At 31.1% G+C, this 144,179-nt stretch overlaps 5 protein-coding genes and 1 pseudogene across 8 annotated transcripts; 4 read left to right on the top strand and 2 right to left on the bottom strand.

The window, feature by feature from the left end:
• The first annotated feature begins 13,440 nt into the window (after nt 1–13,440).
• LOC134727110 (adenosine deaminase 2-like) lies at nt 13,441–22,831 on the top strand. 2 transcript variants are annotated; one of them, XM_063591493.1, is made up of 3 exons: nt 13,441–13,636; nt 20,014–20,191; nt 21,117–22,831. In XM_063591493.1, exons 1-3 carry the CDS (start codon nt 13,475–13,477, stop codon nt 22,700–22,702), a joined length of 1,926 nt encoding a protein of 641 aa, XP_063447563.1. In that variant the 5' UTR covers nt 13,441–13,474; the 3' UTR covers nt 22,703–22,831. The 2 variants fall into 2 exon arrangements, with proteins under 2 accessions (XP_063447563.1, XP_063447564.1); XM_063591494.1 differs by lacking the exon at nt 13,441–13,636 and adding an exon at nt 18,584–18,687.
• A 5,483-nt stretch (nt 22,832–28,314) lies between these two features.
• On the top strand, nt 28,315–45,167 carry LOC134726492 (uncharacterized; annotated as a pseudogene).
• Nucleotides 45,168–57,257: 12,090 nt separating this feature from the next.
• LOC134725226 (transcription initiation factor TFIID subunit 6-like) lies at nt 57,258–75,323 on the top strand. Of its 2 annotated transcripts, none has more exons than XM_063588873.1 (13): nt 57,258–57,442; nt 64,256–64,452; nt 65,097–65,183; nt 65,737–65,890; nt 66,367–66,584; nt 67,110–67,175; nt 67,638–67,715; nt 68,397–68,498; nt 69,181–69,305; nt 70,027–70,159; nt 70,953–71,078; nt 72,793–72,999; nt 74,488–75,321. In XM_063588873.1, exons 2-13 carry the CDS (start codon nt 64,294–64,296, stop codon nt 74,938–74,940), a joined length of 1,908 nt encoding a protein of 635 aa, XP_063444943.1. In that variant the 5' UTR covers nt 57,258–57,442; nt 64,256–64,293; the 3' UTR covers nt 74,941–75,321. The 2 variants fall into 2 exon arrangements, with proteins under 2 accessions (XP_063444943.1, XP_063444944.1); XM_063588874.1 differs by having other exon boundaries at nt 57,264–57,438; nt 74,488–75,323.
• A 3,694-nt stretch (nt 75,324–79,017) lies between these two features.
• LOC134725225 (bifunctional 3'-phosphoadenosine 5'-phosphosulfate synthase-like) lies at nt 79,018–112,284 on the bottom strand. 2 transcript variants are annotated; one of them, XM_063588871.1, is made up of 12 exons: nt 112,211–112,284; nt 90,209–90,559; nt 88,636–88,774; nt 87,440–87,558; nt 85,212–85,325; nt 84,667–84,778; nt 82,956–83,161; nt 82,287–82,418; nt 81,793–81,922; nt 81,198–81,340; nt 80,705–80,830; nt 79,018–80,166 (listed from the first exon to the last, which is right to left on the bottom strand). In XM_063588871.1, the coding sequence occupies exons 1-12, from the start codon at nt 112,238–112,240 to the stop codon at nt 79,924–79,926; spliced, it is 1,845 nt and encodes a 614-aa protein (XP_063444941.1). In that variant the 5' UTR covers nt 112,241–112,284; the 3' UTR covers nt 79,018–79,923. The 2 variants fall into 2 exon arrangements, with proteins under 2 accessions (XP_063444941.1, XP_063444942.1); XM_063588872.1 differs by lacking the exon at nt 112,211–112,284 and adding an exon at nt 96,494–96,665.
• Nucleotides 112,285–112,534: 250 nt separating this feature from the next.
• Nucleotides 112,535–118,691, top strand: LOC134727109 (multiple inositol polyphosphate phosphatase 1-like). The gene is made up of 4 exons (XM_063591492.1): nt 112,535–113,274; nt 114,654–114,775; nt 116,141–116,256; nt 117,738–118,691. The coding sequence occupies exons 1-4, from the start codon at nt 112,545–112,547 to the stop codon at nt 118,111–118,113; spliced, it is 1,344 nt and encodes a 447-aa protein (XP_063447562.1). The 5' UTR covers nt 112,535–112,544; the 3' UTR covers nt 118,114–118,691.
• A 7,810-nt stretch (nt 118,692–126,501) lies between these two features.
• LOC134725224 (inhibitor of nuclear factor kappa-B kinase subunit alpha-like) lies at nt 126,502–143,769 on the bottom strand. The gene is made up of 19 exons (XM_063588869.1): nt 143,665–143,769; nt 140,722–140,819; nt 139,636–139,848; nt 139,009–139,167; nt 137,979–138,068; nt 137,216–137,340; nt 136,499–136,606; nt 135,867–135,996; nt 135,003–135,203; nt 134,190–134,324; nt 133,552–133,643; nt 133,153–133,254; nt 131,818–131,935; nt 131,229–131,341; nt 130,885–130,934; nt 129,741–129,843; nt 129,344–129,488; nt 127,574–127,716; nt 126,502–126,862 (listed from the first exon to the last, which is right to left on the bottom strand). Exons 2-19 carry the CDS (start codon nt 140,815–140,817, stop codon nt 126,769–126,771), a joined length of 2,217 nt encoding a protein of 738 aa, XP_063444939.1. The 5' UTR covers nt 140,818–140,819; nt 143,665–143,769; the 3' UTR covers nt 126,502–126,768.
• Nucleotides 143,770–144,179: the final 410 nt, after the last annotated feature.

Raw genomic sequence — 144,179 nt, 5'->3', positions numbered from 1 at the left:
CATGTTAATGTATCGATTGTGACCTATCTCCGATACTTACATTTGAATTTAGTATAGATTTGTATGTCAGGTGATAAATTATACAAAGCAAGAGGTACTTATAATGACAACAAACCAAATCTTGCTTTTTTTGAAATCATGCTATTCCCCAGGTGTATTTTTTTTACATTTTTTTAAGGGAACTACATGAAGGTGAGATTTTAAAAGCTCTAAATTATGAATTAATAAATGTACATAGAATACATAGTTGATTATTGGCATTTTTAAAATAACATAGATTAGACAACGCCTATAATTTTATTATTAATGAGGACTAAATTATAATTGCTTTACTCAGCCAAGTCTCATCATGCAATTTCAAAATGAATTTTTAAAAATATATGGAAAAGAAGTTTTATAAAGTGGAAATGAATAAATAACCAAATATAAATGAAAGGAAGCTTCATTAACTAAAATAAAAAAAAGATCATAATTATTTAATACGTGATATATTTGAAAAAAATATTTAAAAATAAAAGAAGGCATGCATTGTGTAAAAAAACTATAAAAAAAAAATTAAACGTTTTTTTTTCTATCTTTAAAAAATATCATGAATTTCTTTTTTTGTGATGTTCCAAGTTCATTCCCAAAGGAACGAATGAAGCAAAATTACTAAATCAATCAATGTTAGCGTATCTAAGGGAACAAGTGTAAGTACAGAGTAAACACGTGTATAACAATGAACTTAACTTACTATTTCATGTCTATAATTAATGAGTTCTGCTAATATTCTCATTTCAAGTGTTTGTACGTACACTTACAACTGTAACGGGGAATCCATAGTTACATCTGGAAATATTCCCTACATTTTCAAATACACGTTCTGGTTCCTGTTACAGATTAAAACTAGTTAATGGTTTATAGCGGTAACATATGACTTTGGCACTACTAAACTATATGAAGAAGTTATATGTAAAGTGACACGAGACTGAGGATGACCGAGTTTTTTCTCAACCCATATAATCTTGTATATTAAAAAGAATACATCTATGAATTTATTCGCATATAATCGAAATACAAAATAATTCTTCTTTTATTTAAACTAGCTTTTGATTAAGATAAAACATATAAAGGAATACACAACCTGGTACCAAGATACTTTATCATTCATATAAGTCCCAGATGTGATAAATTGTCATTTAATGAATGAATAAAATTAATAAACTGTAACATCTTTTTAATATTGAAAAGTATAGAAAAATTTGCCATGTATTCGACCAACAATTAAGTTCATGATGATGGAAGTTTTTAAAGACATTGACTTGTTACACGGCCTCGCATGGTCGGCTCGTGTCCGGGGGCGATTGTTGAGCATTGCATATTTTCTGAAAGAAGAAAATATTTCTTATCAAATTCTCAAATTGTTACCGACTTGGTATAAATTTTAGAACATCTTTTGTTATCCACAAAATAGAAATAAACGTTAAATTGATGAAAGTGATTATCTGACAACAACTATATGAATTATACAAGAAAAGGACTATCTTATAAGTACTTTTACAACATGAACATAATTTTAATAGATATTGTACATTGCATAGTTAAAACATTTACCAAATGATTTAACAAATATAGAGATTTATTGTCAAATTTTGTTTATCGTTTGAGGAACTACATAATAATGCCTTGTGTTTTGACATACCATTTCATTATAACGTTCATTGCATGTTCTTTTTATGACATTGCTTTACATAATCTTCTATGGAGTACAGCAATCGATATTTGATAAATGCTGATTAAATACTTAAGACTTTATTTTTAGTTTCTTTTAAGCTTTTTTTACATGAATAATGCTGTTGAAAGAGTGCTTTATGTAACAGGTCTTTTTTTAAAATTTTAGTTCACTTATGACGTCCATTTTGACTGAACTAGTATTGTGACAGTATTTTGACACTAATTTAGGACACATATGTTGTTAGAATTAATCATTAACTTTTATAGCGCTAATAATCAATTTCTCTGTCCATTTAATTAATATGTTTATCTACTTCAAATTTCCAATACACGATTGTTTACGTGGCCGATATAAACAGAGTGACCTCTTTCATAAAAATTATATAATCGAATTGTACAAATACAATTGACCCTAACCATATTTGGAACCAATACACGATTGTTTACGTGGCCGATATAAACAGAGTGACCTCTTTCATAAAAATTATATAATCGAATTGTACAAATATTGTAATGAGAAAAGTTGATTTTCTGGTACTGTCACATGGTCTGCTTCCTTTCGGACTCTCGACTATATTGTAATGAGAAAAGTTGAATATTCTGGTACTGTCACATGGTCTGCTTCCTTTCGGACTCTCGACAGACACACTACATCTGTGAGAGTTGATGTTGGGACCTTTACATGTTGTGGGGAAAACTAGCTTATGTCTCGAATGAAATGAGACATTGCGGCTCTGCTACCGTTGTTGAAAGCAGGCCAGCTGTCCTGATGTTGTAGAGACAGACCGGGATCAACTGACACCTATAAGATTCAAAATTCAAACTCTTTTAATAAAATAAATAAAAACGAAAATAATACAAAACAGTTACAATCACAATAAAGTAAAACAAATATTGGCAATTATTTCTTTAAAAGAAAACAATGGATATTTTATTAAAACTTTATTTATGAAAACTATTAATTATCTCTATTTCAATTTAACTTGTTTTAAAATATTTTACTTTAAATCTTAATAACTTTTAATTAACAATTCAAAACTCATGACTTACCTATAAGATTCAAAATTCAAACTCTGACGTCTCAAAGCAGAATTTTGACTTATATAGCAATCATGATAAAATTAGAAATTTCCAAATATGGTTAGGGTCAATTGTATTTGTACAATTCGATTATATAATTTTTATGAAAGAGGTCACTCTGTTTATATCGGCCACGTAAACAATCGTGTATTGGTTCCAAATATGGTTAGGTTCAATTGTATTTGTACAATTCGATTATATAATTTTTATGAAAGAGGTCACTCTGTTTATATCGGCCACGTAAACAATCGTGTATTGGAAATTTGAAGTAGATAAACATATTAATTAAATGGACAGAGAAATTGATTATTAGCGCTATAAAAGTTAATGATTAATTCTAACAACATATATGTGTCCTAAATTAGTGTCAAAATACTGTCACAATAGATCTTTCTTCTTTAGAAAATCTTGTCCCAAGATTTAAATTAATCAGAAAAAAAAAATTAATAATTTTATAAGATTTAGAGCAACTTAAAATATCATAATTTACTAAATTGATTATTGGATTTATAACTTTTAATTATTAATTTCAGTAAATAATTAATATCCATATGAAACTTCAAAATAACAAAGTAGACAATTAAGTTAAATATAAAGCAAGAATAAGGAATGAACTTTGTTTTAACATTTTTCTATTTTTTTATTTTGTTCATTTTTTTTTTTGAGAGTTTATTTTTTTAATCACATTTCTTATTGTTGGTTTTATTTATGATGTGAATTTTCCACAATAGTTTTAAATGTTATTATTATTATTTATTTATTACTATTATTCTTCTATTTGCTCAATTTACAATTGGACATTTATTTAAAAATTATGAAATTTATGGTACAATAATTATATACGCCTAAAGGTTTCAACAAAATGTTGTAATTCAAAATGAATTATGATTATGCAGAATAAACTTTTAACAGAATTTGATTAAGCATCTTTTTAGTCTCTAAGTTACTGTTAATCGTATGCATGGCGTTCCTACCTGCGAGGTAACCCATTTTATTTGTGGCGCTCCTTCTTTCAGGTAGCCCATTTTTATGCTTATATATATGTGGCGCTTCTACTTTGAGGTAGCCCAATCTCAATATTAAGTTAATATCTACACTATTTTTATGACTATATTGTACGATTTTCTTTACAGCAAATGGCAACAGGACTTCCTACCATGTTCCATGTAGATTAATTTTACAAGGGGATTCACTTTATGTGTCCTTTAAATAAAATTCAATCTAATCTTAGTTAAAAACTATATGCAAATAATATTCTGAAAAGTTATTCAATGAAATGAAAACTTAAATGAATACATAATTTACAACATTTTATCGAGCAAATTTGCTAACTTAATTATCAATGTTTTAGTCATTTCAATTAAAAATTTACAGATATGAAACACAATGTAGTTTATGAAAATAAAAATGAAGATTTAGTTTCATCGCTGGAAATCTTAAAATTAAATTTCTTATTTATCATTTTGGAATTACTTACAGTTTCATGAAAATACATATTTTAAACAATACACAATAATATAACTTTACAATTGTTATTGTCACTGATGTTAATAAATGTTCTAACATAGTTCTGCATACTGTATCCTTTTTGTTGATTTTCTAAATGTCACAAATGAAATATTCTGTATATACTATGGAATCCAAAAGTTTGAAAGTTACAAAAATTATGTCCAACTGCAAATAGTTAATGTTCGAATTGTCCTTCTAGCATGTTATTTGGTCTGGATGTGATGATAAACTTTGACTTTTATAGATGTCTGTATAGATGTCAGCTTTAAGGGTCGTCCACCAATTATTGTAATGAGAAATGGTGTATATTCTGGTACTGATGTTTGTTCTTCTTGTTGCTCTTTTCCCCCGGACTGTCGACATATGAACTACATATGTGTGAGTGGGTTCTGGATCTTACATTTTGTGGTGGGAACTAGCTTTGATCAATCTTGATGGGGGTACTAGCCGTGGACAATGCCGTCGATGGTATTTGGCATTGCCGCTGGCAAGCCGTCCGGGCGTTGTTGCCGATGTAGAGGCAGGCCGCCGGGGAAAACTGACACCTATAAGATTCAAAATTCAAACTCTTTTAATAAAATAAATAAAAACGAAAATAATACAAAACAGTTACAATCACAATAAAGTAAAACAAATATTGGCAATTATTTCTTTAAAAGAAAACAATGGATATTTTATTAAAACTTTATTTATGAAAACTATTAATTATCTCTATTTCAATTTAACTTGTTTTAAAATATTTTACTTTAAATCTTAATAACTTTTAATTAACAATTCAAAACTCATGACTTACCTATAAGATTCAAAATTCAAACTCTGACGTCTCAAAGCAGAATTTTGACTTATATAGCAATCATGATAAAATTAGAAATTTCCAAATATGGTTAGGGTCAATTGTATTTGTACAATTCGATTATATAATTTTTATGAAAGAGGTCACTCTGTTTATATCGGCCACGTAAACAATCGTGTATTGGTTCCAAATATGGTTAGGGTCAATTGTATTTGTACAATTCGATTATATAATTTTTATGAAAGAGGTCACTCTGTTTATATCGGCCACGTAAACAATCGTGTATTGGAAATTTGAAGTAGATAAACATATTAATTAAATGGACAGAGAAATTGATTATTAGCGCTATAAAAGTTAATGATTAATTCTAACAACATATGTGTCCTAAATTAGTGTCAAAATACTGTCACAATACTAGTACACATTTTTATGTTGTGGCTGGCTGAGAACCTCCTCCGGGTGTGGGATTTGCACGCTGGCCTTCAGCTTTTATCTGCATTTTGTTGGGGTTGTTGTCTCTTTGACATATTCCCCGGCCCATTGACTTTCTCAATTTTAGAAGGTAGTTCTTCACATTCGGGATGGTCACAACTGGGGATTAAGATGATGTGATAGCATACTATGAACAAAACTTTACAATCTAAGTGCAAAACTGTGACATTCAAACTATTTTACTTGCTCTTATGTATTGTTTCTACGGTATCAGTTGCAGTTGTTATTTGGTGCTAAAGACTTGACATTGTTTTATTTCAACTTTCCAAGTAGAGTGCATTTGGTGTTTCTTCTTAGACACGTATGCCTTCTACATGTAGCAAAATGAATGCGTCATGCATTATTCTAATAGACTCTCAAATCAATAGGGTCTTCCACGGAAAAAATGCAAGAAATTATATCTGAAACTCGTTGCAGTCTGCGGGAGACATCTATGGAGAACTTTTATCTCACTGAACCTCTCATGAATCCTTAATGTCCTTGTGTTGAACAAAACCAAGAAGTCAATTTCTGGATTTGACAGAAATTGCATTCATTCAGAATTTGAAAACGATATTCTCAGTTAAATATACGAAACTTGTTCTTAATTGGACATGACGATATCTATTCAAAATAGACAAAACAAAATTGAATCCCGATCTCATAATAATGATTTTAAACCACATCGTTTTATTCCAGATGAGATAACAAAAGAATCCCATATTGGAAAGAACAAAAAGATAATTACTGCGATGAATAAGGATTTCCAAATGTTTATATAATAGTCTTATAAATAAAACATTACATCTATGATGCCATCATGGCTTCGATTAGGTTGGAATATATCGGCAGTATGACGTTGTTCAATATATATAGTGTACTGTATAATAAATAGTACAGAGATATCCAGATTAATACAGATTCCTTTTTAATCAATTAGCCGTAGTAATTTATTTTGTTTGCTAAGTACACAACTGTCTAGATCGAAAGAAGGTAAGACCAATTTGTATTTTTTTTATTTTTTTCTGTATTTAACTGCATAATTAGCCGTTAACTATATTAATTTGAATCAGTAGTTTTTCAATTTATATTTAACATAGTCTTTTGAATAAATGATTTCGTTACAGATACTAGTCTAAAAAAATATTTTTTTCATGACAAGCAAACGTTTTTCAGTTAGTACTTATAGTTTATCCCGCCCACTTCGCACATATGACACGCGTCGCGTTAAGTTGCTCATGTCAGCACAAACCTGGTAACAAGTCTATTCGGTAGATCAACTTAACCGTTCGTAACTTGTTATATACATTAACACCTCTGTGTAAAAATGTGTCTATCTTAAATTTAGCTGATTAAGGATTGTAACTAGTTATTATGTTATGAGACATTTACTTTACCATAGAAATTGAAATAATAAGCATGTGAAAAACAGTATTTCACTTAAATTTAATCCGCACAATGACTCGTCGCTTTTTGTTTAATATGTGGGTGTGGGTGTTAAACTGGATCGGAGCACCATTAACTGTCTTCTTTTTTTCAAAACAGATTTATTGTGAATTATCATAATGGGATTTCAGACAATATTATTGTCATCTTGACTGCAAAATGGTAATCCTTTTTCTTTAATTAATTTTTGTAATTTTTGTATCTATAACTGAAAAATACTTGGAGCATATGCATTTTTGTACTCATCTAATTTTTAACCATATATATTTCATATGCACACACTATTGCAAGAAATATTTTAATATGTTAACCCTTAAAAAAACTATAATGAGATTCCAGCAATTTTTCATATTTCTTTACTCGATTGGACACAATGTTGCATTTGAAAATAAAAAAGTTAGATATAATCATGGATAATTATCAGTTATTCATTCGTGGTTGCCGGACTAATTTCGTTATCTAGTCTCCTATTCGAATTATACAAACTAATAAACTGTACAACATTAGCAAACATCTAGTGGAATCTTTAGATTGATATATTTATTGGTGTTTCCCTGACGTCCAGTGAAAAATATCGCACGAAAAATTAGGACGAGGACATACACAAAATTGATAAAATTCTACTAAGTAGGTTATCCTAAAAACAGGGCTAGAATTTTTGACGTCACTGAAGAATGGGATAGAAATTTTGCCATGCGACTTTTTTTGCTGGGATCCTTTAAGATGCAGAGAGAGAGTGTCATTCTTTCTACGTAAGGCATCGTATTGAACTTTACAGTTGTATTGAATGTTCTGCGTGCTTTACTTACCGCACCATACAGCGCTCCAAATGGAATTATGACATTATTGAGCAGAGGTTCGAAGTTGGACAAACTCCTGGTTACAATTTTTCTGTTGAATTTTGGAGTTTTAACTATGCAATTTTAAAATTTACCTGTGATCCTGGAAACTGTGGTAAACGTTATTGAATAACACGATGAGCAATTTTTAATAATAATTTTATATCAATAACTTAATAAAGCAGCTACATGTAAGGGACAACATCAAAAGTTCAATGAAGGATAAAAAAAAACTTAATTTACATAGTTTTTCACTGACCTCCCCCCTTCTTAACTTAATTTGGGAAATATTGATTGACCAATAGGGATATATGTAAAATCGATTTTAGATTAACAAAACTTGCAGCAATGTTGACCCCACCCCAAACTATTTGATTTAAGTTTTTTATCCTACATCGATCTTTTGATGTCGTCCCTAATAAATGCAAAGTTAGCATCATGAATTTTCCTTATTGGTATGATTTTTTACACGATTTTTGCCTGTATAATACGTTCAAGCTGCTATTATAAACAGATACAGTATTATTTAAACCACTAGGAGTCAGTTTGTTTAAACATAGTTTTTAAGATTGAGATGTTCTTTAACTTTGATAACCTCCGTAAAAGTTCATCTGAAGTAAAATCGTCGATTTAGTCACGGTTTGTTTAAACATATAGTATAGATAGTGTTGACAGTTAATTTAGAGTAGATTGTCACCTAATATTATTAAGACGACCACCGCACTGCTCTGTGGAATAAATTCGACAGGGATACAGAACCAAAGTAAGACAGTTTAAAACTTCAATTTGTTCAATTTGCTAGTTTTACTAATGTTGTAATCATTCATAATGAATATCTTTTGTAAAATGATTTAACCAGGTCCCAAATATCAATATTGCAACAAATATTCCATAATATTGTTATTTGAGTTTCCAACACTACGTATTGACGAAAAAACTTCTTTTCATAGAATTAGGGAGAAATGGTAAGATTTCAAATAATAAAGTTGTGACGTTTTTTGATTTTTTGCGAACATAATCTATGTATTCTCCTGAACTGAATTTTAATGTGCGTATTGTTATGCATTGAGACCTCACAAACATGTTTAACCCCGCCGCATGTTTGCGCCTGTCCCAAGTCAGGAGCCTCTGGTCTTTGTTTGTCTTGTTTTATTTTAATTCTAGTTTCTTGTGTACAATTTGGGAATTAGTATGGCGTTCATTATCACTGAACTAGTATATATTTGTTTAGGGGCCAGCTGAAGGACGCCTCCGAGTGCGGGAATTTCTTGCTACATTGAAGACCTTCCGCTGGGGTTTTTTCTATGGTCGGGTTGTTGTCTTTTTGACACATTTCTCATTTCCATTCTCAATTTTATTATATATTTAATGTGAATAAGCTAGTGATTTCGTTACCAAAAATAACATATTAAAACCTTCACTAAATTATTCAATAAATATAAAGATTTAGTTTTGAAGTTTGGTTTTTCCTGTAAAAAAAACTTATTTCAAACGGGATAGAACAATCCACGTCCTGCGGAAATGTTGTTTACCGTGCCCGGAAATTTAAAAATGAATCTGATAAAATTATCGATCCTGTAAATATACTTATTCTAAAATATTATCAATTCAACACTGTAATTGCATCATTGAATATTGTTTTTATTGGTAATGCCCGCGTCACTCTGTCCTGATTTTTACGCCGATGGCAACACGATTATGGAAATTTTCAAAATCGGGACTGATTGTATCCAGATCGGGCTATTCGTAGTGCCATCTTTAACCATCGGCCACTTTTTCAACCCTTCGGGGACAACTTCGGGAAGGGTTCTAATTTTTTTAACATGTTAAAAAAAAACCGAAGGTGTGTCCGATGTTGAGGATTCATATTGAGTTCGTATCACCATTCTTACCATCGTAATGTCACCGGGAATGCATCTTTGAACATCGTATTGCATTCGTGTTTCCATCGTTTCCATCGGGCAGTTTTGACATTACGATCTCTACACGAATGAATCACGACGCTACCCGACGGTATTACGATGGCAACACGACTTCAAGTGAAGACCTCGTAATCCCGTCGTGTTGCCATCGAATAAAAGTACGAAGGCGACAAGATGGAACTACGACAGCATTAAATCCAGCTAAATGTAAGTTAATTTTCGAGCTAGAATACATTAAAAGTGCCATGCGCGATATCCACTAGTCAGTCTAAGACGACAGTTAAGAAAGACGTTCACAAAACATGGAGCTTATATCATATGAGTCTGTGAGAACAAGAAAGGCGACAGCGTTGTTTCTATTAATTCAAATGGAACAAGAAGAGCAGTTATTGCAGGCTCAGGATTGACTTTTACAAGTAAAATATTATTTTTTGTCAATTTTTCAAGTAACATAATGAGAATCATAAACGCGCCTTGTACACCAACACTGCAGGTACAGGTATATAGGGAAACTAACTTTTTCTTCATTATTCTCATTTTTTATGTATCGTCTGAGTTGTTGTCACACAAATGTTTACTCTATATTCATTTTTTCTATATATGTCATATTTTGCCGCATTTGTTGCTTTCCCCACATCCTTCCTTTTGTCTATAGTATTATGATATTCTCCTGGAAAGTGCTCTTCTTGAATAAAAGGGATCAACGAACCCTTAAAGATAGATCAGTAAACATGGACATAATTATGGGTGATTATTCAGACTAGTGCACACATTTTACAGATCAAACAAGGCAATGCCAAGCGTGCCGGCATCCCCTCGTATGTAACATATTGGGGACAAATATGGACACTATATTTGTATATGACACATGCAGAAAATGGCAAATTGAATATGTATATTTGATTCATAAACTAATTTTAAAGAAATCAATTAAAACATTCAGTAACTGGAAATACCTTTAATATTGTCTTTAGAACCAGCAGGTAAAAAAATGAGCAACCAATTTCCTGTGTTATATGATCTGTCAAGGAGAAAACAATTTAAAACGCGCGATGCCTTCGACATATAATTTAAATGCATCGTAAGCTGTACACGACGTCTTTTAGACATCGTATGATCTCGTATGGCCATGGAGCAATCATCGTAATCCGTCGTGAAGCCTTCGTAATCCATCGTGTAGCCTTCGTGATCCATCGTATAGGCTTCGGCTTACCTTCGTATGTCCATCTTTTGCTATCGTATATAATTTCGGCACCATCGTATAGACTTCGGTATTCATCGTACTTGCTCCGGTCACTTTTTGGTATTTTAACGAGATCGGGACAAACTTCGTACGAACTTACAATTTTCGCATTCAGGTGTCCATCGTATATAAAAATCGGGACAGTGTGACGTGAGCATATTGATGTTGACTTTATTATCAGTAAATTTAAACTACACGAAATATAATTGCTATATACGCCATATACACGGATCAACAATCTATCAAAGCCTGTATCTTGGCATTGCACAGGGCCATGTTTTTCTCTGGCCGAAGCATTGGCTACATACATTTTTGTATGTGGGACTATCATGTATGCTTCAAAGTAATTGGATGACAGACTGTACCATAATTCATTGTAAATTCATTCGTTACCCGTTTCCAGTATTTATATCTCAGTGTAAAACAGATAACGATGACCTAAGATAACATTTAGGTTTCAAACATAGTTTCATCGCAATGTTTAAGTGATAAACAGACAATACATCACTCCTCTAGTATTGAAGTTTATATTACGTATTCTTGTAAACTAATTTGGATCAATATTGGATCACTCAGTTTTAGTAGGTCTTTGAAAACGTTTTTTTTACTTTATATTGTGTTGTAAGAATTTCTTATTTTCTTATTTTCTGTAAATGTGATCATACATTTTGTAGTAAACTTCTTTATGTGATAGAATGTGTTTTAAATTATCAAGGTTTATTTCAAATTAGTATGCAGTGTAATAAATAGTAATGCATGTAAGATAAAGCAAATGCTATATGCTAGTCAATAAGACAGCTGACACCCGAGTCTCAATGTCATGTATGTTAGTAACTTCGAAAATTGGGAGTATACTGGTAAATAATCTAATAAAAAACCGATCTCTCATCGCTCCCGTTTTCTGATATGTCACCACGTGACATATAAAAAAAACGGGAGCGATGAGAGATCGGTTTTAAATTAGATTGACTGGTAACGTCTGTATGTCAGTCTGTCTGCCCAATACAAATTTGATCGTTAATTGCTTAAGAACCGGGTATCACGTTTCATGTGAACATGTTTTACTGCGTGGTGCATTGCTCATCTTCTTTCTGTGTACCGAATCTTTTTCTATTCTTGCATAATGATCAAGTAATACAAACAAAATTCTCAGGTGCTACAAAAAAAAAGTAAAAAAAAAAAAAAAACTGAACTCAGAAGAAAATCAAATCGGAAAGTCCCTAATCATATGGCAGAATCAAATGACGAAAAAAAACCATCGAAAACGAATGGACAAAAACTGTCATATTCCTGACTTGGAACCGGCATTTTCAAATCTAGAAAATGGTGGATTAAACCTGGTTTTATAGAAATCGAGCTTTAAAATATAAAAGTAATGGAATTTGAATCGAGATGATATTCTTTCAGTTTCTGCATTAAAAATTTAAAGGACACAAAAAATCACCCCAAAACACGCTTTTCCCCATCTGCCATGGTATTTGCTAGCAAATATCCCGGCACACGGAATTCCCTAATGACAAATACCACGGCAGAGAAAAGAAAATTTAAAAAGGATTAATAAAATCAACGGTACCAATTTTGTTGCACCAGATGCGCATTTCGACAATACATGTCTCTTCAGTGATGCTCGTGGCCAAAATATTTGAAATCCAAAGCTTATATAAAAGATGAAGAGCTATAATCCAAAAGGTCCAAAAAGTATAGCCAAATTCGTGAAAGGAATCAGAGCTTTGCATGAGGGAGATACATTCCTTAATTTATAATGATTTTTAATATTTTGTAACAGCAAATTTTAATAACACAAAAAATCCGTATTTTCATGCCTACTGGCTACATGGCTACTGGGCTGGTGATACCCTCGGGGACTAATAGTCCACCAGCAGAGGCATCGACCCAGTGGTAGTAATAAAATCAACGGTACCAATTTTGTTGCACCAGATGATTTTTAATATTTTGTAACAGCAAATTTTAATAACACAAAAAATCCGTATTTTCATGCCTACTGGCTACATGGCTACTGGGCTGGTGATACCCTCGGGGACTAATAGTCCACCAGCAGAGGCATCGACCCAGTGGTAGTAATAAAATCAACGGTACCAATTTTGTTGCACCAGATGCGCATTTCGACAATACATGTCTCTTCAGTGATGCTCGTGGCCAAAATATTTGAAATCCAAAGCTTATATAAAAGACGAAGAGCTATAATCCAAAAGGTCCAAAAAGTATAGCCAAATTCGTGAAAGGAATCAGAGCTTTGCATGAGGGAGATACATTCCTTAATTTATAATGATTTTTAATATTTTGTAATAATTAATTAATTAACTTATTCGTGTAGAAAACTTCTGAAAATGACATTCATTATAATAACGTTCATATTTCGTAAACTGTTTGTCAATTTAAGTCCACCTTTTTTAACAGGTGCTCTGAAGCGTGTATTCTGAAACTTCTTTAACCGAGAATGGTAGATGTTGCTTGGGCAGTGGTAATAACTAGTGTTTTGACTCTGACTTTGGCACAGACCAATGATATCAACAAGTTTGAATACAACTATTCGTTGATGCGAAATGCACTTCAAGAAGGAGAAGATAACTTAGCTGGATATAAGCAAGTTTATACAGAGGTATGAATAAATAAATACACCGTGACTTCTGAATATTAGATGCGGACCTAGGATTTTGAAAAGGGGTGTTGGGGGTCTGGTACTTTGCAATGTTTGGAGTGAAACTGGTAAAAATCGTTTGTCGACCATAAATGTAGCTCCAAATCGGTGGAAATACGTTTGGACGCTTTACCATAATAAATTTGCACGCAAAATTATTACGTTTGCGCACAGCTTTTAATTACAATTGCGCGTATTTATTTGACAAGTAAACTCGCAAAAGTACTTACTTATTTATTATTTTTATTCAATTTTTCCAAGTACAAATACCCCTTCCTTTATTCCTCTGCTCACCAACGAGGAGATGGAATAGGAATTTCGTGCATGTGCATGATAAGTCGTTGTATTATGCACATAGTGGGAGATATTATGGACATAATTGTGCAAATCATGATACAAGCATGAAATTTGGTATAAAGGTTAACTAAATGATACTTATAAAAAATCCGCTGCTGGCCAGAAAAAATTATCATTTTTTTCAAGATGGCCACCACACATTTCGAAAATGGCGTCATAACAAATTAGCCATTAATGGTTAATCCTTTGAAAGGTGTGTTATTTGTAAAATCCATTGTTAGATTTGATAAAAAGAAAATTACAGTGCATAAATAACGACTAGACAATACATTAATGAAATTAAAGGTGACTTCCGGTTTCAAAATGTCGTCTAACGAGTCAAAAATTTCGATTTTTTTACTTTCAAGCAATTTTACAAGGGATTTTAATCCTTGAAAGATTTGTTATGTATAATTCAATGTAAGATATGATAAACGTTAAAAACAGCTCCTTAGTACGACAAAACAACACATAACTGAAGAAAAATAGTGGTTTCCGGTTCCAAATTAGATGCAAATACGTAATAAATATTTTTCATCAACTTAACAATTATAACACATGCATTAAATACAAGCATGAAATTTGGTAAACAGGTGGACTGAACGATAATTAAAAGAAATCAGGTGCTGGCCATCAAAAATTTCCATTTTTTCAAGATGGCCACCGATCATTTTGTAAATGGCGTCATATCCAGTTGTAAATCTCTGAAAGTTGTGTTATAGGTATAATCCAATGTAAGGTTTTATTAAGCGTAAATTACAGTTCCTAAAGTACGGAAAAACAACACACAAATGACAAAAAAGAGTGATTTCCGGTTTCAAAATGGCGGTAAAATTTTTGAAAATGTATTTTTTTTTTTATAATTTTCATCATCTTAACAAGTGATATCACATTCTTTGTAAAGATTTAATGTCTAGTTTTATTAGAAAGACAGGTTCGTTATCTTAAAATTATCGGTCAGTAGCCAATAACAAAACTCGTACTCGGACAGAACGGTAGCATTTACAGTCACCAACACAACTGGATGTTTCGCCTCGTCATTTCAAAAGTTCCCGACAGGAGGATGCAACTTTAACGGTAGCCGAAGGAGTCCTCGATTTTTTCTTTCATCCAACCCTAGTGTTCATGAATTGGTACATAAACCAGTCTGAGCCCAAACTTATCATCCTTGATACGCTGCTCTTTCGATGTGCTCCAAAGAAAAAAATACGCTTGTAGGCGGAACTACATCACAATGCCGCTGCTTCCTGGGTAAAAATTTACATCGTGCCTCGTTAACAGCAAATAGTGATGTTGTTTCCCTTACATGTTGAAATACTTCCTATGTCATCCAAACTGACCTATTCCCTTAGTGTCACATGCACTGAATGAATGAATAAAAGGAAGAGTAGCTACACGAGGACCAAACGCATTTGATATATCACGTACAGGAAGCCATCAAAAGTCTTCATTCCTGCCAAAACCTATCCACAGTTTGTTCCACCATAGTTTTGGAGTGCTGCAATTCTTAAAACGACTACATCTGTGTCGGTGCTACCTTGAATTACCGTCCTACAACAATTTTCATAATCAGGCCGAACATGGACAAACATTCGTATATCTGCTTTTCCATGCTTACAAGGGGTAGCTGGAAAGTATCCTTATTAGTCTCTACAGAAGCATTTCTGTCGGCAAGACACTTGAAAAAATTCGTTTCGTTGTCATCTTCATAGAGAAATCTACTCCAGCACCCAAGTTTTGTCTTCTCACATCTAGCTAGCCTTTCAATGATTCATTTAGTAAATCTAAAACAATATCTACTCTTGAATACTTATCGATGCAAGATTTTATTTAAGACCGTATAACACAATTGCAAAATCATCCAATATTGATTCCCTACAAGGTGGCCTGGAATTAACCATTGCTGCTCTATCAACGATAAATGCGTATGAATTTGGATCTGCAAATTACAAAATGTTTCAAGTTTATCCATTTGCACCGATTTAATACCACTGTTTAAAATGACATCCGAAGACAAAAACGGAGGAGCAGTTTGTCTTTATGGATTAAGAAATATTCAAAATTTATTTGTCCACTGCGACAAAAAAAAAAGATTAGAAAATATATCTAAGAGCTCTAGCTTTGTTTTTTACAAAAACGTTTACAGTTTTATATAACAAGAGTTGTTCTTTTTAATCTGGTTATAAGAAACCGGTTCTCCTTCGTTTTGTATTTACTTCAAAGGATCTTCAAATTATTTGCCTTTGATCTTTTTGAAGAAACCCTTGTGTGTTCTTTAAGTCGTTCATCTATTATAGAATGCCTCAAATCACTAGATCTTGAAAAATTTATCTGATAGTCTACTAACTTCTGGTGTAGCTACCATCAATACGTCTAAATGAGGTCTTCGGTTAAACCTATGACAACACATCGCCCTTTACAATTGCATTATTCTGTTTTTGTCTGATCAATTGTGTTATAAGAAAAATATTTTTTGGTCTTACGTACAGTAAAATTATCATGTTCAAAATCAATTGCCACCTGTGGGTGACTTCAGAGAAGGGAAGCCATATCTCGGAGAAGGTCGGTCGCAATCGAGAATTTGTCACACGATCAAGACCTAAATGAATACAGTATCATGCTTTATATGGACTGTTGGTACAAAATCTGACTCATGAAATAAGCATACTACCAAATTCACAAGAAGTTCTTATTTTATAATTGAACGCCAGGAATTGAACTGTGGTAGAGATGACTATATTTTCTTACGCCAGTCTATCAAATCATTGAACGTCACAGAGTCATGACATGATTATAATTTCTGTGTTTAGCTTTCTTAAGCCGATATATATCTTTCAAGCTAAAACACATAGAGTTATCTGATGCGCGTGTCTAGTCCTAGGTACATTTGAACATACATACAAGAATATGCCGTTCTAGCTGTTGCAATAATGGTTTTAGTGAGGAAACATGAAACATGTGTCCATCTACCTTCACGTAATATATCACCAAGAACTTTAAAACAAGTCATTTCAATGTGAAATCCACCTGACATGACGATAAACTTATCTTCAATGTACAAATTAGGCAATTCCCACTGAATATCCATTACCAAAAGTGGCTGATCTACCGTTACTATTGATGTTTTTCTCGTTTTAACCACATTTTCCGTCTTATCCATCAAATACCTGTTCATTGCAACTGAATTGGCTTGTTTTTAAGCAGTGGCATCATAGATTTTACACTTACTTGCTTTTTAGAGTAATGAGATGAACCACGATTTATACCAGTTTGCCCTGGTAGTGCATACACATCACTCATTATGTCTATAAATAGTTTGCGCATGCGCAAAATTGTTAAATCATGTGTGTTATAACCTTGAAAAATGTTATCAAACCAAATCATAATATCATTGAAAATCCCAAATCACTTATTTTATAGTAAATAGTTAAAATATTTTTTAATGAATTTTGTTACATTTTCGCGCATGCGCAAACTCGGTTTGTGTCAAATACTCATGTTTAATGAATTATTCACATGTAAAGAAGGTAGCTACCAAACCTGACAGCTGTTTTTCACTAATAGAAGGTAAACGAAAAGTCTTCGAGAAAAAATCAGTATTTTCGAACTGAAAAAACAGCCATTTTGGAAAACGGCGGTGGCCATCTTGAAAAAATGATTTTTTTTAATGGCCAGCAGTTGTTTCTTTAAAAGTATATAATAATGATGCTTTGTGGTAATTTTCATGCTTGTATCATCATTTGCACAATTCCCTCGATTTTGCCTGCTAATATCTTCCACTAACAAGCACTGTTCAATAATACTAGAAATATAAACAGATGAAATATATGTGCTCAAAATATTTGAAGCCAATTACTTTGAGAAATTAAAGTCTGTTTAATATTTCTTAATTTTGATATTTTCTGAATAAATGGTGTCTGAGCACTAGCCTGCTCAATAAATTCATCTCTGTATAATTAATCCTTTTTACCACAGATTATATTCGTAATTGTGTTCAACTGTATTAAGGTGTGCTTAGAAAGTTCAATATTGCGACTTTCTATAATTTTCTAGAAAATCTTCATTAGATATGCTATAAATTAAACAATATCACATGTAAGACATTGATTAGAGGAAGAATTGTATGGGAGCCATCTTATATCAGCAAGAAGTTGTGAAGTAAAACTAACCTTCGGTATCAACAACTGTATATTTTAAAGTTGATTGAAAAAAATATGACAAATTTAGTATTATTCTATATTCAATTGTATTGGCTAGCTGTTAAGAATTCGAGTAATTTAATTTAAAATTCAAATCACATATAGTTCCTGACACTGAAAACGTTGGTGCATATGCAACTGCACTTTACTCGAATTCTTAACTTTATATTGATTTGATGGTTGATGTTTTAAGACCACTTTTCGGCACATCTTTTGTTCGATTTCGTGACGGCCAGTTTTTATTGGTACCGTATAGGAAGCCCGAGTGCTCGGAGAAATCAACGAACTTCGATATGAAAATAGACAATCCTAGTCAATTAAGATTCGAATACACCTGCACGTGCCGGATTCGAATTCACAACCTGAGTTTTGACTGGTGTAGAATGACTTAAGACAACTTGGCCACCAAGGCCCCTTTTTAAATACTTAAAGAAATATTTTACAAATCAACATGCAGTTTATTGTAAAGATGTATATGTATGTTTTTACAGTGTTTCATAATTCAACTGTTTGTGGCTTAGCATTGATTATATTTTCAAGATATAACTTATTTTTAATTGTGAATATGTACTGTATAAATCAGTGTGCGACACTCAAAGAATATAGATTTATTGTGTTAAACAATATGTTAGAAAACAAATCATATTTCTGCCTGTTAAACTAGTTGTATTTTAATAACGCACTGTTTACGCCATGCATACATACAATATTAGGTAAATGTCAGAAAAATATCAACTTGTTTGTATAAAGCTAGGAACCTGGGGAAGGGCGAGGTTCTACCGAGCCCTTCCCCAGTTTTGCGCCGAGTACAAAAAAGTTTATATTTTTGTGACATTTACCTTATATTCTTTTTATATTGCAACTTAAATTAATTCATAGATAGCTTTTTAAATCGCAACACAAATGTCAAATTTATTTTCATCCCTAAATGAACCCCTGACTGTGGAGAAAGTGTTCCATGATGAAATTGACATTATACAAAATATAGTTATGTTACTATGTTTAGGAAATAAACACAACTTCTTGCAGAATTTACTGCAACTACATGTAGGTGTGTTTATTTCCTAAATATACATTGTAGTAACACAGGCTGCTATATTTTGTGCAATTAATGAATGGCTATTATTTATTTTGAATTTATTGAACCATAAAACTATTTTTTGACTCTTCACATTGAATAATCCGCGAAGCGGATTAGGTAAAATGTGAAGAGTCAAAAAATAGTTTTATGGTTCAATAAAATCAAAATAAATTATTGCCATTCGTTATAAATAAATTTTCATCAAAAATAAGGCTCAAATAACTTTTTATATTATTTATATTAACAATAACAACATACACACATGTTGGCGTATGAATACACAACATCAGAGTGGGCGTGTAGCAATAAAATTGACTACATTGAAAATAAAACTAATAATTTTAACCAATCAGAAGACAGTAAATACACCAAATTTATTTATTGTCAATTTCATCATGGAAAACTTTTTCCATAGTCGACGGTTCATTAAGGAATGAAAAATAAGTTTTAATTTGTGTTTCAATTTAAATAGCTATGAATTTATTTATTTCAGTTGCAGTATAAAAACAATATTAGGAAAATATCATCTTTTTTGTACTTGGGTCAATAACTAGGGAAAGACTCGGAAGAACCTCGCCCTTCCCCAGTTTTTTAGCCTCATACAAAAAAAAGTTGATATTTTTCTGACATTGACCTAATATTGTATATTTATTTTTATGTTGAGGAAACTACAACTTATATTTATGACTGGTTTTGAAATATAAGTTAATTTTATTTTATAGAATGAACAGATTGTGTATAATTACCTTGAGTACCTAAAATGGAAAGAATTTCAAAGAACGCGTGATGATTTCCCGCCAGCAAGACCACTTAAACTTCATATAGACGACATCAAAATGTCAGAAGTATACAAGCTGCTTAAAACATTCCCAAAAGGCGGAAATATCCATTTGCATCATAGTGAGTTATGTTATTGTTTCTTCTTTAAAATTAAAATGTGTGTCAAGTGGGTCACATTGCGGTCTAAGCGGGACGCGGGATTGACGATCGTTTAAAAGAGTGACACGTGAAAGTCAAATTATAGTACCGTGAAAACAGGAAATGAAGTCTAGCGGGACATCGGAATTTGACAAAAAATGAGAATTTCTTACGTACATAGTGTAAGCGAGATACGGGAATCCGACAAAACAGTAAGCGGGATCCGGGACCCCCCAATGAGACCCCTGTCCAGAAATAATAAACTTACTTAAATGCTGCTTTAGATTTACAATAGTCTTTTAAAAGAGAGGGGAGAAAGATTCCACAATTTTACATTTTATAACAGTTAACTTACCTTCAGAAATATTATCATTTACTTTAAAGTGACATTCAACTGATGTAATATTATCATTTACTTTAAAGTGACATTCAACTCATTCAAACACTCTTTATCAATATATGACATTTAAATCATTCAATCACTCTGATGACCAATATGTAAATATTATTATTGTACAAAACTGTTTAATACATGCAAAATCTTCGATAAGAAGGAAATAAAGTTAATATATTGCCAAGAAACAACAAAATACTTTAGTTCATATTGCAAATATAGTTCCATCCCTATTTTGCACAAATTACATCCCTAAACCCACGATGAGAGTGAAGGTTTATATTCATGTTATGTTCACTCTATGTCCCTAATACACAAATAGTAGTTTCTTCCTGATATTACCAGCTTTATCAAAATATTTTTACAAAACTATGTTGTCGATACAGTGTCCGTCAGACTCAAATAATCTTCAACAATTTTCAATGATTTATGATTGTTCATAACAATTATTGATAAAATGGTACAATATTTAACTTAAATGTATCTTATACTTTTTAATATATCTACTTGCAGATCACGTAGTGACCAAGCTAAAAATGCTTGAGTTGATATTTTCCAGTTTTTTATACGACCATTTATATGTCAAAGCTAGTGCACCTGGTATGTGGAATCTGGACTTTTTCTTGAGTCCTCCTCAAGGATGGAACAAAGTCAAAGACAATCAGTCATATTCCAAAGATATTCTGGTAAAACATGCGACACTCCTTGGTGTTATTGACATGAAAGCAACCAACGACCCAACAAACAGTGAACTACGATGGGAAGAAATGAACCCTTTGTTTGAAGTTTTGGGATCAAACATTATCAATCATGCAAATTTTTCAAAGGTTTACACGAACGCGTTACTTCAACAAGCAATGGATGAAAATGTTCAATATTTAGAAACTAAGTCGTCATCGTCTAATAAACTGTACGTGCTAGATCCAGACAGAAGCTATTTGGGAAAAAATGGAAAACGCTTCATTGACAATGACTTAGGTGAGCTGGAATTACAATTTACAAGTGAGGTTGTCCAAAAGTTTAAACAAAATAATCCAAACTTCATCGGATACAAACGAATCGTTAACTCTTATCGTGGTGGAGATGAACAATATATTTTGAAAAATGCTAACAAAGCGCTGACCTTATTTGAAAGGTATCCTGATTTGGTATCGGGATTTGACCTTGTGGCTGAGGAAGATAAAGGGTATTCCCTTTTATTTTACCTTGACGATTTTGCGAAGATGGCAGCTCAGAATGTCTCGTTACCATACTTTTTTCATACCGGAGAAACTAACTGGCCAGACGATATCCTTTCTTCAGCACATAACGACGACCCTGTTCCGACAATGGGGAATATTTACGACGCAATTCTTCTTGGCGCCAAACGAGTAGGTCATGGATTAGGATACGTGAAACATCCCTATCTCATGGAAGTTTTGAAAAAGAAGAACATCGCAATAGAAATTAATCCAGTTAGCAACAAAATGTTAGGTTACGTTGCAGATCAGAGACATCATCCAGCCATCACTTATCTTCGTTATGGAATACCTATTGTACTGGGTTCCGACGATCCTGCTACCTTTGGCTATGATGAATTTACCGTCGATTGGTATGAAGCTTTTATGAGTTGGGGACTTAATCTGGCCGATCTGCGACATCTAGCTTTCAATTCCTTACGTTATAGTTCTCTCTCGAGTTCAGATAAGAACACGGCTTACAAAAAATGGACACTATCATATGACAATTTCATACTCAATACAAAGACAGTTGCATGTAAACAGATATTTCAAAACACTTTTCCACATATTTTCAGAATTTTTCCGCAAGAAGGCGACATGAAAGGAGGAACAAAAATCCAGGTTTTTGGAAGAAACTTTCACGTTGCTATTTGCAGGAAAATAGTATGCAATTTTGGCGATATAAAAACAACAGGAACATTTGTATACAGTCACAGAATAACGTGCAATTCTCCAGACCTTTCGCATAGCAGTACAATACATCCACGCGTTGTATCATTGACCATCTCTCTCGATGGTGGTTTAACGTACTTACAGAACACTTTCACATTTTCGTATCTTCAAACCAATCACTTACCAATTCCGGAGATTGTTGGATAATGAACATATGCTTTTTTTAAATACTGAAAAACGTCAAAATTGATCAGTACATATAAATGTTTGTAAGCCATCATCTGTAGCATCTATTTGTTTTTCTGAAATATCCCTCACCAAACCGAGTTAAGTGATGACACAACATCAAGGAACAAAACTGTATACTTTATTCTCTTTTGTAAAATTATACCAAGAAAATAAATGAAGTTGAGAATGGAAATGGGGAATATGTCAAAAAGACAACAATCCGAGCAAAGAGCAGATAACAGCAAAGGTCACCAATGGATGTTTAATGCAGCAAGAAAATCCCGCACGAGGAGGTGGGCTTCGGCTGGCCCCTAAAAGAATGTGTTTTAGTTCAGTGAAAAAGGACATCATACCATGCCAAGAAATTCTAGCTAAAAATTCCGGTGGACCTTCTACGGCACCCATTAGTAGATACAGATTTAATTTCAATCAACAAATTAATGTATGACCTTTATGTATGTCTCGCTAAGAACACGATCATACACCAACTGGTAAATATTAATCATCCATGTAATTTGCTCTATGGGATATTTGCAGAATTTCAAAGGAGGCAATTTCTTGGTAATTAACTCAAAAACATAAATGAACTAAAATTTAAAAAAAAAATTTGGATCAAAATGGCAACACAAATTAAGACACTATAGCATTTCAATAAACATGGTAGCAATATAAAGTTTTTACCTCGAAACACACATAGTTCTCTTGTTTAATTTAAAGTGGGCAAAATGTACATATTATAGCCAGCATAACTGGTGGAATAGGGTGCATATCTCGTTATACAAGGACATTTATTTTGTACTGGTCAAATAACCTGTATATGTAACACTTGAGCTTCTGCAGCAATAATGAAGTTTATTTGCATCTTATTTCTCACGAAAGAGTCTCAATGAAATAAAGAAAAAAACAAAGATTTCATTAGTCATTGAAAATGATAAAAGTACAAGGAAAAGTATAAAACCACACTAACCAAAAATATTTATCTCTTGAATATATTTGAATTTTTCAAGTAAATTTAACATAGTAAATTTATATTCCACTTATGATGTATAAGAAGACGACGCATAGTAATAGTAACCAAAATTCCTGTATACCTTGATGATCGAAAGTTAACGGCATAATAAATACCTTAGGTCAGTGGAATCTTTTTCATTGAGACGATTTTATAGAAACCTGTCTATTTCAGAATCTATTTGTTTCAATCGGCTTTTAAGATTTTTTGTGTCGGTTGTTCCTGAGATCACCCCTAGTTTTTGGTGGGGTTCGTGTTGTTTATTCTTTAGTTTTCCATGTTGTGTCATGTGTACTATTGTTTTTCTGTTTGTCTTTTTCATTTTTAGCCATGGCGTTGTCAGTTTGTTTTAGATTTACGAGTTTGACTGTCCCTTTGGTGTCTTTCGTCCCTCTTTTGTTCATGTTGTTAGTATGTTGATTTGATTGCATTCTTTGATATTGTTTACCATAGGCTAAGAAGAACATTGGTACCAATTAATAATGTATATAACAGATGACTTCATTGAGCTTTTGCTAGAATTAATTGCATACTGTCTAAAAGTTTCGCCATTCTACACTATTATTCATGCTCTTAACTTCCAGTAACTGCAAGTTCTTTCATATCTGTACTTTGTGCCTTTTGGGCTGTGGTGGATAAATACCATGTCACTTCCGGTCTGTGTTTTTGTAAGACGTATAGATCTGATAAGTTAAACTCAAAAACAAGTATTTGAAAGCCGGAACCGTTTGAAAAGCTATATAATCAAAAATGATCTAATATAATAGCCGAATCCTTCTAAAGCTAACTTTGCCTGAGGAAGTTGAAACCTTGGTTTCTTTATAATTTCAAAAAATATAAGCGGGCTTATATTGAAAGGTTTGTTATAAATTATATATGTACCGAAGTATAAATTATTATTTTCAGTATAAAAAACGTTTTCTCAATTGAATTGGTTCTTATTTTTTCATGTCGGGACCATTGACAGCCCACTATACATAATGAGTTTTTCTCATTGTTGAAAGTCGTACGATTACGTATAATTACATCCACTGCATTTGAAATTGGAGGATAATTGTCTCATTGACAATCATATTTAAAAATGTAACACATCTCCTTATTTTGATTTGATGCATGCATAGTAATTGTTTATTTTGAAAAAAAATGTATTTGATGATTTTTTATATTAAGATTTTATGAAATAGAGTATGAATACATTAGTTTATTTGAAATTAGAGGACATCAAACAAATTTTATCACGCTGGGGTGAGAAAGATGTCCATGTCCTAAACACCAGTTTGTTTCGTGTACAGAAAAAAACTGTCGACAGACAATGCGTTGTGACTGTTAACGAAGTCCAAAAATGCCTATATATTTGCTCGAAATACTCATATGGTCCAAACCGTAAATAAACAGACTAGTATATAAACATATAGCCTGGAAAAAGTACATCGTAATCTTTATAGCCGTATAGCATAAAATGTTGTCTTTTGACAAATTCCCCATTTCTATTCTCAATTTTATTTTATAAACAGCTTGTGACTAATACAGTACAAAAATTGAAACATTTGTGAATTAAACTTTACAAAAAACAGAGAAAAAAAACAAGATAATAATTTTGCGAGAAAAGTATCATTGAATGCAGTCGTATTTTGTGGTAGCTTTATCTTGTTTATCAAACTTTATCTAATACGAAAGGCTATTCTTAAATATTCGCCTATTACCTTTTACCAGAAATTATCTTTGGAAATAAAATGTTAAAAATGGAAACTGTACTAAATACCAGAATACAAAAAAGACATTAAACGTTTTAATGTTTCAATTTATGTCATCAATATCAAAGGAGTGTAAATACACAAATCATTTTTAGAGGTATGATAAACTATATTTACCATTAAAGAATCATATACGTTGTTAGAATAAAATAAATTGTATATTTTTGGCTACCAAAAAATAAGTTGAAACGACCGATGACTGCTGCCAAATGAAATGAGCGAAAAATTACTTCACTCTTTTCCCCCATTTATTTAAATTGGCTCTCTCGATAATTGATAGATATATCGCAAAAACGACGGTCTCCATTTTTGTTCACCTTGCATAAAAGGCTTTAAGTAGGTTTTCCATTTCAGATGTTGTCCGTCATCTGTCGTCGTAAGTTAACGTTTTACAAAAATATCTTTTTCATCGGAATATACTACAATATTCTAGTTTAAAATGTTGATGAGTGTCCATTATTAAAGATGCACATAAACACATGTGGACGACAGACTAGTTTTAATATACAATCAATGTCAGTATCTTTTGTGAATCGCTGGTACATTGTAAAGGTATTTTTTTTTACCGATCACGTTAAAAAAACTAAATATGTGGCTTTACTTCATAGCACGGATTTTACACATAGTCATTGTTTCGCATCACAGTGCGGAGCTATTAGTTTCAGGCTTCAGACCGTAATTAATGTCCTTCGTTCGTGGTCTAGGGATATTAACGAATGATTATATGGGGTATTTCTTCCGAAGTTTTCTGTTTACGGTTTTATTTGAATTGTTTAATGTTAAAGTGGTCCTATCAGTTGCAATTATATTGACATAAGTAAAACATGTGGAAAAAAATAATTTTGCAAGTGAAAGTAGTGATTTGGCCAACATGATAGCAGGGTAGAATGTAGCGTTCATCATGTATTCAAGATTCAAATCCTACCATTGGCAGGTTAATCGGGCTTTCAAAGGAAATACACTGATGGATTGACCTTTGACGAACATATTTTATTAGAATGATAAGGGTAAAAGCAGTTTAATTTATTTCATGTTTGAAGCGGTGCAAATGTATTAATTCAATTTGACTTTTACCAAAAATAAATTGAAGCAAAGGTGAAGATTGATTGTGGTCTGAGGTCTTCAGTCGACATACACATCATTTTGAATTATTAAGTTATCACATATAGATTATGATTGGTTGCATTATGATGAGACTGAGATACAACAAGAGCTATTGGCTTAAATTAGATAAAGAAATACAGACTTTTCTCGTGTCTGGATAAGACATCAAATGCCGGAAAGTTAATTATATGTATTTCAGTTCTGATCAACTTTCCTTTGTTTATGTTCGTTTTATTATTCATAAATTTCACAGACAGTTCAATATTGAAATATCAATTATCAATACGAGTTTATTTGCTTCGTTAGTCAGCACAATTCACGATTTACATTCCTATATATATATTCCTATACAATGTTTACAAAAATGCATCATCTGTATTTTGTAACTTCTGACAATCAAGGAACACCTCTTGAAAGGCAAAAATCGAGAGACTTGTCTATTTGTAATTGTTCAAATTTTTAACAAGTGATTTAAAAATGTTAAAAACATTGGCGTATAACGCACACTCCTAAAGTAAATCCATCCATTTTCTATCAATAAATATCTTCAAATACCATATTTTCAATACTTAATCAACAACCAAATGCACACATATCACCTTAATAATGAAATTAGGATAGAGCGAATCAGTTCAAAACTTTTTAGAAAGCTCAAACTTGTATTATTTATTAACTTCATTTACATTTTTCTAAATGTAACTGCTGTTTTGTTATTATGCGAATCTCTTGATAGAAATTTAGAGTTACTTCCCTTAAGCTTGTCCTTCAATGAACTTTGGTAAAAACAAGTTTAAATAAAACACGAAATAAAATATGAATTATTTCAGATAGAATGTATTTCAAGTATTTTTAAAATGTTTTTAGGGAATAATACAAAAATACATACATTGAAAATCATTAGAACGATCTAAACTACTTTTTAAACTGACATTTACACGACATTGCTTTGTATATTTATTATAGACGACGGTGCGTGGCCTGGGTATACTTTCCATCAAGGTATGAAACCACACATGTAGTAGAGTTTATAAAGTTACTATACACGGTTAGCTAGCTTATTCAAGGTTTTTTTTAAATATAAAGTTAAGTTTTGTCAATTTCAAGTCATCTAAGTGAGATAGTGTATCTTCAGGAAGATACTAGATATATAATAATTATATTGATCTTATCAGTCTATTTCAATATACTCCAAATTGGCAACGAAATGAACATTTAAAACGTCGATGAATATGTCCATAATAAAATCTTTAGAAACGAGACAAAAAATCCAGCTGAAAGATTTTCAAATCTCATATTGTGACTTAAAAACTCTGTCACATATCTCAATTCAGAAGAGACATCTAATCATTGAATAGATAACATATATACAGTTAAATCAACTATATTTTATCAGATATCTTCTAAATGTGATATTGACTTTTAAAACCGCTAAGCCAATACATGTTTAGATTCAATCACATATTTTCTTTTTTAAGAATACAATGGAGAGGTTGCTTTTTATTTCTGCAGTAAGCATATCAAGTGTGCTTGTTTTCTGCTATTGTGTTTCAGCGGACTGTAATACTGTAAGTGGACCATCTGGAATAACAGAATGTATTCTAATACCGCGATATAATAATATGTTTCAATGGGGTACGTGTGTGACCGATGTATATATGAAGGCAAAAACCAGTAACAAATGGCATTGCGAAGACAGAAGTGCTACATATTGCTATTACCAATGCATGGGGGAAGTCTATTACAAAGAATCTGGACCAGTCTCTCCTGACTGTTCATGTTCTGATGGTGAAAAGCATAACGAATCAAACCTTACACTTCCAGCAAAATGCTACAGTCCTTCAGGAACAGACTGCAAATGGTACAAGGACTGCTTAGAAAGAAAATATGAATGCAGTGAATCAAAAAATGACTATGCAATGACTTTCGCAACAAAGTTTTGTAACCTTTATTCAGAACACTATGAAAAATTTTCGACTGGGGGACAAAAATGGATCAATGCAGTACGCAAATGCCTTCAAGTAAAACTGGTGCCAATTGTACGTCCTTGGCGATCTTTGTCATGCAAACAAGTGAAAGAACTTGCATTTGATTCGCATGTGCCATGCTATGTGCAGCCGAACGACATGGTACCTGGGGTGTCTATTTGTAATCTCGATCCTTCGGATTTATTCTCTGTGTTTTGGACTGTAAAGTCAAGCCTTGCTATGTCAGTTGATTCTTCGCTTGAAACTATCAAAGGATTTTGGAAGACTATCAAACAATGCGCATTTTTCCAAAGTTACAGCTTCGATGGTGATATTCGTAATATACAAATGGAAGTTGAACACGAAGGATTTCAAGTGATCAGAAGACGTCGTTCTGTTCCTAAAGATTCGAATAAATTGTCCAATGATATAGTCGATCATATAGCTAAACATCTTAACTGGGACAATAAAGGGATAGTTTGGTTTTCGTATGAGAATAACTCAACAAATGACGCACCTAAGAATATGCTTATAGATATTTTTCTGGCAGATCGGAGAACATACGATTTAAACGCAGAAAATGCCACAAAATCTGATTTGAATGCCACTGTTGCTGACTTCCAAACAAAGGTTCAAAATGGTGATTTGTTCGTTGAAACGAAAGGCGTATCCTTTAAAGTAATTTCATCTCAAGGATGTTCAGATGCAAATTGTGATGTCATATCGTTTAATGTAACAGCAAACCCTTTTGTGACAGGTAATTCAACATTTATGTGAAATATATTTGCTATCGTTTGCCTCAGTACATTTACATACATTTGTATATCAATAACACATATTAATGGTAGGCTGACAGAGCAGATTGATCCCCCAAAAAAATATTGTCGACCGCGGCTATGTATTATTTGCTTTCTAATACTGAATATATATTATTTGCTTTCTTATACTGAATGTTCGATCCATACTGTTTGTTAAACGTTTCAGTAAGGGAATAGAGTTTTTGACATTGATTAGAGTAAATTATCTCCCTCGTATTAACCAATCAAAATCACGCAGTATAATAAAGTAGAATATCACAATTACTATACAAACACCTGTGCAACCATTTTTTTTAAAAGTCACTTAGATTTATTTGTCCTTTTCATGAGTGCATATTGGAACCACATTACATTTACATTCCAGTGCCCGAAAAAAAAGCGAGCTACACCAAAATCTTTTTTCTCTTATTTTACCTATCCCAAGTTGTAGATTATGCCCACATTTCTACCCATCTATGTTTTTGTTATTATTATCAATATCACTACCTAAAAAGATAACGTCAAAAATCAAATTTGACATTCTACTAATATAGAGTTAAAATAAACAATGAACGTAAGATAAAAACTGTTGTCACAGCATGTTTTGTAACATCTAAGCTGTTTTAAGTTGTAAGATAAGTTTTCGAAAATGTTTCAAGCTACCATAATTATTTTTCTCAACTTTATTGTGAACTTAAAGCACCTCGCAACATGATTTATATTGGTCTTATGATTATCATTAAAGTTACAACATCACATGCAAAAGCAAAAAATGATAAGGCTGCTGTTAACGATCACAATCGACTACGAGATTAAAACGTAAACCGAAACACAGTCTACCAAGACAGTATTAACCAAGTCGAAAATTAAAGTAAAAGGACACATGGCGATAACTATGCCTCCCTGATCTCTCAATTTTCATAATCCCAAAATAAACCTCATATCTCTCCATAAACAAAAAAGGCGAAAAGTGTATCAACATTTCCTTTGATTTTATTCATATCGCCTACATTTTAAGCTATTAACTGTATGCATAATATCATGACAAATTAGAAATCAGGAAGATCTAACCAACTCCCTCGGTCCTCTTTCGTTTTTAATTTAGATAATAAGTCAATCGAAAATGCCTTTTTTTGGCTTTCCATACATGTTTCTATGGATATTTTAAAATCTGACAAAAAATGCCATTTTTATTTGTGCTTTGAAATATCTAGATATAAGACGATATCGTATGAGTGCCAATGAGACTACTCTTCAACCAAGTCGTCATAATGTGTTTAATGTACATCTTTGAGTATATCTTATGGCGAAATTACGATAACTTGAATTGGTCATCAAAAGATTTCCTACATCTCCCTTTCTTCATCTTTTATATATTTCTATCATGCTTTAATTGTCATCGAATCTATTGAGTTTCTCATATTCAGCTAAAGGAATATTGAATAACGAACTGGCTGCTAAATTCAAGTACATGTCATTGAAGTATATAAAACATGTTTTTATTTGACAGTCAACTATTAAAATCAAAGGAAATACGCATTGGCTAGCTTTTATGAGACAGTGGTTATCCTTTAATTACATGGTTGATGCCCCACTTCTACATGCAAGTCCAAAATCTAAATAACGCTACAATAGGGGATCAGTACTGTGTGCACTATGGTAAATGTTTGTATTTTTATCTTTCGTTCATACATCGTTGTCAATATGATAGCATTTTATGAGACAAGACATGCAAGTTAGAGGTTTAGCTAGCATTATATACCATATAAGGGTCCTGACATTAAGATTTTTTTTTCTCGGAGTTCAGTGTTTTTGTTATTTCTTTTTTTTTCATATGCCAAATAATTATATCAATAAGGTAGAATATTGTATTCTATGTCATTCATAAACTCAGATTTACATGAAAAACTGACATCAGTAGATTACAATGAGAAGACGACACAAAGTGCAACGCCAAGTTCAACGAAGTTTACATCGAATGGAAATGAGAGGAAAAGTACAGAATCTGAAAGTCACTTAAATTATAGTATAACATCAGCCCAAAGAGAAACCACAGACGCATTTGTATCTTCTAAGTCAAATATGGATGCGTCAACAAGAGGTAAATCAAAAATATTGTTAAACTTATAAATGAAAGGGTCATTAGCTACACATTAGACAAAACAATTGAAACATATATGTTTTGGTTTGAAACATTCATCATAGCGGAATATAGATATACTTTTTCGATCTTAGCTGTTGCTTTAGTTCAATATCGACAAAAAAGGTAAACTGAACATCCTTAACGCGGCAATACACCATGGTTAAGAAAAAAGTTAAAACACCTTTTAAACATATAATTTCCATTCGAAATACGAATTACAGTATATTACATAGTTGTAAAAGTGTTAATAATATATTATCAATAAACATTAGAACATTTGGTAATGGTCGAGATCCAGTTTTCCATGTTAAAAGCATAAAAATAATATGGCTAAAAAGGGCCCTATAAAATATTTCAAACTTATCTTTTTTTCAAAATACATATTATAGCTTTAAAACTTGATAAAATAGTTTAAATGTTATAATGAATAAAATATTACCATTAGGGATGGGGTTTAATTTTCCATGGTAGGGTGTAAACAAACATATTTCCAGCAATGTTTTTCACTTATGATACGTATCCTAGTAATATAATAGTTCGTCCGAGTATTCTAACTGCTTTCATAAATGAATTATATTAATATAAGATTTTTGACCAGAGGTAGGGGGTATAAATACCATGGATGAAACAAATTGTTATGAAATCATTAGAAACTTTTGTTTTCTGTTGAAGATATCTATTGCAGCATTATAATTATTTGAAGTGGTGTAAATACTATCATAAAACTAAATAATAATGTTGGTTTTTTTTTTAAATTATTATAATCTATTTTATCAGTATGTAATTTTTAAGGAAGAATATATTTTTCTCAAATAAATGTTTGCATATGCCAAATAAGCATGTCGATACAAAATGTGTAATAATGTATTTTGTAACTTTTATGAACCAAGATGTTCATGGCAAACTGACATCAACAAGTTACAAAGAGCAGACGACACAAAGTGCAACTTCAAGATTTAGTTCAACGACATTGACACCAAACGGGAATGAGAAGAAAGGTACATACATGATCAGCCAGTTACTTAAAGTATAGTACAAACTCATACTTATCTGTTTTTTTCGAAGCCAATGCATCGACAACAGTTAAATCTAAAACATCGGTTTTGTTAATGAAAGGGATATCAGGTACTAATAGGCAGGTGGGGAAATCACGATTATTTAAGCCGAATGAAAAATACGATTGTTTACTCACTTGGTTGTGCTAGCTAATATTGTATACAACAACCTTAATATTGTTTACTCACTTGGTTGTGCTAGCTAATATCGTATACAACAACCTTTATATAGTTTTTGACGATAACATTATTATTGCCTCTTTAAATTGTTGATGAAAGACATCTACATACAAGTTTTACTATCAGGCCTTGCGGTCATAAAACTTACAATCACGATTTTTGTACTCACAAATTAACCAATCAAAATACTGGATTTTGTGTTTCGAGCACTTATTTTGTACTAAGAGTACTGAGTAAAGTTTTATGATCAAGAGCCCAGGCCTTGAAGGCATAAAACTTTGCTCAGTGCTCTGAGCACACAAATCATGCTCGAAACATGAAATCCAGCAATTTGATTGGTTGATTTTCGAGTCTGAGTACAAAAATCATGCTAGAAAGTTTTATGACCGTGAGGCCAGGAGTCTGGACCGTTTTGGGTTTGTCAGTTCTCATATATATATAGTTTATCAGAACTAACATGATTCATACAAATGAACGGTTTGATGTTTATAAAACCTGTTTCTTATAGCTATTAAAACCCAAAAGATTCATACAAATGAACCGTTCAGTGTGCACACAAAGCTAGGTCAGCCGGAACTTTAAGTCTTAGCCGCTTATAAGAAATCCTGTTAAACTTTTAGAAATTATAATGAAGTTGCAGTTTCAGTAGGGCAATTAACCTAATCAAATCGAGACTTATAACATTATAAAAAATTAAGGACATGCCATAAAGAATGGATTTGCTATATTTTATGTTTCTACATTAAATATGAGGGTTATCGTTTAGCAATGTCCAATTTAGGGGTCTGATTAATTCCATCTCTCGGTGCGGGATGTTTTCATTACATTGATGACCGATTAGTAAACTTGTGCTGCTATATGCTCTTTGGTCGGGTTTTCTCTCTTTGTCAAATTCCTCGTTTCAATTCACCATTCTTTGACAATAAACTAGTTTTAATTTGTTGCTCATTGATTTAAATGGAATGTGCATTAACTATGGAGCAAGGTTTTTATGCTAAGCTTTGCATAATAATAACAAAACAAAAAGTTGAAACTAACTACCAAATTTTGATTGTAAACAGAATTCGGAAGTATAAAATAAGCAACTAGGAACAAAGAAACTTGTAAGCGCATGTGATTGTCTTTGATATAATACAAAATATCTTGTAACACACTGTCAAATGTTCTCGGAAATGTCACATTCGCCAGTTTAAAAACAACAATATGGTAAAATGAAAAACGTTTTGCTTAATTTGTTACACTTTCGATGGTAATGTTTGAAATATACAAATGACAGTTGAACACAAAGGGTTTGAACTAATCAGAAGTCGTCGTTCTGTTACTGAAAAATCATCAAGATTCTCAACTGACATAGTTGATCATATGGCTAAACATCTGAACTGGGACAAGAATGGCATATTGTGGTTTTCTTATAATGATAACTCTACCAGTGTCGAATCTAATGAATTGGTTATACATATTTTCCTGGCATATCGTAAAACATATGATTTAAATGCAAAGAAAAAAACTGTTTTAAAATCTGATTTGAATGCCACGGTTGCTGACTTTCAAACAAAGGTTCAAACTGGCGATTTGTTGGGGAACATAAAAGACGCGTCATTCAAAGTCATTTCGTCTCAAGGCTATTCAGATGCGAACTGTGATGTCAGATCGTTTAATGTAACTGTAAATCCTTTAGTGGAATGTAATTAAACATCGTACACAAATATATTACAACCATTTACTTTATGTACGATTTAAATTTGCAAACACCTTTTAAAACCATTTCAGCATATTTTTCTTCTTCTAAATTTGTAAACTGTAAAAAAGACGATGTGGTATGATTGCCAATGAGACAAATTCCCACAAAAAGACACAAACATTGACAACTATAGGTCACCGTACGGCCTTCAACAATGAGCAAAGCCCATAACGCATTGTCAGATATATAAGGCCCCGATAAGACAATGTAAAACAAATCAAACGAGAAAACTTATTTATGTAAAAAATGAACGAAAAACAAATGTGTAACACATAAACAAACGACAACCACTGAATTGCAGGCTCCTGACTTGGGACAGTCATACACATAAATAATGTGGGTTAAATGTGGCAGTTTTAGAAAGGTTTGTTATAAAACGTGTGAGTACTGATCAGGAGTACTAACCACTGACAGATGATATTCCCAGTAATTGTGATGAAAATAAGGAGATGTGATAAAATTGCCAATAAGATAATTTTCCACTTGAATTCCAACGAAAAGGATGTTAGCAAACATATACAACCGTAGGGCCTTCAATGTTAAGATAAATCCGTTGTGTATAGTCGACTGTGTGAATGAAAAAAAATTCACGTGGAGCTACTAGTATTCGATATTGTACGCGGGGAAACAATCAATAATATGTGTTATAAAAATTTCCATCATCTCTCCTTTCCCCCTCCCTCCCCAACAACCTACTTAATATTTGGCTCATACTAATCAGTTTATACAATTTAAACTTAAATATTCAAATTTGAATTAAAAGAAGTTTTTATTTCGATACTCATTACAATGATATTAATAATATTTTTTATGTGTTTCTTACAGAAACATCTGCCCATATTCCAGTCAAGACGAACAACAAGTTATATATCATCTTAGGAATGAGTTCTCTTGCTTTGCTGGTTCTTGTGACACTTATTTCTGCCATATTTTGCTCTCACTGGAAACATGGCTTTGGTAAAACTTTCAAATAAAGTGAATATCTCATTGTATAGTATTAGAAAGCAAAATTACAAAATGATGCATTAATATATTGGATTTTTTTTTTTTTATAATTGATATGCTTAATAGTTTTTCATGGATTCAGTTTGAAGTTTCAGTGTTTTCATCATAATGTATAACAATATAGTTCTATGATCTACATTATTTTTATTTGTTTTATCCAACAATAATATTGCACTCATTGTTAAAACATTGCTTCCTCTGAATTGCCATATCATTAATATTTGCGGCCGGAAGACCATAGCATATTCAGAAAGATAATTATGTGTCATTATGTTAAAAATAAAATTGAGAATGGAAATGGGGAATGTGTCAAAGAGACAACAACCCGACCAAATAAAAAAACAACAGCAGAAGGTCACCAACAGGTCTTCAATGTAGCAAGAAATTCCCGCACTCGGAGGCGTCCTTCAGCTGGCCCCTAAACAAATATATACTAGTTCAGTAATAATGAACGCCATACTAATTTCCAAATTGTACACAAGAAACTTATATCAAAATAATACAAGACTAACAAAGGCCGGAGGCTCCTGACTTGGGACAGGCGCAAAAATGCGGCGGGGTTAAACATGTTTGTGAGATCTCAACCTTCCCCCTATACCTCTAACCAATGTAGAAAAGTAAATGCATAACAATACACACATTAAAATTCAGTTCAAGAGAAGTCCGAGTGTGATGTCAGAAGATGTAACCAAAGAAAATAAACAAAATGACAATAATACACAAATAACAACAGACTACTAGCAGTTAACTGACATGCCAGCTCCAGACTTCAATTAAACTGACTGAAAGATTATGATTTCATCATATGAACATCAGGCACAATCCTTCCCGTTAGGGGTTTAGTATCATACCATCATAACATATATGAGAAGAACATAACCCGTGTCATGCCAACAACTGTTTTTAGAATAAATGTGTTTAGTTCCGACGCCAAGACCTTATCAGTGACTCAATATTAACGCCAAAATATGCAATCTTTAATGACTTGACAACAGTATCGTAATTATATCCCTTCTTAATAAGTCTATTCAAAGGTTTTGTAAGTTTCTGTTGTTTGTAAACTATTCTTTTTTTTTCAATTTTATTTCACTAAAGATATGCTATTATTCTATATAAATACATGTTATAATTAAATCACTGGGGTAAAATTTTGACATAACCGTTACCTTAATCATCCAATTAATCTCGTTGGGTGATAAACGGTAATACATGTATATCATCAATTTACCCGTAAAGTAAACAATATCCTATTATGAATAATACATTTTTTTTATAAACACATTCGCAATTAGGATTCAGAAACAAACAATAATTGATCATAATAATCAGTTCCCTTGTTAAGGAATAGATTGATTAACACAATGGTTGTTGTACTATTTTATCACGCACTGTTTAATATCAATCATAACGAAAGACATGACTTTTGAACACCGGTATACAATTGTTGCCTTCATTTGTCTCCAAATTACATGTTCAAACTAGCATATGGTTTTTTGAGCCATCCTTTCTTCATCAAAAATATATTGACATGAACCATAAGATTAAGAAATATTGAAAGAAGGGCGAAATATAACAGAGGGACAGTTAAACTCATAGATCGAAAATAAACTGACAACGCCTGGCTAAAATTGAATGAAGCAAAGAGACAAACAATAGAACACATGCCACACCATAGAAAACTAAAGAATAAGCAACACAAACCCCACCAAAAACTAGGGGTGATCTCAGGTGCTACGATAGGGTAAGTAGATCCTGCTCCACATCTGGCACCCGTCGTGCTGCTTATGTTATAACATATTCGTTAAAAAGTATAATTCGGTAGGTCACATTCATGAAGGGAAGGGGATTGTAGTTACGAAGTAAGAAACATATCCGATATCATTTGTAAAACGGTTATTCCATAACGTTCAACCAACTCGTGAGGGCGTCCGTAAAATTTACGAAGGGATGGTTTCAACTTCACTATTTGGAAATCTTGGTTTAATAGCTTCCTTGTGAACAGCAACCCTCTGTCAAGAAAATCATGATAGGAAATGCAAGCACGGAAATATCGTATCAATTAGGATGCAGTTGCTACTGGAATATTGATACTTAGAAATGGAAAGTTTACAATTTGAAAGCTGAAATCTCTTTTGTCGTAAAGTTTTGTTTTCAAGATTTCTAGATGTGAGTCAGAATAGTTAAGGGCGACTTAACTATATCTGTTGTATCCTTTATCTTTAGTCCGATGAGATAGATGCGTCTAACAGTCACCAAATTCTGAATTATTTAGTGAAAGAACGTCATCTATATAGCGAAAATCGTTACCTGTTGTCCATGTACATTCTGTTCTTTTGTTGTACTAATACAACATTGTCTACAATATGTGAAAAGTTAAGCGCTCACTTTCGTTTAAAAGATATACAAACTGAAAAACTTTGGAAAGTCAAACATATGAAACGGTTGAGATGTTAAATTTTGATAATTCGCTCTCTTTCATTATTTGCATATATTAAAAGTATTTACATAAAAACGAAAAAAAATGTTTTATATACGCTGATTTTATCAAAGCATATTTCCTTCCTTAAGTTTTGTGTTGAATTTATTTATCAGCAGTTGATACCAAATTGTCGTGTAACGTTTACTTGTTTTTTTTTACATTCATCTTGTTTTATTACGCTCTCCACATACCCCCCACCCCCAAGAAAAAAGCAAATTCTTCTGAAATCTTATATCTATACAGTAAGGCAGTGTCTGCGCGTACCCGCATGCGGGTACGAATAGTCAAATTGCCATTCTAGGCTGCGCGTACCCACATCCGGTTTGATAATAAAATGCCATCAGATCGGGAATGTGAAATATCTGGGGGGGGGGGGCACTTCCTATGTAATCACTGGTAGGGATGAGCCGCTGGAAAAGGTCACTATTTCATGCTTCATGATATATGAAAAGGGTGAGAAATTCAGATTATATATATCAATAGGTTGATATCATCACTTGCTGGATCAGAGGCGAATTTAAGGGGGGGGCCCGGGCCCCCCTTTTTGGGAAAAAAATTGTTTGCTTATGTAGGGAATCACTGAAGCGTGACTGGAGCGGACCCCTCTTAGGTCAGTCAGTGGGCCCCCACTTATGAAAATTTCTAGATCCGCCATTGTGGATATATATTATAAGTATCTGAAACTAATCAAATTTTCGTATTTATTTTTGATACGGTTAAACCTCAGTCGTAAATGCATCAGGCTACAGCTATTTGTCAAACCAATTAAACTCTATTTATTCAATGTGGTTTTTCAACTGAGGTTAGAAATAGATGCCATAAATCCAATAATTTTGACATTTCCAACTTATTAACATTGAAAGGTTTGCATACATGAAACATTTGAAGAAATTCCACAGCATCCTTCAGGAGGGAACGACAAATAATTTTTTAATTAATGTAAACTCAGTAAATAAAGGCAACAGTAGTATACCGCTGTTCAAAACTCATAAATCCATGGACAAAAAACAAAATCGGGGCAACAAACCAAAACCGAGGGAAACGCATTAAATATAAGAGGAGAACAACGACACAACACCGAAACGCAACAGCACACAGAAACGGACAATACACCACGAGAATAACAAATATAACATCAAAACCAAATACATGAATATGGGATAGACAAGTACCGTGCCACGTCTTATCTCAAAAATAAGAGAAACGACTCAACGTTAGAATGCAACACACACACACACAGAAACGAACAATATTATAACAATGGCCATCTTCCTGACTTGGTACAGGACACTTTTAAAGGGGAATAAAAGTGGTGGGTTGAACCTGGTTTTAAGGCATGCCAAACCTCGCACTTTAATGGCACAGTTAAATATAACATTGAAATGAAAACAAAATATTACAGGATTACAATACAAATAAAAAGCAGAACATATTAGACAAAGAAAAGCATGATTAATAGATAACAAAAAGCATCAGGTTTAAAATTCAATACGCCAAAAACGCGTCTAGTCCACACGAGACTCACCAGTGACGAAAAAATACAAAATTGTACAGCACTGAAGATCAAAAGTTGAAAAGGTTTTGCCAAATACGGCATTGTTTGTATGCCCAGGATAAGAACATTCATATTATATAAAACAATTCACACTATTGCAAACAGTAAATTTTAACAAATGAATATGAAAGAGATATACATAATGAAACTGAAGTAAAAACTAATTACAGAAAACTAAACCCGAATACATAACGCCCAGATATACAAGATCGAAAGTGAAAAACGTACAAAGTTGTACAGCACTGAAGATCAAAAGTTGAAAATGTTTTGCTAAATACGGCATTGTATTATGCCCGGTAAAAGTGATACTATGTGAAATGTTACTACATTTATCTGATAAAACAATATTTATTGTCTTTTGTCAAATTGAAATTTCTTCATAATAAAAGGGGCAAATAGAGGAGTGAAGAATTTATTAGGAAAGCAAGGTGTAATTATTCCGACTGCGTTGCATCTAAACAAAAACGTAAAATGAGCGGGACCAGAAAATTTTTGTAAACTCTAATATACAAGATGAAAAATATCCAAATATATCTAAAGGTCTGTTTTTTGTTCATTAATATATGGCAAGGTATATATTTTTGATAAACGAAATATATGAAAAGGGTGGGGTACTTCATGTCTCAGCTGCTCACCCCTACCAAAAAAAGTTTGAAGTGTTTTATTCTAATGGGAGAAAGGAGAACGGGATAGGAGAAAGGAGAAGAGGGGTGAGAGAAGGGAGAAAAAATAAAAATTTCTCCTTTTAAAAAACTATCTAATATTTAAAATATTAAAAAAAAATCTCAAAAGGAGATGTTTTATTCTAATGGGAGAAAGGAGAACGGGGGTAGGAGAAAGGAGAACGGGGGTAGGAGAAAGGAGAAGAGGGGTGGGAGAAGGGAGAAGGGTACCCCCTTTCCTCCCCCTCAATGACCCTTTTTTTCTTTTACAGGGACTGTACAGTTTCATTTTCCATCATTGTGCAATTAATTTTGCAATGTTTATTATGATATTATGTATCATTATTCAAACATTTTAATAAATACAATTTGAAAATATTATTTTTCATACTCTTCACTCGTTCTTTACGAAATTCCCATATTATCGATAAATCAAAAAGATTTTATTGAATGCTGTATTCTATGCAAGATCATCGTGTTTCAATAAATTGAAATATAAAAACTATATATTTCACGTTTCATTCCCGATCTGATGGCATTTGAGTAGAAACCCGGATGTGGGTACGCGCAGCCTAGAATGGCAATTTGACTATTCGTACCCGCATGCGGGTACGCGCAGACACTGCCATACAGTTAAGGTATGTGTAATTCAAAACAAAACGTAGGTAATCATCGATTACAAAGTTCGTCTTATTACAAATTTGACTTGATAAAACTAAAAGTTGAAGGTTTACTAGTACTGATAATGAAATATTTGCTCGACTTTAAAATGTATATGATAATACATTGTATGTCACTTATTATCTGGAAAAACTTCCTTAAATTGACAAATAAATAAATTATGTAATGTAGTCAGAGTAGTTTTTTTTTTAAATGATTCAACTCTTAAAACGTTCACGCCTGAGAACATTTTTGAAAACGGACTGCTTATGGTCACCAATCATCATATACACAATATTTTCTCATGATATTCATCCAATTTTAACATGTTTTTCTTTTACATTTGGCAATCATACCACGTCTCATAAAATTGGCTTAACTTATATATGTTTTTTTTTGTTCACACATCGTTGTCAAAAAAATGGAATTTGATGCGACTGTCATACAAGTTAGAGTTTAAGCGCTATAACACCAGATTCAATCCACCATTTTCTACATTTGAGAATGCCTGTACCAAGTCATGAATCAATTGATTTTTACATTTGATTATGGACATTCCTTTTTTTAATTTTACACGGAGTTCAGTATATTTGTTATTTTACTTTTAACCAATTTTGAAAGTGATTTCATGAAGTATTTGGAATACTAAGCAACACATCTTGTTTGATAAAACACTTTTATAAATTTTCATAACGGATCAAATCCTGATTCGTATTTTATAATGACAAACCAGTCTGAAAGTCTGATGAAGGCAACATCCAAGTTTATATTAATAAAACTGATTATTTGTGACACAATCGTTTTCAAACATAATTTGCAATATACTTACGTTTTGAAGAGGTTATGTAAAAAGCAGAAACACATTTACTGGGTTGCAGGGGAGACTGGGTTGAATAAATATACCATTGATGTTGTCTTAACAACAATATAATTGCTTTTTATACTACTAGATTTAAAAATCTTGCGTCAAACATTTTCTTCGTTTTATATAGTTCTTTCATTTATCAGTTTTGTGAAAGATCAGCCGAACAATTTTCTATTCCTTGATTTCATAAAAGATTCCACAAAAGAAAGCGGTTATTGGTCTTGCAAATGTACAAGAAATACTTGAATGTTAATTGTGAAAATGCCGGTACACCTTTACATCAATCTTTCGAAGAACATACTTTGGCAGGATATCAGCAAGTGTATGACGAGGTTAGTAGTATGTCTATAAGACTACATATACACAAGTTATAAGAATGATAACAACGGGGATTGACACTTTTTATACTCTCACGATGTATCGAGTTGCCCGCCAATTTCAACACAAACGTCACAGTGTGTTTTTACTTTTGAAGCATAAATTGTAATGAAGAACGGCAGAACTATACATCCCTTGTATTGAATATAGTTACGATATAATGTATAGATTAATCGTTACATGTATATAGGTAAATGAATACAAAATAAAAACAAGAATGCATGACACCAATTATTCTCTTGGTTGAGTTTACTGGTACTTGTAATTACGGTTATCAACAGTTTTATGTGTTAGCAAGGCGTGAATGGTTTTACTTAGCAATTCAATGTGATACCAGGCAACTCATTGTAGATGTTGGATATACACAATAATAGAGGAACCCAATATAATCAGTCTTATGTTTAAAAATAAAAAATATACGGAAAAAAAGCAAGCTCTAAAATTAATTACAGTGAAAGTTTAAGGTCTCATTTTGGCAGTATAGGACATAATTCTTATGGCAATATAACCACTTACAGAATTATATCGCTTAATAATGTTTTGCACACACATCATTGAAAGGGTTTCAAATTGAGGTCTTTTCTGTGCAATATCTTGTCATAGTTATGGTTATATTTATAAATTTACTGTTTACAAACTTTTGAATTTTTTGAAATACTAAGGATTTTCTACCTCAGGCATAGATTACCTAAGCTGTATTTGGCAAAACTTTTAGGAATTTTGGTCCTAAATGCTCTTTAACTTCGTACTTTATTTGGCCTTTTTAACTGTTTTGGATTCGAGCGTCACTGATGAGTCTTTTGTAAACGAAACGCGCGTCTGGCGTATATACCAAATTTAGTCCTGATATCTATGATGAGTTTATTTGGTCCTGGTAGAGGATACAGAGATAACATTGTTTTAACCAATCATATGTTGATTTTACATAATTGACAAACTCAATTGCTGTGAAACAAGCAAAACCGTATTGGTCTACACTTCGTCGATTAAGAATTGATTTATCCACACACCTCAAATTCATAAAAAATGCCTCACTTATAGTTTTGATAGTACTTATATTAGTGTGCACACTCATGCATATCTATATTTTCTCATAGAATGAACAAATTGTATACAGCTATCTTGAGTACTTAAAGTGGGAAGAGTTTAACAGAACCCGTAGTGACTTTCCGCCTGCTAGACCTTTGAAACTTCATATCGCTGATATCAAGCAGTCAAAGATTTACAAGCTTCTCAAAAGATTCCCCAAAGGGGGGAATATGCATTTGCATCATAGTAAGTTATGTCTACATACTTTTGTTACATTTATAACGATTTTGTTAGGTTTTTCTGTTTAAAGAATATGTAAGTAATGAACTTATACAACTGAATATTTAACATAAGATATATACACACAGAGACAAATATCATAAATCATGCTCGGCACACGGGTTGTTTGAAAATTATATGAAATTAACGTAATAAGATGTGTATATAGTTTTAATATAAAGAAATACCATCAACAAGTACTTTCTGATAATTTCATTAAATTAATTCAATATCAACCATTCTATATCATGAGTACCGTTAGAAAATATATAGTAAAGACTTTTGATATTCAGAACAGTGCACATATTTGATGAGATATGATTTGTACTCTCTGAAAGCATAAATATTCATAAAACTAACCAATATCATTTCCTCTGTAAAATATTTTGTACCCCTTCGGAATATACAAGTACTGTCAAACTTGTCAAATAACAGTCGTGTACCAGTCGACTGATATGTATGAAAACTCCTAATATGTAAAGAATGTAAAGAATTAATCTCCAAATATGTTTGATTATTTACAGATCATGTTGTGAGTAAGTCGACGATGCTTGATCTAATTTTTGCAAGCCCTTTGTATGACAATCTGTACGTAAAGATCGAGATACAAAATATGCTTCAAAAAATGGAAAACACTTTATTGACAATGATTACGGAGAGCTAGAATTGAAAATGGTCGAGCAAGTTATTAAAAAATTTAAAGGAAGCCATCCCAATTTTATCGGGTATAAAAGAATAGTTAACTCCTATCGTGGCGGGAAAATAAATTATGTTGGACAAGACGTACAAAAGGCCTTGAGATTGTATGAAAAATATCCAAACTTGGTGTCAGGGTTTGATCTTGTGTCTGAGGAAGACAGGGGCTATTCTCTTTTGTTTTTCCTTGAAGACTTTTCCAAGTTAACAGTTCAGAACTTAACGTTGCCATACTTTTTTCACGATGGGGAATCAAACTGGCCAGACGATCTTATGATATCGCTTCGTGATGACGATCCTGTCCCGACAATGGGCAATCTATACGATGCAATCCTTCTCGGTGCGAAAAGAGTTGGTCACGGAATAGGATATGTGAAACATCCCTATCTCATGGAAGTGCTTAAAAAGAATAAAATTGCAGTAGAGGTCAATCCAATTAGCAACAAAATGTTGGGATACGTTGTAGATCAGCGCCATCATCCAGCTATCACCTATCTTAGGTATGGAATACCTATTATATTAGGTTCAGACGATCCGGGTACTTTTGGATATGACGAATTCACAGTCGATTGGTATGAGGCTTTTATGAGTTGGGGACTTACTCTGGCCGATCTCCGACATCTAGCTCTTAATTCGCTACAGTATAGTTCACTTTCAAGTTCTGAGAAAATCGCAGCAATACAAAAATGGAATAAATTATATAATGAATTTATCATCAACACAAAAGGAAGTGCTTGTTCGAAATCGTTTCAAAACTCAGTGCCACAAGTTTTCAGATTTTTTCCACAAGAAGGTCACGTGACAGGGGGAACAAACATCCAGGTTTTTGGAAGACATTTTCAAGTTGCAATATGCCAAAAAATAATTTGTCAATTTGGTAATATTACAACAACAGGAAGATATGTATACAACAACAGAATCATTTGCAAATCTCCTAATCAGCCTCAAACAACCAATGGGATAACTACTAACCATGTACCATTTAGCGTTTCGCTTGATGGAGGCCATACTTTCCTGTCGAAGACTTTTACCTTCTCTTATCTACAACGTCACCATGTGTCAATTACAGATCACGGTATTGGAAAATGATCGAACCTTCGAGCTTTTAACATTCAAAAGTGATATTCGATTTGATTTCGCTTGATTTCATTTGTTTTCGGTTTTAACTTAAGATAAAATAAATAAATGATTAAATAATCTAAAGCATTCATGTTTTCTCTACATCTTTTTTTCCTGATTTGATGAAAGGCGGATGATTTCAAGGTCACATCAAAAAGTGGGAGAGAAATGAAAGGTGACATTAGGCAAAAAAAAGGTATAGAAAAAACAACATGAAAACTGAAAAATGCATAATGCGAACCCAACCCAAAAAATAGGATGATCCCAGCTGTACCTTAAGGGTAGGTATAAAGTAAAAAATAGAATTTACAGCTTCCAGTATTGACATTCAAAAGAGTAAATTAACCATTCATTAGTTATTTCAGAGAAACTGTGTGTGTTATTTAAATGCGTTACTGTGTCAATGTTAGAAATACAATTGCAACTTTCACTGGAAAAGCTAAACCAAAATAACTTCAGAATCGATTCGGTCAGTTAACTATAACAACCTAAAATGGATAACGCCTCAGTAAAATAATTCTAGAGAATCGTGTTTCGCACATCCGATCGTTTCTATTTCAGAAAAAGCCATTTTCATTTCAGAATGAACAACAATATATTTTCGTATTCAGTTTAAGCTGTCTCTTTTATTGCACGGAAGTGTGTTGCCTCGAGTGCGAAAATTGTAGGTTTGGTTCGTTTGGTTCACAGCCAGATTTAACAAAAAAAAACCTGTGAGCGGATATGTTGAAATATCTTCCTACTGGTTGCTTACCTTGTGAGTAAGCAGGTTAAAACTATAAGACGCAGCGTCTCGGTTCAGTGCAAATCATGGTTTCTACATTGGCTAGAGGAATTTGGGACGGTTGAGACATAACAAAACATGTTTAACTCCGCCACATTGTTGCACCTGTTGCAAGTCGTCTGAAGCCTCTGGTCTTTGTGGGTTTTGTATGCTTTTTTTAATTTTATTCATTTATATGTTTTAGAGTAAGTGTCACTTCCATTTCCACTGAACTAGTACACATTTTGTTAAGGGGTCAGCTGAAGCCCGCCTGTAGTGAAGACCCATTGGTGGCCTACGGCTGTTTTCTGCTCCTTGGTCGCCGAGTTGTTGTCTCTTTGACACATTCACTATTTCCATTACCTACTGAATATGCTAAAGCAGTGATCAAACATCGTTAGACTATGTAGTTAATAAAAAATTTTAGTCACTTGTAGCAAGGACTTTTTCTTACCTCAAATATTGAAAAGAAGATAATCCCAACAGCTTATGGAAAAATGGAAAATGGAAAAATGTCAACATCTGGTTGAAAGTGTTGCATATGCATATGGAAGGTTTGACGATTATTGAAAGCAAACCTTTGATCACAAATTATATCATAACTAAGAAGCAAACTGGGGTAATATAAACATCACCTAATACGAAAATACAATACGATCAACACAAAGTGTGGACATCTTCAAAATAGATCTTCTAAAAAAAGGTTTACTTACAAACACAGACTAACATAAGTGATCAACAGAAGTAGAAAACTCACGAATAAGAAAAATAAATGCTATAACGTTAGAAAACCAAAATTAACCCTAAAAACGAGAAACTACAGCATTTTAAAAGCAGTACACAAAGAACAAAGAACATCATATTGAAACTATTTATACATTAATAAACAAAACCAATACTTATTCTCAAAAACAAAATCAAATAAATGATTCCAGTATATTAAAAGTGAACATATATTTGTTCCGCATAATACCTGTTCCCCCTGGAACAAAACTATGGATAATAAAAGTTCTTGGGAACAAAAATTGCATAATATTATTTCCTCCTTTATAAGATTTGTTCCTGGAACTGAAACATCATATGGTTCCATAATATTTGTTCCTTTATAAAAGAAAGAGTGTCATGTGATTTTTTTTTCACCTGAGAGCAGTTTAATTACTGATCACCTCACCTGTGTTTGACATTTACCTGTACATGTAGTGTATAAAAAAGAATGGAGGCTGTTATTGGAATGCATGCATGGTACTTTTATACTATAACAAATATTCCAGAAACTTTTATACTGTAACAAATATTGAGAATTTTTTTTTAAACAATGTTTCGAATTTACAAACCATATGTTAAAAAATGCTTTTGCCTTATTTGTTGTTTCTTATTAAAGCTATCATGATGGAAATCAGTGTATTTATTAAAAAGAACTTTTGTTACATAGCAAAAGTTCCAATCTGAAGTTTCATATTGGTGTAAAATGTCAAAACATTGTCCGCACTTTTAATCCAAAGAACTTTTACCATATTACAAAAGTTCCATTTGGAACTTTCCTTATGTAATATTTTATCCTTTAATAACTTTAAACATATTACAAAAGTTCCATTTGGAACTTTCCTTATCTAATATTTTATCCTTTAAGAACTTTTAACATATTACAAAAGTTCCATTTGGAACTTTCCTTATGTAATATTTTATCCTTTAAGAAGGAAATTTTCTTATAGCATTGGATAAAATATTATATAATGAAAGTTCCCAAAGGAACTTTTGTTATATGCCAAAAGTTCCTTGGAACAAATATTATGGGGGAACTTATATTCTGTCACAAAAACACTAAATGTGATAATTTAAAAGTATCAGAACTGAAAAGGGCATACTTGTTTAACAGACACTACTGAAAAAAATAACAGATATAAAATCAGATAAGCAGGTGTGGATTAAATACAAAAAAACTTCAATCCGCACAAAATCAGATGACCAGGTAACATCAGTGGTAGTCTTGAAAGAACTTAGATCATTTAAAGCACCAATCTTAACATGGGCTTTTACCAAAACATTAGAAACTGGCTACATCAAATCAGACTGGCTAGAAAAACAACTATAGCATAGAAAATAAACCTCTATTCTGACGACACCTTTATATATCGAGAAATTGCTTCCGAAGAAGACCTTACAAATTTACAAGCGGACCTTGATATTGCTGTGAAATTAGAGGCTGATGGCTCATGATTTTCTATCCTATTATCAATCTTGAAATAGAACAGAGGCAGAGCATTGGCATTTTACTATAAAACTAGCAGTGTAACAAATATGTCTAACAAACTTGCATGGTCAACAATGCAGAACGTCGTCAGACCAGATAGACCAGACGTGGCGTGGTTGCGTTTTACATCCCGTACAGTCAAATGGACGGCGCACTTTGACAAGGTTTTTATTGTAGGTCGGCTGAAGACAAAGCTAGGTAAAAGCCAACAACAACATATAAATAAAAATCACGTATCTCAGAATAACAGTTGGATTTTGAGCATGTCGAAGTTCATTCAATATTTGTTGATAGAAGTGACTGTTAACCAGATTTGAACCAAAGTTCCAGCTTTTAAGTTTTTTTATAAGGTGGAATATAGTGTTGTATACAATTATATTTCCCATTCACTAAGAAGGATAGACAAGTCAACAAAACAACAAAAACTGACTGGAAATGGTACAGAGGAGAGCCGACAGATATAGTCACTAACAAATATATCATAATTAACACATCATCTGTTATGACATGCTAAACCAACTATAGAATGGAAAACCTTCGAAAACCGAAGGATCGAGGACTAGTTATACGCTGAATCCACCAGATAGGCTATCCAGGAACATAAGCACTAATGGGAAAAAAATTGGTTGCTTATATAGGGAATCACTGAAGCGTGACTGGAGCGGGCCCCCTCTTAGGGCAGTCAGTGGGCCCCCACTTATGAAAATTTCTGGATCCGCCACTGCCAAGTATCATCTTGTAAGACCGCAGTGCGGAAGGAATCTCTTTACCCAAGGACGATACGAGAATGGAACGCCCTACCACATAATGTCACCAATGCAGGTATTATTGAATGATTCAAGACCTACCTACATATGATGAACTAGAACAACGCCACGATTTTTTTTTAAATTCACTGTATATATGATGTGTATCAGGAACAATTCTGCTGGAGATTCGGGGATGCGGACCACAGCTTATTCTGGTTTGTGAACTGATTTGTTCGGAGGCAATGGATGCCAAATGTGAAAGCGCTATACAATATCGAAGTAAATGCAAACCAAAAACGGAATACAATTATAAAAAGTAATCAATAAAGTACAACTTTTATCATGATATGCCATCAGTAAGTAGTAATGGAGCATTCGACCACTTCATGTATCCATTAGTAAGAAGGCATGTAACAGATGCACTAACCGTGCTATAGGGTGGTTGGAAAGTTTGGCTTTCGGACTGAATGTCAGTCCTCAGAGGATTCTATAAACGAATCTAAAACGACTTCTATAAAATATTTAAGTTTAAACAAGGGAAGTAACAATGACATAATAATCATAACTTCCACATTCCTCCTAAGTAAATTATATATAAATATACTAAATAAATAAATGATTTGGAAAATACATTGAAGATATAAAAAGTCATGAGAATTCCGAATGCAATTAGGTTATATCCGGGCACTCTGGTTCTAAACCTTGGTTTCATCTGGGTTTTCTGGTTCTGAACCTTGGTTCTCTGGTTCGAAACCATGGTAACTGGTTCAACATCCGGGTTGTTTGGTTAGGGCAACCCGACTTCTTGGTTCCATCTGGGTTCTATTCTAGATCATTCTACTGTTCCCGTTTAACATAACAGAAGATAACCGCAAGTCTCCGAATAAAAAGGTAAACTAGGTCAAAGACGCTATAATTAATTTGTAACATTAAACATTTAAGCATCGACGGTAAAGGAAGCTATAAGGTATTTATCTTCTCTTTTTAATTATTTTGATGAGGAAACAAGATAAAAATAAAGCATCGTATAGATTTTTAAAACAAACCGAAGTATACAGTACATCGAACATCCCTTTATTAAATTCAGTCGTTTGTTTTCTTTTTTTTTCCTGTACTCATCCCGTATTTACGTAAATATGTCTAGACAGTGGCGGATCCAGAACTTTTCCTGAAGGGAGGCGCTCCAGTCATGCTGCAATGATTCCATTTATAATCAACCAAATTTTTCCCACGAAAGGGGAGGGGGGACTCCCCTCTGGATCCACCTATGCTAGAAGTTTTAAAACCACCCAAGTAAGACATGTTGTTTATATGGCTAACGATATGTGCATCTAGCCACTTGACCAGTTGACAACTTGCATATATCTTTGATTGTACATTTATCATCAAGTTCGACTGAATTTTATTAAATAGATATAGGAAGATGTGGTGTGAGTGCCAATGAGACAAATCTCCATCCAAATAACAATTTAAAAAGATAAACCATTATAGGTTAAAGTACGGCCTTCAACACGGAGCCTTGGCTCACACCGAACAACAAGCTATAAAGGGCCCCAAAATTACTAGTGTAAAACCATTCAAACGGGAAAACCAACGGTCTAATCTATATAAACAAAACGAGAAACGAGAAACACGTATATATTACATAAACAAACGACAACTACTGTACAACAGATTCCTGACTTAGGACAGGTGCAAACATTTGCAGCGGGATTAAACGTTTTAATGGATCCAAACCTTCTCCTTTTTTCTGAAACAATAGCATAACATCACACAACATAGAAAAACATACGATAAAATATCAATTGGCAGGCTTAAAACAATAAAAAAAAACGTATGATTACACAATGAACGAATAAATTTTATCTGCGATATCTGAATACAAATGCACAGTTAATTAAATATTAGAGACAAACATTCATGACCAAAAAGCTAACAAACAAATTCAAACACAGGACATCACTGAGAAATATTTAACCAATCAATGTTCACTTTAGAAAAAAAAAACGTTTTTTTATAATCTAGAAGTTTATACAAATGTTGAAAGAATAAGTGAAAAATTGAAGATATTACAAATAATTAAAGCTAGTGTACAGACAAGATCCATATAAATACAAAATAACAAAAAAGCATTATAAACAATATCAACAGGTCGAATTAACAAGAAAATACGATTTGAGAGTACTCGCAGTTACTGACAGCTAGTTAAAAGCCAAAACCAATTAAGGATGTACATGTACACCTCTGAGGAGCCAAAAATTTTTAGAATTAAACTTTTTTTCTTAACCTGATTTTTGGGTTACGAAGACTGTAACGAAATAATTGGTGAAGAAAAAATCATATGGTGGTGCACTTCTTTTTTTGCTACGGCCCTTTGAAAATGTCCAATTTTAGTTATTTTCCCATTTTTCATAGATTTTTACCTATTTTTTGGCTATAATCGTGAAAAAAATCACAGTTCCACAATTAAACTTTTTTTCATACTTTCTATAAAGATGTAGTGGATCAATCTGAATAAATTTTACTTAAAAAAATATAGGTAGGTGTTAATATAAGAAAGTTTTTTCATATTTTGACGCATTTTTGTGTAAAATTTACCATGCTGTCAATTTTGTATTTTTGTGATTTTTCTCAGTTTTAAGAACCTCAAAAGATAATGAAATTTAGTTATGTTTTAATTTGCTAATGACAAAATCAATATTAGTGCCAATGTGAACTATAATCAGAGATCTAATTACAATATTGGTACGATAACCCTTACTTATAAGTTTGTTTAAAGGTTCGATGAGTTTACAAGGATCACATAGTGATTTCCTCGCTTTAAGTACAATATTACCATAAAATTTAGGATGTGAAATACCATTTTTAATAAGCTTTCTACAGATATAGCCAAATTTACTAATCAAATCTTTGTATCTATGAAAGAATTTAGTAAAAGTTTTAAGTAATTTATGGTATCGAAATCCCTGACACAACAATTTACCAGTGATGCATTGGTTACGTTCGTTAAAATCTATGACATCAGAACACACACGGGCAAACCGAACGAGTTGCGATAATAAACACCGTATGATGGAGCCAAAGGCACATCGCCATCTAAAAAAGGAAAGTTAACAATAGGAAATGAAAAATCGTCTCTTTTGTCGTAAATTGAAGTGTGAAGTTTCCCGTTTGAAATTGAAATGTCTAAATCTAGAAAAGGACAACTGCTGCTGTTTATGTTAGATTTAGTTAAAGTAAGTTCGTTTGGGTAAATTTCTGAGGTATATTTAGAGAACTCTGGATTATTCAACGAAAAAATATCATCCAGATAACGGTAGGTATTTTTGAATGTATCAACCAAATGTAACAATGATGGGTCTTTACTGAGTTTGGTCATAAACTGAGATTCATAGCAATATAGAAATAAATCTGCTATTAAAGGGGCATAGTTGGTGCCCATAGGGATACCTACTACCTGACGATACACTTTATCGCCGAAACGTACATAAATGTTATCAAGCAGAAAGTTTAAAGCTTCAATCATATCCTCACATTTCCAGTAAGTGTATCTAGCATACTTTCCCTTTTCGTTACAGAAAAAGGCCTTAAACGAGTTACAGCAAATAAAATTACAATGAGATTTTTCGAAAGACCATTTTATCAAGTACAAAAACTTTTTCTTTATAAGATTGTGTGGAAGTGTAGTGTACAGAGTAGAAAAATCATAACTGTCAACAGAAATGTAAGGACCATTGAAAGCATGTATTTTATCTAAAACCTCTAAAGAATTTTTAACACTCCAAAAATAATTAATACCATTATTTTCATAAGCTTTATTACAAAAGTTAATAACCAGTTCTTTGATAGTAGTAAGGGAGGTGGTTAGAAGCACTGATAGATTAGTAGTAGAACACTTACTCGAAGCGGAGATGAAACGGAATTTAAATGTTTTTTTGTGTAATTTCGGTAACCAGTACATGGTAGGGACTTTTTAATAATGTCAGATTTGAAAGAAATACATGTGATCAGGTGAAGTATAATTATGTAACTGTTATACAAATCTTTTTGTTCAAACAGAATGTTAAAGACAAATAACGGATGGTGATGATCAATAAGTTGTTAAGCTTCAATTAGTTGGAAAAAAAGTTATAAAATATAATAAAATGTATAATTATGTACAATAAATTTGTCAAATTTGATACTCATTCAGTCATTGTGAAGGGCATGCATATGATCATTCGGTCAAAAAAAAAAAGAAATTAAAATTAAGATTGATTATTTTTATAATTAAATTATATGTACATGTGATAATGACAGTGCTATTGGGTGTGTATCACCAACACAATAGTCAGAACTTCTGCGTTGGCGCCATGATTTAGGGGCATAAAGAGTTACACTAGTCCGTCTGTCCCGAACGTCCCATAAAAACGTGTCCCGCTCTCCCAACTTTAGCTTGCCTCAACCAAATACTACAAAACGTTTACACAATAAATAAAAGAAGCTTGTGCGTGAGTGTCAATGAGAACTCTCCACAAGAGACTTAATGACACAGAAATTAACAATTATACAATATTGCCTAGGTCACCACACGGTCTTCAACAATGAACAAGATTCATACCGCAAAGTCAGCTATTAAAGGCACCGACATGACAATATAAAACAATTCAAACGACAAAACAAACGGTATAATTTATGTACAAAAAATAAACGAAAGACAAGATAGGCACGTGCATATAGAATAAGGCGGGGTTAAACATGTTAGCGAGATCCCAACCCTCCCCCTTATGTGGTATGAGTGCCAATGAGAACTCGCCACAAAAGACCAGATGACACAAACACTAACAACTATAGGTCATATACAGCTTTCAACAATGATCAAAGTCAATACTGCATATAGTCAGCAATAAAAGGCACTAAAATGACATTGTAAAACAATATTCAAACGAGAAAATAAACGAACAAATTTATGTACTAAATAATGAACGAAAAACAAGTATGTAACACACAAAAAACGACATTCATTGATTTACAGGCTCCTGACTTACCACAGTCACATACATACCGAATAAGGCGGGGTCGAACATGTAAGCGGGATCCCCACCTCAACACAAAATCAAATTTGAACTTTTTAAGTGTCACTTTTACCGTTCAAGAGTTATCATGTCCCTTTAAAAACGTAAGTGCTGACTTTTTCGTTTCCTTTCACTCAAATAAGTCTGACTCAATAAAATGTTAGAAACCTAATACATGTACGCGATGCACATTACCCCATAACACAGATCTATTAGGTTCGATATTGGGTCCCGATGGCGTCACTGTTGTTCATGAGTTTTTAGATGTTAAAAGTTGTGGTCCGAGTACCAATGATACAAATGTCAACGCGGAGCCTTGAGATAGGAAAGCTGCTAAATCTATTGTTTCCTGTTTTTTTAACTTTAATTTGCCTCAACCAAATGTTTTGAAACTTATTTACAATGCGTATGGTCACAAAACGGTCAAAATTACGCGAATCCTGTATCTATATGTGGAAGTTTACTCATTTTTTTCACAAGCAGGGGTATCTGTGGTTAATAGACATATTTTACATTTATTTCAGTAATCAACGTATTTACTTCCAATGATTCTTCTTTAAATAGACTTAACTTGCAAATTTTTTTCAGGATCTCGGTGCAGTTTGGTAACACACAGTGATATTTCAAGTTAAATGTGACCAACTTAACAAAGTGTTTCACTAGATTGAGCTCTTTGTCTAAGTGTACTTTAAAGGTTCTTAGCATTGAGTTCAGTTTATTGATATGCGTATATCGTCTGTGTGAATTTTTATGATGTAAAAGCAGACTATCCATACCTTCATGTACATGTCCATGCTATTAAATCTAAGGTAAAATGATTGAAACATTTTGCATTATCTATCACAACTGCATGGCAGCACACAATGCTACTTAAGCAGTAAATTTTCTTACTTGATATTCACGGAAATCAAAGGATCTAGTTTCATCTGAACCAAACATTCTTACAAATTGAGAATGGAAATGTGGAATGTGTAAAAGAGACAGTTACCATGTCAACAGAACAGAAAGCAGTCAAAGGCCACTATTTTTTCCTCATAGCTGACTATGCAGTATGGGCTTTGCTCATTGTTGAAGGCCGTACGGTGACCTGTATTTGTTAATGTCTGTGTCATTTTGTGTCATTTTGGTATTTTGTGGATAGTTGTCTCATTGGCAATCATACCACATCTCCTTTTTTATATCTTCAACAAAGCGAGAAAATCCCTCGCCAAGAGGCGGGCTTCAGATGGCACTTAGCAAAATGTGTTCCAGTTCAAACTCCAAATAATAAAATAAACTGACAATTAAAAACATACAAAACTAACAAACACCAGAGACATCTGACTTGCCGTCAAGGTAATCATACCAGGAGTCACATCCAATATGCAAATGTCAAGAGTCAAAAAGCCATAGTCTGGACAAGAGAACCTTGTAAAAAAAGACACAAAGCGGATTTTGAGAAAAGGGTCATCGTGGTACACAAATAACAATATATTTATATATCTAATATATCTTAGAAGATGTGGTACGAGTGCCAATCATACAGTTAATTATCCATTTAATTCAAACAAAATATACAAGTTTTACATTGAGGGCGAAGGTCAAGCTCACACGAAGTTTCTTGTGCCAATACTCATCAACTTATGACAATACATCTACATGCCACATATTCAGAAGCAAGGTCAATTAAAAAAATATATTTTGAGGTCAAGGTAATATACCGAGGAACACGCTGCAACATGATGACACACCCAACGTGCATACATGCATGTAGGTCAGGAGTCAAAAAGTCAAAGTCTGATCAAATGTTCCATGCAATAAATATGTACACAGCAGTCTTGCACGAAAGCTCATCATGGTACACGTAACAATATTTTATGTCATGATGCACTACACATGCAAAATATAGAAAACCTAGGGCAGAAACAGAAACACAAGACATATAACTAAACTCAATTGAAAAGTACTTGTATTCCAGACCACTACAATTGCCTTCAACAAAGAATATAAACTCTCGCAACAATGCAAAGTTAAACCCGTCTTTCACTAAAGTTTGAGCAGTATTCTTTGCAACGATTATCTTACCACATATAATTTAGAAACGAGTCGTGCAGTTATGTCAATAAATTAAAACGGTAAGACTGGACATTAAAACACTAAAATCTAGGGTTTACCATTAATTTTTAACCCAACCATATGATAGTACTATGGTAAACTTATGGAAACACATGATACAGTCATGAAATTGAATATTTGAAATAGTACGACCAGAACAATACAAGACAGAGTTGTAAACAGAAGAAAGTAATGATACATATCGAATTTTTAATCCCTATGAACAAATTAGGATCAGTTAGGAACCGTAGTTTTCATTCAATTTATTTATCTAAAAGGTACGCTTGGGTTTAACAATGGAAATTAACACTGTATATTTATATAAACGATCAATCTTGTAAAGAAAATAAATAAATTTATCAGCAACAATAAACACCACACTGCAAATGTCAAGATTAATCATTACATGACGTACATCAAATATACATTGGTTTATGTTAGATAATAGACTGTTCCGCGGAGATCCGACACCAATCTGAGACTACTATAACACAGAGATTGGTCACTACCGATTTATCGTGTAGTGTGAGTCTCCACCTTTTCAGCTACGTTAATATAACGTAGTTTCGTATTCAACCGTAGTTTCGTATTTATCAGTAGCAGACGACAAATGTCACCACCTAATCACCGATACTACTAATTGTCTATTTCAGTATCGGATATAATTAAAAATAAATTATAAAAAAAATGAATTAGAGGGAAAAGGAAAATAAATTATTTATATCTTTGTTTAACTATTCATATCTAGATATTTTTTAATCAATTTATAGGGTGTTAATAAATTGTAATTATGCGGCGAAAATGAAATTGTGATTAATCTTATCCATCTTAAAGTTTGGTACATTGTTTTGCTACAGGTCCGTTAATTGTATCTAATATACAAATATTTTACCTGTAAAGACAGTTGTGTTATAGTAGTCTCAGCACCAATCCACTAAATACAGTGAAAATTGATAGCGCAAATTCAAATTATAAATTTTAAATTACTTATTTTTTGTTTAAATTGCGCATCCAAAAGTGGCAAACTAATCAACTTATTGATGGTGGTCGCGTATTGGTAGAAATAGTAGTAGAAGTAAATAGTTTAATACAATTTTAAAACACGAAAAAAGTCTATTGACAAATCCGGAACAAATTCCTCCTCCGAAATTGGTTTACATACTAGTTGAATAATTCTGCATCCGGTTGTTTCGAGCCGAAAAACATTCAGCGACCTGATTTAAATTATTTCCTTCTGGTGTTGTGTTTCATGCAAATGATTTAAATGTTGCATTGGTTTGAAGCTCTTCTGACACTTTGTTGAATGCTTCCAAGGACAGTCATGTGGATAGTAGGTACAGTGATTGCTTCAAAACTCATTTACTTGAACAAACTCCACAGTAATTACCTCCCCTTTGGCACTTTTTGAACAGAAACTTAGTTTCTGCAGTCTTAGACTTTATAATATATATCATGTATATTATAGAAACAGGTTTGATTATTTTTTAATATGATTTTTGTTTTTTGATTTTTTTCAGGGATTGATTTATTGCTTCACACTTGTTAAAATTAAAAGTAATAAATCGAAAAGCAATGCCAATCTGGTTAAAATATATAATACAATCAAGGATTTGTATATTAGGCATGGTGAATCCGGGTCCGTTCGCGCCCATTCATGTTCGCCCCCTTTCACTTTCGCACCCTACATGTTCACACCCAATTAAAATTGGTTTTGGGTTTAATAACTTTGTAATCAAGTTTTGGCAAGTAGTATTCTTATAGGTAGGCCTATAATAGTTTTCGTTGTCTCAAAATATAAAGTGAGACAGCATTTTTTATTGAGTTGAATATATCTTAATTATGTTTTGGATAGTGTACTGTTTAATTTTTTTATTCCTTTCTAAATAAAGAGGAATTCTGTCAACGTTTTATTTTGTGTTGAGTAACTCTTAATCATGTTTTGGTTAGTGTATTGCTATATAACTTTGTTTCATTGACTTAATTGTTTCAAATTGAGTGAGATTCTGACTACGTTTTTTTTGTGTGTTGGATAAATTTTATCATGTTTGATCATATTTTGATTATAATAGTGTATTGCTATATTTTATTGTTTCATTGTTTCAGATCAAAGGGACCAAGCTGTTAAAAACAATTATCTTTTGTGTTTTTCATTTAAGATCTTCAATCTTTTACTCATACCCAGCTATAATTACATTCAGTATTTACACCAAAGTAATTAAAAACAAAAATCTTGATTTTTCAATTGTTCAACTGAAATTTGAATTAAAACTGGGCGCAAACCTGTGGAGTGCGAACGGACCTTGGGTGCAAAAGTATATTGGGCGCGAACGGACCTGATACCAGGCATGGTAAGATGATCTAACTATGCATATTCTTGATACAATGTAACTATGTTAGTCAAAATAATTATTACGTCTTGGAAGGCTATTCTAATTTTTTGGTTTTCATGCCTTCAAAACAATCTGCTATCAAAAACTATTGTGATAATCTGGACTTATACAACATTTTCATACAATGTAAATATTTATATCATGATAATTTATGTAAGCTCAATAACCTTTAAGGGCAGATAATTTTGTAGCTAAAAAAACTGCTGATTTTAATGATAATGCAGTTTTTAAAAAAATGCTGCAAATAGTGTTATTTAACAGTCAGGGGACTTACTTAAACAAGTGATTTTCCAAATCACTGATTCAAGTACAGTACATTCCGGTTATTTGCATAGCCTATTTGTCAGACGAAATTATGCAATAAAGCGGAGTATGCTTATATCCGAAATGACAAATTACGGAGTCAAATAGCATCGATAGTGCAGATCAGCAAAGAAGAAAGATGTACGTCCATAGTCCACTTACAACATAATGAATGCTTATTTATTCTAATAAAAGTTATTTGTCTACTGTCATACATTTTATTTCATTGTGTATTCTTTCAATAAAGTTTATAAACACATTTTGTTTTAGTTTATTTATGTACCGACTTTTCCTTTACCTGAGATACGAAAATGTAATTGTTCTAAAAATAGATTTGTTTCTATGACCCGGATGTACAAATTAAATTGTTACGCTTTGTTTAAAAATGCAGTATTTACCAATTACACAGTGATGTTACACTGTTACTTTAACACCGCTAGTTTCGTTTATGCAAAGCAGTTAACAGGTGATGGGGCCATGCATGGGTTATTTGCTGGACACAAGTGTTGAAAGTGAGAAAATATAATAATCAGAAGTTAATTTTCTTTTAGAAAAATATTAGAAAGGAAAGATTGATGTATAAAATTCTTCAACCATATATAAATGCCCTGTAATATTTAACATAAATGTAGATCACCCAAGCTGAATGACGAAATTACACATTGGATAATGATCGATAATTAGCAGGCGTTAATGTTTTAAAAATTCACCCAAAATATAAACAATGTTTGAAATCCAATCAATAATTAACACCTTTTGAGATAGAAGATCATAGAATGGTTGTGTTTTTACAACAATCAGCTGATTGACATTTTTATGACCTCGAGGCTTAAAATAGAATATGGGAAACTTTACCTGTGTACACATCGAGGCCTTTTCTATAATCATATAAACACGAAAGATACTGTTTTAAAACTTTATTTGAATAACACACAAGTAAATGTGAAATAATAATGAAAATTATGATGCATTCAAGAAAAATATACTTACGAAATTGCCGTTTCCGGTAAAAAATCTCGTCAGTTTTAACTGAGCATATCTAGCTGGCGATTATTTTCTATGCAATAAACCGAAATACCACTTGCAAGGCTATGCATATAACCGGACAATTTAACATTAGGTGAATGGGAAATGGTTTTGTGCAGGAGAAAAGTATGCAATTAACCGAATTATGCTATTTAGCGGTATGCAATTAAGTGGAATCGACTGTAATATTATTTCCATAAAGGTTGGAAGTTAGAGTTGTCTTTCTTTAATAATCATCTATTTAAGTAGTAGTAGTACAAATTAATCACTAGAAGAAGTGATTTAATATAAGTGTAGCTTTAAATATAGAATACTAATGATCCAGGGACCAGGGCTTATATTACTTCAGAATTATAGGGAGAAGTGACTTCTCTTTTTGAAACTGATAGGGAGAAGTGGTGAGATTTGAAAGAGAAGTGCTCATTCGTGCGGTGCACTACAATATTTGGATTTTACTGTAGTATAAATGGTCATTTGTAAATAATGTTCTTTTTATATTGTTCAATTCATATCTGAGTATTCAATTAAAGTAACATTTCAAATTAAAAGTTGTTTAAATTTTACTAAGGTCCTTGAGAGAAACTACCAATTTTTCGAGTAACAAGTACCGGAACTTTCGGAAGTGGACGAAGTGATAAAAAGTTGTATTTTTATCAAAAATTTAAAGAATTTATAATATATCAATTACAATTTAATTGAAAAATATCTTGTGTATGAAATCAGTGTTCTCATCAAAAGATATGTAAAGGTAAGCTGGGCCATAATATATTGATATTAGTGTAATAGTCTAAGAGTTAAGCAACTTTACAATAGTTTACAACAATCCATATAAATTATAGTGAATTATATACACCAATCAATGATGATTTTTTTAAGATGTAACCATAAGTCTTTTAATGCGTGGGGAATGCGTAATTTTTTCCTTTCGGGATCAATATTCTTCTGTCAGCTGTTCCATCCGTGCGTCCATAGTAATTTTTGTAAAAATACGGATTTCGGTCATAGTTGGTCCATTTCCGACCTGTAGTTTAAAAATCGTTATCAAGTTTAAATGAAGTTACAAACTTATTTTGCAGCCAAAAGTTAGGTTGATGTACGTTTTCGAGTAACAAGTACCGGAACTTTCGGAAGTGCATGAGGTGATAAAAAGTTGTATTTTTATCAAAAAACTTGCTTCACACTGCAAAACCAATGCTTCAACCTCATTTCATAAGATGAATAATCATTTATGTCTAAATTTCTTCAATTATTAATAAAAAGTTGATGTTTCATCAACTTGGTAAAAAATTGAAAATGTCCGATGATGGAAGCGACTGAAAGTGAGTATCGTAAACAACAGGGCGACTTGTCTTCGCTTTTGGGGGTCGGGGAAAGCGAAGTGACGGTCAGGAAAGCGACTTCTTCGCCCAAGTCGCATGGTAGCGTGAGCCCTGGGTACTAATTATGTTTCTAAACTTATCAGAACCAACATCTGTGTTGTCTAGGATGACCAGGTCATTTCAGGTGATGACCTTGTACTGAATCTAGGATAATGACATAAAAATCACTTGTTTTTAAAAGTATCAGACCTCAATTTACTTTCCAAAAATCACTTCTTTAAGTATCATTCTTTTAATAACCCCCACTAATTTCAACACCCCCGAACAGTGAAATTTTTATCGCAAACAGTAGAATTTTATTATATAATCTGAAAGATGAAACCTTGAACTTCACAAGAAAAATACTCCCACTCCTGTGAAAAATCTTTGAAGAAAGTATCAGCTCATTATGAAAAGCCATTATTATAGCATTTTTTCAACTTAAATAGAATTTTCAGGTAAATGATAGCATCGAAAGCATAAACCTTGCTACTTGAAAGAAGCAAAAAGTTCATATTTTTTAATTTTTCTAATTAAAAGATGTTATTTTAACCTATGTGTTTAAATTTTGAAAAAAACTACAAAATCCCAATTTGTGACGAAACCTCGAATTTGCCACTCAAATAAGTGATTTAAAGTACATTTATGTAAGTTCCCTGACTGTTTAATTCAGCATTTACAAAATTGTACTTTGAGATTTGAAAGCAAAGGTTAGATTTGCCAATGATCATCATTCATGCCAATCATCAGTCAGGGGCGTTACTTAAACAAGTTATTTTTTTTAATTACTTATATACGTATTTTTTTATTTTAAAAATAATAAAATTATTTAATAGAGTTATTTTAATTTTCAATACAAACATAGACTAAATGTAGTTTTCATGATTTTAAAAAACATTTAATATCATAAAATAAAGAATTTATCAGATTTGAGAGGAGTATAGAGATAAAGGGTTACTTTGAAAATAATGACAAAAATATTACTTGAATAAGTTATTTTAAACATTTTTGAAAAAAATAGCAATTACACTTATCTAACGCACATATGTACTTGATTTAGGTTACAAATTATAAATAACTTCAGGTCTTAATTAATTCACAAGTATTTATCTATTTATATCAGTCTACCTTTAAGATTTTAGTGAAAAATGATAATTTGATAGTCCCAAGAGACCAATCTTTGACCCAGAAGCGTTGGTATGAAAGATAAGTGCGTCGGAAGGTTAATTAGTGTTTCTGAAGAATTAGTTTTTATATATCAAGGGAAAAATAACCAGATAACTGTGAAAATTATTTAAAGCTAGTAAAATCTGTATTCTTGGACACCTTTAAAAATAATATTCAGAAAAATAACTTATATAAGTTATATTTAAATTAGCCTCGTTTTCAACATTACTTGTATAGGTAATTTTAATTGTTACTTGTTTAAGTAATGCCCCTGACTGATCATGGTGTTGATTATGAAACCAAAAAAGCTAAATTTTGTTGAAATGATTTAAAGCTTAAGGGAGATGATTGTTAAATTACTCTTTTTGTGAATTCAGTAAAAAATCTATTGACTTAAATCAAACTGAGGGCTATGCAAATTTTGGAAAAATCTTTTAGATATTATTTGCACCAAAATACAGGTTAACAGCTGCTTAGGATATTTAATTTGTCAAAATGTTTAATGGCAATGGTGATCATGACTGTAATAAAGTCAATATCAGAGTCAATAATTATGATAATAGATAAGTTATTTAATGTTGTTTAATGCTATCATATACATGTACCAAAAATCTCATACACATGTTTAGGTGTAATACCACCAAATCATGGTAAGTCACATCCGGTTGCATACGAAAGTAGGTCTAAAAAAATATTCCCTTGAATTTGACCGTTGTAGGTAATTAATCCTACATTTTATTGCAGTACAACTATTTCTGTGTCATAAACATATGTCTTAGGTATTTCAAAACACCATTATTTTTTATTTGTGAATTCTATAGAAAATTTTGTAATCTTGAGGTTACATGGTGACTAAACCTTGTACACAGATAGAATAAGGGGAGAAATTTGATTGGTTAACTTCCAATGATGGTTATTTTCTTATATGCAATGAAATGTTATGTGAAACTTTTTCTATAGAACTGGACAGGATAAATCTTTACTCATGCCAAGTATTTCTTTATTTGAAACAAAGATAAATTCTGCACAATTTTTTGAAAAGTGCAAATTTAACAAAGAATAATAGGCGGAAATCAATGGTGGTATTACACCTTAACAGATTAAGAAAATCTGAATATATGCTAAATTGCAATTATCAATAATTAAAAATTATGAAGGACTCATTGCTGTTAAGTTAACATGTATACACTTTACACAGCTACAGTAGAAAAGTCTTCAGGAAAAATAATAATTTACAACATACATGACATACAAAAATGTATGTAAGTATATAGTTAAATTACACTAAAAGAAGTCATTCACAACCTTATCTGCAATGATAATCATATTTTTATGTCATTAATAATTAGATTTAATAATTTTTTGTGGATTTATGTGTATTTACCGTACATTGTATATTGACCATTATACCACACAATTTTGATTTATTTATTTTTAACATTGAAAAGGATATTTTACTACAGTATAGTGATCTTGTTTATGCATATGTCTTAGTTCCTGGAAATAGGACACAAGTATAATACACATACAAAGGTATCTACCATGTCTACCAATAATGACAAAAGTGACATAAGGTCAAATGAAATAGTATGTGTGGTTCCAGCTACAATGTACATCTTAAAAATAGTAGGATACATAGTTGAGAATATTTTCAATGGTTTTTTTTAATTACATTGAGTCTATGAGAGCAACATTCTGACTTCAACAGTGCTTAATGAAAAATAACAGTAAATCTGTAGGATACACATGCTTATTTATGAAGAATAAAGATTAGGCTAGGTACAAAAAAATTAGGGTAACTGGCACCACTCATATATATTTTTGTATGAAGTGATGTACTATGTAGAATGAAGTTTTCTAATCAATAATTATTTGACCTAATGAATTAAGGATTCAATTTTAGGATAAATATTGCCAAAAGACATGAAAATGTAACTTATCATGGCTGATAAAGAACACAAAGATCATAAGATCAGCAGCCATCTTACTTCAGAGTCTGTCAAGGTCGTCTCTGAGCAAGTTGGAATTGTGGGATTGCCAGATGATGCAGCTCAGTATCTAGCGGCAGACTGTACATACAGGGTTAAACAATTAGTACAGGTATGAAAGTTATAAGATCTATAGTATATTGAACCCTACTCATAAAACATACAGGGTTAAACAATTAGTACAGGTTTTGAAAGTACATTTTGTAAACTGAATCCTACTAATAGATCTAGAGGGAATTGTAATATCTAGTTTTACATCTTCTACCTTTTTTTTTAATGCACTGCTGTAGCACTGTTGGTTTCATTTCTCTAACTTTAGTTTATCTCAACCAAATATTATGAAACTTATACATGTTTTATACAATGATAATTACCAAAAAATACAGATCAAGTTTGTCACTTTTAAGGTTCATGAATTATGCCCCATTAAGGCCATTATAAACATTATAAACATACAAATTGCATAATTATTTGTTTCTGTTCTTTCTATACTATTTTCACATTTTGACCTAGTACTTGTAGTAATGTACTTTTACATGAAATAGCATATTTAACCAAATGACCAAGGTTTTATGGTTTGTCACTATATATGAATAAGAAACTTCTTTTAGGTTCAGTAATTTGTAAAAAAAAAATAGAAACACAGTACTAAGACACACACACATATAAACTAAAGAAATAGTTTGTTTTATATAGTGGTACCTGATTTTCATCTGTGCATGTGCACCTGTACCATATTTACCTTGTACATTGTAGGAAGCAATCAAATTTTCTGGACATAGGAAAGGACAGAAGCTGTCAACCTCTGATTTTGATCAGGCATTGAGGTTAAAGAATGTTGAGGTATACTTACAATGTATCAATAGACATACTAGATAAATTTAAAATATGCAGTGCTAGTATAAATTGGAAATGAAAGAGACTGGGGGTTCATGTTACATATAATATATTTCATATAAAATTTATCAGTCAAAAATGTTTTTTGAGGAGAGAACATGCCATGTCATAAAAGAGTAGGTAGGAAAAGCTGTAATATCTCAGAATTTCAACGAGATGGAGACTATCTACATTTGTCTTTTCATGAGAAGAGGAAATGAAATATCATTTCTGTTTCATTTTTGTTTAGTACAATGTGGTAACGAGAAAGGTTTACCATGATTATGTAAAACATGAAATTTTGTCTGTTTTTATATTTGTATAACATATGTACATGTGCACTGAAAGAGAGTGAATGAATAAAAAAAATATTAGAAATCTATGAAAATTTAATAAATTTAATAAAATGATATAGATGTATTCATCATGTTTTTTTATGAATAAATACTCTCAAAAATGTCAGAAGAAGCTTTCCATTTTGTAAATTATGCAATTTCATCAAATTTTCAATATTTTACAGCCTCTATATGGATTTCACAGTAAAGAATTTGTACCATTCCGTTTTGCCAGTGGAGGTGGACGAGAGCTACATTTTACTGAGGAGAAAGAATTAGAGTTATCAGATATTATCAACACTACACTTCCTAAAGTCCCTCTAGATGTAGCTTTGAAAGGTGAAATTATTTATCAAACTGTGAATTTATTATTATTCCTAGATATGTATTTTTGAGGATAAAGACGAATCAAAACTATTTAATATTCAACAAATGCTGGCTTTGGTTCAAAATGAAATACAGAGAAATTCAATATTTATGTATTGACATATTTTCCTTAGTCTATGAAAATTGGTGTCTTGAAATACTCTATAGCATTAAAAATAGCTTCTGATATGATACAGATGAAAATTAATTTTAATTAGAATCTACAACAGAAAGCATACCAAAGAGTGATAGTTTGCATTCTGTATTGTGCATTCAAAATTAAAAGGTGATATCATTTATATACAAAAATATGTATAAGAAGATGAAATTAAACAACATCACTTTAAAAAATATATTTTCACCTCTTTGAATTTATTACTTTTTGATTATTTTTCATAAATTAACACTAACCAAACAAGAAATAAATGTAGTATGTTGTAATATTTTAGCTCATTGGTTATGTATTGAGGGTATCCAGCCTACAATACCAGAAAATCCTCCTCAAGCCAGCAAGGATCAACAGAAGAAAGAGATATTAGATACCAAAGTAAAGACAGCTATTGACAACAAACCACAGAAGCCTGTTGTTCCAGAGAAGTCTCGGCATCGACATAAAGCTGTTGATTTGGTTAAAGTCAAGGAGTTATCTACCCATGAATTATCTGTGGTTTGTAGTTTGTAATTTGTATGTAGTCTGACAAGAATAAATATCATTTTCTGACAATTGGCATTGATTAAGGTCCTGACTTCTCTGTAAATAGAATTTATAAGTCTGTTTGGAATTTGTCTTTGAGTAACAGATACTGTCCCCTGAAAGTTTAATCTTGAAATTATCGATGTTAAGTAAATCAAAAGTATTCAGGTTAGGATGACATCATATGTCCAGATTTCACAAATGGACAGTAAAAAAAGTAACACATGGCAAAGAAAACCATATGTATTAATTTAATTTATAGGTGTTATTTGTTTAATGATTTTTACAGGTCTTTATTACACGTTTACATTTTACGTAAGCTACATTTACAAATTTATTTCTTTTGTTTGTTGAAGAAGACGGATTTGTTTGTTTTATTTGCTTACTGTAGATATTTATTTTAATTAACTTGTGGAAATTACCGTATATGCTATCAACAATCACTGTTGACTGAAACATACCTATTAATATGTATTTTATTATTTTCTCTTCTGACAGGAACAACAGCTGTATTACAAGGAGATAACAGAGGCTTGTGTTGGTGCTGATGAAGGAAGGAGATCTGTAAGATTTTATATTGTATTTTCAAAATGTATTTCTTATCCTGGTAAAATTAAGGAAATTTTATACGCCCGTTTATGGGACGTACCATGGTATACTGTCATATTATAGTTGTTTGTCTGTCTGTCGTCAACATGTCAGACATCAACTCAAAAACACTTCAACCAATTTGAATGAAACTTTAGTGAATTGTTTATAGATGTATCTTTTGATGTGAGCTCCCTTTTGTTATTTAAAAAAAATAGATTATATTTTTATTCTATGAAAACAAGAAGGGTAAAGCATGTGCTCATGACAATTATATTAATTATAAGATGTTATAGTTAGATATTCAATGCATATCAAATATGACTTTATATATAGAGCATGAAAAAGAATTATTGTTTCATAAGTAAGGGCAGTGATTCACAAATTTAGTTCTCTGTTGCATACACATGTCTACTATTGAATTCTGTTTAATTGTAGGAAGCTTTACAGAGTTTGTCATCAGATCCTGGCTTACACCAGATGCTGCCAAGATTCAGTACCTTTATATCAGAAGGGGTTGGTATTGGATAAAATGATTATGTCATTTGTAAATTTGTTGATGATTTATCCATATATTGTAATGTATTAAATAAATCATAAATAAACCTCTTAAAGTGTAAAAAAATTGTAACAGATTAAAATTGCAAAGTTATAGACTATATACTGTAAATTCAGAAATTATTGCGAGGTTTTTATTATTGCGAATAATGTGACTGAGTTGTAAACGCAATTATTAAAACTCGCATTTTGTAATATTTTAACTGAATTAAGCATGACTTTTCTTAAAATCGTAAAAATTAAAATCGCATTCAAGTGTAAAATGACAAAATCGCAATAATAAATGCACGCAATAATTTCTGAATTTACAGTATACATTTAGATAGCTACAACTAGTATCAACTTTCTCTACTGCAATTTAAACAACTAGTGATAAGAAATCATGGAAAAATATTTGGGCTAAAAATGCCATCAAAGTTTTATATTTAGATATATACATAATGACCCTAAATATCAGCACACCAATGTTAAATAGTATCACTGGGATTAAAACTCTTGCTATTGGAATGTTGAGACAATCTTTTGTCCAGCAATTTAGACGTCTTGGTCATCTAGACTGAACAGAACAATATATATATTAGGTATTGGCAGGTAAACTATTTTCAATTGTTATGTAATAAAACATGATCAATATTTTAGGTGAAGACCAATGTCGTACAGAACAATTTAGCTTTGTTGATTTACTTGATGAGGATGGTCAAATCCTTGATGGATAATCAGACTTTATACCTGGAAAAATATGTAAGTTAATATAAGTTTTATAATAGGTTTGATATGTTAGAGAAAAGCCAGTTCTTGTGATAGGGAAGCAAAATATTTGTTAGAAAATTTGTTGAGAAAGACCTATCATTATGCTTGACTCTAAACTGATGAGGTAATATTGTATCTATCAATTTATTGCTTGTTCTTTAGAATTTTACAGTTTAAAACATATTGAATTGACAGTGTATATAAAAGTGATTTAAATTATGATTAAGGAAAAACAAAAATTTTGTAAAGATATGTGCAGTTATTGCTTTTGTGAATTGAATTTAGGCAAAAATAAATCTGTTGTTGCAAAATTGAATTTTCCCACTTATATGAGGCAAAATTCAAATTTATATATAAAAAAAGATTAAGGACATGGTATTAACACAAAAGACACAGCCAGCCACCAAAGTTAAAATGATATGGATGAAAGCAGTAAAAGGTCATTCACCATGAGACCTTTTACAAAGAGAAAAACCCATACTTTATAGCCAAGCTATAAAATGTTCAACATAAAAAATGTGAAACAATTTACATTAGAAAACTAAAGGCCGAACTTCTAAAAATACAATTATTGAAAATAAATTATAACAGACCTGAAGCAACAACAACCACTGACTTGGGACAGGCACATGAAGAACCTCCAAAAGTAAATATAAATTTTGTATATTTTCAGTTGCATGAGTTTGTTCCAGCTGTTTGTACGTGTATAGTAAGTAAACAGTTGTGTATGAGACCTGAGGCAGATAACCACTGGGCATTAAGAGATTTTGCTGCTAGACTTATGGCACAGATGTGCAAGTAAGTATTTTGTCCACAAAATAATAAGTTTTTACCAATATTTATTGCATGAATTATTGTTTTACATAATTTTTACCCAACCAAATGTTATTTAACTGATATGCAGTGCTTATTTAAAAAAAATACAGATCAAGTATGGTGTCTTTATTCTAGAGTTATGCCCCTTTTTAAATGAAAAAAAAAATGCAATTTTTAGATTCCTTTCTCTTACATAAGATGCCTCAACCAAATGTTACAAAACTTATACACATTGCTTATTACCGCAAAACACAGATCAAGTTTAATTAAGTAGTGTCACTTTAACCATTATCGAGTCATGCCCCTTAATAAATCGAAAAATTGCCAAATTTTTTGTTTCCTTTCTGTTACTGAAGTTTGCCCCAACTAAACATTATGAAACCAATACACATTACTTATTACCAAAAAACTTCAAGAACAAATTTAGGTTGCATCACTATATTGATCTTGAGTAATATCCCTTTATAATGTTGTATGCAAGCAGAGGCATCATCTATGCCCATGAGGGGGGGACACATTCTATATTTATTTTTAAATGTTTTTCATCTGTAGTTTTCTCATTGTAAATCACAAGACATTAGATGTGCTTTTATCTCATTGTAAATCACAAGACATTAGATGTGTTGTTATCTCAATGTTAATTTCAAGACATTGACAAACATATCACTTTTGATTTTGACTTATATTTAAATATTTTTTACAGGAATTTCAGCACAAATATCAACAATATTCAGTCTAGGATTACCAAAACATTTAGTGCTGCCATACAGAGTGAGAAAGCTGCCTTAGCTTCACAGTATGGTGCAGTTGCTGGTCTTGGGGAGCTTGGTGCAGAGGTACATATTTTATTTATTTAGAGGCTGTATTGAAAGTAACTCCAACCTTTTATTGAAACAATGATATGAAAATTTATGTGTAAGTTGTAATAAAAAAGAATCAGATAATGAAAAGGATATAAGATACAAATATAAGTATAATAGAGAAATTTCTTACATTCAAGTGAAGAGTCTGTCACTTAGTCTAGTTCCAGGGAGAACCAATCAGGCTCTGTGAATACCAATTAAAAATCCTCTAACAGCTGAAAAAAGTATTATCAATCAATGGCTTTCTGATTATTACTCAGTAGGTCAAGAATTTGTAGACCAAAATATTTCATTTTTATGCAAGAAGGAAATACTGTTAAGCTTACTTTTGCATTTAATAGAAAACACAGAGATATATGTATGGGTTATACATCCATGACAGAAACTTAGTACATGCACAACATAGTCTCTTTAAAATCAACTGTGAATACCCATAGGTGTCCTTTCCTTTTTAACCCTACAACATACCAATACTTCAGGTGTTGGTCCACAGAATTTAACTACTATAGGTCACTGTACAGCCATCAACAAGGAGCAAAGTGCATACTATATACATGATATAGTCAGCTATAAAGGCCCTAAAATAACAAATGTAAATAAGTAAGTCTAAATGGTTTTTTTTCTTATTGACACACTTTCTAGATTACAAAACAGCATGCACATAAAAGCCACACAAATTGTAACCTTTGCAATTGTTATCACCAATTAAAAATCTCTTTGTGATTTTCAACAGTTGGCAGATTTGTATACAATAACTGTTTTGTAGGTTGTAAGAACATTCCTTGTACCTAGAGTGAAGTATGTATCAGACAGGATGAAGGCTACAATGGAAGGTCTGGTTGTTAATAATGCTGACAAAATAGCTGCTGATAATATAAAGAAAGCTTTATCTGTAAGTATCCATATAGGGACTGCTGAACAAATGCATTACAAAGTGTTCAAAATAGAATCTGATAAAATGAGAATGAGAATCAAAATGAGAAACATAAATTTAAAAAAAATTAAAATTATATTATTATAAAGCCTAGCTAGTATATGACCATATTCAAAATTCATTATTTTAGCTAAAACATTTTACTTTAAATAGTTTAAAGCATAGCAGTGGAAAAAGAAAATAACAAAGAATAGTTTGAATACGACCGCAAAATTATTTTTTTTGCATCATATAATGCTTTCATGTCTTCTCCGTCCTTGTCGTCCAAAGACGCAAATAGTCTGGACAATAACTTTAGATTTAGTGAATGGATCTCTAGAAATTTTTAACAGAAGATTCAATACCTCTTTAGAAAGATTGGGATTGATTTTGGGGATTATGGTCCCAAACATTTAGGAATAAGGGGCCAAAAAATGGGCTCAAATAATCAATTTTATATGACTGTAAACATTTTTGCGGTGATATATTGGTATCACTTTGTCTTCGTTATCATCAACCCAAGACGGATGGTTTCCAGATAACAACTTTAGTATAAGTAAATAGAAATCAATAAAATTTTAACAAAATGTTTATAACCACAAAAGAAAGGTTGGGATTGATTTTGGGGGTTATGGTCCCATCGACTTTATTAGGGGTCCAAAACATATCATTATCTAGTTTCCGGACAATAAGTTGTGGATAAGTATTTCAATTACTCTGAAATTGTACCACAGTGTTCATAACTTCATACCTTTAATTTGAAGGTTGCAATTTAGTTTAAGAGTTATGGGCCAAACAGTCTAGGAATTAAGGGCCCAAAAGGTGCCAAAAACAAGCACTTTTTAAGTTTTGGGACAATCACCTACGTTTAACTGTATGGATCATTCTGACATTGTACCACAAGGTTACATATAATGAGGGGAAGGCTTGATGTCAGTTTGGGGTTAATATCCTTGAAAATTAAGGAATAAGGGGCCAAAAAGAAGCATTTTTCTAGTTTACAGACAATAACTTGTGTTTAAGTGTATGGATCTCTCTGAAATTATACTTCAAGGTTACTTACTACAAAGGAAAGGCAGGGATTGAGTTTTGGAGTTCTTGCTCCAAAGGGGTTTCAATAAGAGAGGGTAAAAAAAAGGGGCCCAAATAAGCATAGTTTTCAGTCAATAACTTCTGATTAACTGTATAAATCTCTCTGAAATTATACCACAATTTTCCATTCTATAAATCGAATATAAAAGAAATTTTCTTCAAATATTTTTTTTTGAGGGGATTAATATTCAACAGCACAATGTATTTCTCAAAAGCAAAAAATAAATAAATTTAAGTTCATTAGACCACATTTATTCTGTGTCAGAAACAAACGCTGAGTAAACTATTTAATCACAATCAAAATTCAGAAATGTATCAAGCTTGAATGTTATCTCCATACTTGCCCAAACTGTTCGGGTTTGACCTCCGTGGTCGTATAAAGCTGTGTCCTGCGGAGCATCTGGTTTTTATATTAAGTGTACATGTATTTGTAAAAAAAACATATTGGACAACCAACTAAATATTTTTTTATTATCTTCTGTCAAAACAACACATTTTATTTCTGAATTCACATAATGGGATGATCTAAATTTACTTTGCATGAAAATGAATTCAAAAAAATGTTGCCTGATTGTAAAAAAGTAGATATAAATTTTTTCAGAAATACCTGTCTCCAGTATTGAAGAATACAATGTTACCATCAGTAACTGTTGAGGAGTATATACAAGAGTTTGGATATCTTGGTCCACATATTCACCAGTCAGTTGAAAGGGAGAGAAGAACACCTCAAATATCCCCTCAATCACAACACTCAAGGTCCATGGTAGGCATAGCTCAGCCTCCTCGACCACAGCTAAACCTCAGTCAGGTAAAATATTTTATACATTTGTACTTTTATTTATTTATCAAGTATACTTCAATGTATAGCAATTGTTGAAATAATAAATATTGAAAAAGAAAAAATGGTCAAAAAGCAGATTGCTCAGTAGTTATATATTGCTCAGAAGTTTTGCATCCCCTATTTTTAGCTTCCCTTGATCTGTGATATTGCTATCACCAGACAACAATATTTTTTTTACTCCTGCCAATCAACCAACATGGCCACACATAGAGTTAAGATAAGATAGGCCAAAGGCTAAGGTGGTACCCAAAACTTTCACTAAAATTAATTTGGCTTGTTTAATGTTCATAAAAATTGGACAAAGTATTTACTTAAACCTTTGCAAAAAATATAAAAATTTCAAATAATTTGAACCAACTGTTTTCTTAGAAAAAATACACTGGTTATATAGCAGCTTGACAAACATATAACTTGATCATTGAGAAGCTTAATATTCCCTTAAAGGGGCACTAGCTGTCAAATTCATGGTCACCGATTTGACTCAAATTCTCATATTTCTTTTATAACAATGTAAAACATTTATCCAAACTACCAAAAGTCTAAAATAAACAGTTTACAGAGCATGGGGTAGATTATATGTAGGTCTGTTTCGTGTGTATTTCAGTCCAGACGCCATCTAATTAACTATCGATTTGACCTCAGATGACCATATAAGCAATGTAAACATAAATAAAGATATGAATAGATTAAACCAACACGTGCAATTTGATTTTTATAGGTCTGTTTGAGTTTATTTTATAGATTAAAAATATATGTTTCTCATTGTTTTTAACCATATAAGAATGATTTTATATGAATCGAATCAATAATCAAATCATTTACAGTAGTTTCACTTTCATTGTTGACATTCTTTTTCTTTAAATAACCAGTACACATACAATACATGCGTTGTTAATCTCTAGCTATGGGTTAAATAGAAGTTCACATGAATACGGATTTAATGAGGTCGACTCATTCACTTGCAAGTGAATTAGTAATTATCAATGTTTCTTCCCTTAATTTGACAAAATTGAACCATTTTGGTTGCTAAAAGCAAATTTTTATTTCACTATTTTACTTTCATTATTGATTGAACAAAAAAAATCTTACTTTAGATTTTTTATATATCTCGTAGCTAGTGCCCCTTTAACAACACAACATAATTAAAAGGTTTAGCTAATTTTACAGAGTTATCTCCATGTAGTGTTAGGTACCACCTTAAATTATTGAGAGAAAAAATAGAATTTCTGAAAGTGCAAAACTGCTAAATAAAATTGTTTTCACCAAAAGTATAAACCAAATCCATTTAGGAGTCATTATTTTGTGTTGGTTGAATTGTTTATGTGTGTTAAAGCAAGACATTTATTCATGTATAATTGTTTATGTGTATTAAAGCAAGATATTTATTCATGTATAATTGTTTATGTGTGTTAGAGCAAGACATTTATTCATGTATAATTGTTTATGTATTTTCAGGCCAGACCACAAATCATTTTACAGCAGCCAGGATCAGCAGGTCCTACTATGACACATCAATCACCATTTCCACGAACACCTGGCATAGGATCTCAACCCAAATTCATTGTCATGTCATCACAGCCACGGGCAACACATACACCAGGTCAACCCATCAGCATGTCACCTCAGATACGACAGTCTCTGCCATCATCATTAGGAAACACGCCAACTATCGTTAAAGTTGTCTCATCATCAAACCCAGGGTCTTTACCAAGGACTCAAAGTGTCATACCAAGAACACCAACTCAGAAAATAGTAGTAGTCTCTCTACCGTCAGGGACAGGGCCCAGTATAGGGACTGGTACTTCAGATTTGTCTACTGTATCATCAGCCATGGACTTAGGCATGAAAAGTGTGTTCAGTGAACAAGCAGCACAATCAAACATTAAACCAGAACCTGACAATGGTTGAACATTAACGTAGACACATTTGATATGCTGTAAACAAACTTTTTAAGAATATTCAACACATCAATCATGATCAATTTATAGATTTTTGTATATATAGGTTATAGAATACAATTGTATAGATATTTATGTATATTAAGATGGAAAATTGTTAAAAGTATAAGGAAGATATTCCGTTATGTAAAATAGGGCTGCAAATTGTGAAATTGTGTAACATGGTTACTGTTCAAGATAGCTTTTACAAACAAAATAGGTATAGATGAAAAAAGTTCATAAAGTCATTCAAAAAGTCAACACATTTTAATACTTCATTGTTTCATAGTTGTGCAGTACAGTGGTGTAAACAATATATCAATAAAGGTATATTATTAAGCATTGCTGAAATGTCACTTTTTCTAGAATGTCAAAAATGTGAATTAAAAAATTAAAACTACTTGAATCTTTATTTAATTATTGACTTATATTTGGATATTCCTGTTCTTCAAACTGAGACACACTCTGGTATTTAGTTATTGTATCTCAAAACTTGTTTCTATGAAGGAATATGAATTTACAATATCTGTCAGTGAATGAAGGACATTTTAGTTGAACACATGATAAACATATTACGATGTTGATTGCATTGCTGTTTCATATACTGTGGATTTATTAATTTTCATGACCATCAATTTTTCACTGATTGAGGACAACTTGGATTTTCATTAATATTTGATTTCATGGTTTTGCCAGCCTCTGCATACAAAGCCTATAGACAATTTGTAATTTGTTGGACAATTGAATTGGTGGTTTACCTGTGCCAAAGAAACTGACAAAAATGGTATCGGAGACCTGTATAATAATGAATCCACTGTAATGACAATTACAGTCTGCTATTGAATTCAAGAATTGATTTTCACTTTAATTTTTTTTCAATTTACTTTTTATAAACTCCTCAGTTTTTGAGAGTCAACATGAATCTTCTTAACAACTTTTATAAACTTTTGTCCTGAAACTTCTTGACCAATCAGAACAAGACTTGGTCAGAATCACTTAGATAATCAAGATTTTTACATGTGAATGATGATCAACAAACATGCAGCTGTCACTAGAAAAAGAACATAAGGAGTAAAATGCACATATTGTTAAATATTTGTATAATTGTAATAGACAACATCTGGCAGGGACAATATGTTCAGAATGTGGATTTTGATCAAAGTTGTCAGAGGACTTCTAAAAGTAGTTGCTGCTGTTTAAGCTATAATAAAGTTCTTTAAACAGCTAACATGATTTACCCAATTTTTAACTTAAGGATGTTTTTTTGTAAATTTTTTATCTTGCCTCTGAAACATGTTGATCGCATTAAATTACTGCAGTAATCCCTTAAGTGTTGTTATAAATTCTTTCACATTGTGTATATTTTATCATTACAGGCCTGGATTACTGAGGTATCCACTTTAGGGATTTTATTGTATTAAATACAGACTAGACCGTGGCGGATCCAGAGTGGGCGTAGAGGGCATACGCTCTTTGCTTCCACTTTTTTTTTTTTTTTAACTGATTAATCAGACAAGACTTTGTGAATTTGCCATTTCCCGTGTCTTTTATTTTTATGTGACAATTCTTTACTTATTAAGATAACGTCACTCAGTCATTTTGAAATTCAAATTACAGTAACACATTGACAATCATGACACCTTCAAAGCGACACAGAATTGAGGATGTTTAATCCCAAACACCCCAGCCTATTCTTAAATAACATACAGTTAACTCTCGTTGTATCAAACAAGGTTGACTCGAAATTTCAGATGTTTTCACGTGGTCTAAAATAACATACATGTAGCTGAATAATGATCCCCACTCAGTATAAGCTCTAGATATTTTTCAAGTTTAAGATATGAACCATTTGATTTGAGGGGGCAGTCTGAGATATATGAGTGAACAAAATCTGTCTCTGATGTCTCCATTTTTCGATTGTCATTCATAAATTGGTTGTCATTTCAGACTCATTCATAGCCATTTGTTGATTTAGAACCCCTCAATTACCTTCATTTTGTTTGGTGAAACATATCATCTAAACATTTGAATAAAATTGCGTGTTCGTCTGTTTTTACTTGTGTTAGTCATATTGTAAATTTCATCAAATAGCCCAGGGTATATCTTGTTTACAACAAGAAATCTAATGAGGTTATGCTCACTTATCATACAACAAACGAGAATTTTTACTGACAAGTCTCATATCATATATATCAGTACATAGTTTTGAATCTATATTTTCATTTAATGATAGACAGTTAATAGGGAGAATAAAGCATCAAAAATGTCCTACTCTTACACTTTACAGCAACTATAAAATATACATGCACCACGTCAGAAACCGTTAAAAAAGTGCATTATACAATATTATATGTTTTTTTGGCTAAAAAAGGTCCCAAAAACTTTTCGCCTTACTTCACTCGCTGTTGGGGTGATCTTACACTGACACACCACATCCTACTGTGATAACTATTAAGAATCAGGATCATTCCTACTTTGTGTAAAGATGCCATATGTTATGAAGTTTTTGTCTATCATATGTCCATTGTCTTCGACCTCATTTTCATGGTTTCTGCGACTACTTACAAAAAAAGTTAAATTTTTAGTAATCTCAATTTTATTTATTATGACTTACAGGATAACTATATTTGGTATGTGCTTACCTTGCAAGGTTTTATGCAAGTCAGATAGTTTCAGTTTACCTCGACCTCATTTCATGGATCAGCCAACATGGTAAGTTTTCATGATTATGTCTATTATGCAAATACTATAAGCAATATGTCTTCTATATATACATTGTATGGAATGATTGTAAGGTGTACATGTCTGTCTGGCAGGTGTCATCTAACCTTGACCTCATTTTCATTGTTCAGTGGTCAAAGTTAAGTTTTTCAGTTTTGTTCTTTTTTTTTCTTTTACTATATTCAATCAGTCAACTGTATTTCCTGTATGGAAGGATTGTAAGGTAGGCAACTTCTGACCATGACCTCACTGGTCAATGTTACGTTTTCTTGGTAAAGTTTTTTTCTTAGATACTATAAACAATAGGTCAATGCATCGATTGATTGTAAGGTGTATACATCTGTCCGACATAATTCATCTGACCGTGACCTCAATTTCATGGTTCATTGGTCAATTATTAGTTTTCTTTGTTTAGTTTGTTTCTTAGAAATTATAAGCAATAAGTCAACAATATTTAGTTTATTGAATGATTGAAAGGTGAGCATGTATTTCTAGGTTGGTTTATTTGACCTTGATCAGATTTTCTTTGACCATGTTTAGTTTATGTGATAGTTATAGTAAAACTTTATATCTAGGACTATCAACATAAAATCAATGGTCAGTACTCAGTAAAGTAGGGGAAACATTTCCATGTGTGCACTCTTGTTTCAAACAAGAAATATCACTTCACACCTAAAAGTGTTACCAATCTCCAAAACCAAACTGATGTACAACATGTATTGGATACACCTTGAGTGTGTTAACCTGGATTGGTGTATATTATTTACACCAACATATCATTGTCAATGCAGAATGATAATTTTCAATATTTTAGGGAAGGACTGGGGTCTATCAGCCCTTTTAATACATTTATATGCAATTGAAAAAGTAAAATAAATGCAGAGTATCCAGGAATACAGGAATCTGATGTTCAGTGGTTCACTGGTTGTTGATTGTTTATGTGGTTCATCATAAGTGTTTCTTGTTTCTCGTTTTTTTAATTTAGATTAGACCATTGGTTTTCCCATTTGTATGGTTTTACACTAGTGTTCGATGTGGGCCTAGGCCTGGTGTTGAAGCCCGTACTTTGACCTATAATGGTTTATTTTTAGAAATTGTGACTTGGATGGAGAGTTGTCTCATTGGCACGCATACCAATCTTCTTTTATCAATCCAATTTCATTTAACAACTTCTAAGGGTACATAAACAAAACATTATTTAATGTTGGAATACCTGTTAGTGGGGAAATATTCTATTAATGATGTGAATAGAACAGACAACTGATTCTGCTTTATATTTGACATCTAATTACTTCTTTTTGGCTCAAATAACAACAACACATATAAGCTAAGTCACAAATGTATATCTAAAATCTTTGAAATTCAACCAAAATATATTTTCTCTTCTAACAAACAATAAAAAAATACTTAAAATTTTGATACAAGTAACATGGCATTCAGAAATATGTAAAATATAAATTTCATAAAAGTTCTGTGCAGCAGATTGATAAATAGCCAATACAAAGATATAATAAATAAAGGATAAAATATACTTCTATAGCATGACACTGATTCATTAATGCAAGTTACAAAAAACAAACAAATATATTTGTAGAAAGCATATCCAACAATTGGATTACAAAAATGTAGGAAGATTTGTCAATAACTTTTACCTTTTGGCAGTGATGATTTTCACAACTGAAAAATATTCAATAAAATTTTCTTTCAAATTATTCAAATTCTTGGTGTAAAAATATAACACTTTAAAAAAATCTGTACAACCTCAAACAAATAATATCCATAGTAAAGAAGGATTGAAAAATAAATCTTTAAAAGTAGAACTGTAATTACATTGTGTATCAGTATTTACACTATATTTTACCACACATAAAGATGTGGGTTGTTATATACTACCTATTTTGTATTAAACTAATTTTGGATTTTAAAAATTTCCAAAATAAAAATTTAATAGAAAATTTAAACTTTTTTAGCAAAAAAAACTTGAGAAAAGAGGGGAACTATGCAGACTTTTTATAAAATATTATACTTTACATAATTCTAATCAGACCCCTATTAAAACCATTTGCGTAATTTGTAAATATTTCTAAAAGAATTTTTTTCTCTCTAAATAATAGACATATTTGAAACATATTTCATTAAAGGTAAATATAAGAAGTACAACTTCTTGAATAAAATATGGTCCCACAATTTGTCGATCCCATTATCACATAGATTTTTTGTTCCGAGTTAAGTGTTATTGGTTGTTCAAAGATTGGTAATATGCTTGAAGGACCTTCCATGCCTTTGGTGCCATGAACCCATCTGGTGGGTATTGGCCTTCTCTGGCTAACTTTCTCATTTTGGTGCCAGATATAAACTCAAAATCTTCTTTCTTTTCTGGATTATAGAAATCCATACATTTGAGTTTTGTGTTGTATGCTGCAACTCTGAATGGTACTATTTCTAACTGTGTGAGACCAGGTGCCATTGTTAAAACCTATCAAAAATAGAAAATGTAAATTAGTCAATCACATAAAAAAGATTTTCAAAACTCAGTTACCATGTCATAAAAAGATATACTTGCCAGAAACTCTTAATAGTTGAGCGTTCACTTTGTACAATACATGTAATACTTAATATGATTGATTACTTAGTCAGTTTTTATGGGTGGAGGAAGCTGGAGCGCTGAAGAAAACCACGATTTGATAGGAAAACTGACCATCCTAGTCAATTAAGATGGCAGTCGATTGCACCCACACGCTTGGGGTTTAAACTCATGACCTTAGCCTTGACTGGCTTATGATTACAGTAGTAGAACTACTTAGATGTCACTTTTTGCTGTTTTAATGTTAATAAGAATATGATTATGCTTATGTAATCTCTACAATGGCTGATTGATATTTAACTCTTGGAATACATGGTTTATTTGTTAATAGTTATTGAAGTTTGAACTAGCTTTAAGTAAGTGCAAAAAAGCAAAAATGTAATTTATAACAAACCAATTTAATTTCCTAATTGGTATAAGGAAAACTTACCTTTGCCCCATGTGTAGGGTCAAACAGATCTTTCCCTCCATCTGGATGTGGCATTCCTGCTGGATCTCTACCCACTATGTAAAAGTTTGCTCCTGTGGCCATTCTGGCTTTGGCATGCCACTGTACCTATTGTAATGAATCAATTTGATAAGATTCTAGATTTAGGCAATCTACTAAGAACTAAACTACTCCTAAATTGTATAATTTGAGTTTACTTCATTAAATTTTATAAGATAACATTATGTTTCAATAATAGACACTACTTCTGAATTATGATAATAATGGACTTTTTTTAAGACAGTGTAATTTTGAGAATGAAATAAAGCACATGATAAAATAAAAAAATAAAGTTAAATAATTTAAAACATGTACTTCTGAATATTCACCATTATCTGTTTTTTTTTTATCTTTTGTAAATAGGAAAATATAATAATTTAATTAAAACAAAACCAAACAAGATTATATCCTATAGATGAGTAAATATAAGGCTAACCTCTGTTGGACCAGCATACATCATTGGTGATGGGAATATGGCTAACACTGTTGATTCTGGATCTAATACACCTTCTTCTAATATAGCTTTATGTTGTTCTATACGATTAGGTAAAGGTACATCATCATCTTTTGTCCAACCACCTATAAACATAAAGATCAAAGTCATGAAAAAATCTATTTAATTATCATAAATTTGAAATCTTTGGTATTTACATCAAATATGAATTAATAGTTAGTACAAAAAATATATGTATGCAGTTACTAGAAGAAAACTGACATTTGTTGTACTGACGTTACAGCATGTTATGTCGTGCCCCTTTAGTAGGTATTGTTTGGTCATTGAAAACAATTGGTAAATTGTAAAAAACATACGGACCCTTCTAAAAAAACAACAAATGTCTATGTTTTATTATACATTTTGAAACTTAGTTTTAGTGTTTATTTCCTCATTAACTCTACAAAGCTGCTTGTAATGAATTTAGGACTGCTCTTATAGAGAATATGGAATCTTTGTTTATTTTGCAGAGGGGCACTCGCAAAAAATTCATTTATCATCATGTGAATTACAGGATTATTATTGAGGGAATATATACCTAGAGGATGTAGTAGAAGGGTGGGTTTTTTGTATCCTTTGTCTATAAGTCTTCTCTTTGTATCTGCCATTAATAGAGCATGTCCATTGTGTATAGGATTGCGTAGCTGAAATGCAAACACTGCGTCTGCCTACAATGAATAAAAGTTTGAATTTAAAATCATGTTAAAATGTATTTTATATCTGATGAGAAGACCTATACAGATTCTATATTCACTCAATCAATATCGAAAGGTATATATATATATAGTTTTTAAATGCATGCTTTAAATATAAAAATGAATTTTCAGTAAATATAAGATATGAACCCAAGATAATCTTTATTTAAGACACAAAAGTTCCATATACATTCAATTGGTAGAGGAAACAAAACTATACTAATGTTCTTATGGTTTAAATGCTATCTAATTTAATATCTTTCAAAATGACTCTCTTAAATCCATGTTAAGTTAAAGTATCTAGCAACATCACATCCAACAACACAAACACACTTACCCCAAGTCTTCTAAATTCTGCCCTTAGTTCTAATGGTGTTAACCTATATTCATCTAAACCATCGTTCCAAGTTATCCGTTCTAACACGGACAAATCACCACCAACCAACCAATCACCACTTTCATATATCATCTGAAGAAAAAAAATAGTTTCAACTCATTGTACTTTATCAATGAAATTTAAGTGATCAAATCAAAAGCAAAGGTGCAAAGATCTATTTTGAAAATTTAGTGGCTTGAAAAAATTAAACTTCATCTATTTACATTTAACTTTTTTAACATTTAAAGGCTATTATTGATATTGCTATCATTGAAATTGAGAGAATTTTTTTTTTTTTATATGATAAAATGTGCCATGATTAAAATATCAAAGGAACACTAAACCCCTCCCCACTTGCTTTTTAGTGGAAAAATCTTGATTGTTATTTATATATATGGCATCAAAGTCATTATTGTTACGAAAAAAAATAATGGGGAATATGTCCATGGACCACAGATGATGCCCCAACTTGCATGTAAAAGTGATGCTACCCTAATTTGTTCATGATCCGGTTTTGAGGTAATAATCATTGTGTATAAGTTTCCTAATACTTGTTACAGGCAACAAAAACAAAAAATTTGGACGTACAGCCTTAAAAGAATAAATGTCTCCAAATTGTCTAAAACATACCTTGACATATGGTTGGCCCTTATTACTAGTCCCAAACTGTCTACAACATCTCTCCTCCTTGTTATGTGCATAGAATTCTGGATCTCGAATGATTGCTATATTTTTCCCTTCGTACTTTAACGTGAAGGCAGTACAATCCTTCAATCTCTCTTTATCTTCAGTACACACAGGAAGTACAATAGGGACAGACTGATTTGTTACACCTCCTGCAAATTATTCAGAAGAAATCGTTCTGAAGGTTGTAAATAAAACTACAGGGCGATAACTGTAAAAAATTATGTTCCATTTTTTAGGAAATATTAGGCATCTTGATGATAAAAATTATTGTTTGTTAAACTGCTATATATCTAATGAATTTTTTTAGATGTGTGGTTCAAGTTTTTAAATATTTATACTTTTGTCAAAGGGTCAAGTTAAATATTTTGTCATATTTCTTTTATGAAAATTAAGCCCCAATTTAATTATAGTCAAGGTGTTAAACTTAAATAAATAATATTTTTTATAATAGTAAATTTTTATCATAGTCATATTCTCTCTGATTTTGGAAAAATCATATAAAGATATTGTTATGTGTTTACTTTTCTACATTGGCTAGAGGTATAGGGAGAGGGTTGAGATTCATAAATATGTTTAACCCGCAACAATTTTGCACCTGTCCCAAGACAGAAGCCTCTGGCCTTTGTTAGTTTTGTATGATTTTTAATTTTAGTTTCTTGTGTATAATTTGGAGTTTAGTATGACATCCATTATCACTGTACTAGTATACATATTTTTTAAGGGGCCAACTGAAGGATGCCTCTGGGTGCTAGAGTGTCTCGCTACATTGAAGACCCATTGTTGGCCTTCGGCTGTTGTCTACTCTATGGTCGGGTTCTGTCACTTTTACACATTCCCCATTATCTCAATTTTTTTTCTCAGTATCTTTCAATTTTTTTTGTTACAACAGTTAGATTTTTTTAATATAATTTGTACATAAAATTTGTATATATATTATAATATTTGTATATTTTTGTCATCTTACGAAATCTTCTAAGAGTCTTTACATAATAATTTCTATCAGTGACCCAGTTAAATAACCAAGAAAAAGATATTATATATTCATGACAACCATTTTTAGTGCAGGTAAAATCACTGCTGAACATTTTACCCTAGATCACAATTTGAATTACTGTAAACATTAAAACCTAGGGTATATTTTATTATGTCAGGATAAAACTTCTTTATAAAGTAATTTAGGCATTTAACATGATTAATGTCAAATTAATCACTTCACCATGTATAACTACAGATAATGACATCTATCATAGGTAATTTATGAAAATTGCTATTTAAATTCTTATTTTTATATAAAAATGCTTGTTTCTCCCCAAGCAATAATAAATCAAAAGTCAAGTAACAGTTTAGTCTTTAAAATCCAGCAAAAAGAAACATTTTTACCTCAGTCATAATGCTGTAGCTAATAGGGATATGGACCAGTTGATTTTTGAACTTAACTTTACACAATTGATAAAAACAACTTCAAAATTTTCAATAGAAGTGTTTTAAAGCTGACTATGTGGCATGGGCTTTGCTCATGGTTGAAGGCCATACAGTAACCTATAGTTATTAATTTCTGTGTTATTTGGTCTCTTGTGAGAGAATGTCTCATTGGCAATTAAACCACATGTTCTATTTAATATTTATAGTAAGGTTTTACATTTGTTATACCTACCATCTAGCAAACACCCAAAGTGCTGACATTGTAAGTATTCTCTCTCCCTCATGAAACCATTCAATGGTGTGGCCCAACCTTCTGATAAAACTTGTACCCACTGAGTATCAAGCTGAAAAAAATACTTAGTGACTAAGAATTTTGATTCTTTTGGACTGCTGCTAACAATCCATCAATATAAAGGAAAGAATACTTTAACAGGAAAAAATTACACCCAAATTTATGCATAATATACTTTGTATGATTCTTAATTTTTGTTCATTTATATACTTCAGTTTAGCATGACTTCCATTATCAATGAATTAAGTTCACATTTTTGTTTAGGGGCCAGCTGAAGTATGCCTCGGGGAGCACGATTTTCTCACTGTATTGACCTCATAACTGGCCTTCGGCTGTTATCTGCTCTTTGGTCAGGTTGTTGTCTTTATGGCATATTCACCAATTCCATTCTCAATTTTATTTAAAAATAATGTGTATATAATTTATTAATAAATGGAGATAGTTTCTCAATAATCACCTGACATCATGAATGAAAAGTTAAATACCTTATTGATCTCCATACATGGGAGCGCTTCAGCTTCTGCCTTGGCAGCTTCTAGTTTGTTCTCTTGTACAAACAACTCCTTTACGCTCCTTACTGCTGTAGAAGGAACTACTCCCTTAAAAAATTGAGTAAATAAATATTAAAATAGCTGAAAAACTGTAAAGTTGAATACATTATGATTGGTACAATCGTGGGTTTTAACCAGATTATGGGCCATAAAAAAAAGTTGCATATATCTCTTTGTCAATCTTTTTCCAAGTAGTCATTCCTGTTTTTTTCTAAATAGTAATTAAAGTATTTCGAATAACATTGCAGTTAAAACAAAGATTAATTCGCTGACTTACCAAAGTAGAGAAAATAAAAATTATTTAGCTCTTCCCTTATTAATATGTACCCCATATTTCCTACTTTTAAAACTTAATTAGTTGTTGAATAATATATTATACTATTGTTGACCTTTTGTGGCTTTTTGTGTATTTGGGTTGCTGTTTCCTTAGCTTTTACCCATATCTCTTTAATACATCTATAATAATTTCTACGATCAAGTATAAATGATTTTGTAACAGTAATGTATTAATGGTAAAAATTCAATCAAGCTGTCATCCAAATAATAATAATGTATACCATAATAATACAAGAGGCTCTCAAGAGCCTGAATCGCTTAACTTAATTATTTTGGTTAAATCTCTCATCAATGATTATTTTGGCTTTTCAATTTATTTAAATGTTTTTTGGATCGTCCTATTTTCTTCAAAAGCAAAAAAAAAATCATTTTCTCGGATGTTCTATTTTAGCCATAGAAGCTATGTTTCTTGACATACAAGGAAATAAAATAAAAAATTTATACTAGATACTATGAAACTCATTTAGCCTAAGTTTGGCTGAAATTGATACAGCAGTTTCAAAGGAGAAGATTTTTTAAAGTAAGTCAACATGATGAACAAATTGTGAAAAAAATCTTTAAAGGGCAATAACTCCTTAAGGGGTCAATTGACAATTTTGGTCAGATAGACTTATTTGTAGAACTTACTTTGCTGAACATTATTTCTCACTTTAAAGTTTATCTCTATCTATAATAATATTCAAGATAATAACCAAAAACAGCAAAATTTCCTTAAAATTATCAATTCAGGGGCAGCAACCCAACAACAGGTTGTCTGATTCATCTGAAATTTTCAGGGCAGATAGATCTTGACCTGATAAACAATATTACCCCGTTTCAGATTTGCTCTAAATGCTTTGGTTTTTGAGTTATAAGCCAAAAACTGCATTTGACCCCTATGTTCTATTTTTAGTAATGGCGACCATGTTTGTTGATAGATCAAAACTTCGGATACAATTTATAAACTAGATACCCTAAGGAACATTCACTTAAAGTTTGGACGTATTTGGCCCACTAGTTTCAGAGGAGAAGATTTTTGCAAAAGATAACTAAGATTTACAAAAAATGGTTAAAAATTGACTATAAAGGGCAATAACTCCTAAAGGGGTCAACTGACCATTTCGGTCATGTTGACTTATTTGTGAATCTTACTTTGCTGAACATTATTGCTGTTTACAGTTTATCTCTATCTATAATAATATTCAAGATAATAACCAAAAACAGCAAAATTTCCTTAAAATTACCAATTCAGGGGCAGCAACCCAACAACGGGTTGTCTGATTCATCTGAAAATTTCAGGGCATAGATCTTGACCTGATAAACATTATTACCCCAGGTCAGTTTTGCTCTAAATGCTTTGGTTTTTGAGTTATAAGCCAAAAACTGCATTTGACCCCTATGTTCTGTTTTTAGCAATGGCGACCATGTTTGTTGACAGATCAAAACCTCGGATACAATTTATATACTAGATACCCTAAGGAACATTCAATTAAAGTTTGGAAGTATTTGGACCAGTAGTTTCAGAGGAGAAGATTCTTGAAATAGTTTACGACGACAGACGACGACGACGGACGCCAAGTGATGGCATAAGCTCACTTGGCCCTTCGGGCCAGGTGAGCTAAAAAGGGGATATATTAATTTTACTTGTTTGACAATTCCTGATCTAAATATGTTAGCCATGTGTATAGATAGCTGCAGAACTGTAACTCTTGTTGTCATAATGATATTTTTAAACAATTTTCAGTCTGCAAATGTCAAAATATACCATATTAAGGATTAAGAGCTACAGTTTAGTAGCAAGGTCATGGGAAAATACTTGTCCTTATGCTGAAATATATTTCACCTACCAATTCCATGAGATGTAGAACGATCTGATTAACACATTCATCCACAATAAATTCACTAGCCTTCACTCTAACATCAGGATTAGAAGGTGGCTCATAAGCTGAATCTACACCAGTAAACCCTGTCAAAATGAAATATCAAAATTAGTGAAATTTCTTTTATATTTTAATTCATTTTTATAAAAGATAGTTTTACTACCAATACATTTTAATTTATCTTTAATGAGAGTTATTTTTTCTGACAATATCAAAGCCTTGTTCCATATATGCATATTGAATCTGAAAGAAAAATATTTCATATTTTTTAGTTATTAAAGATCACTTTTTTCTGTCTTTACTACCATATCTGGACTGAACTGAGGATCACCAAGCTTATATACAGAATCAACATCACTTAATTTTAAGATTTAAGAATATTTTAAAAACAGGTTTTTATTTCATTATACATTTATAACTTCGGAATTGGAACAAAGTAGTAAGTTCAGTAAGGGCCATATTTGGCCCCTATTTTAAAGTTCATAGTTCAAAGACAATAAATGTTTGCAGTTGCCTTCAGGACATGGGAGAAAGTAAAACAGAACTGTTTCTGTCAAAGTTTAATTCCAACATGTTGATTTTGACATCCAAAAAGGTCAAGTCATCATAAGGGATTTTAGTGAAATTGACAAAATCAGCAGCATTTCTACCAAATTAATGACCAGCAAACACATTGAGTGCAGACGTCGACAAACTTATATTCAATATAATAAACTTATATTAAATAAGATATGTGAAATGTCTTCACAAACATTATTTCAAAAGATCTTTGTTGTCGGTGTATGAGCTTTATGTTTCCTGTCCAATAATCTATGGAAATATACCCATTTTTTTGTGAAAAATCAATATGAGTAAAACTTTTGATGTCATAATGAAACGCAGAAACGTAAAATGTTCAACAAAATGGCTTTTTTTCTATCTAGCCATTGTATTAGCTTTAATTTATTGTGATATTAGTCAATAAATCCGAATTTGAAATTTACGCTTAAAAAGGGGGCCATTTCAGGACCTTACCGAACATACTCCTTTCGTGCATCAAATTCTGTCCAATAAACCAAACTGATTGTGAATTGTAAAATAGAGAGCAGCGTGTCAATTTTTAAACCATAAATCTCAGAGAATATAGCAAGAATATGGCAAGAAATAACTGTAACAATTTTTACCTTTAATTTGTCCAGCTCTGGCCTTCTTGTACAGTCCTTTGACATCTCTCTCTTCACAAACTTCTAGTGGGGTATCTACAAATACCTCCACAAACTTTAGTCCTGCTTTCTCATGCAATTCTCTGGCCTTTGCTCTGTCCTGTAAATCAGATATATAATCAGAAATAAGACATTTTTATTCTATATATACACAACTCCATTCTCAATTTTATACAATAAGTTGGACCTTGCAGATTTTAAGAAATCTATTAATAATTTGAGTCTGATATAAATGGTGGAATGCTTTTGAAGTGCACATGAAGTTGATTGAGTATTACAATATTTTTTTCAATGATTTTTTAAGCTGAAAATTGAGCTACAATTCTGTTACAATATTACAACTGTGGGCCCAGTAGTTATTATTTAGTACAATTTTTGGAGCAGTCATTTTAATTTTTAGTTTTTATGAACTTCCCCTTTCAGGAGTTTTTGTATATATTTGTTATACTTTTTTTAATTAACTAAACTCATGAAAACCAACTAAGTACATTTTTCTGGAATGAAATATAATATTGCGACTTTTTTTTTCATTTAAAATCTTTGAATATCATGTATCTGAAATTAATTTGTAGTTTTATTGCTTATTTATAAAAAGCTGATAGTATCAAGTTACTTGATAAACATTTGTTTACTTCTATGAAATCATGATTCTAGAAATGGACATGCAGATTGAAATAAACAATTAATTTCCCCATAGGCAACAATGGTAGCCTTTTTCGAGATACAGACTTTAGAAAGTTGATTTTCTTAACGAAACCTTGCTAGAATCAAAGAAAAGTTATTAGGACAGTATTTTTTGGTCTAAAAAATATAGGGTCGCGTTGCTTTTCTTAGCGTATTTTGTACTTATCTCCCATGCCTATCAATTTTGCCCTTAAAAATACCGGTCTTGTCCTAGCGTTGAAAAGTCATCTCAGTGCCTTAAGGGCTACGGAATAATTTTTATTTTGCCTTTTGTATAAAGCAGAGTGCACGAAGTCTCTAAAAATAAAAAATAACGGGAGCACATATCGACCAATCAGGATTCGCCATACTCTTAATTCTGAATACCATGTTATGCTCATAAAATGGCTGCGCCCATAAAATCTAATGGTGTATTGTAACCTGCACTAGTTCATAAGGCATGCATTTGTATAGTATAGCTCTCCTTCCATAAATTAAGAATTTTAAAATATATATTTAAAATGAGAATCATAATGAGAATCATAATGAGAATCATAATGAGAATCCTAGTGAGAATCCTAATGAGAATCAAAATGAGAATCATAATGAGAATATATTACTGTCATTGAGTGACATGTATTGTGCATGTTGTAGAGGAACTGTTTTAGATTTTTTGAATTTTGTCTATTACAGATGGCCATTAGAGCAGATAAGAAAAGAGAATTAAACTAAATAATATCATATGATTTGATTTAAAAAAATCTACATATGGAATCATCTTACAAGGTTCAAAAAAATTAATCAAGCCTTCTCAAAAATATAAATGACCTAAAATATTGATAATAAAAGTATGATATTTTTCTTTACGAACCCTTTCATACGGACTGATGAAGGATGTCAGGCATACTATTCCACCATCAGCAAATAGCTTAGCAACTTCAGAAATACGTCTGATGTTCTCTTCACGATCCTCAGGTGTGAATCCAAGATTCTTGTTCAAACCAGTTCTTACGTTGTCTCCATCCAAACTGTATGATGGAATTCCTTGACTGACCAAATAATTTTCCAGAGCAAATGAAAGAGTTGTCTTTCCTGCTCCTGAGAGTCCAGTCAACCAAACAGTGCATCCCAAGAAACGATTGCCTTGTCCTAGGACCTGACCTCTCTTATCACGACCAACAAGGTTTTCTTGAAAAGTAACATTTGTGGCTTTCTGCACGGCCTGTAAATGATAATCAAAATACATTTCCTTTTTCATGTCCATCCAATTTTTAATGTTATTTATTTGTAACATATTGACCAAGTCTATAAATATAAATCAACGTTACTACAAATGTATACAAATCTTTCATCGAAAACAACACTTTTCCCCATTAAATGTGATCTTTTTGATTGATGTCTTCAAATATTTGTCATTTCAATGAATGTCATGTCAAACTTCTGTTTTACAAATTTACAAGAAATGTCTGGCATAGCTTTTTAGATTTTTCACAAAATATATATACATTGTATTGTATCATGTATAAAAAAATGTTCAAAACAATACAAATAAATATATGTTCTAGTCCAATGTAGTAAAGACAAGTAAGTACGTAATTTGTGGTTTGGCGTTTTATGAATTATTGGAAAATAACAAGGTTCCTGGGTCAGTATAGTATAACCAGTTTAACAACATTGTATTACTTATAAATCTCCAGCCCATTCAAACATTTCAATAGAAAATTTTTTTTTTTCTTCTGGGCTATTTTTAGTGCTTCATTCCAAGAAATAATTTTCATTATAATTCAGTGGCCTATTGAATTCCATTATCATAGTTTCACCTTGATAACTAATTTTAATCTGTATGCAACATTTAAGAGATCCCATATTATTTTCATTTATTCCTAGAAATTATTCGTATTACATTTAAGAAATATACATAGAACGTTTACATTGACTTTATTTATATATTTCTGAAAAAAAAGTTTAAAATAATCGTGCTTCTAGCTTAATAAGGCATACCTTAAACAAAAATCTTGCATTTCTATTGACTATTATATTTTTTCTGAAATTACCAATTAATTCAACTTCACTCACTTACAAACTATTGTATTTTCTAAAGTATTTTCTTTACTTCATTTAATATATAGATTATTTAAACACAGTACAATATTTAAAGTTTTAAAACTTTTTCAGTACATTTTACATATTTAATCATGCATTTCCTTTCTCAATTTTATGTATTGATAGCTTTTTTTGGGGTTGTTATGTGAAATTATTAGGGAAGTCAAAAAGTACATGAGATCCGCATAGTGAAGAATTACTAATTGTGTACTCTTTGGTTTTTCTAAGCAATATTCAAGTACTGGCTCAGCAACATATCTACAAAATGGGAGCACAATTCTGAATTTGACACACATTATACACTTTATTATCTATCATGTCTATAATTGTAACTGTTACAGTGTGTACATGTCAGTGGTGGATCCAGGGGGAGGGTTCCCGGGCTTTGCACCCCCTTTTTTTTGGATGATCAATGCATTTGAATGGGGACATATAGTTTGAACCCCCCTTTGTCCTGGGTTGGGAACCCCCCTTTTTAAAATGGCTGGATCCGCCCATGCATGTATAACTTATTCATATCAGTTTTGAAAATTAACTAACTATGACAAATAACGTCTCTGAGGACTGAGGAGCTTATATTTTTGATAAAAAACTTTTGAGTTTAGCAGATTTTCCATGATATTAAATTTAAAATCTAAATAGATTAGGGACATCACAACAAAGCTTAAAATTCCTATACAGTACATATTACATTTCTTTTTTCTACAAAAGATTGTAATTGGCATAACAATCAAGACGTTATTTCCTGTGAGAGTAGGATTACTGGCGTTGATATACAGGAACCAGAACTTCAAGTTCCTGTGATAATAACTAAAAGTACTGCCATCAATATAAATTTACAGTGAGAATAAAATTTCAAATCATAATATGCAGGAACAAGACATTATTAAATTGAAGTCATTATACACTAAGGAACAAAAAATGGTATAACTTGTACTCTGAAAAAATCTTTTTTTTTCTTTCTATATATATGAGGAATTGGGAAATAATTACTTTAAACTTTATTATTGTTTAAATCTGTTATTTTACGTACTCATAAATTAAAAAATTACAGGTAGATTTTTGATAATTTTCCACAATTTTATTTCTTTTTTTTTTAAGATATCTTTCTTGCTTCCTCATTATGCTCATCTAATTAACATCCCATACCCTTTTCTCAACATCTTTATAAAACTATTTCCTTACAAGTAGTCCATTGTCAATTTAAATTGATCCATTCTGAAACTTCCCCATCATGAAGTTACATTGATAGTTGTTGCTATGTACATAAATAAATCGTTTAAGCAATCTACTTTGTATAAAAAGTTTACATGATCATTATATCTAGCTTTACAAGTGGTTGTATTCCTGCTTCAATGGCCTAGTTGCACTGTCATGCATAACTCAACAGTTATACACAACTGTTAAACATTAATAAATCTATATATATGCCAGTTTCATTCTATTTTTAGAACTGAAAAATAACTTTCAATTAAAAGGTGAAAAATACCTTTAATACAATTATAAAGAGTGGACATACAATAATGGTTCCCTGTTTGGGCAGCATGACTTTCACATACATAAACAAACATCATACAAATGATTTTATAACACATTTCCTCATTGACATTGACTATTAAATGTCAATAAAACCATAAATATATTTCTTGATTTCATCATCAAAACTTTGATTTAATGTAAGTTGCCATGGCCATTAAAGATTTAAGAGATCTAAATGATACAACACCCTTTTTAATCAATTAAATTATCAAGAAAAGTTTCATAAAACCATGAAATAAATGTTTAATTTTAAATATATGATGGTCTTTTTCTCACTTAAAGGTAACAAAGTCATGGTTTATAATTCTAACAAAACATAGGGTAAACAACCCATGTGACATTTTTAAATTAAAACATCATCACTGGATCTGAATGAATATTTTAGTGGACGTTGCTCCCTAGGAAATTCAACCACATCTTTTTTAAAAGGGTGTCTATACATATCCATAATACTAAAATTACGAGGTCCAATTTGTCAGCCGTCATCGGGTAAAAACGACAAATCAAAGAATTCAACTTTATACATAACTAATATAGGGCAATGGTGTAGATTAAAAATTACACCACTCCAGACCCTTTTGTTTTCCACATAATTAATATTGCCAATAATTAACAAGTTCCAGGTCGAGTCCTATACCGATACCAATAGTATATTCACCTGGCTGTTACCTATTACCTTATCTGTACGTTCCGCATTTGACAGGCGCACCACCAAAAGATGTATTAGGCAAACGGGTCATAATCACAGGGTTGACACTCCTAAATTCAATCATTGTCAAATTGTTCCCTATTGTAGTATTTTAATCAGTAAGACTTTCTAAGATAACAATATGAATACTAAAAATCTGGACTTAAAATAAAGTGTATAGGTACAGTTTTCAATTTGTTAGCGGGCATGACGTAAACAGCGAATACAAGAATTCAACTTTATTTATAATGCTGTTGATTTAAAAATACTCCATTCCAGGACCTTTTGTTTTCCAAAAAAAATAATAAATACCAATAATTCACAAGTTCCAGGTCGACGGGTTCAAACAGAAATATCTTGAAAGCAGAGAGAAAACTGTGTATCTTATAATCGGTATGACTTTATCAGATGATAATACCAATACTAAAATAAGGCTTACGCATTGTAATTTACTTTAATTCAGTCATGGACCCGCGATATCACGGGTGTGTTCTAGTATATATATACAAATAAACAATGTATCACCCATTATGCAACACTTTGTTCTAAAAAAAATATTTAACATCAATTACTTAAAGAAAGTTATTTGTCAATGTCTGTAAATTATGCAAAAAGTTGGTTAATTATTGTCACAGGTAAAAGGATATGTGTACTTATATAAATACAATGTATAGTGAGACCGTTTTTTTCTTCTTCATTAATTGTGTTCATTTAATGTTTTTTTTTCAAAAACATCATATAGGTCTGCTTTGAATACAAAATGTTATAAATTGTCTATTAAAAACCAAAGGATTTATAATCGACTTAGTTTATTGTAACATTTTAACATGGCTACTGGTATCTCCCATATGCATGCTTCTATAAGTCAAGGATTTGGGCAGTTATTTCCAATGAATGTTAATCAATGTAAAAATGTCATATATACATATGGTTCTAGATCACAATTGTCATCCCTTGATATTTGTTGTCCACAAATATAGTCCCTTAGTAGTGTCTTGCCAATTTTTTGTATACCCCTTCCAAATGTATTTCCCCATGTTTTTTGCCTCAAATAGAAAGTAGGGGAATGAAATGACAGTCAAAAAATTTGGGCCATTTTAAAGAAAAGTCAAAAAGGTTTAAAATTAGCACTTCAGAAGTCGTCAAAAAATTTCGAGACCCACTTAACATGAAATTGTCCATAGTTTGAGTAAGAGCAGATGAAATTTTCTATAATTTTGATATGATTTGTCCAAAAAGTAGTACAACACACTGTAAAAAAATATATTTAGAAAGCGCAAGTGGGACTTTTTTTAATTTTCATTTATTGTCTATTAAGAGAAATGCACTACAAAATATTGTGGTCTCACACCATATGCACAGATGCACCAATACATAATTCCTGTACAGTGTGATACTTAAGCAGTCAAGTAAGTATGAATGACAGTGTGAACTGATTTGAATATTTTTACTACATGTACTATATACCGAACATGTAACCTAATCTAGGTCAAATTTCTGTATCTCTTAAACTATAATGCAGAACATAGATAATAATGTACTGGCAGTGTCAATTTAAAGGTCAATATTTAAAACACTAAATCATGTGCCTAATTCATAGCATTTTACTGCTGCTGCGCATCATCATAATGTTCACAATATTAGTATATCATGTATATCTGTTAAAAACAGTGTACAGAGCCCTTACATAGTGTACTATTAGATTTGGGATTTATAGATTATCGTTGATCATCTCAACGAGATTGATTTTCTCGCTTGAGCTGGTACAGCGAAAGTGAGAAAAGCAATCGAGTTGAGATGACCAACGATAATCTGTTTATCACTATTATACCTATGACAACGTTGTCAATTTCAATGTCAATTTCGTTAGCAATGCACGTGCCTGCTTAGTTTCTAGCGATAATTTTTCCATCTCAGGCGAGAAGCATGATATGAAAATTATCACAAAAAAAGATCAAAAGAAAAATGCGCAAAATAGCGATAATCTTTAGTCTCTGCCATTTACAGAATCCGATTGTTTTAAAAACCTTAACCTTAACCTTAATGACAATTAACAGTATTAATATAGTAGTGATTAACAGAGCAAGAACAAAACTTTGAAATTATTTTTAATATCTAATATCTCCTAGGGACATGATGAACACTATAATTAGCTAGTGTATGTCCTTAAAAATAAAGTTATTTGCTGTCAACATTAACATTTGTAAAAGATGTCTACAATACCATGGATGCTGTTTTGGAGATAAGTGAATTTTTGAGGTTATATTTTATAACCTTAAGAAATCTGTATTTAATGTATAAACATCTTATTGAAGTTCTAATTATGTTTTTTTAAATGCCCCCTTGGTATATCATCTCCTTCTGTATGATAAAACAAAGGTACTTTCTCAGAAAATTTACAGATAATCAAGAATTTAAAATAGAAATAAGAAGTTTTAATGTATGCATCTGTTACCAGATCATGATATTGATATATATCTTAAATCGAATAAACTTATTCAACTGCTTGTCATGATCTTGAAATGTGGGCCTCTTGATTAAAACTCCATCTCCCCTTCTATATGATTAAAGTAATCAATAATCTAACAGTCCTATATTCCTTTTTTTGAAAATTCCAAGACAATCAACAATTATCTAATGTTTTAGTGTACTGCACCTGTTACCTGATTTAGATTAAAAACTACAACTTGAGTGTAGAAAAGTGTGTTAAAAACAAAACTTTGTAAACATATATATGTGTCTAATTTATTCATGATATTTTTAAGAACTAGGAAGAAATTTAAAGAGTTCTCTGCAATTAACATAAAATTAAAAAATAAAACTTACTGAAGTTATCAGCTTTTTCTCTGACATGTTGAATCCTCTTCGTACAATATATTGATTTAAAAACTTTTCATATAACGTGGCAATATATGATGATGTGTTTGTGGTATGGATGATAGACTTGTTTTACTTAGTATTTATAGATAGCGTAAGGTCATTGGATGAGTGATTTTACAAAATGAGAGGTCATTATTTATGTCGTCAGGTGTCAATATGTTTTTTAATGATTTTTACAGTAATGTACAGATATTATGACATCACTTTTACTTGATTTTATCTTTCTCAAAGTTCCACCTTCAGACCATATGAACTGTTTTTATACATGTACAGATAAACATGATTAATGTTCTTATTTAACGATCCACCTTTTTAACTCAGAGTTACCTAGTTACAAGTTTAAATGCACCTCTTTTTAAAACATAAAAGTGTGTATTATTTACATTATCCAAATAACAGTAATATTACTTTTACACAGTATTGACTTCTGAATATTCTTCAATACAAAATCTAAATACTCGATCTTTTCAATTTATATTAAAGGTATATTTGTTTTCCATGTTAACATGGTAAAAAGAAGAGCATAACTTTGTTCTATTACACAATGTATAATCAATGTAAAACCATAACCCAACTTCAATATTTTTCAATATTACAAGGGGCTTCTAAAATTAGCAGTGAATAATCAAGTTAGTTAGGTCAAAGGATAATGAATAACTTATAGTGCGTACATTGAATTTAAATAAAACTGCAGAAATTATCAAATCATCAAAGTTTTGAAAATTTTGATTCTAGCATCAAAGAACTTGATTCTAATTAAGGCATTATTTTTTATAACAGTTCTGTATTTTACTTGTCAACAGATCATTTTCATGACATTAAAACGATTAGCTGAAAAATAGATTAAGTGTTCCAGGGAGGTTATTCATCCTAAAAATGCAGGCATCAAAGCTTGAAGGCATAAGAGGGGGGCCACTAACTGCCTAAGAGGGGGCTATCTCCCGTCATGATTTTGCAATTCCCTATATTATCAATCTATTTTTTTTCACAAAAAGGGGGGGACTGGTCCCTCTGAAATCTGGTATAGCAGAGTACACTATTTTTGACTTTTGTTCATGACTATATAAAACTAAGAGGGATTTAATATTTGACCTTTGCAAATTTAAAAAAAAGAAAACTGTCTTCTTGTCATTATAAGATTACTACGAAAACTGATTTCGTGATGTGCAGATTAAAAGAAATCAGCTTTCTTATAAACATTTACTCTAACTCATAACTGATCTAAGACTTAACAAATATTTTAATACTAATCAATTCTATTTAATTATTCAATTTTATTTTTACAACTACTAAATATAACATTTAAATCTCAGAATTTTAAATAGAATGCCCATGTCATAGGAAAATACAAAATAAAAACATACTTTATTTTTGTAAATAATTAAATATATTACAGTGTAATTCTTTTAATATACAAATCTGACGTCAACAAGATTACAAGTTATAACAACTCAGATTACAAGTTACAACACATGATTCGATTGCCAAACGAGAAACCTTTCTACCCTACACCAAATCATTTAGAAGTCAGCAACTATACATGCTATAAGTCACTGCCATCATCGATGAGCAAATCCCATACCACAGAGCAAACCCTTTGAAGCCTGTTATTTTGACCTTAATTTTGTTGATTTGTTTATATTCTAGCATACTTTGGCCCAGTGTAGTGGGTTAATTACAGTACCATTTAAAATGTTTACTCATTAAGATATATATATAGATATAGGAAGATGTGGTGTGAGTGCCAATGAGACAACTCTCCATCCAAATAACAATTTAAAAATTAAACCATTATAGGTTAAAGTACGGCCTTCAACACGGAGCCTTGGCTCACACCGAACAACAAGCTATAAAGGGCCCCAAAATTACTAGTGTAAAACCATTCAAACGAGAAAACCAACGGTCTAATCTATATAAACAAAACGAGAAACGAGAAACATGTATATATTACATAAACAAACGACAACTACTGTACATCAGATTCCTGACTTAGGACAGGTGCAAACATTTGCAGCGGGATTAAACGTTTTAATGGGCCCAATGTTCCTTTTGCATGTTTTGTATTCATGGTCTGTAAACATGGTATATAATACATTAAAAGAATGCAATATTTCAATAGGGTTTGATTTGAATTACCCTTGTATTTTTGTGACATTTAAACTCTAACCCTTGTTCAAAAATATTTACTGTAGATTCAGAAATTGAACAATGTTTTTTATTATTGAAAAAAATATAAAAAGGCCATTTTGAAAATATATAAATTTGTATTTTAAATATTGATGCAATACATGTATGCAACATTACATTTAGTCCAGTCAGCGAGTCAATCTAGCATAAATTTGACCCTCAACCTTAAAGTTAATGCAACAGAAAATTTGTATGTGTTCATTCTTTAGCATTATACCCCAAATACACACAGAAAAATCAAACTAGAGGAAAACAAAAAAAATCACAATTTTAAAATTCCTATGGAGATTTGAATTGATATGGGAGATAACTCTGCAAAAAAGGCAGAAATATCAATAAAAGTTGATACAAAATTATAACTTGACCTCTTCTATTCAACAGAATGTATTGATTCTTGAACCTTTAGCCGTCTTAAGAGTTAACATACAACTATAAAGGAGTTTTCATATCCTTTATCTAGCTCAATTGAACCTAGATTTCATAATTCATTAGTTAACCATTTATCAGATTTTCAGAATGTCAAGGTAAAGAATCTCAAATTGAATAAACCAATTAAGCATATATATTCTTCTTTTTGTAGTTTAAAATTTCTTTAAACAAGGTAGATGCTGAACAAATATAATTTACAGATATAAACAATACCAAATACCAGAATTTTAAATAGAATGCCCATGTCATAGGAAAATACAAAATAAAAACATACTTTATTTTTGTAAATAATTAAATATATTACAGTGTAATTCTTTTAATATACAAATCTGACGTCAACAAGATTACAAGTTATAACAACTCAGATTACAAGTTACAACACATGATTCGATTGCCAAACGAGAAACCTTTCTACCCTACACCAAATCATTTAGAAGTCAGCAACTATACATGCTATAAGTCACTGCCATCATCGATGAGCAAATCCCATACCACAGAGCAAACCCTTTGAAGCCTGTTATTTTGACCTTAATTTTGTTGATTTGTTTATATTCTAGCATACTTTGGCCCAGTGTAGTGGGTTAATTACAGTACCATTTAAAATGTTTACTCATTAAGATATATATATAGATATAGGAAGATGTGGTGTGAGTGCCAATGAGACAACTCTCCATCCAAATAACAATTTAAAAATTAAACCATTATAGGTTAAAGTACGGCCTTCAACACGGAGCCTTGGCTCACACCGAACAACAAGCTATAAAGGGCCCCAAAATTACTAGTGTAAAACCATTCAAACGAGAAAACCAACGGTCTAATCTATATAAACAAAACGAGAAACGAGAAACATGTATATATTACATAAACAAACGACAACTACTGTACATCAGATTCCTGACTTAGGACAGGTGCAAACATTTGCAGCGGGATTAAACGTTTTAATGGGCCCAATGTTCCTTTTGCATGTTTTGTATTCATGGTCTGTAAACATGGTATATAATACATTAAAAGAATGCAATATTTCAATAGGGTTTGATTTGAATTACCCTTGTATTTTTGTGACATTTAAACTCTAACCCTTGTTCAAAAATATTTACTGTAGATTCAGAAATTGAACAATGTTTTTTATTATTGAAAAAAATATAAAAAGGCCATTTTGAAAATATATAAATTTGTATTTTAAATATTGATGCAATACATGTATGCAACATTACATTTAGTCCAGTCAGCGAGTCAATCTAGCATAAATTTGACCCTCAACCTTAAAGTTAATGCAACAGAAAATTTGTATGTGTTCATTCTTTAGCATTATACCCCAAATACACACAGAAAAATCAAACTAGAGGAAAACAAAAAAAATCACAATTTTAAAATTCCTATGGAGATTTGAATTGATATGGGAGATAACTCTGCAAAAAAGGCAGAAATATCAATAAAAGTTGATACAAAATTATAACTTGACCTCTTCTATTCAACAGAATGTATTGATTCTTGAACCTTTAGCCGTCTTAAGAGTTAACATACAACTATAAAGGAGTTTTCATATCCTTTATCTAGCTCAATTGAACCTAGATTTCATAATTCATTAGTTAACCATTTATCAGATTTTCAGAATGTCAAGGTAAAGAATCTCAAATTGAATAAACCAATTAAGCATATATATTCTTCTTTTTGTAGTTTAAAATTTCTTTAAACAAGGTAGATGCTGAACAAATATAATTTACAGATATAAACAATACCAAATATTCACATTTTTTTCTTTCAAAATGGTCACAAAGCAATAAATTTGCCATTTTTTAATAAAATTGTGCAAAAAAAAAAAAATACCCAAAACACTTTTTTTGTACATTTCATGAGCAGAAGATTATATAAAATAGTCTACTACAAACTTAAAAACTCATAAAAGTATCATACACTACATGAGTTTTTAAAGAGAATCATCTAAAAACTAAAAAAAGACTCATTTTTGCGGAGTTATATCCCCTTCCAATGTTTATTTGCATAAGAAATTAAAAATGCTTATTTTGAGTTTTCCTCAAGTTAGATTTTATGGGACTTTTTTCTGTGTATATTTGGGGCTTTATGCTATAGATAAGACCTAAAACATTTTCTGTTGCAATTAGATTGAGGTTTAAACTTAGATTGACTGGACTAATTTGCTGAAATCTCGAATAAAAAATGTATTAATCTCTTTAAGCTTAGTCGTTTTGGTTAAAACTTAAAGAAAGATTGTTATTTGAAAAGAATATGATTTCCCCTTTTCAAGTTTCCTAAGAACAATATTATAAGACTCTTGTGCAAATACATATATGTACCATAATTGTTTTACTGGTCTTCTTGTCCTACTAGAGACTTTAGTTAAACATTCTGGAGAAACTGATTGAATCATTGTAGAACTTATCATCAATTTGAATAACTGATTTTCAATATTAAAATAAAACTAATGAAAAATAAGTTTCTACTTTAAGTCCTTTGCAGGTTAAGCACAGGAGAGAAATATCTGTTTGAGAGTTAACAAGTACTAGAAGAACTTAGATTGCATGACTTAAATCATTAGAAGAAGTCTATAGATATAGGAAGATGTGGTGTGAGTGCCAATGAGACAACTCTCCATCCAAATAACAATTTAAAAAGTAAACCATTATAGGTTAAAGTACGGCCTTCAACACGGAGCCTTGGCTCACACCGAACAACAAGCTATAAAGGACCCCAAAATTACTAGTGTAAAACCATTCAAACGGGAAAACCAACGGTCTAATCTATATAAACAAAACGAGAAACACGTATATATTACATAAACAAACGACAACTACTGTACATCAGATTACTGAAACATTATGTCTAAAACATATACTGCAGAAACATTAGTTTTCGTAGGGTTAAATTTTTGTAGTTTTGTCTCTATATAAGATTTCATTGGGATTTAATTTCTTGGTTTCCAGTAAATGGAAGTGATATTATAAGTAGGTTAAATTTTCGTGGAGGTTTTATTTTGTGGACATATACTTTCTATGAAATAAACTAAATTAAATCCTCCATGAAAATTTCTGCTTTGTCAGTATCATCCTGCTTTAAAAAAGTGCATGACAGTCATATATGCAGGAAGATATTTTATATAATTATTTTTAAAGCATTTGTTAGTGCCCAATGGATCTTTATCATCATTATCTTTTACTTAGTGCCCAATGGATCTTTATCATGATTATCTTTTACAAGTTTTAGATTTAATCTCATGTTTTAGTACCTCATGAGGCTCATTTCTGTAAGTTTTTTGGGGGGAAACTCATTTTTTTTTCATTTTCTTTTTGTTTGGGCAACATACCATGCTTTTCTCAATCCCCCATTGATCAAAAGTTAAGAAAAAGAATAAAAACTATATAACTTAAGTTAATATAAAATAAGAATCCATTGGCAGATCCAAGGGGGGTTCCGGGGTTGGAATGCATTTGAATGGGGACATATAGCTGGAACTCCCCCCCCCCTTTTTTAAAATGGCTGGATCCGCCCCTGAAATCATATCTGATCAGAGATGGCCATATGGAAACTTATGCTTATGATGGGACAAGAGCATCAAGAGCAGTACATCATTTACTGTATACAAAACATGAGTTTCATAACCAATATATAATTTCCCATTTAACATGTTGAGAGTCAATACAAATTCCTACTAAGAACTTAATTAACCTCATAACATGAAATTTTGCAATACAAATTTGTTACAACTATTTCATTATTTTACTATCAACAAATGTTCAGTTTATAAATGGTTGAATTCTGAAGGTAAATTTACTGTCCTTTTGAGCCATGTATGAAAGAAATTTCATTGATGCTCCAGAAATGAATCTTTTCAGTATATAAATAGTTGATAATCAATATAGATAATTTTCACTAACAAAAGATTGTGTTGATTTCATAGAAACTCCAACAAGCTGTCACTCAACATACTCAAGCCTCAAGTTTGAAAAGAAATCAAATGAAAGAACATTAAATCTTTCTTGTATACAATTACTAATGATCATGATGCATGCAGGCATGTTGTTGGTAGATATATATATACATTGTTTATGTATCTTTGCATGTAAATATATGTAAAAAAGAACTTACGCTTGTTTTCTTCACAAAAACAAGTTTCCCCTTTCACTTGGCTAAACTCAAGTTCAACAACAGGTGGGGTCAGCTTGCAGACTTGAGGGGTAAAAGTACTGTATTTGAACATTTGCCATGTAGTCAAAAAGGAGTAGGTCCAGTAAGACCCCTTTTTGGCCCCAAAATTTAGCAGTTTTCCAAAATTGTTAAAATGTTAACTTTTAGTTATTTATTGGAAAGTTGAATGTTTCTGCTACATAAATATGGACTGTTTTGACAATACAATGCACATATATATTGGGTACCGGTACTAGCATCAATAAGTCATGCTAAATTACTGAAATCTTCACAATTTTTGCATTTTAGTTAAATTTTAGATGGTTTCTGTCTGAAATGAAATTGGCCGCATTCGTGTTCATTTTTAATATTGAAATGAAAGTTGTATTTGATGATATTATTAATTGGTATATTTTAACAAATTTGATTCGTTTAGAGATAGTCCCATGTTAAACTATATTTTCGAAGGTAGAGAAAAAACGGCGGATAGCAAAAAGCATATTGACCAGCAAAAAGCATATCGCACGGTTATTTTGAGTATCTAAAAACCGATATACTTTGTGACATCATGTACTAAATTTCAAGATATTGTTTAACGTTTTATAACACATGATATCTGTCATCGATTATTTGACAAAAATTCTTTAAAAACATATAAGATGTAAAAAAAAAAAAGGAAATGAAATAACAACTAATATGTTGTTACTGTCAAGGAGACAATGTTATATCTATAAAATTCCAATAATCCTAAATGACGATTTTGATACAAATATGGTCGGAAATTAATAATATAAAAAATATAGCCTTTGTATGAGGTCATGCAACATGTGCAATACAGGATATATCGACCCAAAGAAGTATATCGACCTCGGACTTCATCCTCAGTCAATATACTTCTTTCAGGTCAATATATCCTTGTATCGACCTCATACAAAGGCTGTATTTGTATAATATTACATAACATATATTATGGTTGAGGATGAACACGGATGCGGCCACTTTCATTTTTGACAAAAATCATCTAAAGAGTGACATTTTTTGGCATTTTTGATAGATTTTACATATATATAAGCTTGAATCGGTGCTTTTTTAATGACTAAATCAGTTAAAATCGTTCACATAAAATAATTGAATCTACTGAAATACACATGTAAGTGTTTAAAAAGTGTCCAAAATCTGAAATTTGAGGCCAAAATCGGCCCTTACTGGAACTATTCCTTTAAGAGTACACAACTGTATATAATACAGGTATATATTTTATTCTAATGTAATGTATGTAGTACTCTTAAACCTTACAAATATTTCAAATCCCATAAAAATCAACTGTCAGATTGCACAATGATGTTTCCAAGAACTCGACTATTAAATGTAATGATACATGTACCTGCAGATTTCCAATAAAACTAATTATGCCAGTAACTTAATGAACAAACCTAAAGGGACTCAAGTTTTGGTAACTTTTAATGATTCTGTTGAATACTAGTACATGTACTCAAGTAACAATACTTTAAAAAATTTACAGGATCAGATAATTTGAAGGTGTTATAAAAATTAGAAAAATCATGATTTTCATTTTATCATTTGATTTTCTAGATTTCCACCTAAATTTTCACCTTCAACAGAAATGTTAAGGTCATTCATATCTCCTGACCTAACATCATTAATCGGAAGTTTACCTATTTAGATGGTATAGACTATGATACTTTTTTCTCAGTTTATTTATTTTGGAGGGGAAAAGAAAAGCAAAGGGATATTTTTAATAAGAAAATTTTAGAATATAGTTTTTTAATACCAAATTCAAGTGTATCTCTCAATACAAAAGTTGAATAAGCCTTTAAATAAAAATAAAAGATCTGTGTTTCTTAAAACCCTATATTCTATCCTAAACTAATGTGCCTTTTTATTATGTGATAATTTTTATATTCAATAAAACAAAGCAGAATACAAAAAATAAAGCGCTTTTGCGTTTCATACAAAATGTACTTCGGTCAACGCTTTTACACCCCAATAAATTTACAAAAAGAAGCATTCAATCCTTAAATAAAATAGTTATAATTAAAATTCATTTTCCTCAATGAAAAAGACAATGATAAAGATGGTATAGAAGCAATTCTGATCAAATAATGACAGTAACTGTCACAATAAGTATGTATGCTCTAAATGAAAGTACAAGTTATTAATAAATTCAAAAGTCAAAAATTTCATCAAATTAAAAATAAACCACTGAATGAATAATGACCTTGAACAGCCACTGTATAATTATCTAAATTTGATAAAATATCTATATTTTGCAATGGATTATGAACAGATAATTATATCATATATATTATGGAGGGGTATTTGCGAAGAATACCAGTCAAGGGATTGAAATTTCCACCATTTTCTACATTAGAAAATGCCTGTACCAAGTCAGGAATATGACAGTTGTTATCCATTCGTTTGATGTGTTTGGACTTTTGATTTTGCCTTTTGATTTTGGATTTTCCTTTTTGAATTTTCCTTGGAGTTCAGTATTTTGGTGTTTTTACTTTTTCAAACGCCAAAAGATGAGGGAAATTTGATCCCAAAACTGGTATTTTTCTCAGATTGAATCACTCTGCACACAGGTGAAGATAAACCTTTTTTGTAGATATATAGATATAGGAAGATCTGGTGTGAGTGCCAATGAAACAACTCTCCATCCAAATAAAAATTTAAAAAGTAAACCATTATAGGTTAATGTACGGCCTTCAACACTAATTCATAAATATGTTTATGCATAATTTCATAATTTTGAGGATAAGTGGATATTATCATAGAACTGTGGCAAATAGCACATGTAGCATTAGCTCGCTTGAATCTTTATGTGAACGTCATATAAAAAAAAAATGGGCGAGAAGATGCTCGCAAGGGGAAAAAAGGAATATCCAAAATGGCAAATACCATGGTATTTGATGCAAATTCACTAACAGTGGTGAAAAATAAGCAAATTCATTTGAAATAAGGAAAAAATGTTAAAATATGTGAAAAATACACTGGCTACCAACCAATCAAAATCTGGCATTCTTATATAAGGTGTGAGAACATTTGATGTATAATTCCACCTTATGTAAGAATCCTTGGTTTTGATTAGTTGATAGCCAGTGTATTTTTCACCAATTTACTGTTATCAAACGAATATCATTCATTTTTTAACGCGGCCGGGGTATTTGCAAAAAGGATTTGCCTTTTTTACCCTCTCAGTGGTGGTATTTGCCAAAAAATACTCTATCTGACTGGACGCTTGTAACATCACGATCATCAATGCGTTTTACAACATTAACATTTGATGTAATTAAACAGATATATCATGTAAAGGAGGTATATTTGCAAAAAATACCAGTCTTGATAATGAATTTCCCTCGCCTTACAGCTCGTGAAATTTAACATTCTCTCAACTGGTATTTTTCACAAATATACCTCCTTTACATGATATATCTGTTTATAATATATTAAGTAAGCCTACATAACTGACTTGACATTGCCTAAAAAATCAAGGATTTTTCTGGGCTACATCTGATCTCGGGGTTGTTCCCCTTAGATAATATTGTAGCTGAGTAATTACACCCTCTTTTAAAAAAACACTGACAATATATAAGTATATGATCAGTACTCCAACTTTTTAATTCTGTAGTTAAAAGAAAAATCTTTCTTTAATAAAAAATGCCTTCAAATTTTACCCTAATAGTTGAAAATTAAGTTTTGTGGGAACTCTCCTAGACATTTTAAATCTGATTTTAAAATAATGAGTGTTAAAATGAGATTTAACTTAATAGTTTACAATAATAATCTTTCTATTTTTACAGGAATAAATTTTATCTAACTATATAACTTTAAATCTTTCCCATAAGGACATTATACCTGGTATAAAAAAAAAATGCTGAGAAAAAGTCATGTCATTTAATTAAACCAATTGAATGAAACTATTGATTATTTTTCATTTGGGCATTAAAATTGAATGATTTATTAGTAGATTCCAAATTTAAATTTAAAGTTTCTTTGTATGAAAGAATACAAAAAGCTCTATTTCATTAGCAAACTAAGAATTATTAATTTTAAAAGATACTTAACTACAGTTTTTATTAGAAATCTAACAATCATGTACACTAAGGTATGAGTTTTCTCATTGCTGAAGGCCCAAAAGTTGCCTATAGTTGCTTTAATTCAATTCATTTGAACTTTAGTAGATAGTTGTCTCATTATCAATCATACCATATTTCCTTATCTTTATATTATTTAGATTTAAACTTTTGTACATTAAAAGGGAGGAAGGACAACACCCATCAATTCATAGGTTTAAATTTCAACAAAAATTTAGTTTAAAAATTAAAAAACTTCAAATCTTTTTATGTTTCATTTAGAAATTTCATAGCTTGAACTGTCATACAAAAAGAATGTTTAGTATTAACTAGTCAAGTATGAAAGTCCCATCGCATCATTATTCAATGGGTTAAAGAAAGTGTTTCATCAATGAAAAACTCCCTTAATAATGAACCTAAGACTAATTTATACAAATGCTTATATTCATTCTTCTGCAATATTGATCTACTAATTCTGCTTACCTGGTGCATTGCATAAGAAAAATTGAAAGCTGACATAATAGACAACCTTTTCCTAACTGGAGATGTAAATTTTAGGTCCAAATTATGAATATGTGTATGCAGAGACAGGACTAAGTCACTTTACAACTGTCACGTAGGATTATTAATGAGAGATTTATATATATATATATATATTTCTTTTATTTTTATTTTTTCAACATCTGTTACTTCTCAATGATCTATCAAGTAAGAAATCATAAATGGATTGAGGTAAGAAAAAAAGACAATAATTACATTATGAATTTATAACAAATTGGAAATCACTTAACTTTTTTAGTTGTGAAAGTGGTACAAAAATTGGGATACTAATTTTTATGGTTAAAAAAAAAAACCATGTATAAGCATGATAAGTGCATGCTTTTGCAACACAATTACAATCCAAAGAAACCAATTCTATATGGAATGTGAATATCAAGGTGTCATAAAAATATATAGAACAATACTAGTGTACCCTTGCCTATGAACAGTTCCACGTTTTGAAAGAGTAATATGCACTTTCAAATTTTTTTTGAAAAAAAACCAAATAGTTGGCTAAGAAAATCTTAAAACATTTCATGAACATGAAATACACAATTTCACTTTCTGTAGAAGGAGAATGAATTATTAATTCATAGCTATTTTCAGACCTGAATTCAGATCTCTGGCCACTTTTATCAAGCTAAGTATGCTATCTTAAATTATATACTAGTCTTAGTACATATACCATGTATACATGTAGTAACAGACTTTTAAGTCATCTGTTACTTATAAATGAACATGTCATGTATCTATAACTCCTAATCGTCATATTGCAGATAACTCATTTTTAAATACAGTAACATGTTTTATTATTATTTTAAATACTATGCAGTTTTAAAAATAACTTTAAAATTCATGAAAAGCATTATAATTATCTATTTATATCTATGACCCAGCTATTATAGAGCCAAACGGATTCAAATCAAATGGATTATAAATTATATTTGACACAAAAACGAGGGATTGACATTTTCTCATATAAATAGAATTTGAAACAGACATGGGGTCAATAACAAATAGTAAACATAATATTTAAGCAACAAATTGTCACCAACAGCGACCATAACACTGTTAAAATAAGGATATTATATATGTGGCATGAATACCAATAAGACAACTTCATGTTTCCATAAAAGTTCTAATGTTGTGGATGTAAGCAATTATATGCAACCGTATGGCCAAAAGATGTCAATGTTTGTAGACTGTATGTTAATGGTAAACATAACAGGCTATTATTTGAACTTGGAATTATTTTTAATTATGGAATTTGCACAATTTCTTGTGTTTGAAATTTTTAATCAATTCCATGTTTATTTGGTATTATAATCTTTTGAGCAGTTAATATACTTTCCATACAATGTATTTTGGTTAGATAGTGTTGTGCGCGGCCCAGTACATTCCATTGAAAATATACTATTTTCTTTGTAATAGAAAGTGTTGTGCGCAGCACAGAACATTTCAGTACAGAATAAACATGGAATTTATGAAAAATTTCAATAACCAGAAATCAAGCAAATTCCATAATTAAAAATAATTCCAAGTTCAAATAATAGCCTGTTACATGTTAAATAACCTGTAGATGTCTTGTGTTAAAATTTGTTTTGTTTTGTTTCTGTCTCATTGAGCTATACAGGGATACCACACATTTATATCTTTTATTCCTTTTAATGATTTTGTACTTTGCTGGTAATTTCAAATAAATTCATCTAGCATTGTCTAGAAACATTGTCATTAAGAGTTTCAAAATCATAAAAAATTCAATAGACTGTCAAACCTACATTCTTGCAATTATGATCTCCATATGAATTCCATGCAAAATAGTTGGCTGCCATCATTTACAGGTAGTTTGGGCATGTTGGGTAACTAGTAGGAATCACTATGCTATATAAATCATTTACAAAAACTTGTTCAAGAAATCTGAATACAAAATTGCCTTCAGTGTAAATGTTATCTACATGTAACAAGATGAAATAAACTGTCTCTAGGTCATTATTAAAATGTATTACCTAAATCAAATCATTTTGATCCCATAAAGATCATAATTTGGAAAATTTATTGAGCGACATTTATCTATACCAAAATCTTAGGAACATTTTACATCATGTACAGTATAGTAATCCAATTATAGGGTCAATTATGATTTTATTAAGATAATATGTCATAATAAGTAAACTTGCAACATTGTTCTAAATGTTGACCTTTATTTTATTTACACTATCAACAGACTTAATAATGATGTGAACACAATGTCACATACCAGTACATCATAATTGTTTTGAACTAAATATATGACCGACTGGCAACTGCACTTGACAAATTAATCATTGGTTTGAGTGCAAGCTTAAAATGTTGTACTAATTATAATTCTATCTATATGCGATAATATGAATGTAATGTACACTATAAAATGAGACATGTTTCGTATTTGAATCTCTATTTCCATTTCAATGTTATAACTTCTGGCAGCCAAATTATATACAATAAATGCATATCAATGTAGCATACATGTACTGTCTTCAATGTGTTGTGGACTAAATATATACATGTATTAACAATTGCAACTCTACGTCAATTAAAGAAAAGAATATAAATCATTACTATAAGACTTCTTTTATGTTGATCTGGTATTGTTCATAATATTTTCAGTTTATAAATATCTACTATATTATGGTTTTATTTCCAATAAATACCAAAATGGATTCAAATTGTCCATCAAATTCAACAACTTTAAAAAGACATATAAATGTATAAGAGGTATACAGGTACAGATATTTTGGCTTATGTTTATACATAATATGTAATATTATTCAGTGTTTGTTGAACACAAAATTCTTAAGGGTTCCACAGAACCCAGTTTCTTGCCTACTTATGCTGTTAATTGTAGGCTCAACAAAAATGAGGAAAAAAAATAATCAAAATATTACAGAATAACAGGATTTTTTTTTACAAAAATTACTTCTGGATACTATCTTATCATCATAAACAAGCTTCTGTCCAAATTTGGTAAAAATACTAGTTTAAGTAAGTTATTTAATTTTAAAAAAAACTTGAACCACAGATCTATAGTGAATGTAATTTCATGGCAGAAAAAGAAGTCCATTTATAAGTATACGGAAAATATGGAAAAAATGAATTTCTGTTTAAGTTTGGCAGAAATCCAGGTAACTTTAAGAGAGTTATTAAAATTTCAAAACTTTGGTGGCGTCGGCACTAAGAATGTACGATTGCTATGTCTCGCTTTTTCGAAAGAAGTCGAAGGCTTAACAAAAAAGATATTTTGGCAATAAAATTCTAAATCTGGTTTATTTCAAGGTTCTAACTAATGATTAAAAGATTGTTAAGTTCTAGTGAAAATTACCTAGCCATTAGGTAAATGATGAATAAAATGATGTTTCAAAAGGCGTCAATGTGGTAAGATGGTCAAAATTTGGTCATAGTGATAGTCTCCCAACTCAGTGTAATATATTGGCATTACAATAATTCGATCAACTTCATAAGCATGTGTATCATGGAAAGCAATTCTATCAAGTATTAGTCTAGCTGTCACACCTTCCTATTGTTTTTAAAACTTCTTCAAGTTAAACACAACTCTAAAACCAATCAAGCAAGTGAAACTCACATTCCGTTAAGTCATCACAATTATATATTCATGTTAATATAAAAATAAGGTGATGTGGTACGTATTATTGGGGATTTGTCAATGAGACAATAGCTACCCAACAAAGTTAAAATGAAGTGGACGTACATTGTTCATATAATCAATTGTGCACAGAAGCCAGCTGTATGATCTTCAACAATGAGAAAAACCTGATTACCGTATAGTCAGCTTTAAAAGGCCCCAACATGTCAGTAAGATATCAATTGGCCTTGTCATACTAAATTTCTGCTACATGTATGTCAAATTTGACCTCTATAATGTTGGAGTTGAAACATTTTCATGATAAATTTAATTGGGATGTTAATTGTTGTTCAGGTGTGCTATAATTTTCATTGTTAGATATTTCATTTTAATCTTCTTGACTTTCTATTAAAATCATATACAGTATCTATGATTAAGCTTATGTGGATGATCGTGTTTCCAATGACTAGAGACGTAGAGTAGTCATGGTAGTAGATCAACTCTAGAGATAAGTTATTTCAAAGACTCAAGCCTTCAAAAGTTTCAGCCTTAGAAGTTAGAATCAGGATCATCTGAACTTGAAATTACATTCTCGACTTGTGAATGGTTAAACGCTGTTGTATTTTAAATATCTTATAATTATCTTACATGTCTCGAAAATATTTTTTCTCCACTCATCTTTCAGATTCTGAATTGGAGCTTGACCAGACAGGATGTTGAGTGATATAAAAAAGCTATTTAATCCCGATATAAAACCATACTTTTAGTATCAATTAAAATCCTATTTGGCTCAGTAAAATCATTTTGCTTTACAAACATATAATAATACAGTATTTGAAAAACAATATGCGATCATTATTTTCATCGATGTGTATTAAAAAATCCTCTTTGAAAAGTTTAATGTTTGATATTTTGTTTTCGGTACGTAAGACATATTTTTAAAATCTACTTTCACTTTTGGTTTCAGTCACTTCCGGTGAAAATGGATAGTCTGCTTTTTTTGATTTTGTGTCTTGTATCATTATTCATAGCAAATTATGCAATGGGCAGTCCTGATTTTAGGATTCCTTTGTATTCAACTAAAACACCTTATTTCTGGGGAAAAGATATAGATGAATTCATACGAGAAGATGAGGAAATTTGGGTTGATTATGACAATAAAGAATGTCAAATTATTCATTTGAACTTAATTCTTAGACATGGGTCTAGATCACCTACTTTATCTTGGATAAAGAAAATGACAGTACTTGGAAATATCCTAAAGAGCAACCCTGAGGTCATTGAAAGATTTCCATTTCTTAATTCATGGGAAAATCCATTCCCAGAAACACAGGCTGGTCATTTGTCTGACCTAGGAGAAGATGAACATTTTTCACTAGGGAGGAGATTTGGGCGAAGGTTTAGTTTACTATTTACTGGTGATTTGGAAAACATTCTCTATGGTGTCACATATAAGCAGCGAACACAGGCAAGCTGTGCTTCATTTTACGAGGGTTTGACTGACACATTGGATGGGGAATCACTGAAAAATGTGAAGCCTGCAATAAATGATAAACTCCTGAGGTTCTTTGACACTTGTTCCAAGTACATTAAATCAGTTGAAAATAATAAAACAGCTGCCCCAGAACATACTTCATTTAAGTATGGTCCTGAAATGCAAAGAATTGCTCAAAAGATTGCTGACAAACTTGGACTAAAGACTTTAAATTCAGGTACATGAAGCATCACACAAAAACACTTGAAGCTTTCACATAATTTTATAATTTTAATATGGATTCCATATCTTGATTCAAACTGTCATTATTGTTGTCAATAAGTAAAATAAGTAATAATATTTTAGATGTTTCACAAGATTTGTGATCACTTATCAATTAATTATTAACATTTAATGGTACATTGTTTTGTACTTCACAAATGATCACCAAAAATTAAATCAAAACAAAAAAAAGGTGTCACTTCATCCGAAACAGATAGTTACAATGTACATTTGTACACCATGTACACCACTGCAGAAATTTATTGAAAAATAGAAAATCCTTAAAAATTATTTTCACGTTTTTCTGATATTCAAATATCAACTAACATGATCATCATTATCATAATGAATTGATCATGTAGCATACCAAATATCATTTATTATTCATCTATTATAACACCTTATCTCTCTATAATGAATCTCAACATAATGAAAGAAAATGATGCTGAAAAATCCAACAGTCAGAAACTATCATAAAACTATCATTAAAACCAAATACTTTAAAAGAATCATCTTAACCATCATGATCATGTTACACTGAAATATAAAAAAAACAGACTTTAACATCACAATGAATAAAATTAATAATAACACATGCAAGTTGTGTTTTGTCATGCCAGTGAGACCAAGGTTTGCAGATACATTTACCCTTGTTACAAAGTTTCTTCTCTGTCATACATCATTTACATTTTTCCTTGACTTCATTTTCATTGATCCATGACTGCTTGAAAAATAAATTGTTCTGTATAGTGAATTTTCTCACTCATTATCAAGAAAAGGATTATACTACAGATGGTATATGGGTTACTTGCAATATCTACACATCTGTCAGTCTCAGACAGGGTTCATCTGACCTTGACCTCATTTCATGGATTAGTGATTAAGATTAAAGTAACATGATAAGGTCTGTTTCTCAGATACTAGTATATACACATGTAAGCAGTACTTAGATACATTGTATACTTTACAATGTATGTGGTGTATGGAATGATTGCAAGGAGCCCATGTCATTCTGGCAGGTATCATTTGACCTTGACCTGATTTTCATAGTTCATTGACAAACATGTAGAACTTATCTGATGAGTTATTTCATGTATCAGTTAATGAAATTAAAAAACAAAGTTTGTCATGACATTTTTCAAAAACCAGTTTGACAATGTTGGAACTAAGTAGAAGTATATATTGTCCGAAAAAAGGTTTAGAATAATTTTTTTATCATCAATACTTATATAAGTTTTTCATTACATCTAGCTTTCAAAAAATAGGTTGGAATTAGGCAGAAATGTACATATTGTCCCAAGAAGTTTAAAAATATTTCATTAACTTTTATTACAGAAGAAGCCCAGACAATTCACCATTTATGTGCCTTTGAGCTAGCAATGTTTGATAAGTCTGACTGGTGTGATATGTTAGAAAAGGAAGATTTATTTATTTTTGAATATCTTTATGATTTGAAGGTAAGTTATTGAATATATATAGATATACCATCAAATAAATCAAACAAATAAGACAATGAGAATAATTGATGTTAGCAACAGATGATTGCAACAGATTTGTATAAACATGATAAATGTCAACTGTATACCAATCCTTGATTATGTCAATAATTTGATACTGAGAAAAAATGATGACAACAGAAATCTATACCTATATACAATGATTGATAAGGAAATTCATCTGACTTCTTAGAATAAAATCACAATTGACCAAAACCAAAATTTTTTTAAGAAAAATAATTTTTGGTTCTTGATTTTTATTTTATGAATTAAATAATGATATGGATTTTTTTGTCAGATAAGAAATTAAGGCTACTAAGACTCTCAGTGTTGTTTTTTTGTTTTGTTTTGTTTTTTGTTTTTTTGGGGGGGTGGAGGTTTTTTGATTTACCTACCACTTGTGGTTCACCTAAACTAGACCTAATCACAAACTAATACATTGTTCACGCTTCCGACGCCGGAAACAGCATACCTATTTCTAGCTTTTAGACCCCGTCCCCACCCAATCTAATGGACTTTGAATCTTTTCTACAGTTAACTTGTTAATGTTTGTATTTAGATTTGGGAACACCTTATGATAAGTCAATGGTAATGATGGTATTTGTTATGCAGTTGTATAAGCATTGGCACATCTCATAAACATGGAGATTGTTCAGCCATGTAACTCAGTCATGGTTCATTGGCTTTGAATATTTTCATAACTTGTGTAAGATGTTAGAGTACTGTTCTTTTGATTTCAACATTTGCATAACCAAAATTACAAAAAGGCGAGACATACATGACATATCTCTGTGATAACAGTTTATTTTTTATCTTTTGTTTAAAAGACCTAAGCAATATAATGAATATTATTTTTTTCAGCATATTATCAGGCTGTAACTTGTAAGCTAGATCTTTTATCTTTCTATATACACAAAGAGTTATATTTGTGTTTAGTATAAATCTATCTACCTATCTTTACGGTATGATATATATGTCTGTGTAATTGTCATAAGTTAGGAACCCAGGTTCACAAAATTTTAATTGTAAAAGTTTTTGGTGATAGGGTTTGCTGAATCAATCAAATATTTTAAGCTCTTACATGATTCACATGAATCATTTTGAGTCGAGGAAAGTTGTAAATAAGTTTGGCAAAGACTTTTATAAACAAACAAAATCTGCAATCAACCACAAAGTCCCTTCAAATATGGTGGTTTAGTTATCACGCTTACTGAAATAACAAAAGGCCCATAAAATAATGTACCAAAAATGCACCTAACTCTAATGTTGCTGTAGATATATTTTTTTTTCAAACTTCTATACTTACCAGTTGTTTATATTTTGTAGCAATACTGGAATAGAGGTTATGGTCACTCAGTTAACTGGGGAATGTCATGTCCATTTAACAGCAATGTATTCAAACAGTTAAATGATGTCATCTATAAAGCTAGGAATGGTGAAGAGTAAGTGAACTCATCTTCAAACTTAAATGAACTAAATCATTCACAAATATTTACTAGGTTTTTTTGTAAATTATTTCAAATTATGTCCAACAGGACTAATTTAGGAAATATTTGGTAAATTGTCACAGCAAAAAAAAATAATTCTGCATTGATTAATAATAAATTAGATCTAATGTTGACAACAAAATGGAGAGCCAACAGGGGTCAGTTTAAAAAAAAAATGTTGATCCCAAATGTTAATCTAATAATTCACTTTTTTTTAGATTATCAATACAGGCTCCTTGAAACTTGAAGGTTAAAACATTTCATAAAATGAACAAAGTTCTTTGTTCATCTTTTTGCCGAGCCTGCAACTTTTGTTGCAGAAAGCTCGACATAGGCATAGTGATCCGGCAGCGGCTACAGGGGTGGCTACTATGGCAGCAGCGCAATGTTAGCTAACTTTTTAAAAGCTTTATATTTTAGAAGGTGGAAGACCTGGATGCTTCATACTTTGTATATAGATGCCTCATGTTACGAAGTTTCCGTCAGTCACATGTCAAATGTCTTTGACCTCATTTTCATGGTTCAGTGACCACTTGATAAAAAAGTTCAGTTTTTTTGTAATGTTGAATTCTCTCTTATTATAAGTAATAGGATAACTATATTTGGTATGTGCTTACCTTGCAAGGTCCTCATGCCCGTCAGACAGTTTTCATTTGACCTTGACCTCATTTCATGGATCAGTGAACAAGGTTAAGTTTTGGTGGTCAAGTCCATATCTCAGATACTATAAGCAATAAGGCTAGTATATTTGGTGTATGGAAGGACTGTAAGGTGTACATGTCCAACTGGCAGGTGTCATCTGACCTTGACCTCATTTTTATGGTTCAGTGGTTATAGTTAAGTTTTTGTGTTTTGGTCTGTTTTTCTCATACTTTATGCAATAGATCTACTATATTTGTTGTATAGAATGATTGTAAGGTGTACATGTCTAGTGGGCAGATGTCATCTGACCTTGACCTCATTTTCATGATTGAGTGGACAAAGTTTAGTTTTTGAGTTTTAGTCTTTTTATCTAATACTGTATGCCATAGGTCAACTATATTTGGTGTATGGAAATATTTTATGATCTATATGTGCGTCGTGCAGGTTTTATTTGACCTCAACCTCATTTTCACGGTTCATTGCTCAGTGTTAAGTTTTTGTGTTTTGGTCTATTTTTCTTAAACTATAAGTAATAGGTCAACTATATTTGTTGTATGGAAGCATTGTTAGCTGTACATGTCTGCCTGGCATGGTTCATCTGGCCTTGACCTCATTTTCATGGTTCATTGGTCTTTGTTTAGTTATCTTGATTAATGTTAAGTTTATGTGACAGTTTTTAATAAAGCTTTATACTTAGGACTATCAACATAATATCAATGATTAGTAAAGAAGGCGAGACATTTCAGCGTGTGCACTCTTGTTTTATATGCTTATAGGGTTTTTTTTCTTTTCAGTTATAATGTGGCAGATATACAGTTTGCACATGCAGAAACTATCATTCCAATATTTACAGCATTTGGTTTATTTAATGATTCTGTTCCACTAAAAGCTGATAATTATGAATCTCAAAAAGAACGACAATTTAGAACAAGTAAGATAGTACCAATGTCTGCCAGTTTTGGCATAGGACTATACCAGTGTGAGGCCAGTGAAAATACAGAAGAAGAGGTTTATGTTGTTAGAATGTTCGTCAATGAAAAGCCTATTGTAATACCTGCATGTGAACAGGAAATATGTGAATATAAACAATTTATGAAGTATTATGATGACTTAGTCAATTGTAATTATGCAGAAATATGTGAGAATAACAAACTTCATGATGAATTGTGATGAAGGCTTCCCAATAATGAGGAAATTAACACATCAGTCTCAGTCTCAGGAAAAGTAATTAACTGCTTTATTCCAATTCAAATGTAGTATTTGAAGAGTAAGATACACTCTTGAATTTATTGCATTTTTGGAAATATCAAAGACCATTATGATCTTTTTTCAACTTTTGCAAACAAATTACTGCTAAGATTTTTCTATAATTTAAAAACAACAGGGAGAAGAAAACCTAAGGGGGCTATAGACAGTTTCGTAAAAAAAACTAGGGGTTATTCCCTGACTAAAAATAGACATGGAGGGAAGTCCCTTTTTATCAACATAATTGGTGAAAAAGTATCATGTTTTTTGTATTTGATTGTAAAAATAAGTTAATTAGCTTTAATTAAGACAGGTTGAATGATTAAAAAGATTTTAAAAAATTAGATTAAATACACATGTTTTGAGGGGAGACAAACTGTAAACATCCTGTTTTTTTGGCAGTGAAAAGTGCAAAACTTATTTGCACCCACTGTAGCTCTTTTCGGAGCAGGCGAACATAGCCTGAAGCATAAATTTTTAGAAAGACCAGGTAAAAACCTATGAAACTCATACAGTATTGATTGTGAAAAATGTGCATGTATCATGTCTACATGCAGTCAGGGGTACTACTTGTACCAGTGTATTTTATTTACTTGAAGAAGTAAAAATAAATATACACATATAAGTAAATTTGTACGCTACTTATACAAGTGAATTTTATTTACTTGTATAGGTAAAAAAAATATTGGCTGAGTTATGTCCCTTAGACATTCAGATTTTTTTACTTGTAGAAGTAAAAAAGTCATCCTATCTTCTTTTATTGAAATCTTTGGATTTCTTTGCTGTAATAGAATTTTAAATTATCTGCTCTTTGCAGATGTCTTTACTAATCATTTCAGTGCAATTTCATGGACAATGAAAATCTCATTTGTCTGTTATCTTCAGAACACTGCTCATTTACAAGCCCCCAAGGAGCAATTTTTGAAGGCCTTGCGCAAATACTTAAGATCTTTGCGCAATCAGTTTCTTTGTTGAACTAATGAGATGAAACATTGAACTTTAATTAAAAAATTTGAGCAAACCTGGGAAAAATCATTAAAGCCATGATTTTACATCTCAAAACTTGAGGATTTTTGTTGGATTGTAAGAAAAATTTACTTATACAAGTAAATTTTTGAGAAAATGAAGGGGAGATTATTTAAACATTATTTATTTACTTATATATGTATATTTTTTTTTACTTCTTCAAGTAAATAAAATACACTTGTACAAGTAGTACCCCTGACTGACATGGGTGTGCATATAGCCTGATTTCATGTTTTTATGCATAGATTAGGTAATGTTTCCCCATTTTCTCTGGATAAAACTTTTTGGTACTATTAAAAGTACAATTTATTTTTATTTCATTATAAACTAGAGAAAATTCTGATTCTAATGATATTTAGTTTTATACAAGTATCTTTATTAACATTAACACCACTAAGGGTCAATTATAAATGGTCCCTCAAAATATGACGTCATAGAAAAAAATTGTTGATTGCACCCTAAGATAATAATTGTAGTTTTTACATCAAAGGATATGAAACATCATAGGATATAAGTCATTGCTATTCAAAGTGGAATTTTATATTTCTTTGTTTATAGGAACAAGAACTACATTTTGATATTAGTTTGACTTGATTATCATGATTATAGCTGCACATTTCTCTCCACCATTAGCAATTAATTCAAAATTCTTACTAAATTGCAAGCTGGTCAGAAATTTGAACAAACTGAAGAAACAGTGTCAATCATACTTGCAATCCATTAGACTTGAAAACCTTTTCATCAGGTTCATGCCTTCAAAAATGGGGTGGCCTAAAATTTGAAGGATATGTTTATTGTAATTTTAATTTGTTGTATTTCATTTATTTGTTGAATTAATTATGTATTTAGAATGTTTGTTGATCTCTAGATATCTTTCCCCTTATTTTATTGTTGGGTTGATGACTCATTCCCATGAATCCATATCTCTTTTAATTATTATTAATAAATACATTGAAAAAAGAAAATTTCAAATGCCTCAGAACAAATTTTAGTATTAACCCATGACCACAATCTTGGTTGACACTTATATTTTGTATATATAGATTCATTGATAATGTTATAAGTTTCTATTGTACCTGCATTAACATGATTAAGAACTTGTATGAAACTAGAGACTTTCAATTATTTTAAAAATTCAATCATAATCAGTTATGTAGGCAACACATTTCAGTGTGTGCACTCTATACATTATAGGTAAAAGGTCCGAAATGTGATCCATACTATAAACGGGTGGATATTGGATCAATATACCTATAAGTTATAACTATATAATGAAATCTATTACTCACTGAATTTATTTTAAATAAACAGGCTTGGAAAAAATCATGACAAGGAAAATAAATTTGCAACTTTTCCTCACTAATCTGTTTTTTTCTGACTTTTTCAAATGAATTACAAAAGATGAAGAATAATTGTACCACATCTCCTTATTTTAATATTGTATGGACAAAACTGTCTAACGAAAGCTTTATTGAATAGTACACCTGATTTGAAAATATGTCTTTAATACTTTTTATTTTATGTTAATATTTTGAATCAGTTGAGGATTATTGGATTGAATTTATTCAGTTCATGCATGTTTGAATTGAGAAGAGTAACTCTGCTCTGAATTATTCAATAAACTGGCAAGTCTGTCATGGAGCTGTGGGAAAAATATCATTATTTTATGCAAATCATTTAACAGTTTTAAATCATGATAATTTACATGTAAAATTTGCCATCAAATTTTATAATGTTACTGGTGCTACAACTTAGTTAAAGATAGATTTATAACATAAACATGTATATCCAAACTTTTGGGATTGTTACTTCCCTTTGCTTGCACCAGGACAGTTCATATAGTGCATTATTGTTTTTATTTAATTATGATGTTGGACTAATTTCTTTAATGAGGGATTTTTTTATCCCTTCCTTTTCAAGGAAAACTTAAAATTGTTACTTCTTTTTCCACAGTTTCACAAAAATATCTTTGATAATGAAAGTTATTTCTTAAATGCTGTATGTCAACTTAATCAAAGAAGTCATTGTTTATATGTTATTTTTGAAGGTTAGTTTATTTACATTTTATAAATTACTTTTACAATTGAGTATTAAATATGTCCACATGTTATAAAAAGCCTTATTATTACAGATAAATGATCAGCGTGTCCAAAAATTACAAAAAAGTACATTATTAAAATTGAGAATAAAAATGGGAAATGTGTGAAAGAGACACCAACCTGACCAAGAGCAGAAAACAGTTTATTTATTACATAGACACATGTGATTCATCCCTTATAATGGCAGTACCACCTTGGTACTTTCATCATAGCTTGTTTTTATATGACACCAAAAATGAAAAAAAAAAATTGGTTGTATATTGGTATCATATTGTCGTCAGCGTTGTCCAAAGAGGGATTGTTTCCAGATAATAACTTAAGAATTTAATTGAAAATAAATCAAATGAATTTTAACACAATGTTAATTACCACAAAAGGAAGCTTGGGATTGATTTTGGGGGTTATGGTTCCAAAGGTTTTGGTATTAGGGCCCCAAAGGGGCCAAAAACAGCATTTATCTAGTTTCAGGACAAAATGTTGTGTCTTAGTATTTCAATTGTTCTGAAATTGTAATGTTTAATACCATAAGTAGAAGGTTGGGATTTATTTTAAGGGGTTATTGGGCAGACTAGGAATTAAGGGCCAAAAACAAGCATTTTGCTAGTTTCAAGACAATAACTTGTAACTGTACATGTATGGATCTCTCTGACATTGTACCACAAATTTCCATATAACACAGGGAAGGCTTCTGCGATCGTATAAAGCTGCACCATGAAGAGCACCTAGTTTTCAATTATGGGAGGTCCTAGATTTGTATGCTGTCCATGTCAAACTTAAGACTTGAAAGTTGGTAATTGATGTTTCTTCACGAGGTATGTACCATTTAGGAGTAAGAGACTTAATGTGCAATATTGCTTCATGCAAACTGTTACCTTGTGAATATGCATGTAAAAAATCCAGCTCAAGTGGTCAATCTAGGACATAACCAAGTTTATCCTTGTATCACATTATAATAGTCTCTTTCTGAATATGCATTCAATTTGCCTCTTGATGTTAGCATCCTCCCATCCTTATAAAAGCATAACAATGTTAGGCGTTTATGCTAACCTCCTATGATCATTGTAGTCATTATTGTCATCAACTTACAGACAAGTGTTTTGTATATTATTGAAGCAATCACAAATATTTGTTGTCACAGGAAGAAGAAGTTGGTTGTTATAGCATATCACAGTCTGTTCAGTGTGATACAAGAACTATCTTTCATGTTGGAAATTGATAACAGGAATAACTATAAGAGAATGTTCATTTTATTATTTATACACTATTAAAATGAACCCTGTATAAATAATTTTGTTATGCGTACATATGCAACATTTCTTGCTGTATTGAAGACCCATTGGTGGCCTTCCACTGTTTTCTGCTCTGAGGTCGGGTTGTTGTCTCTTTGACACATTTCCCATTTCCATTCTCAATTTTATATCAACTGATATTCCAAATTATATTGCAAGTAAGCACATAGGTTTTCAGAAGTAAAACAGATACTAGAGCCTTTACAGGCTGTTTAGAGCTACTTACTGAACTAGCAACCAGAAAATGATAACGAACCCTGCATTTGGCAACTGTGTGAAGACTCGGTTTTCAGGCTAAAAGTTCAGAGGCACTTCTGGTTACTCTGACATTAATATCTGACCTGCACAATGGAGCTTATAGTGTTAAATGCATTAAACACCTAAAAATCAATCTATCAATGACAATGACTGTGAATAATATGTTTAACATGTTTTTTGATAAGACAAGAACAATCACACACACATTCTGTGAGTATTACATGGCAATACATATTCATTATCACTGAACTAGTATATATTTGTTTAGAGGCCAGCTGAAGGACGCCTCCGGGTGCGGGAATTTCTCGCTACATTGAAGACCTGTTGGTGACCTTCTGCTGTTGTTTTTTATTTGGTCGGGTTGCTGTCTCTTTGACACATTCCCCATTTCCATTCTCAATTTTATAGTATGCTACGAATCAACAATTCATTGTCATGGAACAAAATTCTAACTTGATCTATAACTTGTCATGGTGTAAACTATATAACAAATAGCAAGTCAAATTTCCAAGTCCAAGGTCCATAACCCATCACAAAATTTGAACTTGATCTGTTACTTGTCATGATAAATCAATACACCAAATATCAAATCAATATATATCTTTAAGCATGAAGAAAAAGTGTGGAAAACTGATATGGCGGACTGTCAGATGGTCAGACAGACAAAGTGCAAACCTAAAGTACTAATAAGGAGTCATATATCTAAGGAAGGCTTCCTTAGACCCTTAACAAACTTTTGTCTTTAACAGTTATAAATGATTGCCTATTGGTCATTAGACATCTATATACATAACATGAATTAAAACAATTAAAAGGTTGATTTGTATGTCTACGACCTTGTTTACCATTACTGGACTTTTCAGAATTTTTTTAACACTGTTCATGTACTTGTATTATACAAATTCTAAAACAAATATTTTCATATTTTTATTGCTATATATAAATATTTTTTATCTTACAATATCACAGATTAATAGCAACATAAAACATTGATGCAATTTTTAAAAATGTATCAACTTACTATGGGCAACTGTTAGTACATGTATAAATTTGTTCCAAGTACAAGAAAGTATGAAAAAATAGATGATAATAGGAAAACCATCTTCTGGTAATGGCACTTTTACTAATTGTTCATAGTGAAACAATTGAATGTCAACAGGCTTTTTCATCTACTTCTTCAATCAAATTTACACTCGCCAATTTAAAACTGCAGTTATCCTTTTAAATGAACACAAAGGTTGACATTTTCAGAGTAAATCTCTTAAAGGAACATCACAACTTTTTTATAACTATGAAACTTTGTAAAGGAAAAATTCAAGTCACATATTTTCCAACAGAAAAAGTTAAAAGTAAAATTTCTAAGGCAAAAAAAATTAAACTTATGCAAACACTTCGTCTATGGTTCATCTTGAAGATGTCAAAATAATTTTTTGAAAAGTATTGAGAGAAAATATTGTAATATATAAACAATTTTTTCTTCAGTAAAAAAAGCCTTCCTTTTACATTACCATAGTTAAAATATATTGAACAAGTTTATAAAAATCAACATAACCCCAATAAAAAATGTATTTCAAGTCACAAAATTTTAATACAATAATAAAAACTAAATTGTTCTAGAGTCATTCTTCAGATTATGATGACCTCACATCCTCACATTTTGAATGATATTTGGTATTCTGTAAGTTTGCAAGAGCTTTTACTGCAACAACAGAAACAAAACACAACTTGAGGGAACAATATAAATTACCGAAAGCACACACATATATAATAAAGTGTGTATAAAAGGTCTGTTCATAATCATCCTATGTACACATTCATTAAATATACTCTAATTCACATCACACAGTCACACCATCAAAACTGTTTGCAGTCATTTGAAATTACAAAATTTTACAGTAATAAAATATGATATAGTTACAATACTATAAAACTGGATGGTGTCAAATTAGCAATTTGCAAGTGCTAGCTGGCCAAGCATAAAATGTAATGACATACGAAAATGTTCAAAACACTATAAATACAAACAAGAATGTGTCTATAGGACATGTATGCCCCACTCGTACTATCAGTTTCTAATGTCCAGTGGAACTGCAATTGGGGTAAAAACTGTAATCAGTTAATTAAAGAGAAAAGTGTATCTTTCTTTTTTAAATTTTGCCCATTTTTAAAAGTTTGTTAACAAGTTTTGATTGACATAAAATTATTAATAATACTATATTTGATATCCAGCAATAATCTTTTGTAATCAAGTAAGAAAAATGACGAAACAATTATCATTTTACAAAGTTACAAAACATGGTTAAAATAGTTAAATATTCAATGGCTAAGAGATTTATTTTTTGGCAAACAGGAAGAAGAACATTTATAATGGGAACTCAGATATATGATACACAATATGAAATTTCAAGATAAAATTAGCGCCAAATATACAGCTATGACATACATACTTAACAAGATAAAAATTTGTCACAATAAATGCAAAATATGTAAAATATATATACATTGTATGTACTTATTATCAAATGTTGACATTTAAAGCACATTTACAATGAGAATAATCAGTACACAGTTAATCCTGATTAATAAATAAAAACTGTACTTGGTAATCTTGAAAAGAATGTTCCAGAAAAAAGGCACTCCATTGTATGTATTCAAATCTACTATTTTAATTTTTGAAAATGATTGGAAAGTTCATTAAATTTCTAACTAATGTTTAATGGGGAACATGATTTTGTTTCCATGGGACACCATGCCCATCTCACAATTTCACATTTTCATGTTAAATGAAACCTGAAATCTAGGTATTAAACAGTTTATCTATAAGGTTTCCATCATAATAAACATGTGTACTAACTACTAAGTTTCAAGATAACCTGATCACAATTTGATAATACACTGCCTTAAACTTAAATTTTAACATGGTACAATATACCGATAATCAAATAGAAATTTGGAGACAAAGTGACTTCAAAGACTAACAGAGATTTTTATTCTTAAACAGCTGTCTTATCAAAAACTACATCTAAGCTAATATTATATCTATAAATAGAAAAAAATATCCATGATCTGAAGTTTTGAACAAGAGAAATAATCATTATTCTGACTACATAACATCCAGTGTGAAATATTTCATATTTTACATGAATGAATCAAACATTACATGAAGTGTGATCTGATAAAATTTACATAATGAAGTGTTAGTTAGTCCATTTATATTTACTTAAATTAAATTATTTACAAGAATTGATAATAATAATAGTAATAATAATAATAACAATACATCTTAAGACAAATGCTAAATATAACTGACTGAGGTTTTGGTACTGGTGTTGATAATTATTTTTCCTGCAGAATGTTATTGCACATGACAACTAAATGGTTCCATGAATAAGGTGTAAGCATAATGTGACAAGTGGTGAAAGAATATAAAGTAAAAATGCATTTTACTTGCTTATCATCAAATTAGTCTGATGTCATAATCTTTTTTTTTAATGAATGTGATGTTGAGCACCTACAAAATAACTCTGAAGACATCAAAGAACTTTTGCAATCAAATTTGTTCAGACACCAACCCCTACCCATGGGTTAAGACAGTGGGTAGGTAGGAAGGCATTTTCTTTTTTTTCCGCAAAAAGAAATTGATGTGTGACTGTCAGATGTTATTTAACTTTTTATGCATATCTGATTAATAAAAACTTTTACCCCTCAGGACACTAAAAGATTTTGAGTAGGCAGCTATTTCTAGGTAGGTAGGGTTAGGGCAAACAAACCTAACTATTCTTTTTTATGGCCACATTGACACATCAAATTTCACTTAGTTATACAACATAACTGAATCATAGTTTAGTATGACATGATTATCATTGTAATGATTGTTCAGCAAATACGACTACTTGTTCACTCCCCTGTCAAGAATTCTCCTGTTTGGGAGATAAAAAGTTCCAGTCCATAGAAAATAGTTCTTCTTGCTCTAATATAACATGATCCACAATGTCACCTAGTCTGTAAAGATCAGATCAAACATTTATAAGAAAATATATCTAAATATGTTTAAGGTTTAGAACAACATACATATTTGGACCCTATTTATTTTGCTATTCAACTGTTTTAATTTTACAAATAATTTACCTCAACCTCTAGATGAATTTAATTTTTGTGTTTGTTGATTGATTGCTGACTTTGATGTTAACCCTACATCTCCTTTTATGTGAATGCTAATTATTATATTTTGTGTATGCTTTTGTTTCATTTTGAATTAATTATTCTCCCATACATGTCTATAAATGTCGGAAAAGTTCAACAGGATATATATTGCAGCATGTTGTCATGGCATTTAGCCTTTAGGAAATAAGAAACTTTTCTTGCTTTTTGATTGAAGGCCACTAAATTTGTAAATGTATATAATAAAACAAAGTCTGTAATATATTATTGTATTGATGGGTTGCTGTCCCACTAATAATATATTCATCTCATTTCAGTCATACAGACTACTTATTTACTTAATTATTACATGATTTATTTTTAAAAATTTTAGAGATAAGATTTCTTATTACAATTTCAGGGGAAATCTGAACACAGCTGTGATTTCTTATTATTGCAATACCCACCCAGTCATATTATCTGCATTAATAAAAACCTAGAAATAATTCCTGAATTATAAGTATAAATATCGTTTTGTGAATTGAATTATGGTGGATAGCTAATAGTACTTACTTTTTATTCAAATCTTTGGAGCTGGCAACAACTTTGCTGGTTTCTATTGAAGATTCACCACAGATAGACATTAGCATACTAGCCTGTTCATTAGAAGAGCTACTGGATTTTGAATCTTGTCGAGCTATCACGCTATTCTTTAACTGCAAATATAATGTTAACATATATATTTTTACATTATTTTTATGCGGATTTTTGGGTCAATATCTTTAATTTTGTTTACATAGGCGGTGATGGTAACTTATTTTCTGTAGCTCAGTCCATATCGTAAACTTGGATATGTATGATAGCTCCTTTCGAAGCTATGATATTTTCACATATGGGGTTAAATTTTCAGGGTACGAAGTGAGATTACTTTTTCTGTAAATTAGCATACCCCGAACCTCCTTTTGTGATGCGGCTCCTTGTGGTAAAATATCCCCTTTTTAACACAATCAGTTCTGTGAAAATTTAATACTTTTAAAACATTTAACAGCTCCATAGTTTTTACACATTTATTCTATGTTCTTCTAATTTCCTAATCACCACAAATGGTTAAGTTCAGTCATTTGTAAAAAAATAGATACATGTCCAATATCATTACACAGAGATTTTTTCTTTACACATGACTTTCGAGTTCCTCATTACAAGGCGCATTAGGGATGTTGTCCCATTTGAAGGAAAATCAGCTATTGATTTGAGGATGTACAGAAGACAGGGGCGGGTGGCTGCCATGCCAGTGTATGTTCATTTACATGAAACACCTTGAAGAAATCTTTTCAAATTTAGATATGTTGTTTTATTTCACTAAATGAAGGTCAAGTTCAATTTCACTATTTTAGTTTTTCTGCATATAATTTGTTTTTATTTTGAGTTATTTCCGACTGAATTGAAATGGTGTCATTTATAAGTATATGAATTGAATAGAAGGTCTTTACATGATAAGTCATGCATATTTTGAAGTGAGATGTCACAGTTGTTATGTGATATTTTATTTTTGTTGGGTGTGTTAATGTTTAGTTTTTATTTTTGTTGGGTGTGTTAATGTTTAGTTTTACTTGACACTGTTTGGGGGTCCAGATTTTCAAATGTCATTTTCATTAGATTATACTCAATTTTTTGTAAGGATATTTTTCCTGACTTCACATTGTGTAGATAAAGATGCAGGATATTTTGGCTTATTCTAACTCTGACAGCCTCTTGTTAATAATGTATTCATTTCTAAAATCTAAATTTGGTACAAACATGGGATCCAAGTAACAGCTCATACCAGTGTAGTGCATGCATATAGTGTTTATGCCTGTTTTATTTTACTTTATATTCTGTGTGACTATATGATTTGTGCAATCTTACTATTAACTTGTGCTATGTTTTAAGTTTACTATATATGCTTTAAACTTATATATGTCATTTATGGTATATTACTATGCATTATATGTTTACAATTGTGTTGTTTTCGTGACTTTTGTATGTGTGTATTGTATTGTGTGTGTGTGTGTGTATTGTATTTTGTTATTAAGTCGATTTGAAAAGCTCACTAGAGCTTGTGTTATGTAGTTTTTTGAATATCGACTCTAAATAAAACTTTGAATCTTGAATCTAAATACCATGGTATTTACATGTGAAGAAATTCTTATCAAAGACAACAGATTCATAATTGTGTATGCCAGACACACCTTTTGCCAGTGACTCTCAGATAAAAGGCGGAGTTGAAGATAGATAATTGAGGACCAAAAAGACTGACAATTAGAATCTGTATTTTTTAGCCAAAAATATAAAATTTATACTTACAGTGAAATTAAGTAATTTCCATATGTTATCTTGTCTTTGTTTTTGTATACTTAATAAATTTTGGTTAACCTCTGCCAGTTCTCTATTTTGTTGTTTAATCTCTGGTTCTAACTGCGACAGTTCACACTTACAGGAACAGATTTTTCTGAAAATTTACAAAAAAAATTACTTCCATGAATACTAAATTTCATTTCTTTAATACTACTTCTACCACTACTAAATACATTTATTTTTATTAATAATAATGATAATCATAAAGCAGGGCCAGATTTCTCACCAGTAAATTCAATAGTATTTAATGCACTTTGAATATCAATAATGTGCAACATTCTAATACATTTTACATGCGTCTCTATTAATTGCTACAACAAACTTAAGAAAGTTTAGAATAACTTACGATAGATGTGTAAAAAGATCATGTAGACTGCTGTCCCTGGTAATCACACATTTAACTACAACCTGTACCATTTGTTTGTGGTCTTTTACATTCTCTTTTGCTACTAATATAAAATTTGTTATACATATTTTAGAACATATATAAAATATTTTAACAAGACAGTTCTGGTTTTTCTCAATTCCATTATCTCCATATTATAATTTATTTTTATGAGTTGTGTTAAACTGTTTTTATGGTTATTTTTTTTTCTCACTCTGTCATAAAAATACACTTTAAGTATGTTATTTCTTAATTGTTTAATTCTCCTAGTGTTTCAAAGATATTGATAGAGATTACATGTATAATGATGCAAAAATTAAAAATTTTCTTTTTCTATTGTGTTTTGAAACAAGAGCTGTGAATATCCATAAAACTAAAACACAGGACTGTTTTTTATTCAATCATTAAAGATTTCCCCATTTTTTTCTTCATAACTCTTAAGGTTGATAAAAAATTCTATTCATCGTACGTGTCAGGAAAAAGATGTTTCCCTGGGACACAGATGATGCCACAGCTTGCATATCATATGAAGTGCTAAAGGGACATAACTAAAGACATTAACAGTGATCCTACCCAAATTTGTACTTGATCTTAGTTTTGTGGTTATAAGTAATGTGTTTAAGTTTCATAAAACTTGGTTGAGGCAAAGTTAGACCTGTTAGAGAATGTAAACAAAAATTCAACAATTTTCCATTGATAAGGGGCATAACTCTGAAACAATAAAAGGGGCAACCTCAATATTCAAACTTGATCTGTTTTTTGTGGTAATAAGAATTGTGTATAACTTTCATAAAACTTGGCTGTTGGCAAACTTAGGTTAGAGAACAGACATGAAAATTCAACAAAGTTTTCATTTGTAAAGGGGCATAACTCTAGATCAGTTAAGGGGACACCACCAAAATTTTAATTTGATCTGTATTTGTGGTAATAAGCATTGTGTATGAGTTTCATAGCATTTTGATTGAGGCAAACTAAAGTTAGAGAACAGAAACCAACTTTGGGAAGTACAGACAAAAATTGGACAAGGGGGAAACTTAATGCCCCTTCTACTCCAGCAGGGACATAAAAGTTCACTAAAGAATGATCATCATTAATTCCTTTATACCTTTTCCAGCTTGTCTTAATTCTTGATATAGTTCTCTTGATTTTCTCTCACTAAAACATATAAATGTACAAATGTAGTAAACCTACATGCTAACATAATAACATTTTGATGCTCAATAACAAGTTCCAATTTGTACTTGATCCTCAATATAATTCTTAAACAGAAACACAGATAATTTAATGAAGTAAATTCCAATCTGTCTGAAAACACTGTTATGAAATGTCTTAAGAAATTCATACATTGACAGTAAAATACACATAAATTATAAATCTAAACTGAGAACATGGTTTTATGATTATTTTATTTTTACATTTTTATTTGGAAAACTTATATACAATTCTCACCATTCTTCCAGCTTTTCATTTTTAGTAATTTTAGAGAAAGGACTTTTATTCAACTCCATTATTTTAGTTTGTAAGGCTGCTGCTTGCTGATCTAATCTGTCCACTTTTTCTTTCTGTAAAATATGTATATAGAGCAATTTAGATTCTGCAGACTAGTTTGATATCTGAGAACAGTTTTGTTTTTATTCTGTATTCTTATTGGACAGCAAAGAAAAATTTATATTCACATTCTTATATGACATCTAAGAATTATATATTCATTTTGTTGTGAATACCAGTTTATTTTCATGAATATTTGATTCCATAGACTGGCATAGTGTTTATAAAATCTGCATACAAATCTACACGTCTTGAACTTTATTGATCTGTTAAATTTGTGGTTCACCTTAAACTGAGGAATCCACAGTAAAAAATCATTTTTCAGATAAGTTAAGTTGCAGAAGTGATAACAGCAAACAACACTTTTCCTTATCTAATAATATGTAATAAAAGTTTACATACTTATTAAATACTGTCTTAAATCTTTAAAAAAAAGTATTCATTTGACTTTCACCAATACCAAAAAGTGTTTATGCTGTAGTATACTTACCAATGATAGAATATTATCAATATCTTCACCAGACTGAAGCCATGATTGGAACATATCACTTGACTGGTGGCCACCATTACTTACATAATACTTATAATGATCTATATCAAACGCTAAACTGAAATATAAATTAAAATTGTTAAAAGATAGTCATATTTACTTGTAAAGGAAACAGCAAGCGATTGAACAAATTAACTCTCCATTTATGTCATACATTTTGCTTTGTGGCATCAGACATTTGTTTCTTGTGATTTCAAAATTTAACTGGAATCTAATGGCTGACAAATAACAATGAGGTGTACAAAGGTATAAAAATGCCAAAAATTATTACTTTTTGTAGGAACATACAAAACTTTTGTTTTTCTCTCTGTCTTTATTGTGAATGTTTCGTTTTGCATGTCTCTTTTCTTTATTTTGTTTTAGTTTGCTATCACTACTGTGAAAGTACTTTTATTCCTGTGGTACCAATTTTCGTGGTTTTTGTGGATGACTTCGTCCACGAATTTAAGTGTCAAACGAAATAAAAAATCATTGTCCAAATCAAGACATCGAAAGATCGTTATCGGTAGGTTTGACTACTGATATGATCTAGAGAATAAATTGAATAACGCCAAATCTGAGAATACTTTAATAGCAGTTACAGAACTACAATCGCATACAGGTTTATACCCATTGAATCTTTAGTAACCTAAACTGGTACAACATTTGAACTTTCAATTCTCATTAAAAATATTTTTGATCGATGCAAATCTCATTTCCGGTATTGATATGCTAGTATGATAAAGTGTTCATTTTATTTCCTCATACTTCTCGTACATATTGGATATAATAATTTCTTCAATGGGCTTGATTTTGATAAGTATTACTTGGCAATTCAAGATACGTTTATAGCATTTTTTTATGTTACTGTTTCCTATAGGTGACATGTTTATGGCCTAATTAACACCTTTGATGGTCTTTAATCTGTTGATCACTTTATCATGGGTTAATTAGTGTTATCACTACGAATTACATAGGTCAATGTTTACTTTGCAATTTCCTTCCATCCAGACTATTTGGAGCCTATGTTTCTAAAGGCTTTAATTTTTCAATATTTTATTTTTAGAAAACTAAAATCCACGAATTTTAATACCCACGAACATGTAAATATTGCTCAAACCACGAAAATTGATACTCACAAATTAAAGTACTTTCAAAGTATTTATCTCTGTTCATTTCATTGTTTTCTTTGTTTACTACTGACTTTAGCTTGTTTATTAACAAAATAAATTGTTAAAATGTTCACACTTGTATAATAGCATTAATTCATATATAGCATTGTGCCAAACTATTTACCTTTCTTTGAAATAATTTTTCTTTGATAGTAGCTGCTCCCATTCGTTTATCATTATATTTTTCAACTTAACAAATTCTGAATTTGTTCTCAGCAAACTTAACCTGTAATCATAAAAATACATAAACATATGTTAAACAATACCATAAAAGTAATAACTATATAAAGACAATCTTACCATTTTATTCAACATAGGTGTATGGAGTTGTCTCCCCATTTGTATATAGTGGTACTTCTCCTAAAGCGTCATTCGTTTATTTTATTGATAGATTGGTCTTTTTTTATTTTTGTTTGTTTGTTGGGTTGCTGTTTCTTTAATTTTTACCCCAAAACTCCTTTAACTCATATAAATATCCTAAACTGTTTAATTCTATTCTATATATAATCTGATGTGAACTTACATACTAGCTCTTTGACTTAGTATTAATCTTTTATAATCTAACAATTGTTGAGAACAATAATACACTGCTTCACCCCAGGCTTTCTTCATTTCCTGCAAAACAATACAATAACTTAATATAATACAATAATCGTTAATACCATACCCATAGCCAGGGGGTGGGGGTTCGGACGAACACCCCCCTTGAAAACAAATAAGCACTGTTAAAGTCAATGTTCTGTTCAAATTGTGACTGTTAAAGTCGAGTTTGTGAGTCCAAAGAACCCTCCGGGAAATTTCTGGCTACGGGCCTGAATACCAATATTGTTTCATGCCCAATATTTAAATTTCAGAAATAGTTTTTTCATTTTTGTTTTCTTGGAAGGGTTCATGTTGCTCAAGTTTTCAGTTTTCTATTTTGTGTTTTGTGTACTGTTGTTTGTTTTTTCATTGTTTTAGAGATTTTTGCCATGGGAGTTTATTTTCAATAAATGAGTTTGAATAGACCTGTGGTATCTTTATTCCCTCTGCTATATCTATTTTCTCGGTATTCCTTGCCAATGACATGGTAGGCATGTGATTTTTCAAGTTTTTTTACTACATGACAGAAAATAAAAATAACTTCCATATAAACAGAAACTGAGACTAAATATTGCTCACCTGGTATGTCAGTATAATCGTTGGCTCCTTTACGATATCCTGAACACGAGGTGAAAATGGTTTATAAAGTCTCTTAGATACAGGTTCTATTACCTCCCCTTTCTTAAACAAAAATACAACCCAATCTTCATCACCCTGTGAAAAAAAGATAAGAAAAGTTAAAGCAAATAATTTAAAATGAATATCAAACTTCTGACTTTATTTGGCTGATTTCCCTTGTTTTATTCAAGTGCCACTGATATGCCTTATGTAAAAGAAAACTCATATTTGGAGTACAACACTTTAATCCTCATATTTATTGATGAGTTTATTTGCAACTCTATAACCTGTGTTGCACTGACAATAATAGTTTAGTTTTCAAAGTGTTTTTTAAAAAGCCAGAAAATCAAATATAACAAAAGTTCAGTAATTCAATTGACCTAGCAGAAAAATAGTCGGAAGTCAGCGTATTCTGGGAAACACAGAGCTAAAACAATTTAAACTGAACTTTAAATACGTTATACAGAGTTGGTTTAAAATTTGAAATTAGGGCTGTCCCAGATTTGTTATAACACATGGTGGAATGGAGGCATTTAGATAAATAAATTATGGGGGGTTGCATTTTCTCTAGAATCAAGTAAGAATTTGCAGTAAAAGGAAAATTTTATATCATGGGTAGTTGGGTCTAAAAAAATTTAACACCCACCCATCCCAATTTAAAAAAATCTGTAACCCTTATTCAATATCCTTTGAGCTTGAAGCTCATATTTACAAATTTTGTCTAACAATAAATAAATGCAATAGCATTTCATACTTATCTTTATTGATACTTACGGGACTATTCCAACATTGCGTAGCTATTTTATTTGGATCAGGACTAGCACCACTAGCAAGTAGGATATCTTGTTCAACAATGGGTATTCTTGTCTCTTTTTCTATCATTTGTTGAATTTCAATCATTAAAGTCTGTTCTGTGATAGGGTATGATAACACTTGGAGCTCTGAGTTAGTGGCTACATTGAGTATATGTATCATCTGAAAATAATGAAATAAAAGTTTCAAACCTAGTACAAAGTTAAAAATCTTTGCTAATTTAGCAATATGGATAAAATTGTGAAGATACATGTATCTTCTTCAGTAAATTTTATCTTTTTTGTAGATCAGAATCAGTTATGATTCAATTGCAATAATTAAACCTTATGAATAGGCTTCGAAATTATAACATATAAACAAGTTTTTAGTATCAGTACATAATTTTATAATTCATCTGTGTATAAATTAAACTTTATTATCTGAATTTATCAAATCTTTATATACAGGTAAATTTTGAAGTTCACATAAAAACTTCACATGAAATCAACATGATATACATGTAACATTAGAATAAAATTCACTTGATCAAAATTTGAAAAATATGAGGTAAATTTGTGTGCTTTCTGAAATAATGTTGTTTGGACTGCTATAGACTTTGGATTAATCATGCTTTTTATAGTTGTTAATTTCTGTGTCATATGGTCTCTTGTGAAGAGTTGTTTTACTGACAGTCAAACCACATCTTCTTAATATTTTTATATTTTTGTATCTATAAGAAATACCGTACATAAAACTATCTGTTTTTAGAAATTTTCAAAGGTTTTTAATGTTGAAATAACAATACTTTAATGTAAAAACTTCTGATTTATTGTATAAAATCCTCACCTTCATATTCAGAATAGTATCTAGGAATGTAAAGCATTTAGGTCTGTTATCCACCAAGCCATGTCCTCTAGACTTAGGGTCCCATCTCAAAATCATACGTAGCCACTTCTCAAAATAGGCTTGCAATGTTCTATAAATACAAATCATTCATAAAAATATATCATTATTATACAATTTTGTAGACTAGACTAAATAAAAAATCTGCAATATTAGGAAGTGCATTTTTAGATTAACTTGCCGAAAATGCTTCAAGACAAAACTGAATAACAATTGCACAAAAAAAATTTCAGATGAAGCGCATTCATCCTGACTGTGTCTCAGAATTTTGTGCATTCCTCCTGACTATGTCTCTGAATTTTCAAATTCATCTTAGAACATAAAATGGTATAGCAATAGTGACATGTAGTTTGTCATATGATGTGCTTCTTTCATTATAGTTCATGTGTTAAAAATGTCAAAGGAGAGTTCTTACAGATTGTAGCAAATCATGATTATCTGGTCATACTTTAGTTAAAAACTTTATAAGTTAAACAGAAAATTATCCATTCTAACAATTGAGATTTTCACATTATGGACTGTATTTAAATAAACAAAGTATTGTGATGTAGATTCAGAGAACTTTAAATACCTACCTACAAAGATAATTTGGCTGGAACAATGTTTTAGAGAATCTGACTTCTCCATTTGAGTCATGGTAAGCACAAATGTCATCTGGAGATTTCTTACACACTTCTCTGTGCCTAAAATATCAAAGTCATAACATTATATAGTCATCAAATATTATCCTGATAAAACTAGGGACTCTTTTAGACAGCAGAAATTGAAACTGATTTCTTCTTATTACTTACATTTTCAGTTATTTCACTCAATAAACTACATTTAAGGTGGTACCAAACACCTTCACTAAATCAAATTTGACTTGTTTAATTTTCATGAAATTTTGACAAAATATTTACTTTGACCATGTTGACCATATGACAAAAAAAAAAAAAAAAAAAAAAAAACTTGAACTACTTTATCAGAAAATTTTCCTTGGACAATTAGCAGTTTGACTAACACACATTTTGATCATTGAGAAGCTTAATAATTCCTGAACAATAGAACATAAATAAAACATTCAGCTGATCTTTACAGAGTTATCTCCCTGTAGTGTAGTGTACCACCTTAATGCAATTGCAGAACCTTTGCAAAGTATGCTTACCTTTGTTAAAGAAAGCAAATTCCACAACTAATAATTATCTGTATTAATAGTTAGTCTTTTTCATTCATATTCTTTATAGAATTTTTTGCATGTCCCAAAGCTACAGAAAAAACATTAATTTTAAATAATATTCAATTTCTTTTCATACCATTGAACAGGTGGTGATTGTGGCAAAAATGGTCGAACACCGGTTATACATTCAAACACAACAGTACCAAATGACCAGTAATCCACTGTACATGTGTACTTCTGACTAGCAAATAATTCTGGAGCCTGCAAAATATTAATTATAGATATAAGAAGATGTTGTATGAATGCCAATGAGACAACTCTCCATCCAAGTAACACTTTGTAAAAATAAACCATTAAAGATCAAAGAGCCCTAAAAGTGATTGGCGTAAATAATTTAAACAAGAAAATCAATGATCTTATCTATAATAAAAAGTTTATCTTTTATTAAAATATAAGTACACTTTTATGTTTGATATGCTTGATATTGTTATTTCATTCAGTTATTGCATTACAGTAGATTCTGGCAGAATACCAAATAAGCCATGTAGCTTGCTACATGTATTTAAAGTGTGTACTACATTTTGAGGTTATTTTGAATGGATAGAAAAAAAAGTACAGTCCTTCCTATCCAATATTCAAATACACAATAAAATTTACAATTAGTTTGGTGTTTTGAAATAATATTACATGTACAACTCATTCATTTCGGCTATATAATTACATAAAATCTTCTTTAAAACGTGTTTACTTTTTTTTATGACAAGAAGTTGTATTAAAAAAAAACGTTGAAAATTATTGGCATAATTCAACTAACTATACAACAGATATATTAATCAACAGTAATTGAAACAGTACAGACATCAATTAAATCTGCTTACATGATATCAATTTTTACTTACTAAATATTGCAATGTGCCCACGAATGAGGTACAAACACTACCCTGGTCCAGTTCTTTGGCATATCCTAGATCTATCAGTTTGTATATAATCTGAAAAGGAACAGCTTGAAGCTTGTGAATGCTATAAATTTATGAAAAAAAGCATTAGACTATTAAATGCCTTTATGGCATTTTATTGACTAGGAACAGGACAGAAGCAAAGCTGACCACAATATAGTTTTGTGTGGATGACCAAATTGTCCATAAACTGCCATTTAGCCTGAAATAATTAATACGTGTAAAATTTTAATGGGTTCAATAAAGAGGACATAGCTGTTTATATACAAAGTGTACAGTGAATTAAAAAATTAATAAATAAATTTGTTGTTTTTACTGTCTTCTGATTGGTTAAAATTATTAGTTTTATTTTCAATGTTATCAATTTTGATGGCGACACGCCCACTCTGACGTTGTGTATTCATACGTCAATATGTGTGTGTACGTTGTTATTGTTAATATAGATAATATAAAAAGGTCTTTGAGCCTTATTTTTGATAGAAATTTATTTATAATGAATGGCAATAATTTATTTTGATTTTATTGAACCATAAAACTAATTTTTGACTCTTCACATTTTACATAATCCGCTTCGCGGATTATTCAATGTGAAGAGTCAAAAATTAGTTTTATGGTTCAATAAAATCAAAATAAATAATAGCCATTCATTAAATGTGGAAATTTTAGAAAAATGTCACCCTAACCTTTACAGAGAAAATTATGAAGGATTAAATTTGTACATGTAAATTGCGTTTTATTGCTTAAATGTTGTCCTTTCAAACAAGCAAGAACTAGAAACAAATATAGACGTTAGGTTTATTTCACATCCTTATACTTGACAATTGTGTGCTCAGTGTCATTAGTTGATCCTAAATCGAACAACATTCACCTGAAAATTAACACAAACTATAAGAATCAGGTCACCTTACAAAAAATATTAAAAAAAATCCTCCCACAACTTAAGGACTTTATTTGAAGCCTTTGTAATAAGTACCCTATCTTCTGAAGGTTGTAGAACAATATTTTCTGGTTTCAGATCTCTGTGTATGATACGTTTACTATGTAGATATTCCACTGCTGAGGCAATATCCTTCACTAAACACCTAACTTCATACTCTTTTAGGCCACAGCAACTCTCTGGCTTGTTTAAAATCTGTAAATAATAAAACCAAATTTATAATACTGATTTTATTTGTTTTCATAGGTTTGATCTCTAAATTTATAGAGCTTGTATCTTATAATAATATTGCTTTAAGTAAGAAGCTTATAAAATAATATACAATTCCTCTACACATTTTCAATGTTTTCTTTTGAGCAGGATGAACTATTAACTTCTGGTATGTGTGATTTCAAATATATTTAGCCCAAGAACATGTTGATATGGTATAAATTTATAAACTAATAATCATTCATAGTATCCTCACTTCCAATGCTCCATGAAACTAGAAAATTTTAAAAGTTAAATAAAAAATCATCAATGAATTCTGAAATTGATAAAATAAAACAAAAATTTTAATAACCCAAATTCTTTAACTAAATGTGAAATAAGTGCAATCAAACATATGAAACGGCTTATATATGTATATATATACAAATTACGCAGAATTAAAAATGAACAAACCTTTCTCAAATCACCACCAGAGCAGTACTCCATGGCCAGTAATGGAAGATCTTCTGGACCAACATCTAACTCAGGGGGTACATCTCTAGCACCTATCACATTTGGATGGACCAACTTTTTCATGATATTTACTTCCAGGGCCCATCTTTGTCGGTGACGAGCCGTCATCTCATTCTGGACCCTACATCTTTTCAGTGCTATATATTCTCCATTCTGATTTAAAAAAAAGAAAAAAAGAATGTTAATTTATATTATTGCTATGAAAAATAATTAAAGTATCAAATTATTATTTCTGAAAAAGATTTCCTCTGTAGTTGTAATCTATATGCAATAATAATGTTTTGGCCAGTCAACTATAATTTACAACCTCATCAAGTCGTGAAAACAAATATCAATAACTAACTTTGCATTTTGAAAATGATGGGGTTTTTTTTAAGGTTGAATCATTAAAACAGTTGTCTTTATGTTTCAAGATACACTTGTTAATGTTGTCAGGTTGTTACTCAGTTTGTTTTTCATTTTTTTTACTCATATTTCACAGGCATGTATTTCACTATACATCTTTGTGTTAAATTTTGTGAACATTGTGCATGCTATCAAGTTTGACAAAATGTCAACAAATTTCTACTTTACATGTATATATATAGAAACATACATCATTACATGTAAATAAAACATAAACACCTGCCAGTCTTATCTACAAAATTGTTGAATGATCATGATGATGTTCCAACATATTACAGGTTGATTTTATAAGGAGTGGCCAAAAATGATGTGCAATCCTTACAGTACCTGCCATTTTAAAAAAATCTCCATGGGGGATTTTCAGAGCAAAACGACCAACTGCTTTTCTTATATTGTAATAAGTATTTTAATCTATTCTATGTTCTATAATATTTGAATCAGTATGTTTGTCGGACATTCATGTAGCATGAGCTTTTAAAATACCCTTTGCATTCATGTAAATGAATGTTTTGAGGTTAAGGTCAAGAAAAGTTTTAAAGGGTCAGAATAACACCTTTTGCGGGGGAAACCTGCATACTTTTTGTTAGTTGCCAGCTGGTGACTAGGTCTGTCATAGATTACCTTATCCTTCCACAGATGTACAGCTCCAAAACCTCCAGACCCCAGCAGTCTCTCTTCCTTCCATCCTCCCTTTTCACCACCTAAAGTGGCACTCATACCTGTGGAAAAAATCGTTTTGTTTGCAGGTTATAAAATTGCTTATTTGGGCTTTTAAGAATTTCTTCTTTAGGTTTACAGAAGCTATTCAAATTTAAAAAAAATGAATGTATGGCCTGTGGCTTCAAAAGTGTATCATAATGACATAAATCTGCTAATAAGGAAGCCATAGAATGATATATATAACATGTTCGACAGATCATTGTACAAAACTAAATAGACAAGCCTACACATTACTATGAAATTTATCACATGAGCATTGTTTCAGTCATGAAATGTTTTGTAAAAAAAAAGTTCACACCAAAAACATCATATACATGTAATACATTTTTTAATTCTAGAATTAATCAAATTTGCATTTATTGGTAGAACATTTGTGCATCTACAGTGGAGTCTCCTGTGTCTGTGTTGTTAATGATATCAAGCATAACCTTGTTTCGCCATAGCCACAATGAAATACAAATGGAATCATACTTGAACATATGAAATTGTAAAGCAAAATATTGTCCTATGAAATATTGTACCACAAGACAATATTTCATAACTATGTAGCATGAAATATTGTCCTCCTCTATGGAAACATGTCCAGAAAAGGACAAATTTTCCTAGCGAAATTTTGTTTGTATAACAATGTATAAAGACAATATTTCACAGATGAATGGTATGGAATTTTGTCTTGTTAAAGGGAGGTTATATTTTGTGTGAATTGAGGCAATATTTCACAGATAAATACCATAATGTAGTATTGTCATGAACAGAATTTCATAGTGAAATATTGTCCAGAAGGAGGTGACAAAATTTCATGGACAAGGACACTATTTCATATTTCTTATTCTATTACACAATATTTTATTATGAAATACTATCAGTCGACAATTTCCTATATGAAATTGCATGGACAAGCAGGGCTCACACTACTTCAGAATTATAGGGAGAAGCGACTTCTCTTTTTGAAACTGATAGGGAGAAGTGGTGAGATTTGAAAGAGAAGTGCTCATTCGTGCGGTGCGCTACAATATTTGGATTTTACTGTAGTATAAAGGTTCATTTGTAAACAGGGTTTCCGCTGGCGGTCGCCAATTTGCGAAAAAATAATAATTGTGGCGATAAAAATTCGTCATTTGCGAAAGAATTTGGCCAAAGAAATATATATAGAACGATTTATTTTCCTCCATCTTGTTTATTTACTTTTTTCGAGTTTCTCGGACTTTACCCGATCAGACAATATTCGGAATTCACCTTGACCTCATTAAGGTTTGGACAGAAAATCAATAATCAGCTGATTGCATTTTATAAGCTATCGACAACAAAGGACTATATTAATAAAGGTGTTGATTGAATTGTTTGACAAAATGATACGGTTAAATGGCTTCTGTAAATAATGTTCTTTTTATATTGTTCAATTCATATCTGAGTATACATGAATATATGGTATACAATTAAAGTAACATTTCAAATTAAAAGTTGTTTAAATTTTACTAAGGTCCTTGTGAGGAACTAGTACCAACTAAATATCTAGCACTAAAATTTTTTTTTAAAAAGGTAAAGAAATTATAATATATCAATTACAATTTAATTAAAAACTATCTTCTGTATGAAATTCAGTGTTTCTCATCAAAAGATATATAAAGGTAAGCTGGGTCATAATATATTGATATTAGTGTAATAGTCTAAGAGTTAAGCAACTTCACAATAGTTTACAACAATCCATATAAACTATAGGGAATTATATACACCAATCAATGATGATTTTATTTAGATGTAACCAAAAGTCTTTAAATGCGTGTGGAATGCCTAATTTTTCCTTTTGGGATCAATATTCTTCTGTCAGCTGTTCCATCCGTTCGTTCGTGGTAATTTTTGTAAAAATACAGATTTCAGTCGTAGCTGGTCGGTTTCCGATCCGTAGTTTAGAAATCAGTCAATGGCGGACGGTTGCAAGAAAATTTACAAAAATAAACGATGTTTGACAAGTTACAATGTATTTGGAAAAGATCATGACGTTTTTAATGCAATAAATGGTTTGAACATTTACTGGTAGTAATATCATGAATATCATGAATATGAAATTGTGTCCTTGTCACAAGGACACAATTTCATATTACTATATTACACAATATTTTAATGTGAAATATTGGTATTACTGTAAGTGGACAATATTCCATATGAAATTTTGTCCCAAAGACAATATTTCATGGGGGACAATATTTTATGTTACATAATCATGGTAATTGTTAAAGTCTTCCAAAGGGACAGAAAATATTAAAATTGATCATGTTGATAAGTTCAAGTATACATTTATAACATAGATCGACAGACAGACAGTCCCTATGACTCAAACTATCCATAGACCAATACCGGTAGCGGGATCCTTCACCCTGATTTCATGTTCGCACTAGGTTCGTTCGCACTGAGTTTGTTCGCCCTGATAGTCTGTTCGCCCTGGGTTCGTTCACCCTATATTCATGATATTCATTTTAGTCCAAGATTACTCTGACGTCCGACGAGCTCTGACGTCCCACGGCCCAGGTTGTCTGGCAAAAAAGCCGTCGGACGTCAGAGTAATCTCTGACTATATTCATTTATGATATGTATACCAGACCCCTTCAGATTGCGTCAGACTGGTGTGCAAGTATTAAGATAATAATATAGGGATGATCGTTTAATATAATAGCGTCATTAGTGATGAGCTAGAAAATTAAATAATAGTAAACAAAAATATTTTTTTCAGCTTTAAGTGAAATGTGATATGTCACCTCAAAAATAATAAGGACGACGTGAATTTTGTTAGGATTCAATTAAGCTAATAAAAGTTCGAATATTATGTGTTGTTTTGTAAATTAAAACCTGTAGTAAATTCATTGCTGAAAGAAATATTGCTTGTTTCATTTCACCATCACATTCTTGGAAATTTTTACTTCCTGCCAATGGTGATTGTAAATTTGGTAAAAGTACGGTAAAGGAATTGTTCATTTCCGGTATTTTTATATATCAAACTTTGATCAACTTTGACCTAGTTTTTCTCGTGTCCACAGGCGCTTGGATAAATGATACAGATTTTTGTTTCTTTTTTTGTTGATTAAACTATTCATTTTTTTATATCTATAATACTTATCACTTCTGTGCATGTTTCTCTTAGTTTCGAGTGATTTAAACGACTTATAGAGAACTACCCTATCCCGCATACTAAGAAAATAAAATTAGGTCGGCGTTATAGTTTTTTGTTTCACATTTTTTTCGGAACCTTTTATAGCTGACTATTTGGTATGGACTTTGCTCAATGGTGCAGGTGGTACAGTTAATTCTGTGTCATTTGGTCTCTTTTGGAAAATTGTCTCATTGGCAATCATACCACACCTTCT

The sequence above is a fragment of the Mytilus trossulus genome, chromosome 7 (genome assembly GCF_036588685.1).
Source record: "Mytilus trossulus isolate FHL-02 chromosome 7, PNRI_Mtr1.1.1.hap1, whole genome shotgun sequence".
Taxonomy (NCBI): domain Eukaryota; kingdom Metazoa; phylum Mollusca; class Bivalvia; order Mytilida; family Mytilidae; genus Mytilus; species Mytilus trossulus.
Note: the sequence above shows the minus strand (reverse complement) of the source record. Positions and strands in the feature narration are given on the sequence as shown.

What these genes read in the sequence shown, in the direction of transcription:
- LOC134727110 (XM_063591493.1), top strand. Translation starts at nt 13,475, where the DNA reads ATGGTAGATGTTGCTTGGGCAGTGGTAATAACTAGTGTTTTGACTCTG. An exon ending in ATAAGCAAGTTTATACAGAG is followed by an intron (nt 13,637 to 20,013) that starts GTATGAATAAAT and finishes TTTATTTTATAG; the next exon opens with AATGAACAGATTGTGTATAA. An exon ending in AAATATCCATTTGCATCATA is followed by an intron (nt 20,192 to 21,116) that starts GTGAGTTATGTT and finishes ATCTACTTGCAG; the next exon opens with ATCACGTAGTGACCAAGCTA.
- LOC134725226 (XM_063588874.1), top strand. Translation starts at nt 64,294, where the DNA reads ATGGCTGATAAAGAACACAAAGATCATAAGATCAGCAGCCATCTTACT. An exon ending in TGAGGTTAAAGAATGTTGAG is followed by an intron (nt 65,184 to 65,736) that starts GTATACTTACAA and finishes AATATTTTACAG; the next exon opens with CCTCTATATGGATTTCACAG. An exon ending in TTGGGGAGCTTGGTGCAGAG is followed by an intron (nt 70,160 to 70,952) that starts GTACATATTTTA and finishes ACTGTTTTGTAG; the next exon opens with GTTGTAAGAACATTCCTTGT.
- LOC134725225 (XM_063588871.1), bottom strand. Translation starts at nt 112,240, where the DNA reads ATGAGTGGAGAAAAAATATTTTCGAGACAT. An exon ending in CTTTGGGTGTTTGCTAGATG is followed by an intron (nt 83,162 to 84,666) that starts GTAGGTATAACA and finishes AATAATTTGCAG; the next exon opens with GAGGTGTAACAAATCAGTCT. An exon ending in CCTTCTACTACATCCTCTAG is followed by an intron (nt 81,341 to 81,792) that starts GTATATATTCCC and finishes TTATGTTTATAG; the next exon opens with GTGGTTGGACAAAAGATGAT.
- LOC134727109 (XM_063591492.1), top strand. Translation starts at nt 112,545, where the DNA reads ATGGATAGTCTGCTTTTTTTGATTTTGTGTCTTGTATCATTATTCATA. An exon ending in ACTAAAGACTTTAAATTCAG is followed by an intron (nt 113,275 to 114,653) that starts GTACATGAAGCA and finishes CTTTTATTACAG; the next exon opens with AAGAAGCCCAGACAATTCAC. An exon ending in AAAGCTAGGAATGGTGAAGA is followed by an intron (nt 116,257 to 117,737) that starts GTAAGTGAACTC and finishes TTTTCTTTTCAG; the next exon opens with TTATAATGTGGCAGATATAC.
- LOC134725224 (XM_063588869.1), bottom strand. Translation starts at nt 140,817, where the DNA reads ATGAGTGCCACTTTAGGTGGTGAAAAGGGAGGATGGAAGGAAGAGAGA. An exon ending in CAATCACCACCTGTTCAATG is followed by an intron (nt 136,607 to 137,215) that starts GTATGAAAAGAA and finishes TTGATATTTTAG; the next exon opens with GCACAGAGAAGTGTGTAAGA. An exon ending in AATGAAAAGCTGGAAGAATG is followed by an intron (nt 130,935 to 131,228) that starts GTGAGAATTGTA and finishes TATATGTTTTAG; the next exon opens with TGAGAGAAAATCAAGAGAAC.